This window comes from Leopardus geoffroyi, chromosome C2 (genome assembly GCF_018350155.1).
Source record: "Leopardus geoffroyi isolate Oge1 chromosome C2, O.geoffroyi_Oge1_pat1.0, whole genome shotgun sequence".
NCBI lineage: Eukaryota > Metazoa > Chordata > Mammalia > Carnivora > Felidae > Leopardus > Leopardus geoffroyi.
Window position 1 is genome coordinate 5847501 of NC_059333.1, and position 112575 is coordinate 5960075.

Below are 112575 nucleotides of genomic sequence, written 5' to 3' on the forward strand. Positions count from 1 at the left end.
ATGAATTCCTTAGACCAAGTTATCTATGGAATATCTTATCTTGTTTTCCACCCTGCTTTCTGCATCTCCTCTTTTGTAGCCTTGGGAATGCCTTAGCTTGTTTTTCTGCATGCTTTCTAGACATTATTACTGGCACGTAGCCCACTGACATTGCACAGTGTTTCCTTAAATGTATGCTTAGTAAATACAGGAGCTTGGGAGCAACTTAGGGAGACTTCCCTTAGCCTCCCTCTCACCTCTCTTGACTTGCATAAGGTCTTGAGTAATCCTTTGTGCCGTTCTCAGCTTTGTGGGACAAGGCCGAAAGCCAAAGCCACAATGAGTTCCTGGGTGGGTAAGCACATCCACATTGAGGTGCTCGGGGAACAGAAAGGAATGGCAAAACTGGACAGGGCTTCAATCTTCACCCAAGCCTCCCATACTTGGCCTGCACATCTCTTCCGTTTGGCTGGGCCTGAGTTGCATCCTTTATAATGAACTAATAAATAGAAATAAAGTGGTTTCCTGAGATCTGTGAGCCCTTCTAGCAAATAACAGACCTAAGTTGGGGGTCATAGGAACCCCCGATTTACAGCTGGTCAGTCAGAAGTGCAGGTGGCTTGGGCTTGGGCTTGATGTCTGAAATGGGGGCAGTCTTGTGGGACTGAACCCTTAACTATGGGGTATGGTCATAACTCTGCACAGTTTAGTGTCAGAACTGAATTGAATTTAGAACACCTGGGTGTTTTTCTCAGAAAACTGATGAATTGCTTGGTATGGAAAAATCCAGAGATCTGGTGTCAGAAGTGCAGTGAGTAAAAATAGTTCAAACATTTTGGACAAATTTGTGTGTACTTATCCCAACGTTGTGCATTTATAGGCAAAGGAAGAGAAGGTGGCTCTCCATATAACTGAACCTTACATAGGGAAGACTACTAGGGGAAATTCTCTGCACTGAAGTGTATATATTTTAGTGTCTAGGATATTCCAATTCCCCATTAAGATCCTAGAACCTTGCTTTTCTCTGTTTTTCTTTTACTAGGGTACTTAAAGTATCTTTTTGAGGTTGGTATGCTATGACTTTTCACTAATGGGGAGTACCATTATCTAAGTGAGAATTAAATAGAAACAGACCCTCAAAACAATATGGTCTAATGTCTATACTTCAGATATGAGGACACTGAGGTTCAGAGTAACTGGGGACTGTCAGCAGTTTACCAAACTAGTTAGTGGCATAACCAGATCTAAGACTCAGGTAGTCTGATTCTCAGTCCAGGTGGTCTTATTCAAGACTATAAGTCTTGGTTAAAAAGAAAAACAGAAAGTAGAGAACCCTCAAGGAATGACTCTCAAAAAAATCACTATCTTCAGATAAGCCCTATAAGCAGAGTCTAAGACGTCTATCATGTTGATTTTGAGACAAGGCCGATAGGTCGAGACATGATTCTCATGGTCCAGACTGAAGACTGGAAAATAAATAGGCCATCCTTTTCTTTCTTCAAAATCTTTTCTTTTCGACTTGTCTGATTATACAAAAGAGAACATCTAAGCTCCCCACCCAATCAGTTCTATACATTTTGAAATCTACTCACCTCATGGCAGCCATAATAATTCTGATCCGCTCAACTGTGACCTAAAAGATTTACCCGCCATCTGTAGGACCTCATTCTTACTTGAAGGACCTAGGAAAGCGCTATAAATGTTCAGCTCTTGAACCTAATCTAGGTTTTCATATGGGGTTCCTCTATTGTTAACCAAATAGCAGTAAATGGAAAACAGAGCACTTAATGGTTGGAATAAAACTGGTAAACACCTTTGAGAGACATTTGGATGCTCAGCATATGTAGAGTGCCTTCTGGCTGGTGCAGGTGAAAGAAATAGGAATGGCTTTCTTTAATTTCCTTAATGGATGTGGCAATTTGCTTCTTCTAGTCAAGAATCAGCATAAATTAGCTGCCTTTAACAAGTGCCAGCCGTTGAAATTAATTCTTGGTTACTTATTTCCTAAATGGAAAATACCTATTAGCATGAATATTCAAACGGCACTGCAGGTCATTAAAACTTCATTTGTTCTACAAACAGAGCACTTGATGACTTTGGAGCCAACTTCTTTTAAGTAGCATCGACAACAGAAACTTCTAGATCTCCAAAGTTAGTCTTTTGAGCTCACAATAAGAGACAGGGTTGTAGGGGCGCCTGGGTGGCGCAGTCGGTTAGGCGTCCGACTTCAGCCAGGTCACGATCTCGCGGTCCGTGAGTTCGAGCCCCGCGTCAGGCTCTGGGCTGATGGCTCAGAGCCTGGAGCCTGTTTCCGATTCTGTGTCTCCCTCTCTCTCTGCCCCTCCCCCGTTCATGCTCTCTCTCTGTCCCAAAAATGAATAAACGTTGAAAAAAAATTTAAAAAAAAAAATAATAAGAAAAAGAGACAGGGTTGTATCCATTTACTGGAGTAGTTATGGTGAGGGGCTGGGAATTCACTATGTCTTTCCTCCCTCGTTTCCCAGAATCACTAGACTTCTGAACTGTCTAATAAATCCCAACTCTGTGATAGCAGTCAGTGGAGCTTGGACCAAATTGTTTGTTTCCTGCGATGTAGTAGAGTGATCACAGAGAGATGCGCTGGGACCACCAGTGAGTTTCTTGGATTCTGTCGAGATCTTTATAGCTCTAAAAGATGACTTCTGCCAACAGAGGCTCTGTGTTGCCGCAGTCTGGAAGGAAAGTCACTGCCTGCCAGCAAGTACAGAATGTAAAAAGATTGAGTAAGAAACATTAAATCCAGAAACCCCTGGAGAAAAGGCACAGATTTCCCAAGTGAGCTGTCAGGCCATAACCACTGATATCTTTTCATATTCCCTTTGACTGATGCCATCTGGCCACCTTGTTCTGGGAGGAGCCTGGCCATGGAAGGTGGGGAGAAAGAGCAAGGAAAGGGGTCTCTGAGGCAGAGAACAAGCTTGAGTTAACCACAGTGTACTTTCCCCTCCAACTCAGTAAGAAGAATTTGCCCCATCTTTTATGGCCAATGCATGGACTAATAAAATGCATGTGACTCTATGTGGCCATAGAGGCAGAACCTAGATGTACATGGTCACAAGCCAAGGAGCACCTGAGGCCAGCGGGAACTGAAGGAGGCATAGAAGGACCTTCCCCTAGAGCCTCAAAGGGAGCAGGGCTCTGCTGACACCTTGACTTTGGACTTCTTCTCCGGAACTGGCAGGATACATTCCTGCAGTTGTAAGCCACCCAGTTTGAGATAATTTGTGATGGCATCCCTAGGAAACTAGCAGGTGGAGTGAGGAGAAGATGCATTTGACCACAATTGTCTTTCCATAAACTCTTCAGGAAACCTACATACCAGTATTTGACATGAATCCTTGTGAGTCTTGAAAGGTTTTCAGTTTTCAGAAGCTGCATATTAAGATGTGTTCATTTATTTTTTTTTAATGTTTATTATTTTGAGAGCAAGCGAGCAAGGGAGGGGCAGAGAGAGAGGGAGAGAGAGAGAGTCCCAGGAAGGGTCTGCACTGTCAGCGCAGAACTGACACGGGGCTCAAGCCCACGGATCATGACCTAAGCAGAAATCAAAAGTCAGACGCTTAACTGACTGAGCCACCCAGATGCCCCTAAAATGTGTTCATTGAAAATACGAAAAAGCTTAGTAGATATTAGTTTTCCAAACATGACAGCCAGCAAAATAACAACAATCTATAGGCATGAAATCCCATGTAAGTGCATGTAGGGGAGACACAGAGTACAGGATAGAGGCCTGAGGCCTGGTGGAAACGAAGACAGGAGGCACATGAAACAAAGGTCACTTTGCATCACACACACACACACACACACACACACACACTTAATAAAGACAAATTTTTAAATCCATAATAGTGCCTTCTCTTTTCCCCAAGAGCTGAATGTGCCTTATGATTGTTACATAGTTTTTAATGACTCACAAAATCTATGAATCTTTAATAGGCAGTTGATGCACTAAGCCCAGATGCCAGCTCCCTGGGAGACATTTACTGAGGCTGTTGTTGGGTTTTCCTAATTAGATGCTCTGGAGCACAGATCTCCTACTTAGGACATGCCTCTTTTATGTGAAACCAACTACCCCACAAATTCAGTGCAACTGGCACTTTTGTTTATCCACAGACCATCGATGGAAGTTAGCTGAAGTAATTTAAAGAGGCAGTTATGTGCTGCTGGCAAAAAATGAAAAATAAATCAGCATTCCATGGCTCTTAGCTACCCTGGGCCAAAAGTACGTTGGGCTGCAGCAATTTCCTTCAGTTTGAAGTTGATTGTGCATGCTTTCAAATGGCAGCAGGATCCTAGGGAATGGCCTTCTGGTCAAGAGCACTTTGGGGGGAGATTCAGGAGCCCCAAGGGATTTGTGTATCCTGACTCAATGAGTCAGCCTGAGGGAAGGGAGATACAGGGCTGAAGAGAAGCTGACCCTCTCATAGGAAAGGTGGTTTGTGGCCTGGTGTTTATTACAGATGTGGCTCCAGGTTATAGGTGTCCCTGAATGGCAAAGATTTTAGGATTTATGCCTTTGGACAGACATGGAACTGCTGGCCAAACTCGGGCCATCTATACTTATGACCTTGGTGTATTTGAGACAAACCAGGACTCCCAGAAGGTGGGAATAGACAACAACCTCATGAGCAAATGGAACATTCTAGAAACCCACACAGCCAAACATTCTGTTGGAATTTTTTTAACACGTGCTACATAACTAAGCAAATCTGAACCTTTGTAAAGATATTGGCCACTGAAAGGAATAGAAATTACCTCATCAGAAGAGATACTTGGGAATAAGCTCACAGACAAGGCTGCAGAAGAACCTGGGGAAGCCCGGAACCGGAAGAGTATCTGCAACATAAAAGAATGTCAAGTTGAAAGGGGTGGCTTGATCAAGTAATGTAAGGAAATTAAAGGCTATTTCAAGTCCGAGGAAGTACCTTTAGACCCACTCGTCCTAAATGATTCACCTGTTTGCTTTGGCAAGATCGAGGGGCAAGCATTCCCACCAACGGCCACAACTTACCGTCTGTTCCATGAAGACTCAGCAAGGGGATTTCGGCAGAGATTCTCAATAGCACCATAACTCCAAAGCGAATTTTCAGTGACCTGCACCATCAGACCCAACATTTATCCTTCTACTTCTTTGGGAATTCTTTGTCAGCCTTCATGAGTCTTGGAGGCTACTCTGTTTCCCTGAGTTATCTCAACAGAGGCCCTGACCTGCAGAGAATTAGCTTCTCTGTCAAAACACCAGAGATGCTGGGGGATAGGAATGGATGTTAAAAGAGGGAGCAAATGGGACACCTGGGTGGCTCAGTTGGTTAAGTGTCCCACTCTTGATTTCAGCTCAGGTCATAATCTCACAGTTTGTGAGTTCCAGCCCCTCATTGGACTCTGTGCTAACAACATGGAACCTGCTTGGGACTCTCTCTCTCTCTCTCTCTCTCTCTCTCTCTCTCTTTCTCTCTCTCAATCAAAATTAAAAAAAAAGAGGAAGGAAATATTTAACTAAAAAAGTAAAACTGCTTTGTTGTCATTAGAAAGAGGTCATGGTTTCCAACTCTTTAAAGAAACAATGTTTGACAAATTAACTTTGAACTTGACTTTTGAGAGTTAGCACACCATCAATTCAAATGTCATCTACTCTGGTTATGCCAGTCTTCAACAAATGTCTCCACCTAAAGCTTTCTCAGCATTTCGAATATTTTGTTTGCCCCATATAAAAGCTGCTTTAGAACACAAAGGTCATATTTTCAGTGATTTATCTTTTAAAAGAAGGCATGCTGCGTATTTTTTAAATGAAGTGATCCAGAAGAGTCTGTGAAAAAATCTTTAAATGACCAGTTGATGGATGCTGGCTTGGGGAAGACCTCTCCCTAAACTGCCTTGAGGACAACCAGTAGAAAGCTGCCATCTTTGATCATTGCCAGCAGAATTGATTTCGTTTTGCTCCTGTCTTATGATAACCAGACCCCACTTATCATGGGCCCACTATGTGCCTGGAGCTTCCTCTGCCCTCTCTCCAATCTTCACAGAAGCACCAGGAAGTAGATATTGTCTTCTCCTATCAGCAGATTTGGAGACCTTAAATCACATGCTTATTTGTAGATACAAGACTTGAAATCAGGCTCTTCTGGCTCCTACACCCTGGGCTTGCTGGGCATGGGATCCCTCACGAACTAGAGCCCCTGGGATTGTCTCCATACACTGAAATGACGGTCTGGTAAAGATTTATTCAATTCAGCTCACCTAGCTGGTTGCTGAATATTAACAAATAACAAAAAACTTCAAAAAAGAGCAAAAATGAATTCTTGGCCTTAGGAAAGTGAAAACAGTATAGAAAATTAAGACTTGTGATGGTTAATTTTATGTGTCAACTTGACTGGGGTGCGAGTGCCCAGCATTTAGTCAAACGTTATTCTGGGTGTGTCTGTGAGGTTGCATTTGGATGAGATTAACATTTGAATTGGTAAATCTAGTATAGCATTGTCCTTCCCCATGTTGGGGGGAGGGGGGGGGGTCTGGTCCAACCAGTTAAAGGACTGGATGGAACAAAAAGACTACTTAAATGGGAACTTCTCTCTCTGCCTGACTGCAGCTGGGACACCGACCTCCTGCCTTCAGGCCTGTACCCAGAATAGAACCACACCATCAGCTGTCATGGCTCCCCAGCCTGTCAACTGGAGATCCTGGCCTTGTCAGCCTCCAGAATGACATGAGCCGATAGATAGATAGATAGTAGATAGATGATAGATAGATAGATAGATGATGGATATACAGATAGATCATAGATGATAGATATATAGACAGATATAGATATATAGGTATAGATATAGATGATACAGACATCTCTTACTGGTCCTGTTTCCCTGGAGAACCCCAACTCCTATGGGCCTCCTCGATGCCCCTCATGTTGTTTTCTTTATCAGTGGAGTGGGCAGCAATGTCAAGAATCAGCACTGGGAGAATGTGAAAGTAGGCAGAAGGTGGGGTAGTTTGATCTATGAGCTGTGGATTGGTCAAAAGTGGGTTCAAGCCTTGACTCTAGGCTTTGGTTTTCCCATCTGAAAATCCAGGCAATAACAATCATAATAACGATCTCAAAAAACGTGAAAATTAAGTTCGTTTACACCAAGGAGATAACACGTTCAAGGCATTTCATTCCATGCCCAACATGTATGCACTCAGCATGTGCGTACTTACTGAATGCTAGTTATTTCTGTGGCAGTGAGTGTCAAAGACTCATTCACTGAGCCTCGCAAACTTGAAGATCTTTGCAAGCTTATCGTATAAATACAAATAGCTCTGCAGCGCTGGTGTTTAAGCCATTCTCAGCATAAACTACTCTAACAAACACTAGTTGAGCACCAGAGCAAGGTCCTGTGGCATGGGAAATAGAGGAACAGGCAATGTGGAAAGGAAGTGGATGGGAGAGAGTCAGAATGCAGGGAGGTGGATGTCTGAGACATCCCGCTGCACAATTGCATGCCAGCCAGCCCGTGGACGATTAGTTATTACCTACTATTTTGAAAATCTGGCCAAATCCGTACTCTTAATAATGATGATAATAAAATAACCATAATAACCAATGTTCATCACAAACTCAACACGGTGCTAAGTGGCTCCATATAAACATAATGCTGCTTTGCTTGGGGATATGCTGATTTCTTTCTTGTAAAACTACATTCGCTCATGAGTCAGTCTCAACACAGCAGTGAACATCATTGGGAGTTTTGCTCGAACGGGTTCTGAACAGTCATTTTGGGGAGGAATCCCTGCATTGTATAAATTTTGGTGGATGACAATGCTGGGCGTGCCACACTGACTGCTGCTGAGTAGGCTTCTGACTTCCACTCAACCAACAAGAAGCTCCTGCCTGAACCTCTGCATCTGGGAGGGTGACCCAAAGATGCTGGGATGATGGAGAAAATTGCTCATGGTGGCTGCCACACAGAGCAGATGTCCTCTGTGGCCTCTGCCCCTAAGGCATCTCAGTACTGGCATTAGATGTCCAGAAGTGGCCAACAACATCAACATTGACCTCCAGACTGCAGGCTTCTGGACTCTAGCCTGTGGCTGAGTGTACCGTGGTCCCTGCCCTTCTCTGAGCCAGATTCTCCAGCCTTCTCTTCAGTCCTGGAAGCTTCCAGTGAATTCCTCTCTGGTTCACCCTAGAGACCTTGACACTTACTGACAAAGTGGCCCTCAACATGGGAAATGGACATGGTAATATCTGTGCCAACAATGCCAGAGAGTTTAAGCCACATGGACGAGTGTCCCTCCAGTGGCTCAGTGACTAGTCTCCATTTTATATGAGCACCTATATTGTTAACATGTGTTTGTTCATTCCACAGATAATACCCAGAGCCTCCTCTATGCTGGTTGTATAAGGTAGTGTGTCTTTTAACAAAGAAATAAAGGCTTAGATTTATGCAGGTCTTAATCAGTAATTAAAAGATATGCCATATTTCACAGAGCCAGCTTTTTTTCCAAGACAAATTAGAAACTCATTCAAGGACACGGAGGGCTAACTATTAATGATGCGGTTAGAATCTTCATTCTAGGTCTTACTTTCCAAAATGTAATTATAATAATTGATCTGAGTGACAAAATAGATGGGTTTGGCTTTACAAGCTAACCATAGGAAAGGGCTTTATCAAGATAGGGGGTAATTCATGAAGCCCTGGGTCTCAGTGGTTGTGAAAACATCCAACTACCTTAAAGAACAGTGCTAGCCAGAGAGTATAAAGAAATCCCCGTTCTTTTTAAAGAAATTTATGCTTGCTGTGTTTCCCGGCCTGTGTCAGACAGTCATCGGGTATAAGGAACCACTGGAAGCTTCCTTCCATTCCATTCCACTTCTTTTCAGTGAAATTGAGCTGTGGAGTAGACACAGGGTGAATGACATGCAGAGGTGGCCACAGAGAAGGTTCTGGTCCGAGCGCACAAAACACACACGTCATCTTATCAACACACGGCGGCCTTCAGGATGATGTGGTAGAAACGCAGTCAGCCACGCAGGTGATAGCCTGGCTCCAGTGTTCTTACTCCCAGATACTCCCCTTATGCCCCCTGTGGCTCCCCCAGGCCAGACAGCAGCTGGAACATTCACAGAGTCCTTTCTGTGATCCCCTCCTGCTGCAATGACACGGCAGAACTAGGGCGTCAACTCTGTCTTGGGGTCTAAAAATAGCCTTTGCAGCTCACTGAAGGAACTGTAATTTAATCAAAAAGCCATTTGAGTGACAGAAAGCACAATCCTGAAGGGCCCAAGGAAACACATTTTACACCATAAACAACAGATTTGGAAGAACATAGAATAAAGCAAGAGCCAGTTTTTTCCACCCCTATGGGAGACTTTTAAATGTCCCCAGGCTGGAGAGTAGGAGCACAAGAAAGGGTGCCTGATGTCAGTGGGTGTCCTGAGAAGAGGCTCCATACCCAGACTGGTCTGTCCTATGGAGCCAACTGATGAGGGAAGGGTGTGGCAGTTAATGTTATGTGTGAAACTTGGCTGAGCCATGGTGCCCAGTTCTGTGGTCAAACATCAGCCTAGAGGCTGCTGTGAAAATATTTTGTAGATATGAACAACACTTAAATAGTAGACTTTGAATAAAACAGATTATAATGTGAGTGGGCCTCTACTAATCAGTTGAAAGCCTTCAGAGCACATATTGGGCTTTTCCAGAGAGGAAGGAAATCAAATCTAAGAGCGGAACATAGAAATCCTGCCTGAGATTTCAGCCTGCTGCCTTGTGCGACCTGAACTTGGGACTGCAACATCAACTCACCTGAGCTGATGGGCTTTTTGCCATCTTCAGTAGTTTGTTGCAGGAGAAGAGATAGCTTGGGTAGGCCTAAAAATCTCTGCACGAGACAGAGAGTATGCCTCAGTAATAGCAGGGTCCCCCAGAAAAACAGAATCAATAGGATAAATCGAGATACATAGAAGAAGAGATGTATTATAGGAATTGGCTCATGCAGTTATGGAGGCTAAAAAGTCCCACCATCTGCTGTCTGCAAGCTGGGGCACTAGGAAAGTAGGTGGTATAATTCAGGCCAAGGCTGAACCAGATGGGATGGGGGTCACTGGTGTGAGTCCCCAAGTCCAAAGGCCACAGAGCCAGGGAAGTTGATGTACGAGAGCAAGAGAAGATAAGTGTCCCAAGAAAAGACAGAATTCGTCCTTTCTTCCACCCATTCGTTCTATTTGGGCCCTCAGTGGATGGTGTGGTACCCCACCTTAGGGACGGCAGATCTTCTTTACTCAGTCTACTGACTCCAATGCTAATCTCCTTCAGAAACACCCTCACAGACACACCCAGAAATAATGTTTGACCAGCTCTCTGAGCATCCCCTAGCCCAGTCAAGTTGACACAAAACTAACCATCATACCTTCCTTGATGAGAATCAGTCAGTCGATGCCAAAGGGGAGGACTAAAACACCTGCCAAGGGCTCCGTGTAGAGAGATATTAGCCTTAAAAGGTGTGAGCACACTCCCAAAGCCTGGGTGTTCATGCTTGCCTCTGAATGTATGATGATACAGGCCAGGTGATCGCCAAAACGGAAGTGTTTCACTCGTGTGTTTCTCATAAGAAGGCTTTTCCTGTACAAGTATTTTACAGGGGTCTGTCCAGTACTTGAGTTTGAAAAGCATTCTTGTAATGAAGAAGGTGAAGACCTGAGTCAAAGACAGGTTTTTCAAGCCCAGCCTGGTCAACTGTCTCTTCTCTGGCGAGTTACCTCCTCTCTAGTGATTGTTTTGGAAATCAAACTAAACACAAAATGTGTGCTGCAAATTACAAGTCCATATAGACCTGCAATGTCCACTGTAATCCAATCCCCGCACTGTAGAATTAAATTGCTCTAGAATTTTCCATTGCAATTTGCCGTGAATGTGTGTGTGCGTGTGTATTTTAAAAAGGAGGATGAAACTAAATGTCCAACATTAAAGTCCATCAGTTTGTACAACCTGGTATTACTGTTTTGGAAAAGACAATTCATCAATTTTGGAATCCCAGTGAAAATGAGTTCAAAACAGCTGGTTGGGCTGGAGGGCGTGGAGCAGAGAATCTATTATCTTTCTTTTCTCGGTTAAAGAGCTTGATGTCTTTCTTATACTGGATCTAGATTCTGGCTGGTGGCCTAGGGCACTGAGCGTGTCATAGCCACTCGGGAGCAAGATGATTACTCTATTAAATTGAGTGCAAAGTCAATCAACTATATATCATCAAAATAAAAATGCAGCTTCTAAATGTAATATAGTTCCCCAATGATATGCTTGTGTTAGAAGCACAGAAAAACCTAATCTAAAATGCCTGGAAGTTTCCTAGCTGGAGGCAGAAAGGAAGCACCATGATTTAAGGTAATAAAAGTATTTCAAGGAGTCGTTCACAAGAAGGATGTTGAATGTTCTTTCTTCCCCAATCTTCTGAATATTCTAGTCGTTTCTATTAGAGTAGGAACCACGGTCTCTTCACAAGATCTTTAAACACACTTTCAAAACAAGCTTTGATTAACAGATAATGAGACCATGACAGAATGTGTGTGTGTGTGTGTGTGTGTGTGATCATGAGTTTGACCCTCTCGGGAGCCACCTGGAGTCTCTGGAAGATGTTGATGATGCTGGAGCACATAAAGAATGTTGGAATGGCTTACTGAACTTGTTTATAAGTGATTCCAGAAACACAGGTTTCAATGCTTAACTTGTTTCTAACTTGCGGAGAGAGTGCAGGTCTACCCCTCTTTGCTCTCTGTTCTCAGCTCTGAATGATTCTAGACAATTTCAGAAATTCAATCCTACCATCAAAGAGCAAGAATTTGACAACGCTGAGAAGGATGTGTCTGTCTCTGAAAGAGTGTGTCACTCAATGCTCCATGCCTAGTCCCGGCCTGTAGGGCTTGTTAAATAAAAGGCCGTACTTCTAAACTTGTCCATCATGGTCTGGAGTTGCCATAGGGGTGCCTTTTCCCCTGCCTATCTTAGGTTCCTTGGCTGGAACTCTGTAAATTAGACCGATAAAAGATTAACAGGAGAAAAACAGGCAGAAGCTTATTAACACATATGTACACATGGGGGTACCCAGTGATGAGTAACTCCAAGGGATCACTAAAACTTGGGTGTATATAGGGGTGCCTGGGTGGCTCAGTTGGTGAAATGTCCAACTCTTGGTTTTGGCTTAGGTCATGGTCTCACAGTTTATGAGTTCAAGCCTCACATCAGGCTCCTCACTGACAGTGTGAACCTCCTTGGGAATCTCTCTCCCTCTCTCTCTGCCCCTCCCCAGCACTCTCTCTCTCTCTCTCTTGCTCTCGCTCTCTCTCCCTCTCTCTCAAAATAAATAAATAAACTTAAAAGAAAAGAACTTGGGCATATATAGCATGTTCACAAAAGAACAACATATTCTCAGAGAAGTGACAAGACACAGGAGAAGGACTTTGAGCTTCTAAGAGTGGCAAATTCTGGGACAATAAATACATGGAGGAACCAACTGAAAATAGAGCTAGCTAGTAAAGCTCACTGTTGCTATGTAGATTCCTCTGGGGCCATCTCAGGGCTGACAAAGGTCCAGAGTTTTCTCCAGGGATGAACATCCGTCTTTCCTGGTAGTGAGTGGAGCAGGAGACATCTCTACAAACATGCCCTGTTTTTAGGCAACAGGAGAAGAACAGGAAGCTTTTCTTATATCTGTTTCTATCTTCAGTTCAAAATAATCCTTTATGCCAAAGTGTCATATTTGGTGGTGGCAATATTCTGCTGCCCTTCAGTGCTGCACGCCAGGTGTGACTGTTTAGTGACATGCTTGATTTTTTTTTGTAAACATGCTGGCATTTATGTACTAAAATTAAAATCATCCATCATTACAGAAAGATATGTATTAATTCCAAATGATGGTGTTATTGAACAAGGTGCTTTTGGAAGTCCTTTGGTTGGAATTTATATGATCAATACTATAGGGTGTCACCAGCCTACCAGAAGTTTTCAATGAGGCACCAATCAGGATGTTCAAAGAATCCATTGGTTTCTGCATCATTTGAAGGAGTGCAGCACGGTACACAGGAAGGACTCTGGATTGGGAGAGACTGAGGGCCATTTGGCAGCATAAGTTAATTCATTCACGATGAAACACAGCCCCAGTATCCTGAGGCACTGCACAGGGCCCCAGGAACATTCTAGAAAGAGCAGTTAGCGAACCTTGCTCCCAGGGCACTTAGGAATCACTAAGGGAGGTGATGACAAAAGCAAATAAACATGCTTCTCCAGAAGAGGGGATAAATGTTGCAGGCAAATTGCTGTGGGTGCACACGGGAGACAGAGAGGCTCTGGAAGGGCAGTGATGGACCTTAAGGAGAGCTCCTAGTGTTTGATCTGAATCCTGTATATGATTTTAGTCAACAAAAAAGAGAATAAGGTATTACAGAATCTAGAGAAGAAGATAATGAGGCAGGGGAGCTTGGATGGCTTAGTATGTTAAGCATTGGACTCTTGATTTCAGCTCAGGTCATGATCTCACAGTTTGTGGGATCGAGCCCCAAGTTGGGCTCTGCACTGACAGTGCGGAGCCTGCTTGGGATTTTCTCTCTCTCCCTCTGTCTCTGCCCCTCCCCCTCTCTCAAAATAAATAAATAAATCTAAAAAAAAAAAGAAGATAAGGCAGCACAGTATAATTGATGAGTTTCTCTTTTTGTTTTGGATATTTAATAGACACTTATTGAACGCACATAGTGAGTCAAGCACTGTGGGTTCACAAACAGGAAAACATGTTACTGTTGTTTGAAAGGCTCAGTCTCGTGTAGCTTCTTAGCACCAGACATGGGATTTGTTTGCTGTGGGGCTGGCCTGTGCCCTACAAGATCCTCAGCAGCACCCCTGGCCTCTACTCATTAGATGCCGGTAGCAGTCTCTGAATAGTCACAACATAAAACATCTCCAGACATCGTCAAATTTCTCTGGGGGCCGGGGGAGAAGCATGAACTTCCCGGTTGAGAACCAGTGCTCTGGAGAGGCAAGAGAGACAGCTAGCAGGCGATGCGGTGCCGAGTACGGATGCCCTGATGGGGTCCTGAGGGGAGCACAGAGAACACCCCCTCCCATACCACACAGCCTGCAAGACCACAGCTGGGTGCAGGGAGAGGGGCAGCATTATCTGAGTCTTGAAGAATAGAGATTATGAGAATAAAATTTCAAGTCAAAATACCGTTTTCAGGGTACTAATGGTCCAATCATTTGGAGATGTCTGACAGGCACTTGAAATCCGGTCTGTTGCCCACGGGAAAGGTAAGAGACTACAAGGTGAAACTTGGGGAACACTCGAATAGAAATGAAAGGTGAAGCCCTGGGTTTTAGTGAAATTAGGAGGGAACACCCAGTAACAAGAAAAGAGCATAGCAAGTGGCAAAAAGTATGCTGAGAAAGGATGCCTGGAGGGAAACACCAAAGAAAAGCAGAGAAGGGGCAGTTTTCAACAGTAAAAGCTGCTGTGTGTTTGGGTACAGGCAAACTGAGGACAAGACTCTGGGCTTTGTCGCGAGGTCACTAGAGGGGTCTCTGCAGGACCTTACAGGGAGATTTCAGAAACCAGAGCATATGGACCCTAGTGGGAGATGAGGCAAATGTGACCCCTAGCATTGGAGTGGAAGAGGAGGGGGATGGCGGTTTCCAAGAGACATCAGGGCTGAAAACACTAGAGAACACTAGGAGAGCAAAGACATAAAGCTGTTTGTCGGGTAAAGAGCAGGAGCGAAGAGAGATTCCAGGGAAAGAACGTGCACTTTATGGAGCAGAACCGCAGAGGAATCAGAAACAAGAAAGCAAATGGGAACATTTTCTTTTGAAGGAAGACAGCTGGGTTTCTGCCTCAGGGTAAGATGGAGTGGTCACGGCAGGCCAATGCTTCTACTGCAACAACCACAGAAAAGTGAATAAATTACAAAATTATGTTTTTAAAGCATCAGAGAACTGTGGAAGCAAAACGATGGACATAAGATTCCCACACGACAGGGACACTCTGAGATGGCATGATGATGACTGCCCACCAGTCCCCCAGGGGGCACTTCCTCTTCTGGGTGGGTGCTGAGGGTCACAGAGAAAGAGAAACAGCAGAGCTCTCAGCAGCACAGGAAGCTTCTGTGACAAACAGGAAAGGAGAGGGGCCTCGGGACATTCTCTCAGTTCCGGAGCCATGCGGGAGACTGGGGAGGCAGGCCACAAACTCTAGACAACAAAGTGAATTCTCCTGAATTCTCTTGATGCTTAAAAAGCAAGGGGTTGCAGGGAGTCTACCTCAAACACAAGGCAGATCTTCCCTCAAGACATCTGCCAGATTTTGAAAGACATACGTGGAGGTGCGGTGGTTTGAAATATGTTCACAAATGCTTTGATACCCTTTCCTTTAGTGGAGCTAATTCCCTCTCCTTGAGTGACTAACTCACTTCTAAGCAATAGATGTGGTAGATGTTATGGAGAATGGTTTTTGAGTCCAGGTCTTAAAGACATGTGACCTCCCCCTTGCTCTTTCCGTTGAATCACTCATTCTTCCATGTCATAACAACACACAAGTGCCCTCTAGAGAGGCCATTGTGGGGAAAATGAGGCCTCTGGCCAACAGCCAGAGAGAAGAAAAGGGTACAGCAGCCAAGTGACTAAGCTTGCAGAAAAACCCTCCAGCCCTGTCCAGTCTTCATCTTGATGGCAGCCCCAGCCAACACCGTTACTGCAATTTCATGAGAGACCCTCAGCCAAATTGCCCAGCTAAGCTGTTCGCAAATTCTTGCCTCATAGAAGCTGAGACAACAATGTTTGTTGTTTTAAGTCTCTACATTTGCAGAAACATGTTTTGCAGAAAGAGATAACTAACACATATATGAAGTTAAGGAGGTAAATCGAAAACCCCTAAAGGGCAGAATTGAACTTTCTGGTCTTTCAAGGCTGAGATAAAGACTTCTAGGCTCTCAGTCAAAGCCTGAAACAGCAGTGAACCAGATGTAAACCAAGTCTTACTAAAATTGCCACCCAGTGGCCAACTCATTCAATCTTGACTTTATTAAGGTGATTGGTCTCTCATCCTCTCTGCCCAACAAAAGAAAAAACAAGTCTTCTTGGCAGAAGATAACATCAACTATAGTATCTACTATTTTTTGTATACAATGTGAATTTAAAAATTAGATATGCAAAGGGGAGGTCGAATGACCAATAATCAGTAGAAAAAACATTCAAAAGAAATAGAAACACAGATAAGCTGCATACTAGAGACAGAAAACAAGGATTTAACTTGATTAATATATTTCTTTAAATGAAGAAAATAATCATAATATGGACCAAAAGATGGAGAATTTTGCCAAAGAACTTAAGTTCCTCAATAACCAAATTGAACATCTATAATTGAAAGAAGTATAATATCTGAAGTTGAGAGAATAGCGGATAAGTTTAAAAGCATACTACTGGACACACAGCACACAATATTACCACATTGGAAGAAAAGCTAATAGAACCCACCCAAATTGCAGAAAGAAAAAAAAGTAGTGGGGAAAACAATTAATAACATAGATGACATATGGGATACTCTCACCAAGTCCACCATAACTGTGCTGTGTTCCAAAGAGGAGAGGGAAGAGGGGAAATTGAGCAGAGGTCATAGTCAAGGAAATAATGCCTGAGAATTCTCCAGTAGTGAAAAAGGAAGAGGCTTACTTCATCTTCTGGAATATTAGCCAAAGATAAGGGAATAGAAGATGAAGCATAATTCCGATATCCAGGTGTGAGAAGCAGAGAGTGAGGGAGAGCTTATACAACCCTATCTTCTCCTCAGGGCAGGACACAGTTCACCATCAGAGAATGAAGTTTAAGGAGTAAGTTTGAGACTTGAAGAGAATAGATAGATCAGCCACTGTGAGCAATTCTCTGGGGAATTAACTAGAATAAATGATAAGAAATATCAAGCGGCCAGGGAGCCTCAGCTGTGGTGAGACTAATGAACATTATTGAGCATCTTTCTCCAATAGCATCTGAAAGTTCAACATCAAGGCTACAAAAACACATGCATGTTCACAGACACACACACACACACACACTCATATATACTTACACACATACACACACATGTGCACACACAAACATTTGACCAATGTTAAGCAAAATCCACATGAGTGATGAGGAAATTCAAGCAGATCCTGAAACTTACAACATTAGCGAAAGAACAGTTGGAATGGCTGGTCATCTGACCCAGACCAACTGGAGACACTAGGTGAGAGATGGTTGGTTATCTGACCCAGATCAAGTGGGGAAACTAGGTGAGAGATGGCTGGTAGAATGGGAAAAGCTGGTTTACTAGTTACAGGACTACTGGTTTAATAGAGAGTAAAAGGTCATTCTGAGGGAGACAGTGGGATAGACCAAAGGTCATAGCCATGGTGAAGAATCTGCCCTCCTTAAAGTTGGAAGATCCAGAAAAAGACCCACGAATGACAGTTTATGAAATAAAATGAAAATAAAGATTGTTGATGTCAAAAGGTTGAAAAACTGAAGCCAAAAATTACCTTATTTCTCTTGCTATGAGGAAAGAACGCAGGCCAGCCCCATATACTCTCCCATGTACTTGATCTCCACTCTTCGGTTTGCTGCCTGATGTGGAAATGCAGTGTTTTTTTCTGGGATTTTGAGGAAAGTTCTGATTTTTAAGAAAAGTTTTTTCTGTAAGCTTCCTTGCTGACATGAAACAGTCTTTTTAAATGTCTGCTCAAACTGTTAAAAATAAAAGTATAGAAATAACATTCTTTGAAAAGTCTCTCTTTTATAAATGCTTTCCTATTTTCTTTGTGAGCCCCAGCTAAAGATCACCTACACGCTTACAGAATTTGAACTTCTAAAAAAAAAAATCCACCTGGCTCTTGAAATTCAAGATGGAAAACGTCAGGTCAGCACGTTTCAAAAAAAGAAGCAAGCAAGAACGTCCAACACAACTTGACAGCTCAACTTATCCATTAAACATCATTACTGACAGAAGAAACTTCTGGGGACAACTTGAAAAATGCAACACGGATACTTGAGTAGTGCCCATGGCCCCACAGTCTCCCCTTGACCCAGACTTGACAGTTAAACATGCTGCGTGTTTGCCTGATGGCGGTCTATACCTGTGGAGTCAGGGGTGACAGTCTGTGCAAACTCAGTGGAGAAGTATTCTGTGGATGCTTGGAAATGTCCAAGTTGGTTGGGTGGCACTTGGAGAGTCAGACAATGGAAGGCATGACAGACACCTCTGCAAATGGGGCTTTCTGATTTAATCACACATTCACAGAAACGTCTTCCTCCTCAGGGGAACTTTGCTCTGAGACACTCAGAAGTGCCACTTTTTTTGATGAAACTTAGTTTCTTACCAGAAAGTTTCTTTATTTTTTTAAGAAGGAAAAAATAAACCCTTATTATTCTTAGATGACATGATCATCTATGTGGAAATTCGAAAAGAATCGACAAAAAAAAAAAAATCCTGAGACTATTACGTAATTAATTACAGCAAAGTTGCAGGATGCACGTTTAATATATATTAGTCAAGTGATTTCCTGTGAACTAGCATTGAACAAGTGGGATTTGAAATAAATGACCCAATATCATTTACATTAGCACCCAGAAATGGAAATGGTTAGGTAAAAATTGAACAGAATATGTGCAAGATCAATATAAGGAAAACTACAAAACTCTGATAAATGAAGTCAAAGAAGAACTAAATAAACTGAGAAATAATCCGTGTTCCTGGATAAGACTCACTGTTGTCGAATTGCCACTTATTTTTAATTCAACCTATAGATTGAATGAGATGCTCAAGTTGCAGCAAGTTATTTTGTAGACACTGGCAAACCAATTCGCGTGTGTGTGTGTGTGTGTGTGTGTGTGTGTGTGTGTAACTTTACTTTTTATTGCTTGATTTGTTAATATTTTGATTTCAGGACTAGAATTTAGTATTCATCACTTACATATAACACCCAATGCTCGTCCCAACCAGTACCCTCCTTAATGCCCATTACTCATTTAGCCCACCCCTCCACCCATCTCCCCTAGAGCAACCCTCAGTTTGTTCTGTGTATTTAAGAGTCTCTTATGGTTTGCCTCCCTCTCTTTTTATCTTATTTTCCAGAAAGTTTCTTTAAAGTGAGTGCATAGAAAGAAGACATCCAGATGGCCAACAGGCACATGAAAAGATGCTCAACGTCGCTCCTCATCAGGGAAATACAAATCAAAACCACACTCAGATATCACCTCACGCCAGTCAGAGTGGCCAAAATGAACAAATCAGGAGACTAGAGATGCTGGCGAGGATGTGGAGACACGGGAACCCTCTTGCACTGTTGGTGGGAATGCAAACTGGTGCAGCCGCTCTGGAAAACAGTGTGGAAGTTCCTCAAAAAAATTAACAATAGATCTACCCTATGACCCAGCAATAGCACTGCTAGGAACGTACCCAAGGGATACAGTAGGACTGATGCATAGGGGCACTTGGACCCCAATGTTTACAGCAGCACTTTCAACAATAGCCAAATTATGGAAGAGCCTAAGTGTCCATCAACTGATGAATGGATAAAGAAATTGTGGTTTATATACACAATGGAGTACTACGTGGCAATGAGAAAGAATGAAATGTGGCCTTTTGTAGCAACGTGGATGGAACTGGAGAGTGTGATGCTAAGTGAAATAAGTCATACAGAGAAAGACAGATACTATATGTTTTCACTCTTATGTGGATCCTGAGAAACTTAACAGAAGACCATGGGGGAGGGGAAGGAAAAAAAAAGGTTAGAGAGGGAGGGAGCCAAACCATAAGAGACTCTTAAAAACTGAGAACAAACTGAGGGTTGATTGGGGTGGGAGGGAGGGGAGGGTGGGTGATGGGTATTGAGGAGGGCACCTTTTGGGATGAGCACTGGGTGTTGTATGGAAACCAATTTGACAATAAATTTCATATTTAAAAAAAGATTTAAAGAGAAAAAATAAAAAATAAAGTGAGTGCATAGAAGCCCACAGGCACTTTTAAAACCAAGGACAGAGTCTGCAGGCTTACATAATTTTTAGATACTATTTCTATTTAGTTTTATCCCACCACATGCCATCATGACTCCTCAAGGTCGGAACTTATTTTGTAAAATCTGTTTTTCAGTGTTTATTGAGAGCGCTAAAACCAGGATGAAACTTTTTCCTGAGCTTCATTTCATTTACATGACGCTGGCTTATGCATCCAAGTTTCAAAGACATTCCGCAAGCTTACAGAAGTAGCTCAGAAGTGGAAGCAGAACAATAGCTAAGAGAATGCGGCCAGCATTTATCAGCAGGAAGCCTGGCTACCCTTGGATACACTTCTTCCTTTTTAGCACAAGAAGTTCATTTTACAAAATTCACCTTGGATTTGGGACTTGGTGATAAAATGCCTAACAATTCCATTCAACATTTACAAGGAACCACCATACGAGTTTTTCTTTTTGCCGAAGTCACTGACACAGGATTATTAGTATTTCAAATAATGGTCTTCCCCTTGATGGGAGATAATTTGTTCTATTTTGTTTTGCCAATTTAGAGCCTTTGTGTCGAATGACTTCCACAACATTCAAAAACGGTCATCCTCTTTTCCCATATTGCAAACTCTCAACAAAACGTGCAAATAAATCCCAAAGAAAACATCATCTAAATTACTGATATTTTTGCAAGCCACACTTTTTTTTTATGTTAGCCTTCCCAAATTAAAAACTTCAATAGCAAACCTGTGAATTAAAACCCAGAGCACTGTAGTTTACTAACAATTCTTTTTTGTTAAAAAAAAAGAAAAAAAAAGGAGGAAAAGGCTGCAAAGCCTGTCACACTACCCTATTGTATCTGGACAAATTGCTTCTATTTTTAGCAATAAGCACTTTACAGTTTCTGTAAGTTCATGCTGCAAAACTAGCTGTAGAGTTAGCTGGGAGAACGGAGTATTGGATCTTACATCTTTACACAGTACAAACTATGTTAATCACATCCTCTTTAAAATCACTATTTCAACACAATCGCTTACAGTTATGCTCTGGGCCAATCATGTTTGAGGGCTCTGCAGGAGGAAGTTGAACCCCAGGATTCAGGAGGAATTGGAAATAAAGTAGTGAAATACCAATGACATGTCTCCCATAAAGATTGGTTACATTCCTTGGTGGGCAATTTACAATGCAAACACTGGAGAATAGAATGGACATCCATGTGAATTTTTAGGCGAGCACACCAGCTTTCAAACTTTGGACCTTTGGGCTGGTCGTGTCTTGGGCTGAACATGACATTAAATGTAACTTAGAATTTCTCCTCTGCAGTCTCAGAAACGAAGTCAGACCCATAAAAACAGCCATCGCAGAGTTTCAAAACAGATTCTCTCTGGATGCAAGAAACACCCACAAAGTACTCTGCTGTTACAATGCGTTAGACGCTGCTAATTCCCTTAGGCAGAGTTCATTCAGCAAACTGTCACTGAATGTTTGCAAAGAAACAAGGTATTGAGCTGTGCTGGTGGCCCCATCACCCTCTCCCAGGCCTGCTGTGTTGATCCCTTCTCTTTGCGTTCTAGAACCTTCAGCCACCTTTTGAGGCCCATGCAGACAGCTCCATTCAAATCATGACTGAGCCAGATTAAGTAATAGTAAAAAAATGGGGCGCCTGGGTGGCACAGTCGGTTAGGCGTCCGACTTCAGCCAGGTCACGATCTCGCGGTCCGTGAGTTCGAGCCCCGCATCAGGCTCTGGGCTGATGGCTCAGAGCCTGGAGCCTGTTTCCGATTCTGTGTCTCCCTCTCTCTCTGCCCCTCCCCCGTTCATGCTCTGTCTCTCTCTGTCCCAAAAATGAATAAACGTTGAAAAAAAAATTTTTTTTAAAAAAAGTAATAGTAAAAAAAAAAATGGCAAGGAACTATGAATACATCTCTACCAGACGAGATACAACTGTCCCCTGGTGCCGAATCTGGGTGTTTTGACAGAAAACGCGGATGGCCTGATTGTTGTCCTTAAATAATCAGTAATCTCAGTGTGCAGAAGAGTGGACATGAGACAACGGATGAACATCTTTAGAAAAATAGACAAAGAAAAAGTGTAACACATCACAGTACATGCAACCCGGACAAGGCAGTTCATACAGTGGTAAGTTCACAGGATAGTACAGAAGTTGAATATCAGGAAAACCATGACTCAGACCTCAGCAAGGATGTAGGAGCCAGAGACCCCTCAGAGGCAGCCAGTGGAACAACCAGAAGAAATGGAGAAAACAGTATGCCAGCCAGAGGGCCCCACACAGATCCACGCCTGGTTTTCCAGGGCAGGGCCAGCCCAAGGCATGGAATCCAAAGACCATTGCAAGAAGACCTGCCATTCCTGGAACTTTCTCTATGCATCTTGACCTTCCTCTTCCAAGTATTTTGGACAAAGGCCCTAGAAGTGACGTGAGGTGACAGGGAGCGGCCCAGATCTCTCACCTGGGCTCTGCTCTGTCTCCATATAGTCTAATGGTGGAAAGCTACCCGTACCTTCCCAGATCACAAAAAATCAAACATCTCTGACTCCAGGGATGAGGTCCTTTCCCACTGGTCAAGCACGTGCTAGCACTCTCCAGGTTTCTCCACGTGCTCTGTTTTTTGCTCCCAGAGCACAAATGCTCCAGAACGTTTCTGACAGGATGCCCACAACTGTTGGGCTGCCGTACCTTGCATAACAAAGTGGCACATTTAATATTAATAGATTTTCTATTTACATCATTTACTGCTTAATGGCCTACTATAGATAATCTTCAGAACTTTTTAATAGATCAGATTAGCTGCAATCCATGGGCTTCTAGCCTGTTCTTTCTGAGAAGCATTTTACAGACTCATTAGTCAATCTGCCAGTCTTTGTGGATACAATGTATTTTCAGAATAGCTCACGTTTCATAAGCAGGAGAAACAAGAAACACCCCCAATAGAAGAGCAGTGCTTAGCGAGACTCTATTAATTCCTGTGACAACTGTAATAAAGGACCACAAACTTGGTAGCTGATACACAAGAGAAATGTATTCTCTCAGTTCTGGAGCAGTCCAAAATCAAGGAGCCAACAGGTCTACACTCCCTCCTGCCGGAGAAGGCTCCAAGGGAGAATCTGTTCCTTGCCTCTTCCAGCTTCTGGTAGTTCCAGACGTTCCTTGGCTTGTGGCTGATTGCTCCACTCTCTGCCTCTGTGGCCACATGGCCTTCTCCTCTTCTGTCTGCAATCTCCCTGCACCTCGTTATTTTAAAGACACTTGTCATGGGCTTTGGGGCCTAGGCAGATATTCCAATATGATCTCCTCATCTCAAGATTATTCTTACTTACACCTACAAAGACCCCCCTTTCTCTCCCCAAGATCACTTTCACAGGCTCTGTAGATTAGGATTGGGGACATATCTTTTTGGTGACCAACTGTCTCAGTTTTCTTGAGACTGAGGGCTTTCCCAAGATGTGGGACTTTTAATGCCGACATGGAGACCACTCTAACTCTGAGAAGCAGTCTCCAAAAGACTAATCTCTTAGGTGGAGTAAGGCAGTGGTCCTTAAAGTGCCATCCCCAGACCAGCAGCAGCATCACCTGGGAATTTGTTAGAAATGCAAATTCTTGGACCCCACCAAGATGTACTGAATCAGAAACTCCGAGGGTGAGGCTCAGAACTCTGGATTAATAAATGCTCCAGGTGATTCTACATACACTAACATTTGAAAGCCTCTACAATAATATTTGAGTGCCAGCCAAAAGAGAAATAAAAGATGGGCAAAGGAGAAAAAACCCAACCAAAAATACTGATGCCCAAGGCCTATAATTGGTCTGGGGTGGAGCTTGAACAATGGTGTTCCTCACAAGCTCCCCAGGTGATTGGAGGACGAGCCAGAGCCAAGAACCTGAGCCACAAGAATCAAAACCAGGGTCAACGTAATGAGTGTGTGCCCGAGTGTGGGTTTCAGAGAAGGTTTGCCTCACTCCTCTGTGCTCCAAGTCACGGAATAAACAAAATTATGCTTTCATTTTGAACTTAAAAAGCATGAAACACTGTATTTCTTTTGTCTAGCTACAGATGGACAACAAAAAGTAATTTCAGGGTAATTTGGGAAACAGAAGTATGTGAATAGTTTAGGTGTAAAAAAAAGGTCCCAAATTAAGACAAAGTAGGATTTAACGGGGAAGAAGAGCAGAGACGCTGGCTCTTCAGCTGAGGTAGGAGGCTGCTTCCCACACTTGATGGCCTGGTGTTCTCTGCCCATATGTATTGAGCCATTACAGCAATATTTTGGCCACCATCTTTCCTGACTCCACATAATCTAAAACCAAAGGGTTATTTCTCTTACATGTGCCTTGCATGGAACCGGAGCATTTATTTTCTTTAAGTTTATTTATTTAGAGAGAGATTGAGATAGCACAAGCAGTGGAGGGGCAGAGAGAGAGAGAGAGAGAGAGAGAGAAGGAAAGAGAGAATCCCAAGGAGGTGCCATGTTGCCAGCACAGAGCCCGACATGGGGCTTGAACTCACGGAACCACAAGATCATGACCTGAGCTGAAACCAAGAGTCAGACACTTAACCAACTGAGCTATCCAGGAACCCCAAGCCTGAGCGCTTAAAACCAGGAAGCTGGTGATGGAAATTTGAAAGCCAACTGAGAGAAGCCATGGGTATAAATAAGATTATCCTGGAGTCAAGTGTTAGTGTAGCTGTTAGTGCTAGTGCAAGAGGAAGACCCAGTAGAGAGGACAGAAGAGATCATCAAAAGAAGGAGCAGTGGCAAGAGGGGGAAGCATGGGGTCATCTTCCAAGGTGCAGGGCAAGACTATCACCAGTGATGTGGAAGGACAGAAGTGAGGGCCAGTCCACACATGCCAGTTGGCAAAATGCTTTCGAGAGGTGTAGATAACTTGTAAAAAGAAATTTGGCCATGAGAGGAAAGATAGGAGTCTTAGGAAATATTGGGGTCATGGGATGATTTTGTTTTGTTTTAATTTTTTTCTTCAACGTTTATTTATTTTTGGGACAGAGAGAGAGACAGAGCATGAACGGGGGAGGGGCAGAGAGAGAGGGAGACACAGAATGGGAAACAGGCTCCAGGCTCTGAGCCATCAGCCCAGAGCCTGACGCAGGGCTCGAACTCACGGACCACGAGATCGTGACCTGGCTGAAGTCGGACGCTTAACCGACTGCGCCACCCAGGCGCCCAGGATGATTTTGTTTTTAAAGACCTAACCATATCATCTCAGGGAAAAGAGAGACTACGATGAGGGAGAAATTAAGGATTCAAGAAAAGAGGGAAAGGGTGGGCACCTTTCCTAAGAGACCTGAATGGGTTGATCCCGCACAGGGGCAATGGTGCACCTTTCCAAGGGAATAGGTATGTCTTCGTATATAGGAGAGAGAGGCGAGGTGCAGCTAAGAGAGAGAGGCGAGGTTGCCCATGAGGGGAGTGGAGTCAGGGGTTTACATCGGAATGGCTTCTGTCTGAGAAGTCAGGTGGGAGGCGGGGTCATCTGCTAAGAATTTAAGGAATGGCTGGCAGTTAAGGTGGGTGTTTAAGCAGAGCTCACAGGGTGCATGGCAGCTGCTGTGGAAAAACAGTGGAGTCAACTATGAAAGAGCAGGTGAGCCCCAGGGAAGATGGGCTGAGGTTAGAGCTCAAGATGGGAGTCTCTGGGTATCACCAAAATCAAGATACAGATTGAAAGTCTATGAAGGGACATAATAACCTGAGTTATACTCCTTGACCTAAAGGAAGGTTATGGTTTATTCTCTGGAGAGACTGAGACAGAGGCAACAACGCAGCGTATACAGAGCTGAGGTCAAGGAATAGACCGAAGCATGAGAATGAAATAAGTTTACACACTCATTGGGGAGACCCCTGGCCCCTCTCCCTCCTCAGCTGGGAGCACACGGGCTGTAATGCCTGTTGTCTTCTTCCTACACATTCATACTGGGGAGAGTTAAGGATTTCTCTTCAGCTCTGACAATGACCTACACACAGCAATGAAAAGACCCAGCCACATTTCTCTATGTTAGATCCATCAGTCAACAAGCTCTGCCAAGAGATACTTTTTACTGCGTTGCACTTTAAATATGAACTGACAGGGGCGCCTGGGTGGCGCAGTCGGTTAAGCGTCCGACTTCAGCCAGGTCACGATCTCGCGGTCCATGAGTTCGAGCCCCGCGTCGGGCTCTGGGCTGATGGCTCAGAGCCTGGAGCCTGTTTCCGATTCTGTGTCTCCCTCTCTCTCTGCCCCTCCCTCGTTCATGCTCTGTCTCTCTCTGTCCCAAAAATAAATAAACGGAAAAAAAAATTAAAAAAAAAATAAATAAATAAATAAATAAATAAATATGAACTGACAGCCAAGGACCAGCAGACATCTGACAAAAGCATCCAGCAACACAGGAGTTCTCAACCTCTGCACCATTGACATTTGGGGCTGAATAATTCTTTTTTTAATGTTTATTTTATTTTTGACAGAGAGAGCACAGGCAGGAGAGGGGCAGAGACAGAGGGGGGCAGTTGGCTCTCTGCTGACAGCAGGTAGTCCCATTCGGGGCTCAAACTCACAAATTGTGTGATCATGACCTGAGCCAAAGTTGGACGCTTAACCAACTGAGCCACCAAGGCACCCCAGAGGCTGGATAATTCTTTGTCATGGGGTAGGGGGTGGGCATCCTGTGCACTGTAAAATGCTTAGCAACATCCCTGGCTTCTACTCACTAGAGGGGGTAGCACCCTCTCTCCAGCTGTGACAACTGAAAATATCTCCAGATATTGTCAAATATGTCCTGAGAGTAAAATCCTCCTCCTCCTTCTCCTCCTTCTTCTCCTCCCTCTCCCCCTCCTCCTCTTCTTCCTCCTCCTTCCCCTCCTCCTCCTTCTCTGCTCACACCTGCCTTGTTGAGAATCCCTGAGCTAGTATGAAAGGAAAAACAAATTCCAAAACAAATAGGGAAAAAGACACAAAAATGATGCAAGAGGAATAATCTATCTTGGGGGTGTGGGGTGAGGGAAACTACAATTAATACTCTGATAAATATGGGTAGATACTGTAATAATAAATCAACAGTATAATGTGATTAAAAAAACAATTACATTCAAGAAACAAACAAATAGATCTTGGAAATTGAAAATGTGAGATCAAAATGGAAAGCACAATAGAAGTATTGAAGACAAAATTGAAAGCAAGTCTCCCAACTAGTAAGACAAAATGATAAGGAGACAGAAAATAGGAAAGAAAAGTAAAAACAATGAAAGGATTGGTGTAGAAAGCCAACATCCAAACAATAGAGGTTTTTAAAAAAAATGAGTTCAGGGAAAAATAGAAGGGAATAAATTTTTTTTTTCTTCAATACCCATCACCCATCCTCCCCTCCCTCCCACCCCCATCAACTCTCAGTTTGTTCTGTTTTTTTTTTTATTTTTTTTATTTTTTTCAATATATGAAATTTATTGTCAAATTGGTTTCCATACAACGCCCAGTGCTCATCCCAACAGGTGCCCTCCTCAATGCCCATCACCCACCCTCCCCTCCCTCCCACCCCCCATCAACCCTCAGTTTGTTCTCAGGTTTTAAGAGTCTCTTATGCTTTGGCTCTCTCCCACTCTAACCTCCTTTTTTTTTTTTTCCTTCCCCTCCCCCACGGGTTTCTGTTAAGTTTCTCAGGATCCACATAAGAGTGCAAACCTATGGTATCTGTCTTTCTCTGTATGGCTTATTTCACTTAGCATAACACTCTCCAGTTCCATCCATGTTGCTACAAAGGGCCATATTTCATTCTTTCTCATTGCCACGTAGTACTCCATTGTGTATATAAACCACAATTTCTTTATCCATTCATCAGTTGATGGACACTTAGGCTCTTCCATAATTTGGCTATTGTTGAAAGTGCTGCTATCAACATTGGGGTCCAAGTGCCCCTATGCATCAGTCCTCCTGTATCCCTTGGGTACGTTCCTAGCAGTGCTATTGCTGGGTCATAGGGTAGGTCTAATTTTAATTTTTTGAGGAACCTCCACACTGTTTTCCAGAGCGGCTGCACCAGTTTGCATTCCCACCAACAGTGCAAGAGGGTTCCCGTGTCTCCACATCCTCTCCAGCATCTATAGTCTCCTGATTTGTTCATTTTGGCCACTCTGACTGGCATGAGGTGATATCTGAGTGTGGTTTTGATTTGTATTTCCCTGATGAGGAGCGACGTTGAGCATCTTTTCATGTGCCTGTTGGCCATGTGGATGTCTTCTTTAGAGAAGTGTCTATTCATGTTTTCTGCCCATTTCTTCACTGGGTTATTTGTTTTTCTGGTGTGGAGTTTGGTAAGCTCTTTATAGATTTTGGATACTAGCCCTTTGTCTGATATGTAATTTGCAAATATCTTTTCCCATTCCGTTGGTTGCCTTTTAGTTTTGTTGGTTGTTTCCTTGGCTGTGCAGAAGCTTTTTATCTTCATAAGGTCCCAGTAGTTCATTTTTGCTTTTAATTCCCTTGCCTTTGGGGATATGTCAAGTAAGAAATTGCTACGGCTGAGGTCAGAGAGGTTTTTTCCTGCTTTCTCCTCTAGGGTTTTGATGGTTTCCTGTCTCACATTCAGGTCCTTTATCCATTTTGAGCTTATTTTTGTGAATGGTGTGAGAAAGTGGTCTAGTTTCAATCTTCTACATGTTGCTGTCCAGTTCTCCCAGCACCATTTGTTAAAAAGACTGTCTTTTTTCCATTGGATGTTCTTTCCTGCTTTGTCAAAAATTAGTTGGCCATACGTTTGTGGGTCTAGTTCTGGGGTTTCTATTCTATTCCATTGGTCTATGTGTCTGTTTTTGTGCCAGGGAATAAATTATTTTTAAAAAATAATAATTTAGGAAAATTTCCAGAAACTAAAGGAAATGAGGCTTCAGTTGGAAAGTCTGTTTTAAATAACCAGTACAGAAGGATGAAAGGCACTTGTCTCAAAGCACATCACTGTAAATTTTCAGAAAACTGGGATACAGAGAAGAACCTCAAAGCTTCTGGGGCAAATCTTGCCATTTGCAATGACATAGATGAAGCTAGAGTTATTATGCTAAGCAAAATAAGCCAGTCAGGGAAAGACAAATACCATATGATTTCACTGATGTCTGGAATTTAAGAAACAAAACAAATGAGCAAAGGAAAAAGAGAGAGAGAAACCAAGAAATAGACACTTAACTACTGAGAACAAACTGAGGGTTACTAGAGGGGAGGGCGATGGGAGAGACGGGTGAAATAGATAAAGGGGATGAAGGAGTGCACTTGTTGTGATGAGCCCTGGGTGTTATATGGAAGTGATGAATCACATACTGTACACCTGAAACTAATATAACACTGTATGTTTCCTATACTGGAATTAAAATAAAAGCTTAATAAATAACAAAAAAATTAAGACACAGATAAAAATAGGAAATCAGAATGGTATGTGATTTCTCTTTAGGAACAGTAGAGATGGTAATATAATAAAGAACATCTTTAAAAACCTTAAGCAGCAATACCAAGTGTTGACAAAGATATGAAATTGGCCAAACAGCCCAACACTGCTGGTGGGAATGTGAAACAGCACAGCCTCTTTGGAAAACAGTTTGTCTATTTCTCATCAATCTAACCACAAACCTGCCATGTAACCCAGAAATTCCACACACTCACAGAGAAAGAGATGAAATAGAAACATATGTGCACACAAAGACTTGTATGCAAATGTTTGTTGCAGAATGACGAATAAAATCCTAAAACTGATACAAACCAAATGTCCATCAACTAGTGAAGAGACAAATTGCAGTACATTTACACTATGGGATACTTTTCAGGCATAAAAGGAATAAAATATTAATACATATAACAATATAGTCTCAAAAACATGCTAAGTGAAAAAGGACAAACACAAAAGTCTATAAACTGTATGATTCCATTTATATGAAATTTTGGAAAAGATAAAACTATAGTGACACAAACCAGAGCAGTAGTTGCCTGAGGACTGGCTATAGATGAGTAACTTTTTAGAGTGATAGAACCATTCTATATCTTTTTTTTTTAAGTAAGCCTCACACCCAGCACGGATCCCAGTGTGGAGCTTAAACTCACTAACTGTGAGATCAAGACCTGTGCTAAGATCAAGAGTCAGATGCTTCACTGACTGAGACAGCCAGGTACCCTGCTCTACATCTTGACTGTAGTTGTGGTTACACAATTACATATAATTACCAAAATCATAAAAATATATACTTTTGAGAAATAAATGTTATTATCTATAAATTATGCATCAGTAAAGCTGGGGGGGGATGCATTATAAGAAATCAGAAAATAATTATTCACTACCTAAATTTTTATACCTAGCCAAACTGCCATTCGATTGTAAAAGTTAAGAAAAACATATCTTCAAAAATTCAGGATCTCAAAAAAATATACCTTCCAGGTACTCTTTCTTAGTAGGAACCCAAAAATCTGTCCCATCAACATGAAGCAGTTAACCAAGAGAGGCACCTGGGTGGCTCAGGCAGTTAAATGATGGACTCTTGGTTTCAGCGCAGGTCATGATCTCACGGGTCGTGAACTCAAGCCCCGTGTCGGGCTCTGCACTGACAGCATGGAGCCTGGTTGGGATTCTGTCTCTCCCTCTCTTTCTGCCCCACCCCCCAGTTCTCTCTCTTCCTCAAAATAAATAAATAAACATTTACAAAAAGAAGTTAACCAAGAAAGAGGAACATACGAGAACCAGAAGATGAGAACGTTAACTCAGAAGACAGGTTAAGTGACTGCCTGCAGGATAGATAGATAGACACTCCAGGATGAAAGCTGTGCTGCAGTCCTAATGAAGAAGAGGATGGGGGAATGTCAGAAGGAAATAATGAAGGAAACTCCAGACTATTTGAAGTATTTGAAGATACTGAGGACAGATGAAATTGGGTGGAAAATTTGAGCTTGAAATAGTGGTAAGTACATAAAACCTAAGCAAAAAAAAGATAATTTTTAACTCTGAGGAAAGCGAATGCAATGGACGGCACATTAGGTGACTCAGCTAAGACTGTATTAACGCAGACATAATAATGACAATATCAAACCTGGTTAAAACATAATTATATTGAGAAAATAGAAGGGGAAGATTGAGAGGGAGGTAAATGCTTACATTCAATTTAGGAAGTCCATGAAACATCTGAAACTGAAATATTAAGAGTTATGTAAGCATGTTTTAGAAATAGAGAGGTAATGCTCAAAGAAATATCTGAAAACACTCAAAGAGTTTCCTCTGGGAAACAGGACATGGGGATGGAAAGGGTAAGTCAGAGCATTGTTGTTTTTGTTATAAGCCTAGTAGAGCTATGTAACATTTTTGAAAGTGAAATTTAACTAAAAACTACAATGAATCAAGAGAGCGAGGGCATGTGTATCATGAGAAGTGACTGAGATAGGGGCAGAAGCTGAAAAGAAAGTGAAGATGAAATGGAGGCAGCTGGAAGGAAAATAGACTTTAGAGACACGGGTCATGGCATGGATGAAGATCAAAGTCAGTAAATGATGGTAGTCGTAGAGAGGTGGAAGGAATTAATGGAGGTAGCAGAGGGATTCAGCACTCAGATCAGAACATTTTGTTTCAAAAATCATCTCCATCAATTTTCTCTTAGGTTAAGTTTCTAAACAGCTAATTTTATTTCTCAAACAAAATGTCCATTTTGTTCTGTCCTATATAATTTCATCAACAGAGCAAGAGTCATAATAGTGAAAGACAGTTATCAAGGCAATGGCTGTTACTGCTCACGTTTTAAAAAGTCACATGACACTAAACATTTATATGCTGTAGCACTTTGCTGGGAAACCCTTCTATCTGCAGCTGAATGTGCTTATCTTTGAAAACCCCGGTATACCTGGGGCGCCTGGGTGGCGCAGTCGGTTAAGCGTCCGACTTCAGCCAGGTCACGATCTCGCGGTCCGTGAGTTCGAGCCCCGCGTCGGGCTCTGGGCTGATGGCTCAGAGCCTGGAGCCTGTTTCCGATTCTGTGTCTCCCTCTCTCTCTGCCCCTCCCCCGTTCATGCTCTGTCTCTCTCTGTCCCAAAAATAAAAAATAAACGTTGAAAAAAAAATTAAAAAAAAAAAAAAAGAAAACCCCGGTATACTATTCAAAATTAACTAAAAGACTCATGGCAAACATGATTAGGAAAACAAAGCCTAGGGGTGCCTGGGTGGCTCAGTCGGTTAAGCATCCAACTTCTGCCCGGGTCATGATCTCACAGCTCGTTGGTTTGAGCCCTGCATCGGGCTCTGTGCTGACAGCTCACAGCCTGGATCCTGCTTTGGATTCTGTGCCTCCCTCTCTCTTTCTGCCCCTTCCCTGCTCGCACTCTCTCTCTCTCTCTTAAAAATAAATAAACATTAATTTAAAAAAAAAGGAAAATAAAGCCTAAACCATGACCTAAATACTGTGATTTAAGAACTGACTTCACAAAAAATCCAAAACCATAAATGCACTAAAATCCCTGAAACCTAGAACACAACCAGTGGTTTTAAAGATGTCTTCAAAATTGAGTTTATCATAGTACATGTCACAGGGTCCATGGCAGGGTTAATGAGACATATAAGATGTAAGAATACTTCGAATAACACCTGGCATGGCATGTGCACTATGGCAGTAGTAATGGCATCAGGATAGTAGTGAAGGTAACTGTGAGTCTGACAGTGTTGGGGATGATGAGGATGGTGATGACGGTAATGGCGATGGTGGTGGCAACCGGCATGATGAGAAGAGGGGTGCGGTTGCACAGGCTCACCCTCCGCCCACCATGGTGTCTACTCTTTTCTGGCAGATGCCTTCTGCCCCTGTTTCATTGGTTGGGATTCTCATGTCACATGGTCACATACAATTGTGAGGAAAGCTGGGAAGTGTAAACTGACTGTGTTTCCAGGCCAAGGAGAAGACAGGCTGGTGAGTTACTTGCTGTCTATGCCACGATGGCTATCTGTAATCTGGCCTGGCCTTAACCTACCTCTCCAGGCTTTCATTCTACCACATCACTCAAAGCTCCCTGCACTTTCCCCAAATAATAATAGCTACTATTCTGCCAAACAAGCTTTCCTGCCGCTGTATCATCCCCTCCAAGAATGCCCTTTTCCCCTATCCCCACATGTTTAAGTTCTATGCTATCTTCAAGACTCACACTTCCCCTGACGTAATCTCTCATTGACATTGATCTCACCCCCTTCCATTCTTCCTCTGTCTGTCTGCCAAAGAACTTGACATTTTATCTTATTTGTGGGCATGTCTATCACCTCCATTAAAAATCAAGCTCCTTGCAGACAGATGGTCATGCCTGAACACTGTGCCTAACCAAAGCAAACTGGCAAGAATGATTTGTGCCTAATTGCATCAGTCGCTCTGCGCCCCTGTGGAATTGGTACAGTGCTTCTTACACAGCAGGTGCAAAGTGAACTCGTGCCAACTCACACCCTCAAGTGTCCCACACATTCATGGGCTGGCCTTAAGTCTCCAGCTCCTATAATGAAATCTACCGCCTCTGCAGACACTGAGAGAGAATTCACAGAACTTTTAGCAGCCATGGATATCTCCTGACTATGCACCAGCCAAGGGCTTGGTGAGAAACATTTTCTCTGACCACAAAACCAAGCTAGAGAGAAATCTTTCCTCCTGCTTATTTGTTCCTTTTTTTGTGAGAAACATTTTTCTCTTACCGCAAAACTAAGCTAGAGAGAAATCTTTCCTCCTGCTTATTTGTTCTTTTTTTTCTTCCCTTCTTGCCTCTCTCCCTTTCTTTGCTTCCCTTCTTCCTTCTCCTTACCCTTCCTCCAGCCTCACTCTTCTCCTAGACTTCATTTTGTTGTTTTCTGCTCTGTATACAAGACAGATCTGGATCAATAACCAGTAATGAAATCCAAAATTACACAAGCATCTTTTCCCTCTTAGACTTCTGCAAGCCAACAGAAAATTTTCCAGAACAGAAGGGGCAGCAGGGAAAGGAAAGTAACCCCGATCCCTTCCTCCCCACACGCGGTGAATCCAAGGCCTTCTTGCTTACAAATATGCTGTGTTCTCTATTCAGACGAGGTAGTTTGGATCCACTTCAAACAAGCGGCCAATTGATGTTTTGCAGCTTGATGTAGGTTATGCTAAGCTGACGACATGCAGTCCTGTGGGCGGCCAAAGCAGAAATAAATGTTCAGTATCCTCTAGCTCAAAAGTCAATAATTGTGCTTGCGGGCCACTCACCAGGCTACACTTGCCAGCTCTTCTTTGGCAAATGAACTTGTCAGCATTTACTTCAATCAACTCGGGACATCTGCATTGTCCTTCCTGCCAGTAGGTTCCATCCAGTTACTGGGCTGGCAGGTAACAACTTTGGCTGCTTCATCGTGTCCATTGAAGTGTCCTTGAACAAGTCACTGTGAAGGAAAGAAGGCTGAGAGACTTTCCAGAGTGAAGGGAAAAGCATTTCTGAGGAAAGGCAGCACCTGAAAAGCATTTGGCTCCAGCCAGGTCAGTCCCCAGGCTTGGGGACATGCAGGGAAGGGTAACAATTGTGTCCCCCAAGGACAAACAGCCAGAGGTCAGTGTAGTAGAGGACATGTCATACAGAGGCAAAGGGACAGGCTTAAAACTGTCAGTTGAGATGAAAACAGTGCTTCCATCATCAACAAATAACCTTGGGAAATCATTCAAAGGACTCTGTGCCTCTGTTTACTGATCTGAAAGTTGGAGAACTGAGGAAATGCCCCTTGAGTGTTAGCTGCTGTCAGAGACTGGCCAGGTGCCCACTACCTCCATTTCTTTTCTCTCGACAAACTGGAAGACCATCTTTCCCAGGCCCCCCCCCCCTCCCAGAACTAAGGCTGTGCTGTAGTGATTAGCTCTGACCAGTAGAAAGTGGGTAGATTTGTGTGCGCCTCCGGGATCGACAATAAAACAAACTGTGTGTGCTAGGTTGAGTAACGGTCCCCCAAAAGATACATCCAAGTTCTAGCCCCTGGAACCTGGGAAGGTGACCTCATCTGGGAAAAAAAAAAGGGGTCTTTACAGGTGCAATTAAGTCAAAGGTCTTGAGTAGGCCCTAAATCAAATGACAGGTGTCCTTTTTTTTAAAATTTGTTTAATGTTTATTTACTTTTTTGAGAGAAAGAGAGTGTGTGAGCATGAGTGGGGGAGGCACAGAGAGAGAGGGAGACACAGAATCTGAAGCAGACTCCAGACTCTGAGCTGACGGCACAGAGCCCGACACAGGACTCAAACCCACAAACTGCGATATAATGATCTAAGCTGAAGTCAGACAACCAACTGAGCCAGCCAGGCACCCTGACAGGTGCCCCTATAAGAGAAAACAGAGAGAGAGAGAGAGAGAGAGAGAGAGGACACAGAGATGCATATAGGAGAGGTCTAAGTGAAGGCAGAGATTGAAGTTGTGTGTCTACAAGCCAAGGAAACTCAAGGATTTCCAGAAGCACAAGACACTAGGAGAGAAGCATGCAACAGATTTTCCCTTAGTGTCTCCAGAAAGAACCATGACTGCTAACACGTTGATTTCTGACTCCAGCTTCCAGAACTGAGAGACAATAAACTTCTGTTGCTTTCAGCCCCCACTTTGTGGCAATTTGCTATGGAAAACCAGCACACGGTGTAATCCCTCAAGCTCTTTCTCTCAGAAGCAAATGAACCAAGATAGCAGAGTCACCCAAGGGATGGACCCTGAGTCCCTGAGTCCCTGAGTCCCTGATCCCAGGGATGGATCCTGGGAGGAGAGCTGCCCAGGGGAGCTACACAATGCTCATCAGACTTCATAGAAGTGAGATATTTCTTGTGCAGTAAACCATTGAGATGTGGGGATGTGTGTTACAGCAGCTAGCATTAACTATCCTGAACGACAGCTATTATTATTATAGGATCTAAAATGGGAATCTAGATGAGACAGAAAGGAAACGCAACCTGAATAGTAGGAAAGACAGGAAGAAGAGGAGGGAGGCAGTCCACCTCCTCGTCTTCAATGGCAAATCAAGTTCTGGATCTTTCTTGTGAATATGGGCCCAGGATAGAATGACTCACACAATAGAAACTCACACAACACCCTGCTAGTCCTACTTTATCCCTAAAACCTACTGGAGTCACTTTCCATTCAGAGACCAAGTCAGACCACTTATTGCAAAGCCAAGTTTTAAAGTCCACACACCCCATGGAGAGACACTGACATGATTTCCTGGGGAGAACTCACAATGAAGATGAGTGTGGCCCCAGACCAGAGGAAGCCAAGAGGCACACCCAGGATTGGTTCAATCCAGGTCAGGCATCTAGTTTAAAGCAAGATAAATATGATGTAATCTGTCTGAAAGACAACTCCGTTTGTTAGGTTGCCCATTAAGAAAATTGGAAGCTCACAGCCTGGGGCTTAGAAACCACAGGAAAAAGTGGAGGATTGGAACTCAGAAAATCTTGAAGGAACATAGTACAATTGGCCTCATCCCAAACTGAACTGATTTTTTTAAGTTTATTTATTTATTTTGAGAGAGAGCATGAGTGGGAGAGGAGCAGAGACAGAGGGAGAATCCCAAGCAGCTCCCACACTGCCAGCACAGAGCCCAATGTCGGCCTCGAACTCACGAACCTGCGAGATCATGACCTGAGCCAAAATCCAGAGTCAGAGGTTTAATCTACTGAGTCCCCCAGGTAACCCCCAAACTGAACTTATTTTACCCGTAATAGCTCTTCATGGTTCTAGAATAGCATAGGTGCTGGGAAAGAGGCTCAGCTCTGTGCAGGCTGTCAACTCAAGCTTCTCTGCAGCCAGGACCACTGAGAGTTTGTGTCCACCAGAGAAGTGCTGTCATGAAGCATCAGAGAGCTTCCTGGGAAGCAGTTACCCCTCAGGCAGAGAATCTTGAGATTAGTAAGACTGGACCAAACACAAGGAGCTGCTCTTGAGAAGCAAGGACCTTCTTGAAAATGGAGAGTAAGGGACTTCGACAAAGAACAAGAGAGAGGAACAGAGAGTAAGCAGTGAGAAACATCACTGGGGGGAGGGACAGGGGTACACATGTGGAGAACACCATCCCTGTTTAACCTGAGGTGCAGAAGCAGATCCAAAATGTCAGCGTTTCCCAGAGACCTGAGCACCGAGTCATAACAAATCAATGAAGAAAGTGGCGTCCCCGAAGTGACCTGGAGTGCACGTTCAGCTAAGCTGAGGGAAAGTGGATGTGCAGTCCCCAAGGAGCCAGAGGGAGGTTTGCATGGCTCAGTTTCGTGCGATCAAGGAGTTGAAGCTGATGCAAGAATGCGTGGGCTTGTTACAGACACGTAACTCCCGTTTTGGACTGTCCTGTCTCCCTTTTCCAACTCTCCGGTCCAAGAAGCTTCTTCCCACCCAACCCTGCCACAGAGACCCTTTCGTTTCTCAAGGCCATGCTTCCTTCTGATACACACGAGCTCCGCATGACGCGTTTGTGGGCTGCTCATCCAAAAAGGATGATCTCTTGGCCAGTGTGGCTTTACTTTTTCCTCCTCATCTACTTACATCTTCAATCTCCCGCTGGAAGGGGGCCTTCTGGGGGAAGCAGAGGCCGAGTCTCTCATCTCTGCATCTACGAGACTCGTCCGGAGCCCAACACAAAGCAGACTGGTGACACCATCTCCCTCCACTGTCCTTCTCCCTGGCAGAAAAGTTTTTCCTTCAAGGAAAGGGACAAAACAACTCTTGATGGATGAAAACTAAATCAATTCTTGCCCGTTTTAATCTTAAGAAGCTGATTTCTCGGGGCGCCTGGGTGGCGCAGTCGGTTAAGCGTCCGACTTCAGCCAGGTCACGATCTCGCGGTCCGGGAGTTCGAGCCCCGCGTCGGGCGCTGGGCTGATGGCTCGGAGCCTGGAGCCTGTTTCCGATTCTGTGTCTCCCTCTCTCTCTGCCCCTCCCCTCCCCCGTTCATGCTCTGTCTCTCTCTGTCCCAAAAATAAATAAACGTTGAAAAAAAAAAAAGTTATAAAAAAAAAAAAGAAGCTGATTTCTTAATAAAAAGAGGTTGTGAAAAATAGGATGTAAACAAAACATATGGTCCAGATGCCTTGGAACCTGGAGTGTTAGCTAAAGATGCCCACATGTCTCCCTCACCATATGTCTGGGACTGGCTTCTCCCAGAAGTAAACTTTGAGGCAAAGATTGAAGCGTAAGTGGTTTACTGTGGAGGTTATCTGAGGGCATGGGGAGAGAAGTGAGGACATGACACAGGAAAACACAAAGCCAACAAAGATGCATCGTCGGGCAGGTTGCTTGTGTGTGGGGAACAGCCTGGGAGCGATCTCACCCGAGGAGCGAGGGAGCTGGGACAGTTGTCCTCCAACCACCATCAGTCATCGACTGGGGGCTATAATGAGTGGCAGTGACATCTTATCACCTCTAGCTGCCCTGCACACAGGCTGGGAGAAGTCCCAGTGGAGTCACAGAGGCTGGAAATGGGAGGCCATTGCGTTAACTGAAATGACCAGTGCTGGGGGGTTATGGGAAAGCACAGAGAACAGATGGGTCTCATGCTCCCAGGCCACCCTGGCCAAGAGAAGTGGACAGATGTCCGCTGTCTGAAGAACTTGGGCCATAAACGTGCCCATCTCCATAGGTCAGGCCACAGGATGACTCACGTGGTGTAGACTGCGTGCTGACCCTCTATATCCATCCTCCCAGGCGGCTATCCCCCTGTGCCCTTCCTAGAACTGGAATGTGGACCCACAGTGACCAGAAGGGAAAGGGCAGGGCCTGAGGATGATGGAACGAGCAGGTAAGAACACTGTTCCTGATACCAGGAGGGGCCCTGGAATGCTTCATGCGGACTGTCCCGGGTGAGACAGCCCTCTTGTTGGAGCCACTATTATCCGGGGTGTTGGTGAAAGCAGCTGGGCTTAACCTGAGGGCCACGCTTCCTCCTCTCCACTCTTCTGAGATCTGGACTAAAAGAGCGAGGGAGTAGCCCATGTTTCTTTCTGATCTTTCTTCCACTGCCACTCCCAGGGAACTTGAGCAGGAAGTTGTACAAGCTGGCCAGCAAGGGGTCCCTAGGATGTGGGACAGTACACTTTCACGTGTCTGATGGCAAGGCCAGATGGGCTGTATCAGCCCTGTCTGTGGGCTAACCTTGTCTGGAGACAAACCATCCCTGAAGGGCTCTGGGCCGGGGCCTGGCCAGGCGGCCACAGACAAGCCATGCCATTTCTCCGAGCTTTGCTTTGTTTATAAAATTCAGGGGGTGGTTGAGATCCCTACAGCGGTTTGCGGGACTGAACGCTCTTTGATTTATGAGCACAGAGGCACAGAAGGGGCTATAACAAGTGAGAAAGGGCTAGATTGGGAGCCCGCCCATTCATCAGGGAGCTGGAGAACGCCTTTGTCCGTTTAGACCCAGACAATCCTAAGAGCCAAGCCCAGCCACCCCACAAGCAGCTCCATGGAGGTCCCGCACCCCTGAACGCCCGCCTAGGAGGTCGTCAAACTACCCAAGTTGTCTGCCTCACCTACTGTGAATCTACACCGGGACGATGACAGAGATACGCATCTTCCTTTGCTCAGAGCTTGGGGCTGGGAGGCTGGGTGCACCGGAGGAACATTCCGGGTGGTACAGGGCCTGCACCTGCTCCGTCTCCGCTCACGGCACTGCAGCGGCAAAACCATTCTTGCGGCCGCTGTGTTCATCAGCTTGGCTCAGGGCCTGGTGCCGCAGAGCCTGCTGGCTTGGGTTGCAAACGAATCACGCGAAAGAGCCTGAGCTATACCTGAACCACGAGGTAACCGGTGGTGACAGCCGATGCTGGCCGCCCCCGAGGCCTGACACCGCTCTGTGTTGAGTCCAGCTGCAGTAGTCTGGCCCCACCAGCTGCGGACCCCATAATGCTGCCAGCTCTCTCCCACCATCAACACCTCCCTGTCTGAGGGGGTCCCACCAAGGAGGCTGCAGTGTGAAGTCGTGCAGCTTCTATCCCCAGAGCCGGGGCCAGTGACACGGTGACCTGCTGCCCATCTCAATGGCCTCACCACTAGGCCATGGTTTTGGACCCAACAGATTTTTTTTTCTCAACCGCTCTTAGGTGTCTGCAGTGTCCTTATGGAGAGGGATAAACCGTGGTCTCCCCCGCCCTAGCTGCTCCACAGCTAGGGAGGTAATAGTCAACACACTGGTCACAGCGAAGTGATGAGCCCACACCAAGTGTTAAGGCACAGGAAAACACCGTATCAGTGTCCTGTTCCTGCTACAAGTTACTGAAAGCAAGTAGCCTAAAACAACACAAATTTACTGTAACAGTTGTAGAGGTCAGAAGTCCAAAATGAGTTTTATGGAGTAAGGTCAAGGATTTGGCTGGCTGAGTTCCTTCTGGAGGCCCCGGGGAAGCTCTGCTTCCTCACCTTTTCCAGCTTCTGGAGGCTGCCCATACTTCTTGGTGTTCAGCCCTTCCACCACCTTCCAAGGGCATCCCTCCAACCCCCGTAGCCTTATCTTTTCTGACACGTCCTTCCCGTCTTCCTGTGATAAGGACTCCGTGATGACACCGGGCCAGCCAAACCACCAGGGTAACCTCCCCATCTCAAGACCCTTGACTTAATCACATCTGCAAGGTCCATTTTGCCCTGTAATGGAACATAACCACAGGTCTTGGGGACTAGACCGTGGGCATCTTTGGAGGCCATTGTTCTACCTGCCACCAACACTGTCATAATTCAAAGTCAAGAAGACCCCCTAAGGACTTGAATGGATGAGGGAGGCACCATGGGCGTCACTGGAGGCTATAGAACCTGAACGGTGCCCTATGTGGATAAGAAATATCATTAACTACAGGTGCATTGGTATTCAGTGCCTCAAACCGGGTGATGTAGATGTCAAAGACCACAGGCTTTTAAGTCAGACCTGGGTAAGAATTCCATCTCTTCCCTCACTGGCTGCATAACCTTAGCATTTCTTTATCCTCTTTCAGACTTAATACATTAACATCTTCATCTGAAAAATGGGTATAATCTTTCTAAGATTGCTAAGATTAAATGAATACACATAAAGTGCTCAGCATCTTGCTTCAGGCCGACATATGGAAAAGATTTCATTTCCTCCCTTCCTTGCTGGGAACTTACTATACCCACTTTACAGAGGGGAAGACTGAGGCAGGAAGAAGTTATAATTCCCACAGGATAACACGGACAGTAGTCACTGAGTTGAGGTCAAATCCTGGCTCCGCTGATCATAGTCCAGGGAGGTCTCCTCTCCCCAGAAGGGGGAGTGGAAAGGAGGGGCTCCATTCTGTATGGAAGGAAGGACGTGAGAAAAAGTATAATGGCCAGGATCCTGGATCTGCAGTGTTGAGAACCCTCTTGTCCTTGAAGCCACCACAAGCTTGGGGATTTGTTTGCTTTTTTCAGGAGAGAGGTGGCCTACAAACATGCCTTTGCCTCAGTGCCCATCTGTCCTGAACTCTTCGTATGTCTGTCACGGTAAAGTGGGATGACAAGAAAATCCATAACAGGCTGCCTTTCTAAGGCCCTCTTCAGAAAGGAAAATGGAAAGCCAAAGACTACAGGCTGACTTTGAACTCTGACCAAATCACAATCTTTCTTGGCTGCTCACTGAATGAAAGCACAGGATTTCTCTACGTCCCTCCGCCCTCGACTATGTCGGGGGAGACATGTTCTGTACCACACATGCGAAACACTTGGGTTCGGATGTATTCGTTAATTCTCAAGGTGAGTATTTACCAAGCAACTAAACTACCCATAAAATGAGTGCTCCTGACCTCACGGAGCTGAGGGGAAGAGGCCAGCCTTGATCAAAGAATCACAGAAACACGTGCGAGATTAAAGCTGCAAATAAGGGCCATTTAGTACAGGACCTCATGCGTGGGGTGGGGATGGGACAGGAAGGCTTGTGGCGGAAACTACAGGACGTCCCCCCAAGCCTGTTTCCTCCACCTCCTGGGCACATGGGTAGCTACGTTCCTGGCTTCCCTAAAACAGGTGTGGCCACGTGCCTGCATTCTGGCCAGTGGAACTGATGTGAGTCACCTGTGGGTCTGGCCCATTACAAACTTGGATGCCATCTCCCACTCGGAGAACAGCCGTGACTCAGAACACCTGCATCAGACTCTGCCGTGAGTGAGGAATAAAACTCTATGGGCTGCAGCCTCCAGGATTTGGGGCTTCATCTGTCACGGTAGTTAGTTGTATCTCAGCTGTTCCAGGAAGTAGCATGTCAGCTCAGAACTAGATGAGCAGACTCAAAGGAGCTGATGTGGGAGGAGTGCCCCTGCAGAACAGAAACCCCCGGAAAGGGAGGGGAAAGGGCGCCATGCAGGGCTTCACAGGTCACGTCAAGGAAATTGGCTTTATCCTGAGAGCACAGTGCAGCCCTGAAAGATCTTAAGTTTGGGGGTGGGAAGGCACGGAAAAGATGACATGATTCAATCTGCGTTCTTAAATGACGGGCTGACACAAAGGAATGCATTAGAAAGAGGAACAAGGGTACAGAGTGGAGAAATCAGAAGGGCGACTGCTGAAATGACCCGGGTGTGGAAAGGCATTGGCTCTCTCCCCGCCATGGGTTCTACCAGTCAACACTTAACCAGTCAGCCAAAGCCGTCCTGTCTGGGGCTGGACACACGCCCTGTGATTGCTTTAAACACAGGGATTGGTTAAAGTTCCGGGACATGGGTGGCTGTGGCTGCACCAGAGGGGGACGTGCGGTCATGCAGAAGCCAGCAGGGAAGGTGCAGACCCCTCCCGGTCTCCTCAAACACTGCACTGTGTGGTCTCATCTGTATCTAGGTGTTTCTGCACTGGAATCCGTTCCACGAGTCAAGGACTCAGGACAAGTGAAGCTTCTAACTGAAGCTCTGCCATTCATTTTATAGGTGGGCTAGGAAGTGAGTCTTGAGTTTTGTGGGCTAGAAGAAAGACTCCCAACCGAAGCTCAAAAACCTCTATCAGAGAAGCACTTCTCCATCCTTTGTGAGCAATCGTGACTCATGGGATGGCATCTTTGGAAGCGCTCAAGTGGCCGAGACCGTGCAGAACAGGCACACGGAAATAATGAGAATGGTTGGCTTCAGGATGGGGTGTGGGTTAAAATCTTCATATTCAGATCAGCTTTACAGGGCAAGGGGCAGAGAGAGAACAAGGTTAGTGGCTCCAGTTTTCACAGTCCCTCGTTCTTTTATTCAGGAAGCCTGATAGGGCCCTGCCAAACCCATCATTATCCCTGCCTCCCGGGGAGGTCACAGAAAGCATAGCAATGTCTCACTCACCCTTAATTCTTATTCAATTAAGCATCTGTTAGCAAAGAACACACTACTTCCAAAAGGGCAATGTGGCACCGAATGGAGTCCACTGCCACGGCCATGAGGGAAGGAGAGCCAACCTCAAAGCAGCAACTGAGAGGAAATAGTGTCAGGCAGTGGCTACAAATTCTAGCCCTGCAGTTCATCAGCAGGGTCGTGAATAAAATCCAATGCGCTATTCAGTCTGATCACATTACAGTCCCTGACATCTAGGAGAACTGCCCATCCCTGCTTCTGCAAAGATGGATGTCATGGGCTGAATGCTTGTGTGCCCCCCCCCCCCCACCGAATTCATATTGTGAAGTCCTAGCTCCCAACGTGATGGTATTAGGAGGTGGGACCTTTGGGAGGTAATTGGGTTTAGGTGAGGTCATGACAGCGGGGTCCCCATGGTGGGACTGGTGCCCTTATAAGAAGAAAAGACACCAGAGGTCTCTTTCTCTCCACCATATGAAGACTCAGCAAAAAGGAGGCCATCTGCAAACCAGGAAAAGGGCTCTCACCAGGAACTGAATTAGCTGATACCTTGGTCCTGGACTTACTGCCTCCGGGACTGTGAGAATAACTGTCTGCTATTTAAGCTCCCCAGTCTGTGTTATTTAGTTATAGCAGCCTGAGCTAAGACAGTGGACGTTGTAGACTGACCAAGGGACCCCACCTCAATGATCTATGCTTTGAGTTGAATCAAGTGAAATCTCCTAAACGTGCAATCCATGTGAATCCTCACCTGAAACACAAACCTTAAATAAGCTCCAATCCTAAATTCTTTCCCCTCTCCACTCTTCCCCCTACAATTCTACCTGTCCATGCAGGCTAATCATCAGGGTGTACAAAACGTGTTTATTCAAAGGTCTGACAAAAGGACTGCAGACTCGAGACTACGTGTCCCAAGAAGTTACAATCAGTGGACCCAAAACAGATGACCTGGGAGAACCACACCTCATGAGATGGTCTGTCACTGGAGGCTGACCCAACCCCCCAGCCTCCCTCAAAATACAAGAATCAAGTATAAGGAAGACAAGAAAAAAGAAAGAAGCTAAAAACTGGGGGAAAGAAGACACGAATTATCGTTCTTTGCAGATGAGAGGACTGCCTACCAGGGAATCCCAAAGAATCCACTGAAAAACCACAAGATATTATATAGTTCAATAAGATGAATAGTTACAGAGTTAAATCCACAATGTCAGTAGTTTTCCTAGATAACAGTAAAATCAACTAGAAAATACTTTGGGCAAAGATACTATCGAGAAGGACAACAAAAACCATGAAATATCTGGAAATAGACCAAAAAGACCCATATGAAAAAAACCAAAACTCTACTGAAAGTCATAAAATGCTATAAAGATAATAATATAAAGATGTCAATTCTTTCCCCACTGTGCCCAGTTTATTTATAAATTTAATGTCATTCCTCTGCCCATTGCATTCTATTCTTTTCTTGGACATCTTGGATGCTCTATTCTTGGACGTCTGTGACACCTGAATTGTTCTCTGTTTTTAGCTCGTGTGAATGGGTTTCCGCTCATTGCAACCAAGTAACTAACTCAACCTAAGCTACCCTTTGTCTCTCGCGGGCCCATATTTCTTGGCTCTCAAATTCCTCTTGGCACCCTCCTGTGTCTCTCTCCAAATGGGCTTTTTTGCTACTTCTTGAAAAAGGGGGGGGTGCTTTTTGTGGAAAGCTTTCTTGCAGACTTACCTGCCACAATACTAGCTTTGACCCCAACTCAACATCTGTTTCTCATTAATTAGCTCAGTACCATGACCATTAGCTCAAACTCACAAGAGAAGGATTCTGATTGACTGATCCCACTTCTTGGGTCTGGTGCCCATCACTGACCCAACTGGCTGTCACCAAGAGTAGTGGAGTCCTGTGGAACTCTGCATTGGGTTGAGCTAGGAAAAAGGTTGTTGCTGCTGGAAGCAATGATGAACTCTTTACCACATGGCTCTGTCATTTCCCATGCAGAGGGGGGCACATCTGGAATCTTCCCCTTGCTGTTAGTTGGAGTTTGACACTTTTATGAATCTACCTGGGAAGTGAAAAATTAAATTCATTCCCATGGCTCAAAGGAACCCAGGTGTACCCTGTGTATCGGAACCATTTAGGGGTCTCTCCATACATGAGAGCTCTCGCCTCCCCTCTCCTCTTTCTTCACCAATGGGCCATTATTACTGAGGAGTGCCTCCCATCCCTTTGGGACATTGGGGAAGAACACTCCTTAGATTCTCCAGCTTCCCATGGAGAGTCCCCTCTAGGGGGAGCATCCTAACTGTAAAACCAGACTTGCTTTGAGGTGAATCAGAGCTGGAGGAGACCCATGCCGGCCATCAGGGCTAGACACGCTTAGTAAGGCGGCCACTCCCTCTATGTGATAATATTCAGAGAACAAGGGGACAGTGGGAGCACAGAAGGACATAAAAGAAATTCAACTGAATTATGTTCCCAACTTTCTTTACCTCCATAAAGAGTACACAGCAGCCCCTAGGACTTCTGTGGCATTTTCCCCTGCTGTCTCAGGAAGCTTGTTCTCAGTCGTTCCCCCCCCCTCCCCCAACCTGCTGTCCTGTTTTCAGTGAGTCCCTGGCTGCCGGGAGCCCCGGGAAGCCCCGGCTGGTTGCCGGCACTGACGTGATCCGATTGGGTACTCATCTAATCAGAAACCTGTTAGAGGAACTCCAGAGCCCAGCCCTGTCTTGTCTCCAACAGCCCCGGAGAATTGTCCAGTAGGAGGGATCTCCCCACCAAACACAACAGACACACTTTCGGGTGCATTTTGTGAAGCAGTGCATCTTCCCAAGGATGCCGGTCTTTCTCGGTCCGGACACCTGTGGCAACAAGTGAGCCCTGCCAGAGACACAGCATGGGCCCCACCCCCAGCCGTCACCATGCCTGCTCCCACCATACTTCACACCCACGCTCCCAGGCACAAGTGTGAGCACATGCGGGCACACTGAGCCCTGTCTCTCCTCTTTCCACCGTTCTGCGTGCTCCAACTCGATCCCTGGTGAAGGAGCTGGCGCAGGGAGACGGGATGGCCCTCAGTGGTACATCGTGCCTTCCCCGAGCACCCCAGGACGCTGAGCCTGAGATTCGGCTTCTGTACCAGCTTCCCACCTGGCAAAGCTCCAACGACAGCAAGATTGAGTAGCTCAGGGCTCCTGCCATCTGGGGCCCCAAGGCAAGCATCCAACCCCCTGCTCTTGACCCCGTGGACCATCCTCTCCTCCCCGGCCGGGGAGCCCCTTCAGGGCGTGTGAAACCATTTACTTGCAAGGTCCTCAGGGGAAGATACGTGATAGGAGAGAAGCCAGACAGCTTCTCCAAATTGCAGGTCTTGGGAACGATCCTAGCGAGTAGCACATCACAGGGTGAGGAGCTCCAGGAGGTGGGGGAGACCAGAGGGCCACCTTCCCCCACGGAGCCACACGGGTGCAGAGAGAATGGCCGCAGCGGGGGCGGAAGTGGGGAGCGTCCCCTTTGGAGTTGTGAAACGCACCTGCTGAGCACACCTGAGTGACACATGCCAAATGCTGATGCACCACCCACCCCCTTCTCGTTCTCCCGGCTGAGTCATAATTCCCCTGGGAAGCTGCTGACTCTTTGACACTCCCATCAGAAGAGGAAAACGCACTCTCCAGATGACACAGGTATGGCAAAGAGCGGACGTCTCATTCCCACAGAAAGCCTCCTCACAGAAGCACCGCGTTTCAGCTCCAACTCTTAAGGGATGGAGAACACAGACAGCTGCCCTGCAGTCACCTCTAGCTCTGGGTAACTTCCCAGGTTAATCTAAGGGGAGAGAGGAAGCAGACACTTTAATCACGCTCCGTAACTCCATTTTATTACAACATCAAGGAAAACAGGTGCAGGAGGAACGATACTAGAGATCAACAGAGATGAAGCCACTCACAGCTGCATTGTCTACGCCTTCCTATCAGGGAATAAATATCACGGGTCTCTGTACATGCATTGCAGGTCGGGTGTGCATGTGTGTATCATGTGCAGATGAATTCTCTCTAGGGTGTTGTTCTTTTAATTTCTTTGACAGATGATGGTTGAATTCGGTGTCTTCTGGCAGACTAGGAGGGGGCTCTCCCTCTAGGACTGGGACCCAGCCTTTTTCTTCTGGAATTTTCTGAACTGAGACTGAATGGCCACCGCCGCGCGTTCTGTCTCTGGCGCATCCATGTCAATGTCAAATTCTTCTTGAACTTTCTTCTGCCCGTCTGTAACAACAGAAAACACAAGCATCAGGCGGTCACTGAGCTGAGAGCCGGAAGGCGGACAGCCGTCCGTCCACCGTGAAACACACACCCACCACCCCCCCCCACACACACACACACACACGCACGACCCCTGGTTTGCAAGGGCTCCTGATCCCCATCAGAGCCCAGAATGGGCTGTTCTCTGGCTGCCCCAACTCTACACCTGCCAGAGACCACGAAACTCAAGAACACAGTCCCAACCTCTCCGACATTTTCTGTACCTGACCTTCTGGGTCTCGTGGCCGTGTTTTACATAGTGTTAAAAATATTAGCTGTGTTTTTACTGTTTCCTGGTGCCTCACGGAGATACAGTTTTAATAGTGCCACAGATATTGACCCAGTGGACGACTGACGTTCACAAGAGCTCCGGGTTAAAGTCACTGGGTTTCTGTGTATACTTGCATTGTCAGTGACATTGCTGATTGGATTAGGACTTCTGTCTTCATCATAGCCGCCAACGGATGACCCCATCTGACCTTCACAATTTGGCCAAACTTCCACAGGTTTTACGTTTTGTTCCGAGGAGGTACACTTAGCCGTGTGTTTGCTATGCCAGAAGGCTTTAACTAATTCACACTGTAATGATTACAGAAAATAGGATAGAAGCCAAAGCAAAGTGAACACACAGGCTTTTGTGCTGAACATCAGCTGACTTCTAGCCAAATATAAAAACGAAAAAATAAATAAAATCCTCCAGTCATAGAAGGGAAGAATCTTTACAACTCCTTCAATCTGATGAAAGTTAATCATCACAATTGCCAAGGTAATTTTTAAATCTTTTTTAAATATTTATTTATTTTTGAGAAAGAGAGAAAGAGAGAGAGAGCACAAGTTGGGGAGGGGCAGATAGGAGGACAGAGGATATGAAGCGGGCTCCACACTGACAGCACAGAGCCCGACGTGGGGCTCAAACTCATGAACTGTGAGATCATGACCTGAGCCAAAGTCGGACGCTCAACCGACCAGGTGCCCTAAGGCGTCTTTTTAAAAAATATACAGGCCTAGGGGCGCCTGGGTGGCCCAGTTGATTAAGCGTCCGACTTCGGCTCAGGTCATGATCTCGAGGTCCATGAGTCCAAGCCCTGCATCGGGCTCTGTGCTGACAGCTCGGAGCCTGGAGCCTGCTTCGGATTCTGTGTCTCCCTCTCTCTCTCTGCCCCTCCCCTGCACATGCTCTGTCTCTGTCTCAAAAATAAATAAAACATTATTATATATATATATATATATAAACAGGCCCTGGGCCCCACTCCAGACTCAGGGTTGCACTAGGAAGAGAGCCTGGTGGCAAAACCAAGTCAAGTGAGTCAGTAGCCTGGGGGAGGACCAGACAGCCCTACTTTATAAAAGGCTCTCAGGTGGTTCTAAGATGCAGGCAAAGTTGAGACTCAGCCACTCTGTCCACAGATGGAGTGCAGAATAAAGCCCTAGAGTTGGCTCGAGGCGGAAATGGGGACACGACCTGCCCCACAACACCTCACTGCCACCTGGACTTGTCCCTGGAGCCCAGCAGTGTGCTGGGCTCATCCAGCTTGGAACGGGAATGTCAGGGGCATTTGAGGAAGGAGAGAAAGCCCCAGCCAGGTGGCAGGGACAGGGTTCTATTCCTGACTTTGTCACCAGGCAGCCTGAGTTCACCCATTCACTCACTTCCTCTCTCCGCGACTTTGTATAATAATGTTCAGGCGGCACCCTGACAAAGTGGAGGATATGAGATTCCTTTCGAGTGAACCAGGTTTGTTCCCCCTGCCTGCTCGTTCTCTCTCTTAGATGGATGACAGACGGATAGATAGATAGATAGGTAGATAATAGATAATAGATATAGATAGATAGATAGATAGATAGATAGAGTAGGTAGGTAGGTAGATAGATAGATGATAGATAATCCATAGATAAGAATATAAATATACATGAGTTGCCCCTTATTTCAAGTGCATCTGGTTATGTGACATTTCCTTTGCAGACCCTTCAGCAGGTTCCTGTCAATTTTACCAGAGACTAAGCAGTTTCTGCTTAGATCCCTCCAATCTCAACTCTATCTGGGAGGAGAGGCCACTGGCTTTGCAAGCCTTGCCAGACTGATTGGTCTGTGACCTCAATCAGTACAACTGTTTTCCTCGATCCCAGATTGGCTGCCGATGTCCACGACAGCAGGGAATGTGAAGGGCCCCGGTGTCCAGGGAATATTTGGGGGCCATCTTTTTCTAACCCACAAGAGCCCAGATGATACGGAGGCACACATGGGTTTGTCTTGTGCTGCATCGAGTAGCCATTCACATCTCAAAGGGCGTTGCAGGAAATCTACTAAGATTAGGGCCTCTGGGCGGGGCAGGAGTTCCCTGAGGCTCATGTCAGGACCTTAAACGTGTTCCATTAACATTATCGCATGAGCCCGGGATGGGACAGTGTCTGGCAAACCTGAGCTGTGACCCGCTGCAGCTGACGTGCTCCCAGAAATGGGCCCTCTGCACCAACCAGAGCGGTAATAGCACCTTCAGCCCTAGGGCTTGTCATAAGACGGCTCAGGTCCCCACATCCTCTTTCTCCTCGAGGATCCCCAGCATCTGGTGTGTGGTGATCACAAAGTGGGAGACCAGCTCTCCTTCAAGGGGACGCGGAAGGCCTTTCGGTCTTAAAACACTGCAACCTGAAGCCTTTGAACGGCCTGACTCATCCGTCCCCTTAACAATAATGAAGAAAACAGCAATATTATTTTTTGGCAAACGACAAAGGAAGGTGTGGAAAATGATGTATATTTAGGAGCTGCATAAGACTGTGAAGATGGGCCATAAAAATAAATTTCACAATCTCATCTGAAACTAATATCTTCAGCCAAAAGTGATTTATACATTCCTCCCTAGTTGGGAAAATATTATAATGTTTAAAGAAGAAAGCATGACTATTTCAGGAATGGTTACTTGGTCGAGTCAAGCATCCCCTGGGGAAGGTCTGATACTCTTACTCCTTCCACCGAGATTTGTAAAGCGGGGGAGGGGGGCCCAGAATGCCATGGAGGGGGAAGGAATAATTAGTTACATTTGGCGCCACAGGGTTCACTGCAAATGATGCAAATGATGCAAATGATCCGTGTGGTCCTAAGACTAGGAAGGCACAGCTCTGAGCGCCCAGGTTCAGCAGGAGCCGAGGGATGGTGGGGGGAGGGCGTCCGGAGGCACCACAGCCCTCAGGGCCACTCCGCGTCTGCAAGCCTCAAGCCCTGGAGAAACCGAGTCACGGAGCTGCTCCAGAAGGTCTCCTTCCCACCCTCCAGATGATGGGGACAGCAACAGGGCACAGGTGGCTGTGTGAGCACCTCCCTTCCCCATCGCTCGGGGGCAGCACCAGGATCCTATTCTGCTGCTCGGAGAGAGGATTTGGTCCACGTCTGCGGGGGAGGTGGAGTCGGGGGGGGGGGACAGGAAGTGCTGACACACCCCAGCCCTGCGCCCCACATTATGGCTCCTCACACGCAATCACTACCTTGTTCTTTCTCTCCCCTCTGCTTTGTGGTCCCTCGTCCCACGACAGCCTGAGCTCCATGAGGTCAGGGGCTTCATCCGCCTTGTTCCAGAAGCTCACACAGGGCCAGCACATAGTAGGTGTTCAGTTAGTGACCGCTGATTGCAAGTGAGTCTGGTAATGAAGAGGACAGGCCGCTGTCCGGTGCTGCCTCTATCTCAGGACTACACGAGTCGGTCGCCCTCAGCGGTAACCGTCTCCTCTCCACTTCTACCTGAACTCGAAAGGGGGGAGGCTGGGAGGCGCTACGGCAAAGCCTCCAGGGGGCCAGCTGAGGGGCACCGTCCACGGATGACTTGTGCACAAGTTGGAAAATGGGGCCACGTTGGAGTGACATAAGGAAGCATCGTTTGTGGGGGGTGGGGGGCTTGCCACAGGGAATGGTCAGGGCCTGGGCAGACAGAAGGACTCACAGGCATTCAGGGGTGAGCTCTGGGTGGGCTCTGTGCCTAGAACAGGGCCTGGCATCAGCACCTGGCCAAAGAATAAAGGAAAAGCAGCCTCAGGCAGGCAGTGCCCTCTAGCCTTCTCTGGGCTAAGGCTGACTCCCTCCCAACCCTCAGGTCCTCCTGGTCCCATGAGGCAGCTGCCGGAAGCAGTGGGTCCAGGTAGAGCGACTTGGGGGTATGTCCCACTGCTCTGTGACTCTCGTGAAGGTTCATTGCCTCACTGGGCCTCGGTTTGCCCATCTCCGAAATGGGAGAGGTAAAGTCATCTTTAAAAGCCACTTGCACCCAGCCACCGGTATTCTGTGCAGGTCAAGGCCATGTTGCAAACTGAAGCGCTGGCCCAGTGAGTGGTGTTGAGCAGGACACGCCAGAGCTACAAAGCAGGTGGAGGGGGGTGTGGGCGGTCACACGGCTTTCCAGCCACCAGGCCCTGCACCCGCTCAGACCTTCAGTTGTTGGGGCCTCATGAGGAGGCGAAGGGAATGAATGCCTTCCAGCAGGGCCGGCCACGCGGCCATCACGTGCGTCTGAGCGGCGGCGCCGAGGTGTCAGGCCCTCCCCAGCCTCTTGGATGGCAGGAGGCGTTTGCTGGGCTTGTCGCCTCATGTCCTCGCTCGGCAGCGTAAGGCCCAGAGGCTGCACCAAAAGACAGGTGCAGCCCACACTCAGCTGATTAAACGTAAACCTGCAGTCCCCAGTCTCCGTCGCTAGGGGGCACTGCGGGCGCCCGCCCCCGTCTGCACGGCTTCTCTCTCGGGAGGGACAGTAGCTCTAAATGGCAGCTGGCAAACGTGTGCCGTTCTCATCTCCAGGCCACCCTGCAGCCGTTCCCCGGATTCTTCCACGTGTCCCTTCATAAAGACGTGCGCCTGCTCCCCGCTGGGCCGGGGGGGCTCCCTGACATGTTCCTCTAGGATCCCACTGCCGGGAGCAGACAAAAAGGCATGGTGACACCCCACCCCCACCCCCGTCCCTGACAGCGGCTTTCCACCAGCCGGAGTGAGCAGCGTTTCCCCAGAACACTCTGTAACCTGCCCGCTGCTGCATGGTGGTTGTTATTCCTGTGCGTCTGGGGTTCTGGAATCTTATCGTTTCTGTGCGTCCCTCTGTGAAGAAGTTCTGAGGCTGGCCGGGAGAACGGTCAAGGGGTTATTCATACCAATTAGCTGGTTTCATATAAAAAGCTAGTGGTGAGCAAGCAACTCCCCTGGGGAAGGGGAAGGAACCCAACTTTCTGACCGTGCGGCTCACGAGCTCCCCCATAACTGCAACGTCCTGTGAGCCCAGGTGGGCCAGGAGCCCCCCGACCCCCGCAGGTTTCACCCAGCTCTGCCAGCTCAGTACCCAGCAGCCTTAGTCTCAAAGGTCAGGGTCCTGGGCCATTACTGTCTACTCTGTTATCCACCTTCTCCTCCATTTACCCCCTCTCCAATCCGTGCGTCCACCCGTCTTCTCTCCCCCACTTCCCTCTCAGAGCGAGGAGCGCGGTGCAAAACAGTCCCAAACAACTGGACTTGTCTCCCTGGGCAGAAACCTCATCACACACCAAGACACGGCACAGAGCCCAGCCGACGGCCAGCAACGTGGGCGATCACGCTCCCCCAGGCTCAGGAGCCTCGTGTTTCAGTGCTGCCGTGACCTCCCCTCCCCAGGAAACAACCCAGCGCTATTCAGATAGACTCTGCACTGCCGTGGATATCTCTTACGCTATTTTCCTGAAATATTGCCTTTTCCCTGCAGACACCGAGACAGGAAGTAGGCCTGCTATTTGGGATCTTATTATGCCATAAGAGAGACGGTCAGGTAGCCGTTCTTAAGACGTCATGGTAATAAGAGCCACTCTTCAGTGAGCATTAAACGGGTCCTCCCTCATAGATTTCAGTGGGTTTTCTTTTACAGATCATTTGATGGCAAATGTAAAATAGAGAATCATAAATACGAAGGGAAGGAGCTATACCAGTTCAAGACAATCCCGAATGAATATCGCCAAGTCTCTGCTGTTGCCATGAAAATCTGTCGAAGGGGAAAATGGGTTGACATACTACGATCCCGTTTTTGCGTGCATCTATTCTAACTTTTTTTTTAATGTTCACTTGTTTTTGAGACACAGAGAGACAGAGCATGAGCAGGGGAGGGGCAGAGAGAGAGGGAGACACAGAATCCGAAGCAGGCTCCAGGCTCCGAGCTGTCAGCACAGAGCCCCACGTGGGGCTCGAACTCACGCACCGTGAGATGGTGACCTGAGCCAAAGTCTGACGCTTAACCGACTGAGCCCTCCAGGCGGCCCACGTGCATCTATTCTAGTAAATGCAGAACTATCGCTAGAGTAAGTGGTCATCAAGTCAGGGCGACGGCCCATCAGCAGGTGCTTACCAAGCACCTGTGTTAGTCTGCAGGGTTGCTACAAAGTAGCCCAGACCACACAGCTGAGAGACGTTTGTTCTCGCTCAGTTCTGGAAGCTGGAAGTCCAAGACGAACATGTCAGCAGGCTTGGTTTTTCCTGAGACATCTCTCCTCGGCTGCCTACCGTGTCCTCACATGGTCTGGCGTCTCTTCGCCTTCTTAGAAGGACACGGGTCAGACAGGGTAAAAAAACGCGTTTTAAAGTAATCACCGTGTTAACGTCCCCATCTCCAAATACAGCGTCATTCTGAGGCACTGGGGGTCAGGGCTTCTGCATATGAATCTGGGGGGACACAACTCAATCTATAACACCGAACCTAACTTTGGGTTCTATAGATTCTAAAGTAGCTTTGTATTCTTTCCCTTGTCGGGCTTCTGTCTTCTCAAGAGCTGCAGGAAATGTCCACTGTCCCCATTTCACGAAGGGGCAGTGACTATAACCTGCCTCTCCTGAGATCACCTTGTGAGTGCTGGCGAAGGGCTGATTCGGAAGCCCAGTCTTGCTCCAAATCTTGTTTTTAATCTGCAGTGTTGGTTACTTTCAGATTCTTAGAGGCCAAGATGACAGCCGTTTGTACGGACCAGTTCATTTTGCTTAGGGGGAAAGAAAATCTTAAATGGTCCAAGTTAAACACATGATGCAGTCAACCAGTTTGCAAAATCTGCCTGTTTAGTGGGCAATCCAGGGGGAATTTACACCGAATTTCATCATTCAGCAAAGGGTCTCAAATGCCTAGTGTGGGTCCATCACTGTTCCAGAGGCCGAGAGAAAGAGCAAAGAACCAGCCCCAAACCCTGCTGTCTTGGGGGAAGACAGAAAATAAAAAGGTAAATGCACAAATAAGTAATGGAATTTTATAAATTCCAAAAATACAATGTGCGTGCGTGTGTGTGTGTGTGTGTGTGTGTGTTACAAGGTCAGGTAAGGCGTCTGGGAAAGACACAGGGTTGGGGGAGGAGGCCTGTCCCCAAAAATAGCCTAAGACCCATCTGCCCGGGAGGGAGGGGCGGCAGGGGCCCTCGGCTGCCAAGAAACAACTCGTTTTGAAGAATTATTCCCCATCCGTGCATTTGCAATCTAAGTCGCAGACGTCAAATAATTAGCATAAATTCTTTAGAAATTATCAGACACGTAGTCATCCAGAGCATAACAGATCTATTCCTGGATCCTGTGACAGCCCAGGATCTGATTAAAAGTTTGAAATTCAGCATCGTTCAAAAATATATCACACTAACCCCCATGCTGGATCGAAAGAACTCTTAAATACATTTGTTCCTGAGTTTATGATGATGTACGGTCATTGCCTAGAGGTACTAGCACTAAGTCGTGAACACAGGGGCTTGCACACGCACACATGCACACTCATTTACGTAGATATAACTCCCCATACTTGAAGGGCTATTTTACAGAAACAAATTACCTCCTAAGCCCTAATCCTGCAGGTCAGAAATTTGCGCATAGCAGTAAATTGGGATGTAAGTGTCCTGAGTAGGAGTTTGCCTTGATTAAGGAGATGCAGCTCAGAGCCTACTATAAAAGGACCTAGGTTTTAGCACACCATAAAGAAATAACAGCCACTTAACCTAAGTGTGCCTTGCAAATGGGGTATTAGAATACTAAGGTTTTTAGAATGCCCTACCTTCTTTCAAAATATAATAGTAACTTGGAAAGAATTAACATCTGTCCATTGTGTTACCCTTGATGTACTTAAGCTAACTGATCCAGGGCGACCGTGGGCTCCCAGGGCCTCTCAGCAGGGTCTCCGCCCTCTCCCGCACAGGGGCCACCTACCTATTGGTCACGGACAGCCAGGGTGGCTTCCTTCCTAAGGACACAAACCCAGGCCTTCGAGGCAGGGAGAGCAAAGAGACAAGCCAGAAAACCAAGCAAAGATTAGAAACTGTATCCCTCAAGCTTCAACCTGAATCAAACTCCTACCCAGAGAACAAAGCACCTGGCGTTAGGGAAGGGTAACGTACTCCCCTCCCAAAAATAATAAAGATAAATTTGTACCCCTAGTTCAAACAAATGCTAGCATCAAACATCCATCTTCTGAAATGACAATTAAAAAGAAAAAAAAAAAAAAAAAACAATGACAGCATGTTCTTTCAAAAGCTGGGGGAAAGCCAGTTCGTCCCGAGTTAGAGCAGCTCCCCCCATGCCGTGGCTGGGAGGGAGCATGGAACCCCAGCAAGCCGGGGCCGGAGCTCTGAGCTCCAAGCCATTTCTCGTTCCTGCCCACTGGCTCAGGATTTATTGAACAGGGGCCACTGGTGCAGAGAATTGCAATTTTCCAGGTCTTGGCTAAGCAGCGGAGATTAATGAGCAAGGGCAAGGTCAGGCATTAGCAGCAGCCGGAGAGGGGGCTTTCTGCATCTGTTGTGTTCTCACGCGGGATAAACACCCATTTCCCGCTTCTTCCAACTTTCCACACTACGTTAGCACCTTTTTGGTACTTACAGCTTTTTCTCCAAGACCGGGAAATTCTCTCTTGTCCTAAAATAGAGGCATTCGGAAACCCACAGTCTCCATTATTCAAAATGGGCTGTTGTTAATGCAAAGCCTAATTTGGCCGGCTGAAAATGACGGCTTACTTCTAGATTCTGAGCCCTCGGCTTCAGTTACACGGCTGCCCCGGCCCCTACCTCCATGCACCCTTATATAAGATGACTACCCGGCCGGGGCATTTAAGTAATCACATGGGTGCCCGTATGTGCTGCTGAGATCAAATTTTCCCCAAAACCCATTAAGCCTAGGAGGAGCACAAACAAGAAGATATAAATATCATTGAAAACACTAACTTTTCTACTGGAAAGGCAAAATTGTTCCTCGTTGTATTAGTCAGCTGGGGCTGCGTAACAAAGTAATACAGGCTGGGAGCCTAAACGATACAAATGCATTTGCTCACAACCTGGAGGCTGGAGGTCTGAGACTGAGGTGCCTGCAAGGTTTTGTTCCTCTAAAGCCCCTTTCCTGGGCATGCCGACCGCACCTACTCCCCCTGTCCTCACATGGTCACCCCTCTGTGTGCGTCTGTGTCCTGATCTCTTCTTATAAGAACACCAGTCGTGTTCTTAATCAGTTGTGACCTTAATTCTCTCTTTAAAGATGCTGTCTCCAAATACAGTCACGTTCTGAAGTACCAGGGGTCAGGGCTTCATCATATGAATTTGGGGGGTGGGGTGCACCATTTGGGGGGTGGGGGGCACCAGCCCATAGCACTAGACAAAATGCCTACATTTTCTAGGGGGAAAAAAATGAAGACAGGTTGATGAGGTGTGATGAGAGAGCTATACCGGGGAGAGCTCAAATTCCAATTCCAACTGATTGAAGAATGTGGTCAGATTGGCCTTGCTGAGGTTCAAATGCTCCCCCCGTGTTTGAAGTGGGGACGACGAGGAATTGAGACTTGGTGGCCTCTCAAGATGTTTAGAAGGACAAGGAGAAAGTGTGCACAGGCCTGCTTGGTGATGTATAAAAAGCAATTACAAGTGCAGGGCTCCTGCACGCAGACTGGCTCCCCCAATACCCTCTCCTCCCACCCACTCCCTCCAGCACAGATGCTGAGAAGCTGGAAGAAATCCATTCCCAGATGGCCCGGAAGTAGGATTCCGCCCCCCGCCCCCTCCCCAGGCTTAGGGCCAGGAGGCAGGTGCAATGTGTCAGGATCTGAGAAGGCAGAAGTGAGCCCTGGGGGGTTGGCAAACAAACACAGAAAGCCCCCACAGCTGGTAAGCACAGAGGCAGAGGCATCGGGTTTCTCCGGGGCAGCCAATAGGGACATCGACTGGCCTGTGTCTACGCCCCAGTGAGGCTTCTGCCGGAAAAACTTGCATGCGGTTGGGTGTTTCTGGACGCACTGTTCTGGCTGTGCATGGGACGGGCTGGGGTCTCTGCCGCTCAGAAATGCTGTAAGGCGCTGATACCCTGTAATAAGCCCCTTCTACTGAATCTACACGAGTGTATTCTATTCTCTGTGCCATCATGTGCTGTGGGCACACCTAGTTCACGTGGGGGCAGGGGAAGGATGGGGGCGTTCTGTAAGGAAAGGGAGTCACCCCCTGTGTGTTTAGGGATCGGAGAGCAGGCTTTCATTTCATTCGCATAGGAAACTTTTTAGTGCTTACTGGAGAATCGCCTGAATAAAGTGCGCAAATGAGAGCCCTTTAGGATAACACACGTAAGTGTCTCTTTCCTCTTCTGAGCGCGTGCGAAGAATGACAATTCCTTCCCAGGAAACAGCAGCTAACTTCCCTAACAGCAACCCCCTCAGAAAAGCCACAGTTTGCCTTCCTTCACATGCTGACAAAGAAAAATGACTTCAGGCAGGTTGGGAGGACGGAGAACAAACGAGCCATCCATCACCTTAGACCAGCCCTCCAAGCAAGCCAGCCAGATAGGTAAGTGCTCGAGAAACTCCATGAGCAGAAATGTGTCGTGGCCGAGTCTGCTCCTGGCCTCCACCTATCCCCTTTTCCTTAGTTCTCAACCCCTGATTTAAAGCTGAGTACATAATTACCCAGAACTAGGTTTCCAGCCTCCTTGCTGTTGGGTGTTAGGTTCTGGCTGATGTGACGTGGGTAGGAAAACAGAAATCTCCTTTAGAGACAGCTGACAGTCTTTGCCCTTTTCTCTTATTCCTATCTGCTTTCTGCTAGCTGGAATGCAGATGCAATGGCTAGTGCTCAAGCAGCCACTTGGGGCCCTGAATTAAGAGTCTTCTGCTGAGAATGGCAAAAAGTAATACAAATGTTTGATGCTCCTTGAAATTGCACTGACTGCCCTCAAGTACATACTTTTTATATGAGATCGAAATAAACTTTATTATTTAAGCTGTTGCTATTTTAGGATTTCAGCTGCTTGTAGATGAACCTTATCTACTTGCACATATATTATAAAAGCACATAATCATTTTAATTCATTTCAGGCTGATAACATAAACTCAAATATATATCACCGTGCATGGTATGGCTATATTTCCCCTTAACTATATGCTATTTCTTCTGATGTGTACATCTGTCCAATTTCTGATATGGATAGCCATTCCTTTACAGCACTTAATACTTTTAAAACCTCAGGATTCGGGGGCGCCTGGGTGGCTCAGTCGGTGAAGTGTCCAACTTCAGCTCAGGTCATAATCTCATGGTTCATGAGCTGAAGCCCTGCATCAGGCTCTGTGCTGACAGTGCAGAGCCTGCTTGGAATTCTCTCCCCCCTCCCCCACTCATGCTTTCTCTCTCTCTCTCTCAAAATAAATAAACTTTAAAAACCAAATAAACAAATGAAACCTCAGGATTTTTATAGAAATATGTCTCTATTCGGCAACTTTTGCCAACCATTACTCACAGGCTTTCTTACTTTATGGTTTGTGCCTTCCCCTTCCAGCTTGTGAAAGTATGCAACTTGAAATGCTTGAACACATAGGAAAGGAACGTGAGTTTTCCTTACTCAGGGTTTAGCCGACACCCTTCATTCTGCTCCGGGCCCATTTTTTCTTCTTCCGGAGCTTTGGAATATTAGTGGTTTTTCCTTTCCTTTATATTACCTGGTTTTACCATTTCAGAAGGGTGGGATCTTGTTGGGATCGTTTGCCCCTAGCTGCTATGCTTCCAAGTTTTAAAGGATTAAATTCTGAAGATGTCAGCACCATGGAGAATTTTACAAAGGTCTCCAGGCTTAAAACGAAAGAAAATGCAATCATAATTACAGGACATCTTCAAGAAGCCTCAGAGAAGCAGCTCACCTCATTAATTTAGAAACCTGACTTGAGCGCATTGAGTGTGCTGACTCCCCTGGCCCGTCATTCCAGAGGAGTTGCCCTTGGAGAGAAAGAAGGGGCTAAGCCAGATGGATTGCCTTCCAGACTCAGTGAGGCTCAAAGAGGTCTATGGACCAGACGAGCCCCAGGCTTACGGAGCAGCAGTGAGGACAGAAAGAACATTCCATGCACACCGGAAAGAGACCGACATTGCATTCAGACTTTGGACTGTGGGTCTCTTTTCCTCCCTTTTGCTCCATGGTGCTGCCTGGTGAGGGATGCCTTCCTCCAGCCGTGCGCCAGCAGCTGGCTTCGGCCCTGGCAGACGTAGCTCTGTTCTTCCTGGACCCCCACGGGCTACACTATCTCATTGGACACATTCCCATCCTGGCTCTCGGCCCTGCGTCTCTAATCTGGGTGGACAGGCGTTCTCCTGCATGGATTTTCAGGGATTGCAAGCTTCCTTAGATGCACAGGACTCTTGGGCAGATGCGTCCGCTATGTGTCCAGAATTTGACTTTGGGGGTGACGCTCCAGACGGCAGCTCGGAAGGGGGTCTGGGAAGCACAGCCAGAGTCAGGTGCAGTCAAGCCACTTCCCACCGCCGCTGCTTAAAGTCTCAAACTTGAGGCTGCCGCCAACCTTGACTCCCCATCTGGTCACACATCATGCACCTCACTTCACTCTGCACCTCTCGTTCACGGAGAGGAGGAGAAAAGCGGGATTAGACGCGACTATTCGTGTCCCCGACTTCCCGTATTTTAAATACCCTTCACACGTCCTGAATGTGACCAAGCGTTCCACGTAGGAATACCCTACGCACAGGGATGGCATTTGCACTGGGGTGTGACCCTCTCTTGTAAGTGTGCGTAAACGAAGACGGGCGCTGGGTTCCAGGAAACGCCCGTTGTGGATTTAAACTCCTTGCATGCTGGTGTCCTGCCCCCACAAGCCTGTTCTTCAACATTCCTCTACGTATGTTTGACCCGTCGCTTCTATTTGCTTTTTTTTTTTTTTTTTAATTTTTTTTTTTCAACGTTTATTTATTTTTGGGACAGAGAGAGACAGAGCATGAACGGGGGAGGGGCAGAGAGAGAGGGAGACACAGAATCGGAAACAGGCTCCAGGCTCTGAGCCATCAGCCCAGAGCCCGACGCGGGACTCGAACTCACAGACCGCGAGATCGTGACCTGGCTGAAGTCGGACGCTTAACCGACTGCGCCACCCAGGCGCCCCTATTTGCTTTTTTTTTTTAATGACACTTGTCTTCAGAGTTCATGGCCGAGTACTTGCTGATTTGGCGGAAACAGCTTTTCAGAAGTGAGTCACTTTAAGCTTTGGATTTGTTATTCTCCTTACCGGGAAGATGGGTTCACATATTGGTAAAAAGAGAATAAAATCAAATATCCAAGAAGGCATGAGGTTGTGCGGTCTGGACCGAGCAGGTGAACCACAGGTGGTACCCAGACTCGGAAGGACTAGCCAACAGGAGAGCTTCGGTTTGAGTTTTAAGCGTTGTTTAATAATAATGTTCTGACAACTCATCCCAAGAAGAAATGGAATTAGAAGTGAGTCCCCAGGTAGTGGTGAAGTTCTGAGGCTCCAGGCGTCTCCCCTATTGGTTTAGGTGGGCAAGCGCCTGGGAAAAATTCAGACGTCCACTGTGCTTTGGTCCAACAAGCCATCAGCACTGTTTAGTCAAGGCTTTTATTTTAATGTTTACTTTTGACAGAGAGAGAGAGAGACAGAGCATGAGCGGGGGAGGGGCAGAGAGAGGGGGAGACACAGAATCCAAAGCAGGCTCGAGGCTCTGAGCTGTCGCACAGAGCCCGACGCGGGGCTCAAACTCACAGACTGCGAAGTCATGACCTGAGCCGAAGTCGGACGGTCAACCGACTGAGCCACCCAGGCGCCCCTACTCAAGGCTTTTTATGTGACATTGGGACAGGACAGTCATCAAAGTCCCCTCCCCCCCAAACAGAAGTCCTTACGGACCAAAAGTAAAGCAGAGTATTTTTATTTCAAGATTTCCAGAAACAGAGAAATTTCCAGTGTCTGGCAACGTGATCCAAACTTACTCAGTTTCTAAAGAGCTTTAAAAAAATAAAAAATAAAGAATAAAAAAAAATAAAAAATAAAATTAAAAAAAATCATTTTTCAAAGGACCGGCATTAAAATGACATCCCTTGAAGTACTCTGATTATCGACAGAGGTAATAGAAGCATTTCTGTCTAGATCAAAAATTTAAGCAGTGATAAAATCTCCATTTTTAGTTCCAGAAGCTCAAGGGAACATTAATGCAGGCTGATATCACGGAACTGATACGGGAAACCAATTTAGGCAGAACATTAGGGGAAAATGTCTAACATCAGTCTGGCCGAGGACGGGAGTGTTCCCCGGAGCTGTGGCATCTGATCTCTCACTAAAGTCATTGTCAGCTGAACTGAGGAAATAACACACCAGGGATATATTTTGCCAGCTGTGGATGGCTAGGGTGACCTAACAGGCTGCTCCCATCCCAGATATGTAATTGGCAAGGTTTTATGGTTTTGTTCAACTTTGAGGTGTGTGAACAGAATGAGACTGCACACTTTATCGGCAGGTGGCTGGCCACGTCTTTTAAGACACTATTCTAACCTTCCACCGGCTAATCTCGCTCATAATTTCTAGATCATAGCTCAACTCCTCCACGCATTGCTGTCCTTTAAAGTGTCAGTGGGGGGCGCCCTGGGGGGCTCAGTCAGTTGAGTGTCCGACTTCGGCTCAGGTCATGATCTCGCGGTCCGTGGGTTCGAACCCCGTGTAGGGCTCTGTGCTGACAGCTCAGAGCCTGGAGCCCGCTTTGGATCCTGTGTCCCCCCCTTTCTCTCCGCCCTACCCCTGCTTGTGCTCTGTCTCTCTCTGTCTTTCAAAAATGAATAAACATTAAAAAAAATTTTTTTTAAATAAAGTGTCAGTGGGCTGGGTTTATGGAAAATGCCAGTGAGACATTTTCAACACGTAGCTGCAACCCCATATTCAAGTTGCCAGGATCTGGGGGGATACTCGTCGGCAAGCCCGTGCATGATTCCAGTAATGCATGGCACCGGGCGGCATTGCCTAAACCCACAAGTGAAATGGTTACAAACGTTCAAGAGAAAACTGGCATACTTTCTGGCTGCAACACGGCGTACGCAATTTAATTTCAGGGGTAGCAGGAAGGCTGACAGCAACTGCTTTATGTGCCCAGGCGTGCCCATCTAGCCGTAGGAGGCCACCCACTTCTTTGGTATTCCTGTGATGAGTGCACCCTTGCTGTCTACACCTGCCCGCACCAGGAGGCTAGTCACTGGTCATGCAGCCTAACTACAAACCCAAATGCACGCGGTGGAAATGTCCCAGGAAACAAGCCCTCTTTGTGTGTTCTGCAGGCAGCCATGTGGAACCGCAGTCCCTCCAAATCAAAGAACAAATTCTCCCATTCTGTGCAAATGGTTACATAGTTGCTATAGTTGCTATCACATGTTCACAGCTGGCGAAAACCCTATTCAGATTCTGCTCGTTGTACTTGCTTTCCCCTCTACTGCCTCTACCAAAAAATAGCATCAGATTTCTCCTTGGGACTCGCAGGCAATATTCCCTCGATGGGTGCAGAAAATAAAATCCAAAGGAGTCAAGCAGCCTCTCGGGTCCCAGAAAGGGACAGCCGTAGGATCACAAAGCGTTAAAACTAGGCAAGAGGCTAGACACGATGCTGTCCCACAGTGAGGAATGGGACCCGAAAGGTGTGAAACCATTCGCCACAGATGAACCACCAGCCAATGGCCGAGCCACAAAGGGCAGGGACAAGAAACGGATCCACTCTTCGTGTTCCTTCCTGAGCAAACGGAGACTTGAACGTGGTTTTCTTGCCAGACCGTGCGGTCAAGCAGGTTCACCAGCACTGCAATCGGGGCAACAGCCAAAAAGCAAAGGAAAACCTAAAAACGCGCCGACTAAAACGTCAAAGTTCTGCGGAGATGGTGGCACGGTCATGGCCAATTCACGGATGAACCCAGCAACACTTCGGTGCTAAACGTTTCTCTATTTTCTCCTGAAGTTCCTATGAAATCATTGAATGCCACTACCTGGGAGGAACATTTAGGGAACTCTTTGTGGCCAGAAAATCAATTATGATCTACAACGCACATCTTCATGGGCTGTTTCTGATGCCCCAGACCGTTGGCAAAGCGCACCGTAGGAACGCTTGCTTTATGGACTGGTGAGAAATTGCATTTGGGGGAGTGCACCTGAGTTCAAACTGCCTAAAGGTTTATGTTTGCCTTGAAACTCCAAAGCTCTAAAATCTCAGAAAGATCAGACTCCAGAAGACTCATCGACGCCATTCTGATCAGCACAACTCGTGATTCTGTGCCGTGGGTAATGAGTTCTGCCGTGTTCAAAGGTCAATCTTGTTGCACTTAGGTCTGTGAGCTTATTAGGACGGGAGGAGTCTAAAGGGGAAATTACTTTGCTCACATCAGCACCTACCCAGGAAAGCCTCTCTCTGACACCCAAGGACACTTTGCTTTCTAAACGAATGCTGGAGCACAGTTCAATTTTCAATTATCTTCAGGGTCTAGGACAGTGGAATGGCAGAGAGAGAAGAATGTGTTTTAGAAATATTGAAGAGGCCGCTTGCCAAGCACAAAAATGGCATCAAGCTTCCATTTCGCATTATCGTAAATTACTGGAAGGAGTATCCTCATAAACGTTGTGAAGGAGGCTGTATCTCCGTCTTCTCATTTCCTACTCCTCACCCCCCTTCTGGGTCTGTGGAATCAATGCCTCTTTCAGCCAAGTGTTGGTCTACTCAGTTCCACATCCCAACAGGAAAAAGGAAAGTAGCCCCTGGCACACGATGGCAAGAACTGTTAGGAATCCCAGATGAGGAGCATCAACTACTCAGTTATTTTTTTTTCTGGGGGAGGAAGGGAAATATAATTTCTTTTTTAACTTTACTTGAGAGAGAGAGAGAGAAACAGCGAGGAAGGGGCAGAGAGAGAGGGAGACAGAGAATCCCAAGAAGGCTCCGAGCTGTCAGCACAGAGACCGATGTGGGCTTGAACTCACGAACTGGGAGATCATGACCCGAGCTGAAGTTGGCCACTTCATTGACTGAGCCATCCAGGTGCCCCAGAAATATAATTTTTTTTAATATCTCATTAAATTAAATCTAGTGATATGCAAATAGCCTTCTCAAACACAAGCAACAATCTCTGTTAAAAATAATACTAATAAAGGGGCATCTGGATGGCTCAGTTGCTTAAGCGTCCAACTTTGGCTCAGGTCACGATCTCATGGTTGGTGAGTTCGAGCCCCACGTCGGGCTCTGTGCTAACGGCTCAGAGCCTGGATCCTGCTTGGGATTCTGTGTCTCCCTCTCTCTCTGTCCCTCCCCCACTCACACTCTATATGCCTCTCTCTCTCTCAAAAATAAATAAACATTAAAAATTTTTTAATAAAACATAATAATAATAAATATGCCTTCAAATTAATATTGGAAAAAGCAAAGTTTACAGATAATTACATTTTATTTTATTTTATTTTATTTTATTTTATTTTATTTTATGTTATTTTATTTTATTTTTAAGTAGACTCCAATGCAGGGCTTGAATTCATGACCCTGAGATCAAGACCTGAGCTGAGGTCAAGAGTCGGATGCTTAACCAACTGAGCCACCCCGGCGCCTCAAATAATTACATTTTAAATTCAACGATCCCATAATATTGGTCACCTTTTTTTCTCTTGAACATTCAAAGGATGGTTTACATTAAGAGGCTCAAATCCTCGTATCTGTGGGAAATGGCCTTCCCCAACATGCCTGAAGGAACAATCCTGCTGGCCACGTGGGGGAAGAGAAGGAGGAATATCTTGGTCCTGGATGGCACTTAATTAAAAGGAGGAGATGGTGTTTCTCATATTTCCATATTTCTTAAGCCACTGATCTTGCAGTCACAAGTTTGAAGTTTAATTCAAGGTTCCGAAACTCAGGACTGCAAGAGGGACTAAATGAAAGCGACCTGCAGGCGATCCCTCTCCAGGACAGTGAAAGCACACCTCAGCATTTCCCGTCTGGAATGTTCCCAGGCCAGACCTCCTGGGCAACACCTGGGGTCACTGGCAGCCCCCCTTCTCCCCACTCTTCCTGTGGCTCAGGGCAGCTGGGTGCAGTGGGAGGCAGCTTTTCTGGAAGCCTTCGGTTTGTGGCTTCCAGCCCCAGATCCCTGGAGGTGCCTGACCACGCCCCACCCCTGTTTGGTCTCTGGGGGCCCCAAATCCCAAGAGGCTGAAACCGCGGTCCCTCCCTCCTGCCCTGATAAACCTGACTTTGGGAGGGGGTGATGGTGCCCCCTCTGCGCGTGCACACACACACACACACACACACACACACACACACCAGCCTGGCTGTATTCCTGTTAAGTTCTCCTCTCCAGACTTTGGCCACCTCCCTTTGCTCCTGAATGACACCTGCAGGGGTCTGTGGTATCTTCAACTGACTCCCTGGAAAACACTAAACTTTACAGGACAGCCTAACTGATCTTTCAAAATAGATCTGACATCTTTCTTTCCTTTAAAAATACTAAGCCAACCAATGACACCATACAGTTAAAAGGATAACATCAATAGCCAGTCTTTCTTGCTTGCTTGTTTTTTTGTTTTTTGCTTTTTCTGACACCAATCCAGAATTCGTATGCAAAAGTCCTGCCTGTTTTGTCTGTGTAAAGCTTCAATCGCTTACCTTTTTAATTGGGGAAGACTGAAAAGGGAGCAGATGACCCGGCCCCAAGGTTCGGTGAGGAGAGTGCATGGGCAAAGACATAATGCCATCTTCCAACCTTGGCTCCTCGGATTTGCTCTCCCTGCTTCCCTGCTTTTCCTGACCATCGTTCTGTGGCTTTGGTTGGGTTCCTCCAACGGGTGGTAGTACAGGCCATCAGAAGACAGAAAGAGAGAGATCTGGGCATTGATCTCCTTGCCTCCTTCTCTGCCAGGGTTACCAGATAAAATACTGACTGCCCGGTTAAATTCAGACTTCAGATAAACGATGAAAAAATGTTCAGTCTAAGTATGCCCCAAATACTGTGTGGGGCATACTTATACTAAAAAAAAAATTTTTTTTTGTGCTTATCTGACACTGAACTTTAACCGAGCATCTTGTATTTTTATTTTTAAATCTGGCAACCCTACACGTCTGCAAAGTTGTTGCAGCTCAGGTACGTCCACCAACAGAAGAACACAGCCCCCATCAGACTGCCTCTTTGGACAGCATCTTCTCTGGATCCTGATGCCTCCTGTCAGGCTCTGCCACTGCTCGTCTGAGGTTCTAAGTAAACTATTCTGTGTGGCTTTCCCTGAACCCCGCACACACCTTCGCAAACAGCCCCTTCCTAGTTGATGCTCCTCAAGTTACTCAGGGGCAGGGTGCACCCCCCCCATTCCCTCCCAGGACCATGGCCCGTGTATTTGTCACTAAGGACTTCTGGCCCCATGGTCCCAGCATTGCTGTTTCAAAATACGCCTTCACCCGTTCTGATCCCAACATACAGCACGTGGCAGGTGCTGAGCAAATACTCTGAATGCGCAAAAGAAGCTAGAGTTGACACTGTTTCGCGACATCCCTTTTCTGGTTTGTAAGAACCTCAAGGTCTGCATCCAGAAGAGATTACATTCCTACCAGCGAGAACGGAACACAATCCAGAATTGTGTCTGAAGAAGCAGGGGAGAGGAGAAGCAGCCAACGGGTTAGCGAAGACGAGAGGTTTAGGCATGTGACAGTTAACTACTGTCCCCAAGTTTAACAGTGTAAACACAGGAAGTGTTTATTCTGCCCACCGGGTCCATGGACTCAGCTGGGCACTTCTTGCGTGGAGTCGTCCATGGGGCTGCCGCCAGATGGCTCTGGGGCTGGAGTCCCCCGGAGGACCCTCACTGCACATCTGGCAGGGGGGCTGGGAGAACCCGCACCGTCACTGGCTGGTCGGGCATGTCACCAAGCCACTGCTCCACGTGTCTAGCTCAGGCTTCCTCACGACATGATGCTTTCAGGATACAGGACATCTCACACGCCAACGGGCTTCTCCCACAGCAAGTGTTCCCAGAGAGAAAAAGTGGAAGCTGCCAGTTTCTTAGGGCCTGGGTTCAAAACCCACCATGCATCCCGTCTGCTGCCTGCTGCTGGTCGGAGAGGCCACACGGCCCAGATGTGAGAGAAGGGGACTCAGAACTCCCTCTCCCTGAGCTAAGACTTCATAGCCATCCTCTACAAAGTACCATGCAAAACCAGAAACCATCCATAATTACAGCCAGTGTACAAAGTGATCCAGGAGTGTTCACCAAGTGCATTAAAAAGTAAGGAAAATAGGGGTGCCTGGGTGGCTCAGTCGGTTAATCGTCCAACTTCGGCTCAGGTCACGATCTCGCGGTCCGTGAGTTCGAGCCCCATGTCGGGCTCTGTGCTGACGGCTCAGAGCCTGGAGCCTGTTTCAGATTCTGTGCATCCGTCTCTCTCTCTCTGCCCCTCTCCTGCTTGCTCTTTGTATCTTTCTCAAGAAGTAAATAAAAATCAAACTTAAAAAAAAAAAAAATTAAATAAATAAATAAATAAATAAATAAATAGAAAGAGCCAGAGGGGTGCCAGGGTGGGTGGCTCAGTCAGTTAAGCGTCCGACTTCGGCTCAGGTCATGATCTCACAGTTCATGAGTTCGAGCCCCGTGTCAGGCTCTGTGCTGACAGCTCGGAGCCTGGATCCTGCTTCGGATTCTGTGTTTCCCTCTCTCTCTGCTCCTCCCCCGCTCATGCTCTCTCTCTCTCTCTCTCTCTCCTTCAAAAATAAATAAAAACATTTTTTTAAAGTTTAAAAAAAAAAGAAAGTGCCAGAAAGAAAATGTATTATAAAATGAATGATACATATTTACCGGTTTTAAAGAAAACAGTCTGTATGCCCCCACCCCCCCGCCTCGAGGCCAGCCTCGCAGCCAGGCAGCGTGTGTAGGGCCCCCACGCTCAGCAGGGTGATTTAATGCTCAGCTTGGTAATTTCTGAACAAGGGGGCCATGTTTTCATTTCTCCCTACACCCTGATGTTGGTGGGTCTCTCCTTTGCAGAGAGTGAGAAAGGAAAGGAGGTAGCAATCCACGAACAACCAGGAATGAGCTTGCTAGGTCTGGTGGTCCAGAGCACAGGGCTGGGTGAGCTGGTGAACAGGACAGCGTTTGCTCTCCCGACTCCTCCAAAAAAGCCAGGGCAAAGCCTCTGCCCTCTGCCACAGTGACTCTGCCCGTCTGCTCCACTAGGTTTTAGCAAAGGGGGAAAAAAAAAAAAAACAAAAAACGTTATCACATTTTTGAAGTAACTTTTAAAAAGAGGATTCAGAGCCAAATCTGTTCTCAGCTTGCCTAAGTTAATGAAAATTGGTTGCTTCCTGAAAACATGGAGGAGCTCGCTAAGGAGGCATAAAAATGGTACTTGGAACAAAATAATGCTGTCTCTTGATTGAACGGTCCACATGCGGCCAAACTGTCACAATTAATTAGTATTGATCAGAAACGCAGACTCATTACTGATGCAGAATGCTGGGAGAAACCAATCAACGGCTTGAGTGGAATTTACATAAGTTCACAACAGGCCCCAGGGGCTCTCCCCAAAGCTATGTTCTAGAATGCTGCAGAGAGCTTTCTTGGGAGGCCCGGGGCAACTTCTGCCCTAGGGTCTGAAGCGACATCTGTGGTGGCCGTAAGGATGCGCAGGGAGGCATGTTTAGAAACCCCAAGACTTCCTCTTCCTATGAATGGGAGAGTCAGTCCAGCCTGAGAGGGAATTCAGTTTCTGAAGACACTTCAGCCCACTATCTACCGAGAACACCCTTTCTCAAGAAGGAACATTAGCATTTACACATGCTTCCGTAATCGCAGATGAACTCACAAATATGAAACCTACAAATTTAAACCATCTTATCAGAGAGCGCAGGCTGAGATGCCAGTCGGTTTTCTCTTCTGAAAAGCTGCTTGCTGTGCAAATTAATTCTAGAAGTAAAATTGTGAGGGTTTCACGTGCTTAAAAGAGCAAAATGTTTTCAAGCACTTGAGAAATATTATTTCCATACGAATAATTGATTAGCAGAATATGAAATGTTCCTGTGTCCTAGTTAAGGAGGGGTTCCAAAGAAAGGAAGGATCGCCATTTTCCTGCTTACAAGCTGCTTTGTAGGCTTAAAAAGACCTTAAACAGCAATTCTTTGGGCATAGTTTCTACCTTCAGCTTTTCACCAAGGCATATGGGCCTTCTCCATATGATAGGAAACAGAATTCTATCTTCGGCTGGTCTAAAGTTATCCAATGTTCAATCTCAAAAAGGAGGAAGGAAGGAAGGAGGGGTGGAGGGAGGGAGGGAGGAAAAAAAGTGAAAAATATGGATAAGCCCATAAATTAGCATACTGCTTCAATGTTTTAATTTTAAAAATTAATGTGGCTGTCCCTGTAATGAGTCTGACATCACACATATTTTCCAGAGGCTGGTTAACTAAGTTGATGAGATAACAGTGCTGTGGAGACTATGGTTTCTGGTTTGGCCAGGATGTAAGCCTGAGAACCTCATTCTGTTCCATGGGCTCAGACCCCGACCCACCCGAGTTGCCAGTTTACAACCAAGACCCCAGGTCAGGAGGAATCTCAGGAGTGAGTGTCTACACTGCTGGCCAGATAACCAAAATCGTTTTCTTCTGATTGGTGTGACCTTGGACAATTCACCGACGTCACGGGGAGCTTTGCCTGACGCAGCCTCCCTAGGCACCTCCCAAGGCTGCCTTGACAGAAGGTCATGCATGAGAGCATTTTAAGCTACGCAAAACATACAGATGTAGAGAATGACAACTAGGCACAGCTACAAATCTCGACTCCTACTGACAATCCTTCAAGCGCGTTTACTCCAAGACAGCGGATTAGAAGCACCATATTTATCCAAGGTATTACCTGCACACTAAAGTTATTATAATGCCCAACCTGAGAGGCAAAAACAAAAAACAAAAAAAAAAATGGCTCCTATAACTAAGATTAACAGAAATAAATTTCCTGTCAGCGCTAATCCCTAAAATAACCTTCACACGGAATCGACTCACTTGTTGAACAACATTACCCATTGACCAGGTTTGTGCGGAGACCCTGGTGGTTTAAAGGCCCGGCTTAATAAGCAATTCCGATTTCATTCTGTCTCCCTCTGGATCAATATCAGAAGCAACCTTGTGTGTCCATCCCTTCCTTCTGGAATACAGATCTTCAGAGGGTTGCACGCTGACAGCAAAAGGGGAATATCCCGGTGTAATATTTGAAGGCCCTGTTAGTGTTTCTCGTTTGGATTTTGTTTTGTTTTGTTTTTATGCTGGTTGCTTTGAGACCGGAAAAAGAAGGAGCGAAAGGGCCAAGAGGCCCCAGATGGAGCCCAGAGTCATTTGATTTTTCGCCTTGAAAGCTTCATGTGTCCATGGCATTCGTGGCAGTTTTCACAATATGTCAGCACAGGCGAACTCTGGGCTTCATGCAGCTCCCAGCTTTATTACGCCAGCCGGAGACAGATTTAGAGCTTTCCGGGCTGGTAATCGTTGCACACCTAGAGATTGATAACTTTGGGGAAGTGCTTTTCCCGCAGCCAGGTGCAGGCTGGAAACATTTTAAACAGCATATTTCGGATACATTTTGCTGCTCAACATCCTATTTTCCCCCCCTTTTCAGGGAGGCTTAGCAGAAGATGGTAAGTTCCCGCCTGAACTCCTATGGGGATTTATACAGAGTTGGCATATTAGATCTCGGTGTGGAGCAGGGCTTCACAAATCCCTGCCTTCCAGATGCCTGCACACGCCAGCCTAGATGCTCGCCACAAATCCACACTGAGGGGCCACGGCTTTCTCTCCATCAGCCCTCAACCCTGGTCTATCGCATCTGCCTTCGAAGCAGAACCAGGTCACCTCCCTGCTTTAGGCGGTGGCATGGCGTGATGCCTCTGTAGTCTTTCTAGAAACTGCGTTTATTCCTCTTGCCTTCCATCCAAACTTCCTGTGCACACAAGCAGGATCAGCCAGGCAGCGCCTCCTGCCAGAACTGACGGTCCCTCTCCGGCTCAAGAGAGAGCACTCAGTCACCTCTGTTCCTGGACCCATCCCCCTCCCGGACCCATTCCTCTCCCGGACCCATCCGACTCCTGGACCCATCCCTCTCCTGACCCATCCTTCTTCTGCACCCATCCCACTCCCGGACCCATCCCCCTCCCACACCCATCCCCCTCCTGGACCCATCCCCCTCCTGGACCCATCCCACTCCCGGACCCATCCCTCTCCCGGACCCATCCGACTCCTGGACCCATCCCACTCCTGGACCCATCCCATCCAATGTAAATGGACTAAATGCTCCAACCAAAAGACATAGAGTATCAGAATGGATTAAAAAAAAAAAAAAAACCAAGACCCATCTATTTGCTTACTACAAGAGACTCATTTTAGACCTGAGGACACCTTCAGAATGAAAGTGAGGGGATGGAGAACTAACTATCATGCTACTGGAAGTCAAAAGAAAGGTGGAGTAGCCATACTTACATCAGACAAACTAGACTTTAAATTAAAGGCTGTAACAAGAGATGAATAAGGGCATTGTATAACAATTATAGGGTCTATCCATCAGGAAGAGCTAACAATTATAAATGTCTATGTGCCAAATACAGAAGCCCCCAAATATATAAAACAATTAATCACAAACATAAGCAATCTTATTGATAAGAATGTGGTAACTGCAGAGAACTTTAATACTCCACTTACAACACTGGATAGATCATCTAGACACAGGATCAATAAAGAAACAAGGGCCCTGAATGATACACTGGATCAGATGGACTTGACAGATATATTTAGAAGTCTGCATCCCAAAGCAACAGAATATACTTTCTTCTCGAGTGCATATGGAACATTCTCCAAGATAGATCACATACTGGGTCACAAAACAGCCCTTCATAAGTATACAAGAATTGAGATCATACCATGCATACTTTCAGACCACAATGCGATGAAGCTTGAAATCAACCACAAGAAAAAGTCTGGAAAACCTCCAAAAGCATGGAGGTTAAAGAACACCCTACTAACGAATGAGTGGGTCAACCAGGCAATTAGAGAAGAAATTAAAAAATATATGGAAACAAACGAAAATGAAAATACAACAATCCAAACGCTTTGGGATGCAGTGAAGGCAGTCCTGAGAGGAAAATACATTGCCATCCAGGCCTATCTCCAGAAACAAGAAAAATCCCAAATACAAAATCTAACGGCATACCTAAAGGAAATAGAAGCAGAACAGCAAAGACACCCCAAACCCAGCAGGAGAAGAGAAATCATAAAGATCAGAGCAGAAATAAACAATATAGAATCTAAAAAAACTGTAGAGCAGATCAATGAAACCAAGAGTTGGTTTTTTGAAAAAATAAACAGAATTGATAAACCTCTAGCCAGGCTTCTCAAAAAGAAAAGGGAGATGGCCCAAGTAGATAACATCATGAATGAAAATGGAATTATTACAACCAATCCCTCAGAAATACAAGCAATTATCAGGGAACACTATGAAAAAATTATATGCCAACAAACTGGACAACCTGGAAGAAATGGACAAATTCCTAAGCACCCACACACTTCCAAACCTCAAACAGGAAGAAATAGAAAAGTTGAACAGACCCATAACCAGTGAAGAAATTGAATCAGTTATCAAAAATCTCCCAACAAATAAGAGTCCAGGACCAGATGGCTTCCCAGGGAAATTCTACCAGACATTTAAAGCAGAGATAATACCTATCCTTCTCAAGCTTTTCCAAAAAATTGAAAGGGAAGGAAAACTTCCAGACTCATTCTATGAAGCCAGCATTACTTTGATTCCTAAACCAGACAGAGACCCAGCAAAGAAAGAGAACTATAGGCCAATATCCCTGATGAATATGGATGAAAAAATTCTCAATAAGATGCTAGCAAATCAAATTCAACTGTACATAAAAAGAATTATCCACCATGATCAAGTGGGATTCATTCCTGGGCTGCAGGGCTGGTTCAACATTTGCAAATCAATCAATGTGATACATCACATTAATAAAAGAAAAGAAAAGAACCATATGATCCTGTCAATTGATGCAGAAAAAGCATTTGACAAAATTCAGCATCTTTCTTAATAAAAGCCCTCAAGAAAGTCGGGATAGAAAGAACATACTTAAACATCATAAAAGCCATTTATAAAAAGCCCACAGCTAATATCATCCTCAATGGGGAAAAACTGAGAGCTTTCCCCCTGAGATCAGGAACACAATAGGGATGTCCACTCTCACTGCTGTTGTTTAACATAGTGTTGGAAGTTCTAGCATCAGCAATCAGACAACAAAAGGAAATCAAAGGCATCAAAATGGGCAAAGAGGAAGTCAAGCTTTCACTTTTTGCAAATGACATGATATTATACATGGAAAACCCGATAGACTCCACCAAAAGTCTGCTAGAACTGGTACATGAATTCAGCAAAGTTGCAGGATACAAAATCAATGTACAGAAATCAGTTGCATTCTTATACACTAATAATGAAGTAACAGAAAGACAAATAAAGAAGCTGATCCCATTCACAATTGCACCAAGAATCATAAAATACCTAGGAATAAATCTAACCAAAGATGTAAAAGATCTGTATGCTGAAAACTATAGAAAGCTTATGAAGGAAATTGAAGAAGATATAAAGAAATGGAAAAACATTCCCTGCTCATGGATTGGAACAATAAATACTGTTAAAATGTCAATGCTACCCAAAGCTATCTACACATTCAATGCAATCCCAATCAAAATTGCACCAGCATTCTTCTCGAAGCTAGAACAAGCAATCCCAAAATTTGTATGGAGCCACAAAAGACCCAGAATAGCCAAAGTAATTTTGAAGAAGACCAAAGCAGGAGGCATCACAATCCCAGACTTTAGTCTCTACTACAAAGCTGTAATCATCAAGACAGCATGGTATTGGCATAAAAACAGACACATAGACCAACGGAATAGAATAGAGACTCCAGAAGTGGACCCACAAAAGTATGGCCAACTAATCTTTGACAAAGCAGGAAAGAACATCCAATGGAAAAAAGACACTCTCTTTAACAAATGGTGCTGGGAGAACTGGACAGCAACATGCAGAAGGATGAAACTAGACCACTTTCTCACACCATTCACAAAAATAAACTCAAAATGGATAAAGGACCTGAAGCTGAGACAGAAAACCATCAAAACCCTAGAGGAGAAAGCAGGAAAAAACCTCTCTGACCTCAGCCGCAGTGATTTCTTACTTGACATATCCCCAAAGGCAAGGGAATTAAAAGCAAAAATGAACTATTGGGACCTCACGAAGATAAAAAGCTTCTGCACTGCAAAGGAAACAATCAACAAAACTAAAAGGCAACCAACGGAATGGGAAAAGATATTTGCAAATTACATATCGGACAAAGGGCATCCAAAATCTATAAAGAACTCACCAAACTCCACACCCGAAAAATAAATAATCCAGTGAAGAAATGGGCAGAAAACATGAATAGACACTTCTCTAAAGAAGACACCCAGATGGCCAACAGGCACATGAAAAGATGCTCAACGTCGCTCCTCATCAGGGAAATACAAATCAAAACCACACTCAGATACCACCTCACGCCAGTCAGAGTGGCCACAATGAACAAATCAGGAGACTATAGATGCTGGCAAGGATGTGGAGACACGGGAACCCTCTTGCGCTGTTGGTGGGAATGCAAACTGGTGCAGCTGCTCTGGAAAACAGTGTGGAGGTTCCTCAAAAAAATTAACAATAGATCTACCCTATGACCCAGCAATAGCACTGCTAGGAATTTACCCGAGGGATACAGGAGGGCGGATGCATAGGGGCACTTGGACCCCAATGTTTATAGCAGCACTCTCAACAATAGCCAAAGTATGGAAAGAGCCTAAATGTCCATCAACTGATGAATGGATAAAGAAATTGTGGTTTATATACACAATGGAGTACTACGTGGCAATGGCAATGAGAAAGAATGAAATGTGGCCTTTTGTAGCAACGTGGATGGAACTGGAGAGTGTTATGCTAAGTGAAGTAAGTCATACAGAGAAAGACAGATACTATACGTTTTCACTCTTATGTGGATCCTGAGAAACTTAACAGAAGACCATGGGGGAAGGGATGGAAAAAAAAAAAGTTAGAGAGGGAGGGAGCCAAAGCATAAGAGACTCTTAAAAACTGAGAACAAACTGAGGGTTGATGGGGGGTGGGAGGGAGGGGAGGGTGGGTGATGGGTATTGAGGAGGGCACCTGTTGGGATGAGTACTGGGTGTTGTATGGAAACCAATTTGACAATAAATTTCATATTTAAAAAAAAAAAAGAGAGAAGACAGCACCCAGTACAACATTTGATCTTATTCATTGTTAGCGATCATAGAATCATATCAAAGCAAACTGAACGCTATGTGGTCCTAGCATATCCCCACACCTACTAGAAGTTTCTCAAGCCACAACCCCTTTCCCAAAGAAGGGGCTCACCTACTCAAGCATGGCGCCTGAGATCTTGGCACGGGCACTCACACCTCAAAGAAATTACAACTGCTATGAGCCCCACAGGTGGTATGCAGAATAATACCTTCCTTCTGGACATCTACCCAGAGCCTGGATAGGAGGAGAGACTTTCCTTAAGTCAGGTGCACTCATGCCCTCCACCTCCAAAGACAGAACTTTCTGGAAACAAATGTATCACAGCTCACCAAATCAGGAGAAATCCATTCCAGTTTTAGAAATTCAATTTAGCTGGGGTAAGCCTCCAGGCTCTGAACATAAGCTCTGCCAGAGGTTTATTATTCGTAAATCTTTCCTTCAGACTGGAGGCCTCCCAGAGGCCACGCTCCTTCCAGTATTTTTCTACTTTCTGTGTCAATAAAAACTTTAACTCTTGGAATCCCTCCGATGACAAGTATCAAGATACAGATTAAGGCATTGAGGAAAACTACTGACTTGAAAAATACCTTTTGCTTGTGTCCAAACTAGTGATTGGAGGTGAATACTCTGGAGTCAGATGGTTTGTGTCTCTATTTGTAAACATGTGTGAGATTACCACAGCCCAGGAATTGTAACTGGAGTGACAAATTATTGTGTCCCTCCAGGAAGAACACTGTGTCAAGGGATAAATGAAGTTCTCGGCCCAAACTAATCAGCCAATGCAGGTAGTTCATTCATATAGGAATGAGTATCTCTGAACTAACAAGACCCCTTTTTTCTAATACTTTTTAAATGTTTATTTATTTCTGAGAGAGAGAGCACAGCCTCACGTGCAAGTGGGGGAGGGCCAGAGAGCGAGAGGGACAGAGGATCTGAAGCAGGCTCTGAGCTGACAGCAGAGAACCTGATGCGGGGCTCGAACTGGCGAACCGTGAGACCATGACATGAGCTGACGTCGGACATTTAATAACCCAGGCACCCCAGAACTAACAAGATCCTAACGAATTCATTTTTTAACTAAAAAATATACCCCTCGGGGCGCCTGGGTGACTCAGTCAATCAAGTGTCCGACTTTGACCTAGGTCATGATCTCACAGTTCATGGGTTCGAGTCCCATGTCAGGCTCTGTGCTGACAGCTCGGAGCCTGGAGCCTGCTTTGGATTCTGGGTCTCCCTCTCTCTGCCCCACCCCTGCTCACGTTCTGTCTCTTTCTCACTCTCTCAAAAGTAAATAATAAACGTTAAAAAATAAAAATAAAAAATATAACCCTAAAATTTCTGAACGACCTGTCAGATGTGATGGAAAACATTCGAATTTGCTGGGTTGTGTGTCCAGAGGTTGGCATCCCAGAGACGGAGGAAGAATTCAGGGACATTCTGAATGTAATGTGGATAAACGTCCTTTTTCACATCCACAGCAACAACACCAGCAGTAAAAATAATCTTGGGATACCAAGAATCCAGAGTCCCTGGAGATAATTGAGATAATATTTAATGTCACAAAATTCCAGCAGAGCCGACAATCTGGATCCCTCTGGAGTTTTAACACGTCTGACTTGTGTCTTCTGTGATCTGGCGATCTGACCAAGAATGTGGAGGCCCTCATACCTCACTCCTACAGTCTGTTTGGCTTTAAGTGGTAAAATGAAGGCCTAAAGTACGTTTATAATAGTTGCAATGAGAACACTTGTGGACAATAATGAAATTTGGGGATGATCCTTTTGTGTTTAACTACTGCCCACCTCTCGGAACATCTTGGTGGGTCCCTCTTCCTTCAACATATGTGGGCACCTTCATTTGTGTGAATAGGAAATATACATTCAGACAAAAGATCTCACTCCTGTGATGACAGAGTAAAATAATTTGAATTTCAATGGAATGTAATATTAGTTTAAAACAAATTCCAAGATGACATTCTCATACTATAAATTTAAGAAAATTAAGAAATTTAAGAACTAAGCATCTTAGATTTTTAGGAAAATGTCTTTTAGACCTCTTCCAGAAGGCTTCACCCCAATCACCACCGGGTTGTTCCTGACTTTTGTCTTGGTTCATGTTTAGAGGCAAAGCACAAATTTAGTATTAGGATAAAATACCGTGTGCATATATCATGCATGAGCAGTTTTGTCTGAAATTAAGGGGCAACACGTTAATAATTTGAATTCATACAGCACTTTGTTTTACAATTATTGAGGAATGTCTAATTCTAAACATCCCATTTCTTACTCGGAAGTGAATGTCTTCTAATATCTAGAATTCTATAAAGGAAAGCTTTATCCACAGCGTCTCGCATTTTTCTTTCCACTAATTTTCATACCTCCAGAAAAGACACATTTAGTTTTCACTAGAAGGGATCAGGTTTTGGCTGAAAGAAATTACATGCCTCAGAATGGAACCTCAGATGGGGTGCCTGGGTGGCTCAGTCAACTGACTGTTAGACTCTTGATTTCAACTCAGGTCATAATCCTGGGATGGGAGGACTGAGCCCCACGTTGGGCTCCACGCTGAGTGTGGAGTCCGCTTAAGACTCTCTCTCCCCTGGCGTCTGGGTGGCTCAGTCGAGTATCAGACTCTCGGTTTCAGCTCAGGTCATGATCTTGTTAGTTCGTGAGTTCGAGCCCTGCCCCAGGCTCTATGCTGGCAGCGAGGAGCCTGCTTGGGATTCTCTCTCTCCCTCTCTTTCTGCCCCTCCCCTGCTCACTCTCTCTTTGTCTCTTTCAAAATAAATCAATAAAACACTAAAATAAAAATCTCTCTCTCCCTTTCTCTCTGCACCCCCCCCCAAAATAAAATTAATTACTTTCAAAAGAACAATGGCAGAGGGTCGTGTCTTCTGTAACAGCTGACAATTCTCTTGGGTGCAAAGCACCGAGCGTGTCCGCATGCTTCCCAGCGCCTATGGGTCTGACGCCAGGGTGGAGCCATGGGGCAGAGACAGTGACCAGGAGGGACTGGGCCCCCTTTGGGCCCTCACTCTGCCTTCCCTGCAGACTCCCGGCTCCTCGCGGCTGACACAGGAGCCACAGTAGCTCTCACGGTGTGGACCAGGCGCCCTGGGGGTCCTGCCCTCCTCTGAGGAAGCGCTCACATCAGAATTATTTGTTATAAATACTAATACAATAAAGCTTTGTTAAACCGAGTTCTCTCACGAGGGCACAGTGGAATTTTCCTGCGGCCACGTGACCCGACGTCGCCGGATGGAACGCGGAGGCAGCTGGCTTCTATTAAGTCAGACATTAAAGAGGTTTGCAAAAATGGAAAACATTGCCACTCTTTCACTAAAGAGTTTTTTCTGTTTTGGAGAATGCAATTACTCTCTATTTTAAAATGCGACTTGCGTGAACATGTCAGGGGTTTATCGCTTTATTTTTACTGAACTAGTACCTAAACCTTTTTTAAAACGATCTTCCCCCTTTTAGTTTCTCCCATGGGAACCGTCGACGGACAAAACCAACAAAAACGACAGCTCTCCGTGGTCTTCCAGACCCGGGATCGCGGGGCGGTGGGGTCCGGGAAGGGATGGCGGCCACCGTGCCACCAACCGGGGAGAGGGGGCCGCCGCCCCCTCCCCCCCCCCACGGGTCTGCACAGCTCCCCTCCCGCCGCCAGCGGCCCATCCCCCGCGTCACATGGAAAAGACCGGTGCCCCCCTCCCCCCCCCCCCCCCGCTGCGATCAGGGCACGCTTGGCCACCAACCCCTCTCCCCATCCACAAATGCCCTTTCACCCCGGGGCCGGCCCACTGACCTTGCCGCACCGAGGGACGAACGTTCCGGTACCTGGGTCTCGCTCGGGCCCCAGCGCAGACTCGGGCAGAGGCCCCTGAAGGCCGGCTGGGAGTTTCTGCAGCCGGTACTGAGAGGGGCACCCCCCCCCACCCGAGGAGCGGGCACCTGCACAGACCCCTTCCGGCAGGAGGCGGGACCCGCGTTCCAGAAACGTGAGTTCATTTGGTCATCGACACGAAGTGACGACACCTGGAACCCCACCTCACCGGGGGCACACTCTGGTCCCCGTTAGCATGCGTCCTTCCCTTCACCCGCTAAAGCTGGGGGGGGGGGGGCGGGCTCGCACCCGGCGCGCCCCCTCCAAGCCTCAGACCCCGTGCGCGACGATCGCTCCTACAGATCCAGGCCGGCTGGGGACCGCAGCCCCGCGTGCACGCGCTTTGGCCTCTGCCGCACACGCAGGACCCTCCGGGATCCAGACCTCCCTGGGGCCAGCGCGGAGCTCTGCGTCCTAAGTCCAGGGGGGGAGGGGGAGGGGGAGGGGGGAGGGGGGGCTGGGACGCGAGGCAGGCTGCAGAGCCTCCCGGCCGGAGCTGAGCGCTTCACAGCTTTCCGGGCGCTTACGTCACGTGATCTCATGTTATCCTCACAACAACTCCGACGATTCTCACCAGCCGTAATGAAGAAAGCGCAGAACTATATTTGCATTGTAATTATCACGTCGCCCAAAACGGGAGTCCTCCTCTGGGAAGGAAACCGTTTTCTTATCACCGCGTGTGGCTATAGCTTGGTTTTCTTTGCAACAACCGGACCATGGCGCACGCCGTGGGTTGCTCGGATCCGCTCTAACCCGAAGCACAAACACGGCTGGTAAGCTGGTTTGGATAGGAGGCGTTATTACCCACGCGCGCCGCGTGCACGAGGCCGCAGAGGCGGCGAAAGTAAATGTCTAGACTACGCTCGTTGGCTTACCATTTTCGCCAGACGTCTTGTCTTTTCCATTGGTTGCCCCAGTGCCTTGTCGCTAAGGGCATAAAAAAAGAGAGAGAGAGAAATTGTTATCAGATGTATTCAGGATTATTTTTCATCTCTTCTGGTGCTGCAAATACCTGTTGCATTATATCACATTCTGTGTTACTTTAGCTCAGATGGTTAAAACGAGGTGCTCATGAGACCAGGAAAGGGTCAACCCCAGGAAGGATCTGTTCAAGTTGCACAGACTGCCCCCCAGCCCCCCACGACCCACATCCAAGGAGCACCAGACCGGAAGCTGTTGTCGACTGACGAAAACCTCATCTGGAATATGAGGAGGACGGCCAAGACTTTGTGCCAACCGTCAAGAAGATGAGAATTGTCGTTTTTGCCAGCGATGGCCGTTGTCATTCTAATCACAATGGCCAGGGTCTTATTGTTAAAGAAAAATGTTAATCAACTAAAAAATTATTATGTTTAGTCAGCTTCTCCTACTGTTGACACACCTTTCCGTCCTTGTTTAAGGCTACCCTGTGCACTTTCATTTGACCAGGCTGGCCTCTTATGGTTAGTCTTGGGGTCGCTGGGCAAGATCCTCCGGCTGTGAGGTCTGGGGAGCCATGGGAAATGCATTACACAAGTCAACATACAAACACGTTTCTTCAGAGCTTATCCAACTACTGTCTTTAACATCATGCTCAGAGTTGTTCTAGGCCGTGGAGGGAGAAGCACTGTGTCAATCCAATGTTCTGGTCATTATCAGAAAATGTGCTTCAGGTCGAACAAGATTGAAGGGATGATAAGGTTTCTAACTTTTGGGTGAAGAAAATGAAGCCAGGAAGGGAGCCTGATTTGTCCAAGGTCAGGAGCTAGTAGGTAGTACATTAAGACTACAGACAGAATTTCCATGCCCAGAGGTTAGCGTCTTCCAGGAATTGTCATTGTTACTAACTATTCAGATAGGATCCTGGCAAGAGAGACAGGCAGAGTGCTAAACAAGGAGAAAACCACTACAGATGACTCACACGGAGGGATAAGGATATCCTCAAAATTTATATTTGGGTCGAGGACTCCAGCCTAAAAACATTATCATGAAAATAATTATCAGCTCCCATTAGCGTTCAATGTTGTCATAAGAAACTCCCAGATCCTTCGTCCACCCTTGATTAACAGTCGAGGGATCATCCGGAAAAATCTTGCTTTCAGGTCCTAATTAGTGTAGATAAATCGGGTGAATGATAAAGACTCACGTAAACCGAGTGAACCATCCCTACGGACTCCTGATGCCCCTCGCAGATGGTTACTCAGGAGAATGTGGCAAAGCCAAGCGTCCCGGGGCTCGCCCAGCCCGCCACACACCCTATCCCGGTCAATGTGAAGTACAAATTGCCCACCCAATTCAGGGGTGCTCTGTCCCGTTCTGGGAAGGTAAGCCACTTCTCTGTGGCAGGAGGTGGAAGGAAAGGCCAAGTTGGAAAGACTGTATACACGTGGGCCCCGTCTTCATGTCTAATGTAGAACACCTTGAGTTTTCAGAATGCTAGACCTGCCGGTGTGTTCTTACGGAGAAAGGCTACACTGCTTAACCAGACATCAACTCTTCTTCAACACACTTCGAGGAGGGCCCGTGCCATGCAGGGCAATGACGCCACGGCATCATCGGCTGAACAGTCAACCAAGGGCGTGCATCATCTCCATTTAAATAAATTACACATTTCTTCAATACAGTAGATTTACCAGTAAAAGGCCCCTTTCTTCTCGCCTGCGCTTGTTTCGAAGTCCCCTTTTCAACCTCAAGGCGGTGAGGTGGCTGTCCTGGAGGGAATCGGACCACCCATGCGGAGGATCCAGCTGGCTCTGCGGCAGCTGTTGGCGAGTGAACTACTCCAGTGTTTACGCCTTCCATCCCTCCCCGCGTAACCCAGGGAGGGGTCGGGGGAAAAAGCGACTCTCAGAGAATAAAAGGACAGGGTTGCAGAGCTGAATAAAGTCGAACCAAATGGCATACGGATGCAGAATAGATGCACAGTCAACCCTCACTGTCTTTAAAAACCTTCAACACTGACACCTTTCAAATGTCACAAATACTTCGTTCCATCAAAGGTCACATTGTAGAAACCCGAGGAGATCCAACATGAGAGGTGCACAGGGAAGAAAAGGAGTTCATTTTTTCAGGATCTCTAAGATCTTATATGATGGAGGCAAGGTGAAACTGATGGGCGTCACGAGAGATGATCAGAAAATGATCCTGACAAAAGAGAACTATTCACCGGGAGGATCTCTTTTCAAAATTCTCTGAGACCTTGCAGCATTTCTCGGGGAAGGCTGAGAGCAGCGGAGAACAATCCAAGAGCTCTCCCATTCTGGGGGTCTACGGCGGTCATCACACCCGACTGCTTTATCGCCATGGTTCTTGCTGTCCGCCCCTTGTCACGGCCTTTGGCACAGATGCTCTCATTCGGGCCCCTCCTGGCCCACTCCAGCCTCCCCCCACCCCCACCGCCACCCTAACAACTTCACATTCATAAAACACTCCTGTCTGGGACCGCCCACCACATCTTGTCCCACCGCAGACCCAGAACCTTCTTCCACGCCCTCCTAAGTGTCTGAAGAATAACAGACCCTTCCCTCCTCGGCCATCCGAAATCAGCATCCCTGCCGCTCAAGCCAGCTCTGTGCTCATCTCCTCAGACACCATGGCATTCTCTCTTCCAACGTATCAAGACAGTGTCTCTGTCATCGTCCCCAAGACCTCTTGAAGGGACAGAGGGTCTCGTGTGAGAAAGCTTCCACTGAATTTGCCTTTATGATCACCAATGAGACAACTACTCAGCTTATGAGATCACAGACGCATTTTCCTGAAAACTACCTCCCTATATTGCCCTCATTTCACCATTAGGAAATGCTAAAGAGCCGGGGCGCCTGGGTGGTTCAGTCGGTTGAGCGTCTGAATCCGGCTCAGGTCACGATCTCCTGGTTTGTGGGTTCGAGCCCCGTGTCAGGCTCTGTGCCGATGGCTCAGAGACTGGAGCCTGCTTCGGATTCTGTGTCTCCCTCTCTCTCTGCCCCTTCCCCACTCACACTCTGTCTCTCTGTCTCTCAAAAATGAATAAACATTTAAAAAAAATTGAAAAAACAAAAGGAAACGCTAAATGGCCATCTAAGGCACCTTCTCCAGTACAGGCTGCTGGTCGGCACGACCGCTGCAGAATCTGCAGAGAAGCAGGGAGAAGACGGGAGGGAATGAGGCAGAACCAGTGCCAGAGAGGACTGTCCTCAACCCTCACACACTTGCCAAGCAACTCACCGGGGTCTCAGAGGGGAAGTGTCCTTCCCCAGGGATGTTAACTAACAAAAAGCTAGCATGTCAGAATTTAATCAAGTCCCAATTAAAAGGAGCCTAAATGAAGACTGGGTGTGTGATCGTTTCTTCTGAAAACCTAGTACGTGCTATGTACCCATAAAAAAGGCAGGATTGGTACTTCAAGGTATAAATTTTGAAGGAATTTTTCTGACAGTCCCACTGCGCCAAGGGCTGCAGGGAAATAACAAAGAATCTGTCTTCATTTGGTTTCCCAGAAAACAGAGCCTGAGGCAAATGGCATTTGCAATACCCTTTGTTAGAGAGGAAGGAGGGAGAGAAGGCAGACCCATCATAAGCCGGCCATCCAGGTGCGCCTGACCCTGACCTTGCCCCTCTGAGAGCTGTGTGACCCAGCGGACCCAGGGGAGGAAAGGTAAGCCAGTGAGCCACCAGCTCCTGTCCCTCGCCAGTCCAGACCCACGCCACCAAGTGTCAGTTCCTGGTGCTTCTAGACTGGGCGATGTCTCAAAGCTGGAATCTGCTGGGGGACTGGGAGGAAGCCCCAGAACACGAGATTCAGAGGTGGAGACTCCTGGCATGGCCGGAGCTGCGTGCTGTCACCTCACAGCTCCCTGAAGCCAGTGGAGCCCGCGCTGAGCCGGCCACCCACGGGATCCTCACCGACAGAGCCTGAAGTGACATCTGAGCGGTGTCTGACTCAGCACGTACATTTGTCTGGTTGACTCTTTCAACCAAGTTGCAAACTCAAGGACAATCCCTTCATATGAGATACTCCACTAGCGGAATTGGCCACGACTACTTTCCAGTAAATAAGTGGCTTTGGATCCATTTCTTCTTGTACTTTGAGCTTAGACTGGAGACTGAGGTACGTCTGATCACATGTAGGCCGCATCTAGGCATGTGCACACATCACTATGTACCCATGTCCTAATGGTGCCAGCTGCAGTAGGAAAGGGGGAGGTGCCCCAACCTTCACACATAGACCCAGAAGCAACCTTATTGCATGCTCATGGTAAAATCACCCTTCTTTTGAGAACGAGGGACTGCATTACTCGTCCATCCTCTATCCTTCCTTGGAGATCTACTACAAAATCTTGGTGTTCTTGGAGTAGCCACCATTGGGTAATGTGAGCGAGGCATTCGCATCAGACACAAAATGTAAGGGGGCACCAAAAAAGTCATTAATTAAGACAAACAATTATATAAACACTTATATGTGGGAAAAGGGAAAGAAAGAAAGAAAGCAAGAAAGCAAGAAAGCAAGAAAGAAAGAAAGAAAGAGGAAAGGGGGAGAGAGAGGGCAAGGAAGGAAGGAAAGGGAGAGAGAGGGAGAGAGAAAGAGAGAGGGAGAAAGACAGGAGGGAGGAAAGGAGGAAGGAAGAAAGGAAGGAAAGAAAGAAATGGAGAGAGAGAAAGAGAAGAGAGAGAAAGAGAGAGGGAAGGAAGGAAAGAAAGAAGGAAGGAGGGAAGGAAGGAATGAAGGAAGGAAGGAAGAAAGGAAGGAAGGAAAGAAATGGAGAGAGAGAAAGAGAAGAGAGAGAGAAGGAAGGAGGAATGAAAGAAGGAAAAAAGGAAGGAATGAAGGAAGGATGGAAGGAAGGAAGGAAAGAAATGGAGAGAGAGAAAGAGAAGAGAGAGAGAGGGAAGAAGGAAAGAGGGAAGGAAAAGAAGGAAGGAAGGAAGGAAGGAAGGAAGGAAGGAAGGAAGGAAGGAGGAAGACAAACTCCTAGAAACAGAGTAGAAGGGGGTTGCCAGGGGCTGGGGGGCGCGAATAGGGGGAAGTTGCTAAAAAGGTACAAACTTGCAGTTATAAGATGAACAAAGTCTGAGGATCTAAAGTATAACATGGTAACTATTGATAACACTGTGTTGTAGAATCGAAATTTGCTAAAAGAGTAGAACCTAAGGGTTCCCACCAAAAACCAAAGGTAAACATGTGAGGTGAGATTTGTGGTCGTTGGTTACCCCAAAGGTGGGACTCTTTCACAATGTGAGCATATACCAATCCATTCATTACATTGTACTCTGTAAGTATGTTACAGTTTTATTTGTCAACACCCCAAGAGAGCTTTAAAAAAAAAAAAAAGACAACAGTTTAAGGCAATATTTGAGAAAATCAAAAGAAGTATAAAAAGTTTGGATAAACATCAACACTGCACATAAAGACAGGGCCGCCCGTAAGACTGACACTTCCCTTGGCCTCAGGCTCTGTACGGCTCCACCAGGCACTGGTCACACGTTTCCCCAAAGTAAGTAAAAGATTCAAGAAGTTAAGTCATTTCAAGGATTTAGAAAATTATTCTATTACAATCTTTGAAAACCTCCATTCTTAGCTTTCTCATGGGCCACAACTGTAGGTTATGAGCTCAGGCCGTCACGGTATGAGTTTTTATTACACCATTTCCAGAACACAAAGAACACTTTGCCGTGGATACCTATAAAATTGGTATGTTACTCTCCTGTGTCGTAGATGAGACTGAATTTGCAGAACCTCCCTCTTCATCGGTGCAAACTCAGAACGCCGGACAGACTACGTCCACTTAGAAAATCATTCAACCAGAACACACAGTTTCAGTTACAGGATGACACGTGGGTTCCGGTTAAAAGATATTTACTTTTCATTCCAGAAGTTTGAAGAGAAGGAAATGTGAAATGAATTTTTAGCAGGTTAAATTTAGGGTCCAAACGATAGTCCGAGAATATTTTCTGAAGCTACCCTTGTACATGTAAGTGGCTAAATCTGTATTGCATCTGCATTGGCTTGATATTTGGTTTAGTGAGATTTGATTTGACTAGAGGGTCGCCCTTTCCAAAGCCCCCCACCACCACCACCACCCCGCCCAGGCTTGGGGAATAAAGAGCCTTCTCAAGTATGTGTCCCAGGCCATCCCCAGGGTCCCAGCCACTCTCCACCCCTTCTTCCTCAGTCTCCCCAAGGGACTCCTCTATTTTGCCACCAAATATTGGAAAGATTTCTGTGCGTGCATTTGCTTTGGCAACACTGGAGAAAAGACAAAACCCTCTTGGAACGAGGTCCACAGCAGCCTCCGGCTCCCAAAGACGTGACTTCTCAGTCCTATTATCAAGCCATCGCGAAAGAAGTGAAACTGGTTGTACACGATCCTGACTCCAGCCTCTCGCTGCTGTTGCAGAAGCAAAATACTCCAGCTAAAGGGCTTTGGTCCCTCCCAGGCTAAGAAATAAAAGATTCTTTTCCAAAGCGGATTGTCAATGAGGCACGTTCACCGATATGCAAAGCCATCTGCAGTGAAGCGTGCAGATTCGGCGTCAGACAGAGGCCTGGACTCAACCTGGGGGAGAGACTCGAGTTCCTGGACTGTTTATTTTCTCCGATGAGCCAGGCACTAGGCTGGGCCCTGAAGGTCCCCAGGAGAAGGGGACACAGTCTCCGACTTTGTTTGGCCCACCACCTGGCGGGACAGACAGAGAATAAACCAGTCATCTCAACAAACTGGGGTAAGAGCCTGACTCAAGGGGACGAAGGCCGGGGGCGCAGGTGAGGGACCACGATTCACACAGGAGTGAGTGGGAGTCAAGGGGGTTTTTCCATATTTTGCTCAGTCTGAGTCACGGCATCCCAACCAGCAGGGCATCCCTGGGGACATCCCTTACTGGAGTCTCTGTCCCTGCCTCTGAGAAGGAAAGATTGCGACTCTGGCTCCTGCCGGCCACGAGTCGGGACCTGGCAGTGAGTAGGCGTGCTCTCCCTGTCCGTCAACGACAGCGCGGGCCACAGTGGGCATTACTCGGTGATATCAACTGGATGGCATCTCTATGTCAAGCGAAGGCAAAGTACTTGTTTGAAGGCATTTTTTTTTAAAGCACGTTGCTGTCTCTTCCCATCATCTGGCCTCTCTTGGCTTCTGTCTGCCAACTAGTTGTAGAGATTTGGCAAAAGAAGGAAAGAAAACCCCATCTCATTCCCATGCTGCCTCGGAAGCGCTCGTTAGCAGCTGCGACTTAACACCATCTATCCCCTGGGGATGCGTTTTCTCCTAAGTAATTTTTCTCCTTGGTGCTGTCTTGCTGTTGTCGATATTCATATTTCCAATGGTTTCAGGGTTTCTATTGTGCCTGAAATGGTAACATCGTGATGAGCAGCTCCTCAGGTGGCTCCCAAGTAGGAAGAAAAACGCAAATCTGTCTGCCTGTGGTGTGGGCTGCACACGGGGACCTTGGCGTTTCAGACAGGTTCTCAGAATCCATGCCCTATACTGGAGAGACATCAAGGTGGGGACTGACCCCACAGACCTCAGTGCACCCTTCCCAGCACTTTCTCTGTGTTTTCTCTCAGTCACCGTGTTTATAAAGAAACAAAAAGGCATGTTGCTACAGCTTTTTAAAATTTATTTTAATTTTTTTATTTAAAACAAATTTTTTAATGTTTATTTATCTTTGAGAGAGAGAGAGTGAGCAAGCAGGGGAAGGGCAGAGAGAGAGAGGGCGACACAGAATCTGAAACAGGCTCCAGGCTCTGAGCTGTCAGCACAGAGCCCGACACGGGGCTCGAACCCGTTGACCTCGAGATCATGACCTGAGCTGAAGTCAGATGCTTAACCGACTGAGCCACCCAGGCGCCCCTCCATGGAATGATAGTTAACATTTTATTGACAGAGGTTCATGAGTCTCTTGGATGAAATATCAGACTTTAAATGAACAGTGGAGCAAAATCCATGGCCCCGGCACAGTGAAATGGGCTGGTCGGCCAGAAAGTAGTTGATGAATGCTTGGGGCTGCTACGATCATTGAATGGCTTCTTGGGAACATCAAAGCCACGTCATTAAAATCCTCCTCCAAATCAAAGTCCCTGAATTTGTCTGAAGAGCAGAAGTGACTTTTATGCCAACATTAGGTGATAAGGACAGAATGGATTTAATTTCTTGCCACTGATATTTTAAATCGCCTACAATTCTCCTAGTAACATTCTGAAAATGGAGCATTAGAAATTCTACTAATTTAGTCCCTAAAGGTATAGGAACGAACGTCAAAAGAGAACTTCGGCTGGAAGGGTTTAAAAAAAAAATGGCTGGCCAAAAAAAAAAAAAAAAAAAAAAAGCGATGGTATCTTCAAAGACAAGTGAAGTAACCCCCGTAATTTTTCAGCCCCTTCTGTGTGCCCGCTCTCACCCAGGAAAGACACAAAGGCCAAAATTCCACCCCAGAGGCTATATTCTGCCCCTAGCATTTTCATCCTGACCTTTATGGTAATAGAAATAATTAGCCCTGCTGTGGGTTAGGCAGAACATTTACAAAAGGACCCTCATTTTTAGGAATTCGTGCGTGGTTCGTCTTATTGAAATGCACTTTATACTTTGTCCTACAGCCACATTTTTAAATTAGTATTTTCCCCCCTTAAGAACCTTCCCTGTGCCAATTTCCTCTTCAAATAACACTGTTATCTATTTGAACGTTTCGGAAAATAAATGTACAAAGAGGAAAGCATAAAACTGCATATAACCCAACTCATCAGGGTAAATCTTTGTTACCATTTCATGAAATGTTCCAGAATATTTCCTTCCCATATTTTTTTTCTGTGTGGACACGCACAAATATAGTCTCGGTTTTATACAAATGGCCACACGCCACGCATGCAATTTCATACCTGGTATTTGCTAGAACTTTGAGAACAATTGCTATCTAGTGGCTTCTACGTGGGAGACTCTAATTTTGTATATTTAACGATGTATCTTGTGAGTTCATCATGGATGAGCTCATGTCCTATTAAGTTCATTTATAGTAAACGTCTCTAAATTGTCAAATCCACGTATCTCAAATATGCCAATAAAATCACTTTGCTTTGTTTATTCAGCAAAGCTCAAAAAGAGGCATAAGACGGTGGGGCTGTCAATTCTCTTTGAAAATGAGGGGCCTGGAACGTCCTGAATGCCCCTTGACATAGGGTGGAATTCACCACAGTGTTTGTTGAACTGTGGGCCCCCCAAATTGAGTATTAACCTCTAGTACCCCAGAAAGTGACCTTATTAGGAGCCCAGGTCCTTACAGAGCTAATCAAGTTCCAATGAGGTCCTTAGGATGGGCCCTAATTCAATATGACTGAGGGCTTTATAAAAAGGGGAAATGTGGGGGTGTATGGGTGGCTCGGTCGGTTAAGCATCCGACTTTGGCTCAGGTCATGATCTCAGGATTCGTGAATTCGAGCCCCGCGTCGGGCTCTGTGCTGACAGCTCGGAGCCTGGAGCCTGCTTCAGATTCTGCGTCTCCCTCTCTCTCTGCCCCTGCCCCACTTATGCTCGCTCTCACTCTTCTCTCTCTCTCTCTCAAAATAAATAAACATTTACAATGTTTGAAAAATGGGAAATGTGGACACAGACATGCATAGGGGGAAGATGCAAAGACCAGATGGTCACCTGTAAGCCAAGGAGAGAGCCTGGGGCAGATTCTGACTCACAGCCTCAGAAGGAGCCAATCTTCTGATGCCTTGCCCTTGGACTTCAGCTTCCAGGACTGTGGGACAATACAGTTCTGTTGTCTAAGCCCGTGGGAAAGCCCAGATTTCTCCACTTGGGCAGAAAACTAGATGCACCCAAAAGAAAGGTCTGCCGCTGGCCTTACCCGGGATGCCCCCGAACCGTAGTCACAGAGGAGAGCCAAGGACGCCCCGGGCTCCGGTGCCCAGAGCGCAAAGGAGGGTGTCCTCCTTCTGTGCCACTTGGGGAACCCCCTCTCCTTGGGGTGTGCAATTCTGTAGGCATGGGCTGAATTCTCTCCCGAACCCCCAACCACATGGAGGGAGGATGCTGACTCTGGGCCAGAAGGAAGATACGTGTCCTCCTAAAACCAGTTGTCCGGCTCAGAGCCCTGGGTTGCCCAGCCACCAGCAGGGATGGGGGGAAGGAGGTATGGGCAGAGCAAAGTGACCGCCGCGGGGACCTGAGGCGGCCCTGAGGCACTTTCTTCTTTGCTGTGTGGGAAGGGAGCCTCCCTAGCCCTCTCTCCCAGATGGGCTTGAAGAGGCCCCATGAGCAGGTGGCAGTGTCCCTTTAAGGAGCAGGACGGAAACCCATTTATAGACTGGGGCTGCAGCGGCTATGCAGGGGCAAGGACTCCTCTATCACCGGGTGTCGTCTCCGCAGCTTGAGACGCGGGCGTGATTTACGAGAACCGGGACTGTCCTCACTCTCTTGATCATTTTCCTACCTTTCTAATGCTCCGGCTACCAGTTATCAAGCACCTGTACAAGCCTATGTGTCATGTGCTGCTCGAGACCGTGTGAATAGCTTGCATCATAAATGGGGAAATTGTTATTTGAGGTGCGATGCTGAAGAATGTAGGTTCTGGAGCTAAGGATGGAGGAAGGCGCGGACCCTAAAGGCACACAAAGAACTTTATGGGGCGGCAAAATAGTCGATATCTCAATTATAAGACAGCACTCGTGTCAAAACTCAACAAGGATGCAACTAAAAACGATAACTTTTACTAGATGCAAGTTATACCTTAGTAAACATGACCCAATAAATAAATGGAAAGAAAGAAAAGAAAGAAAGAAAGAAAGAAAGAAAGAAAGAAAGAAAGAAAGGAGAAAGAAGGAAAGAAAGAAAGAAAGAGAGAGAGAGAGAGAGGAAGGAAGGAAGGAAGGAAGGAAGGAAGGAAGGAAGGAAGGAAAGAAAGAAGGAAGGAAAGAAGGAAGGAAGGAAGGAAGGAAGGAAGGAAGGAAGGAAGGAAGGAAGGAAAGAAAGAAGGAAGGAAAGAAGGAAGGAAGGAAGGAAGGAAGGAAGGAAGGAAGGAAAGAAAGAAGGAAGGAAAGAAGGAAGGAAGGAAAGAAGGAAGGAAGGAAGGAAGGAAGGGAAGGAAGGAAGGAAGGAAGGGAGGGAGGAAGGAAGGAAAGAAAGAAGGAAGGAAGGAAGGAAGGAAAGAAGGAAGGAAAGAAGGAAGGAAGGAAGGAAGGAAAGAAGGAAGGAAAGAAGGAAGGAAGGAAGGAAGGAAGGAAGGAAGGAAGGAAGGAAAGGAAGGAACGTGTTCTGCAATCCTGGAATCAGACTGTCCAGACTCTCCCAGCCAGCCCTGCCACTTCGCAGCTGTGTGACCCTGTGCAGGTCACTTGACTTCTCTGGGCCTCAGTTTCTGCTTCTAAAAAGCCAGGACAACACTATCCCTACTTCATCAGGCCGTGAGAATTACACGTGATAAAAATGGTCTCAGAGCATGGATCTGGTCCCTGAAAGGAAATCAGATGGCAACATAATGGGAAACCAGGCTCCAAAAGAAGTCTGCCTCTTTCCTTTCTGTTTTGTTCAATTTGCAACAAGCTAAGGAACTAAAGGCACATTGGGCTCAGCAGTTTGGGGACCAGGAGAAGCCCCAGCTCCCACAAGTGGCCAAATGACCCTGCACAAGTGATTTCATTCCTCACATCTTGGCTCCGTTTCTTCTCCATGAAGGATTAAATTAAATTAAATTAAATTAAATTATTAAATTAAATTAAACCTATAGCTCATATGGCTATCATGAGAATCTAAAGAGAGAATATTAGGATTTGTGATTTTTTTTTTCATAAAGGATGTAGTCTCTACCTGTTAGCTAATATTAATTTCAGTCCAAGCTTCCTGGGCCTCTATTCCCAGTGTGGATGTGTTTTGTGCGCTGATACAAATGACAGCTTGTATTTTTTCTGGAAAGAGAAGATGCGGGAGGAGGGTAGGGCGGTGACCAAAGAGAGTGGGGAGAACTGAGTGGCCCTGGGGCAGCGTGTGTGCAGCGGACCCGTGTGCAGAGTCCCTGCATGGCTGAGGTTGGAAAGGAAGCGTGAGCCGATCCCCAGCCCCCTCCACTGACCCCATGGGTCCGCAAGGGGCCAGAATGACCCGTGCATGTGGAGGTCATCATCCACCTTCCACTTCTGAACGACACCCCGAGGAATGCTTCTCTGTCTGCCCCACTCCCTTCTCTGCCCTCCTAAAGTGGGGTCGGTTCCTCAGAATATCCTCGAGATGCAGGTTGTCGGCAAAAAGGGCAGATGCTTTCTACGGCCACTGCTGTGACTGACACAAAGGACAACAGTAGGCTCTCAGACAAAGACACAGGTACCCAAACGCTCATGGTTTCTCACAGTATGCACAGAAGATACCAGAGCCACGCGGAGCAGAAAAGGACAGAAGAGACTGGCTTTCTCTCATCCCATCCCGGGAGCTACAGCCGGTCAGCCCAATGCCAGGAGAAAGAAGAAAGGTACAACACTGTCAATAAAAGATGAATATAAAGGCAGAAACAGAGATGTGCCCACAAACTAACTCAGTAAAGGACGCATCGACCTTACACAGATGATGAGGGGGGACAAAACAACAAGGATCGTCATTTTTCTAGAACTAAATGAAACCTCTACCATACCACTGTGAAAACACGAAGGCTGCCTGTCCCCCCTATAGTCGTGTTATTTTTAGGGCACTTTTATATTTCAAAGGCCAGAGAAGCTGCCATGAGGCCAGAGTCCACGTTCCCCCAGATCACAGGGGCCACAGAGAAGGACCTCTTTGCTTTGCTTTCAGCCGTAACACCAGGACTTCATTCCTGCCTCCTTTCCCCGGGACAGCTAGAAGAATGCAGTGCTGGGCATCATCAAACGAAGGCCAAAGCGTGGCCAAAGACCGCAGAATGGAAGTGCCACGGTGGGCAGAAGACTCTTGCCCTGCCAGCCCCTAACCGGCCAGCCACCCCGGGCACCGAACGGTCACCCACCACGGCCACATGGCTCCACCGTGGTTGAGCCGGTCGTGATTTACCGCCGCGCTCAACTTCCTCATCAGAGCAGGAAAGAGCCTAAGCCACATCCACGGTTGACCAAGAGAGGCCGCAGTTAGGGCTGACTGAAAGGTCAGGCTTCCCAGTTTGGCCACGACTCTTCCCTTTTTCCCACCAAGACGGCCGGCTCTGTCTCTGCAAAGCAACAGCGTGACAACCCTCTGAAGCGGGGGGACGGTCACTCCCATTTGATGGATGCACGGCCGGAGACCCTGAGCGAGAGGTTTAGTGACACGGCCGAGGATTGGCAGCCGCTGAGTGGAAGGGGACGGGGCTCGGACGCAGGCAGACGGCACCCCTACCGCTGCAGTTTGCACGTCTACGGGGGACAACACCGCCTTGGAGGACGGGAGGTCTGCCTCTGATGGCGCCCCTGCCCTCGGCGGTACCGGTATTCTGTGCCTCGACCCATCTGGTGGCAGAGTAGGCATCGATGGTGCTTCCTGACCCTCCTGATTGTAGACGTCCACCCACATCACACAAAATTCCGTGGGTGAAAATGCACGGACAGTTTCAGGGGACGGTTGGGGTGAACGCACGTCACAAGGTTGTCGGCCACCCTGGGAACCACGACGCGGTCGGTGTTCAGGCCACTCTGACACCGCACCTGCAGACGCCTTCCCCACACCCGTGACAACGGGGCTTGGGGACAGCCCAGGCGGCTCTGGCTCAGTAATTCCCTCTGTCCAGGTGTCCTGATTTCTTTTTCGCACATTTAACTAGTTTCGCGGACTCCTCTCCGTGCGTTCCTCCTATGGAGGCTGAAGCCCAGTGTCGTGTGCTGACTCCTTGAGATAAAACGCAGATACTAACCTGGCACCGGGTCCTCCTCAGCGCGCTTCTCCCGGGGTGGAGGGAGGCGTGGGGGGGGGGGGGGGGGGGCTTGAGGCTTCAGAAGCTGGAGACTTTCTTTTTTGGTAATAAAGAAGCAGCCAGCTTTTCTCCCCCACTCAACTAAAACGAAAATAGCTTCAGAACCCGTACAAGTCTGAGGTTGTATACTTCTGGAAGAAACGGGACTGCCTGGTCATAAATCAGCTGTCACGGCCCGAGGAGCGAATTGAGACGGATTAGAAGACCGGATGAAGCTGTCCAGGGCTATTTGATCAGCTGCGCCCCGGGGAGGTGAAAATTCTAGCAATCTCCCCGCTGGAAACAGAATGCACACATGCCCACCAGCAAGCACCGCCTCCCAACTCAGCCTCACGCCCTGCCTCCTTCATGGTGGGTATTCGCTCCCTCTCTCATTTTTAAACCCCTACAAAATCCAGACCCACGTAGTCTGCTGGAAAACCAACTCTGCTGTAATTTACGTCGCGGTCGCGCTCCTGGGACAGGGCTGATGGGAATGGCTGAAGCTTGGGCCACCACGTGGCTTCGTATCTGCACATACTGACCCTGGATCCTGCTCCGATGAAAACCCTTTACTTCCCAAGCACGAAATGTTTCTTTAATTGAACAAGCCTCATGCACCTGCTCTCCGTGTCCCTTGACATGCCCCCCCCCCCCCCCAGGGAAGAAGCCATGAGGGCCGGAGCAGGCCACCCGAAACATTCATCGGAGTCAACAACCCACCCTTGGCAAAGACGTTTGGAATCGGAATGTGGGGAGTTTTTCATATTGGGGTCATCGTTTAGCATTTATACGGTCTTTGAAAAGCATATGCTTTCCAAGTGCTTTTTAATCAGTTTTATTACTCCCACCTCGCAGCAGACCTGCAGGGTCAGGTCAGAAATCATCTGATTTCTTATGCCAGCATGCGGCTAGGTGGGCTTCCTTAGAGCCAGCCTCAGTGGTCCATCTCCTTCAGAGGGAAGGCCCTCGAGCCACTTGCATCTGTGGTCAGGCATGGGCCATTCTGAAAGCCTCCTCTCAGTGAGGGAAAAAAAGAATCTATCTATCTATCTGTCTATCTATCAATATTATCTATATATAAATATATAGATAATATATATAGATATATATTTATAATAAATATCTATATATAGATAAATATATATATATATATATATATATATATATATATGGCCCCTGACATTGCAAAGGGATAACATGCTTCATTAGCACACACGCTTTCTCTCTCCGCCCCCTCTCTCCACCAAAAAGCAATCAGGCAGCCCCCAGCCTCAGCCAGAGCCAGCCTCGTGGCCATGTGACCCATGCAGTCATATAGGACCCATGAGTCCAGCTCAGAAAGGCCCCAAGCTTGGTAATGCTCTGTCATCACGGTCTTGAAAATTCTTTTGAAGTATACTTATTTATTTTGAGAGACAGAGAGAGAGAGAGAGCATGAGCAGGGGAGGGGCAGAGAGAGAAAGGGAGACAGAATCCCAAACAGGCTCTGCACCGTCAACGCAGAGCCCGATGCGGGCTTGATGTGGGGCTTGAACCCACAAACTGTGAGATCATGACCTGAGCCGAAACCAAGAGTCAGAATTCTAACCGACTGAGCCACCCAGGAACCCCCGCCTTCCGTCTTGAAATTCTTAATAATGTCTACCATGGAGCCCCACGTTTCTGTCTTTCACCAGGCCCCACCAAGTGTCACTGCCCCGCCCCCGCAGTCCAATCACAGGCTTCTCCAGGACTTTCCAGTGCTGTCTGAGCTACCGGGACCTCAAAAGAGACTTCTCCCAAAGCCGGGTGGGAGCAAACAATTATAGAGGCTGCTACTTGTCTTTAAATCGCCTTATCTCTGAGGGAGATCTGCTAGATTCTTCAGTTCCTTCTTCATCCAAATACAAAAGGGACATAGGAGCAGAGAGTGGGGTCCCCTGAGGGTACTGCTTGTAGCTGAAGTTCCGTGAGGCTGCCTTTATGCTTTTGTCATGCAAGAATTCGAAATCCTCATCCAAAACTCAATTGTCTGGGAGCTCTCTCATGAATTTCAGCCAATTCTGGCTCTCAGCAAGAACTCAGCCAAAAAAAAAAAAATGATGGCAGGGGAATTCACTAAACAGTGCCCCCCCCCCCGAAATGAATCTGCCTCGAAGATGGGAAGGATTAAATCTAGATGGAAAAATAACAATAAACTTGCATGAGGTATTTGGTAGAGGACTTGACTAATTGCTACATCTATTTTAGGAAGTTATCTTCCAGAATAGGTAAAAGAGCCCACATTTCTGAGGTATAGAACATTGCCAGAAATAATATTTGCGATGCGGCACTGTATTATCTCTATCTTTTGACAGGACTTATGCATACGTGAGAACAGAGTTATAAATATAGGGATGAGCCCATGCCTCGAACAAACTCCGAAGAGAAGAAATTATGCCACCAGGGGTCTCCGAGGTGCGATGTGTGCAGTGATATTTCACCCTGGACAAACAGTAATCCTCGCACAGAAGGTAGGCTACAGGCATATCTAAATTCACTTAGGCACTTCTCACAAGTAGAACATGGAACTTTTAAAATAAAACAACATGCACAACTACACATGTAATCTTCTTCCAATGTACCGAACAGATTTTACTCACTTAGCACTTTTAAAGGGAGACGTGATAATTTAAATAGAACCCAAATATTCACTGACACATGTATGGGAATTTATATCACTAGGCAAGAGGCATAAATCAACTGTACTATCATCCTAGATACCTATCTGTTCATGGGACTCAGACTGCTAAAGCCCTACGTGGTTCTAAAATTCATGACTTTGAAGACTAACCATCAGCCATGGTGGTTATTCCTCAATCATTATGTATGGAGACCCTACTTCTGGAAGCATGGGCCCCACCGGGAAGCTTTCCCTGAACACATCCTTCTCCTCCTTCCGAAGCCTCCACAATGGCTATAGGCTGTGCATCCCTGGCGATCAGAGTATACAGTGAAGAGACCCGTAGCCCAGTTAATTGTATGTGATTCTGTCTCCGGGGCTAGCCTCCCAGCCACGCCTTATTCATTCACCCAGCACAACGTACAACACGCAATGGAGTCCCCATCCACGTAGGTTGAATGGCATGTGCCGGGGAGAGGAAAAGGGATGACACAAGTCTGTCCTTTCAAGTTTCATAATCTAGAAGGAGGAAGGAAAGGTGACTCATCAAATACGTGATTTCTGATTTACACACGCAGTGGTTTCAACCATAGACAGGGCCCCCATTCTGGGAGGAAAAGTTCTTTAAGAGTTTTATCTGGGGGTTCAGAATGCTCTTTCTTACGCAGAGCCAAGGAGAGTAAGGCAAGGTAATAAAGGAGACCGGTGTAAAGTCAACGTCAAGGAAACTGCCACGTGAGGCGGAGGGGCATTTGTCAACGGAGACCTCAGTGAGGGACTTTTGGGGCAACAGTGCGATGACGTTTACCAGCCACTCCTTGTGTTATTGGGGTTGGGGCGGGGGGAGGCTCAGAGGGCATACTTGAACCTCTAGAGATCAAGTGGAAGACCTGGGGAGGGAAAGAATGACTTGGTCAAGATCCCCGTAGCTGCTCTTTTTTCACTCAAGACTAATGGAAAAAAAAAAAAAAAAATCCAGGACAATATTGTTTCTCATGTATTTCGTGCCCAAGTCCTAAATGGAATTGGGGCAGGTGTAAAAGAAATTGGGTTGTGTCCAGGATATGCCAGAAAATGAGAAATGTAATAGGAGGGGAAGAGTGTAAGTGAAACTCACGCTGGCTTTTCCTCAAAAAGCTCTGTGGTTTTGAGCAAAATTCGCCTTTGGGCACTCAGTTCCCTATTTGAAAATGACTCCTTTGAGGGAAATGACAAGTACGGTCTCCTTGAATTCTCTGAATTCTAAGTAGAACCATAGAAACGACAGTCTTTCTCTAGGTCAGTGGTTTTGAAGCAGGGTGACGACACCCCAAGAAAGGGCAAGGCCACCATGTTCGGCTGCACAGGTTGTGCACAGCACAACCCCAGGGGGCACCACTGGTAGACGGCAGCCAAGAATGGCATCTCTGGGGCTGTAAGGTGCTTAATTCTCACATGCACGGTGAAGAAAACTTTGACATTTCTCTTTACATCTGTTTAGAATCAAAGGTCTATAAGGACGAAATTAGGTTTTATCAATAGCTACTCTCAGGATCGATACTGACATTGTCACTTGGTGAGTAGGGAAGAATGGGGTTCCCGTGACTCTTGGCTTGCTCTCAGAACACCACCACATGCGGCAACGCAGCTCCTTGAGCCCCGGGAGGAGGATTTACAGATTATGTAATCTACTTTTAACTGAACTAATCTCCCCACTAAGTAGGTAAGTGACTTTTAAAAAGTCTCATACAGGGGCACCTGGGTGGCTCAGTCAGTTAAGTATCTGACTCTTCCTCTCCACTCAGATCATGATCTCACATTTTGTGAGATCGAGCCCCACATCCGCCTCTGTGCTGACAGTGCGGAGCCTGCTCGGGATTCTCTCTCTCTCTCTCTCTCTCTCTGCCCCTCCTCTGCTCATGCTCACTCTCTATCTCACTCTCTAAAAATAAATCAATTTTAAAAAATGTTGTTAAAAAAAGTGTTGCCTAGTCACACTCCACAATACGGATGAACCTGGAGGACCTTATGCTGAGTATAATCAGCCAGGCACAAAAGGACAGATACTCTGTGATTCCACGTCTATAAGGTCCCTAGAGGAGTCAGATACATAGAGACATCTGATACATAGAGACAGGAAGTAGAAAGGTGGTCACCGGGGATAAGGGGAACAGGAAAGGGGATTTGCTGTTTAATAGGTAATAGAATTTCAGTTTCACAAGATGAAACCGTTCTGCAGGTCTATTTCATAACAAAATAAATAAACCACACTACTGAATTTATACACTTAAAAATGGGTAAGGTGGTCAATTTTATGACATGTGTTTTTTTACCCCAATGAAATTCCTGCATAAAATTTCACAGATTGAAAAGAATACTAACACTGTCAGCAAAAGCAAGAAGAAAACAATAGAAATGTGAACCGATCCTGCTAGATTCGTTCTGGGATATCTTCATGAGCACCAACACAAGCCTCTAAACCACAGCCATCAAGTTAGGCTCACAAGGAAGTCCCGTTACCAGGACTATCTGACCAATTCGTGGCATCGGGGATTTCTCGGTGTATCAAACAGGTGTTGGGAAATGTGAAAAGGAAAAGTCCAGGTACACTGTGCCGTTTGGCCAGGCTCAGGGAAAGAAAAGTGCTATTTTTCTAATAATCCCTAATGAAAGAGTGATGTTACTTAATAAGGAAATTATATATGTAAGGACCTTCCATTTATATATGTAAGAACCTTCCAGGCGCCTGGCTAGCTCAGTTGGGAGCGCGTGCAACTCTTGATCTTGGGGTTGTAAGTTCAAGCCCCATGTTGGGTATAGAGATTACTTAAAAATAAAAAAAAAAATCTTTAAAACATTCTTTAAAAATAATTAACAGGCATAATTTCTTAATAATTTTTAAATAGTGGGACTTAGCCCGTGATGGACATAAAAGTATATTGACTAAAGAAGAAAATCTTGGCGGAAAAGAGAGAACACACTTTCTTGCCCCATTTTAACTGTCTTGTTTGGGTAAGACAAATGTTAATGAGTATTGCTACCTGCAGGGTCCTCTTTCCAGACATTGCATAAAATTAAAATAACGAATCACTTTGTTAGAACCTTAGCCAAGCCACAGATGTGGTGGTATGAGGACAGATGACCGTTTCTTTTGTCACGACTCTCCTCCACAGTTTGGGATTGTGATGGCAGGAAAAGCATAATCTCAAGCCAAACCAGGTCCAACCCCAGCTATCAAATAGCTGTCCGGGAGTCATAACCAAATATTTAAAAACTAACACTCAAAAGGCAATCCAGACCATTGGGTGAAGGCTTGAAGTATGGATGACTGAGATATTTCAGTCTTGGCAAAGCCCATGACTTCCTCAAACCAGAGGCAGAAACCTTCCAGGGAAAAGGACTCTCCTGTTCTCTAGTCTAGTTTCCATTGTGGTATGAAAACTGCCTTATTGCAATAATTCTATCAATTCACACTTTTTGGCTTCTTTCCCCTTAGATGTTCTGCAGGAGAATTTTCAATTTGTGGATGATTACCTACCTGCTTTATGATTCCAATTTGTCTTCTTTTTATTTATAAGGTGGCAGTTTAAGAGTAAAATGTAAAATAATGGCATTTAGTGGGTGATTGATTTTTCCACTGGCAATGTTATAAACATGGCCAAGCGTTTCCCTTTCAGAAGTGGAACGAGAAGTAATTCAGTGAGATTCTGAGGCATAAATTTCGGGCTATGTGTAAGGCACAAACAATATTCAAGCAGATTGATGCCTGGCATGTGTAACTCACACGGAACTGTTCATGTACAACAGCCCAGAAATGGATGTTGGATTTATAGGTCTGGGCCACCGGTGGGTGTGTCAGGCTTGCTTGGCTTGTGGCACAGAACAACGATCAGTACAACATTCTCATACCCACTCCCAAAGTGCACCTGTACCTGCATCTCATTACTTATACCTCACTTCATTCCAAAGGTGGATGAAGAATGGTAAACAGTTGATACCTGGGGACGATAGGAACGCGGAGTCACAGCCTGTTGGACCGCACGGGGACACGGTCGTACATCTCAGTGCCTAACCTCCCAGGGGAAGACACACAAGCCCATCGCTTTTTGTGTAGGAATGGTCACGTCTTCCTAGCTCAAATATAAACCACCTTAAGATATTTAAATATGCAATTGGAAATGAAAACATTTGGTTAATTCATAGAAACATCAATGGCTAATTTTTAAATAGCAATTAAAAACTTGAACAGACGATGTGCTTTCTGTACACAAAGTATATTTTGCCTTCAACGGTGTGCCAGGATCTGCAGTCTGGACGACTGTGATTCGGCACGAATCTTCCTAAAGATCTGCTCGGGCTCTCTCTTATCCCCCTGTAAGCACAGTGAAATTGGTTTTCTATTTCAGTACAGCCAACAGCTTTGTAGGGCATTCACGGGCTCTGCCTCTCTGGCTGAAGCTCCTTTTGTTTGAATTTCATAGAGCTTATCTGAAGCGAAATAGTCCCAAGGGAGACGACCCCCAACTGTAGGATGTTAGAATTCTCTGTCCCTCCCTCGGCGTCCCTGTTTTCCTTGACATTTTTCCAAATGCCAAGAGTTCTTCCTGTCCGGATTCTCTCCAGTTCTCATGGCTTTGCCTGCCGTCAGAGCGCTTCTCTTGTATATCTGACAATGTATCCATTTCCAACTTAAAAGGATTTCAATGGCAAACCCAGGTTTCAAACCGGGAGTAAAAAACAAAAGATAGAACTTTTCTTCTCCAAACCTGTCTGGACCACAAATCCCAACGTTTAGAAAAGAGGGGGTCTGGTCTGTTGGTCACATTAACTGATAAACCCATACCCCCAAATGTATTGATTCATCCAATAAGGGAACGTTACCAAGTGCCAGACCAGGAGCCAGGTCCTGTGGACAATGTAAAGTTGTTCCTGTCCCTCCCCAGGAAGCTCACAGTCTAGGGGGGATAATGCTAATAAATAAAAATGCAACCATCACACTTGCTATGGTCTTGATGTTTGTGTTTTTCAAAATTCATGTGCTGAAATCCTAACCCCCACGGTGAAGGCATGACAAGGTGGGGCCTTTGGGAGTGATCAGGTCACGAGTGGGGGGGCCCCAGTGAATGGGACTTGTGCCCTCACAAAAAGAGACCCCAAGGAGCTCCCTGTCCCTCCTTCCACCATATGAGGACACAGGAGGGAGAAGGCTGTCTATGAACGAAGAAGAGGGTTCTCACCGAATCACACTGGCTCCCTGATCTCAGACTCCCTCCCAGCTTTCAGAACCGTGAGCAATAAATTCCTACGATTTATAAGCTGTTCAATCTGCGATACTTTATTATAGCAGCCTGAACAGACTAAGACAATAACAGCATGAGCTTTAATGCTGTGTTTTATAAAACTATCAGCCAAATATTATATAAATCTGTGCATATGCATCCCCTAAAGTCCTTCTTTCCCCCGCAGTGAGAAGCCCTTTCTAGAAAGCCATTCTAAATTAATGAAAAGCCCCAGGCTTGGGCTCATGATATTGTTCAGGTGTTCAAATGGTACAGGGCACACAGTTCACTGAGGACAGAAGGCCCCCAGATGCAGTGTGAACGCCTTCCACCTATAACAACACCTCTAATGAAGCACTGAGGCAGAAATTATAATTAAAAAAAAAAGTTCAGAGAACGTATTCATCATAAATTCAAGGCACTTCCCACAACAAAAAACCTGTATTTCCTTTTCATCTTGATCACACTATTCAACTAAACCTTTAATAAAATCAACTGCAAGTCATTGACTCAATTCAAAAGAGAAAAACAGTGAGACTTCTTAACCACACACCATCCGATAATGAGGCGCGGGACCGGGGGAACAAAGTTTATGGCAATCCGTAAACCATCAGCCCAGCAAACACATTTCCAGGCTGCATTGGGACCTCTGCCCATGCGAGAAAAGTTGCACTGGGAACCAAAGTTGGACCTGGCGTCTCCCTAGACCTAACATCCCCAGGTAGAGTAGAGAGAGTGCCCATCCCGGTGTGATCCAGAGAAACTGGGGGGGATCTTGCTGGATCTTCCTGTGTCTCTGCCACTGACTGGTACATCCCCAAATGAGGTTATACTTATAGAAGAAACAGGGTCATCATTTGGCCTGCTGCTGCCAGGCCTTTGGGGCCAGTTGGAAAATCCACATTTTATGCAGTTACGCTTGGAATCTGGGTGTAACTGGTCTACCCTGCACAGTTATCTGCAAGCCTGCTCATCCGTCCTCTGGCATCTGCTCGGTTCACTATGACATCACAAGAAGCACACGACTATGACAATTTTCACTGTAGTTCTCTTCCCTACTATTTATCTTAGCAATGGGTTGTCCCAGGGGCTGCCTAGGTAAGCCCCAAGCGGCGGCTACTTTTGAAAACAAAAATCCTGTCCTTTCTATGCCCCCCTGCAAGATTCAAGGGAGCATTCCTTCCCCTTGCATATCTCTCTCCAGACAATGTTGTTCACTCTTCTCCTCTTCCTTTAGAAACTTAGTGTGTAGGCAGTAGCTTCTGATTCTGTGCTAAGGACAGGCACGTGGGTCTAAAGATTTGCCCTGAAATGTCCTCAGTGTGTTCCCTCCATGCGTCTGACAGGCACAGTCCTTTTGTGGGTGACGTCTGGATGGAAGAAAGGCTTGAAACTCTGGCCCCAAGTTGCAACATCCCATCCAAGCCGATGCAAGAAAAGAGTGGTGACAGTTAGGATCCTGGATGCTTTCCCAAGGGGGTCTCAGGTCTAATTAATAGCTGTCAATTGATGCATTATGCAATGGGAACCCCCCCACAGACACACTTCCTCAAAAATAGGGTGATGGTGGGTGTCATTTTTCAAAGTGATTCTCCAAAAGTGTGCCTTTATTGCATGAAAATCTTGCTCCTGGCTCTCCTAAATCAGTTCTTTTGAAAAGCAACTTAAGGGGCGCCTGGGTGGCTCCATTGGTTAAGCATCCAACTTCAGCTCAGGTCATGATCTCCTGGTTCGTGGGTTTGAGCCCTGCATCGGGCTCTGTGCTGACAGCTCGGAGCCTGCAGCCTGCTTCAGATTCTGTGTGTGTCTCTCTCTGCCCCCTGTGCTCACTCACTCTCTCTCTCTCTCTCTCTCTCTCTCAAAAATACACAAACATTAAAAAAAATGAAAAGCAACTTAAAAACGCACACCTGGATGAGAAAATGGGACTGTCGGTGTTATGGGACTCCTATTTGGTGGCTCAACAAAGGGAGTCTCATTCTTCTCCTGTGCGGGGGTCCAGGCGGAGAGAGAAGAGGGTGACTTTGTTAACCTTGACTTTGGTGGTTAGGATTTCTGATCCAGTTAATACACCTTAACCTGCATTTTGATCCCTGCTAAATTACCTCCCGGCCCATCTGACATACTTTAATACTGAAATGTAAATTAGACACCCCCACAAACCACCTCCACTCTCTCGGTGCCCTAAATTTGGACTTGACTCCCCTCGCTGTACTGGAGCTGCTCTTTTCAATCCCCTCATTCCCCGAGCAATGCATTGCCACGGGGGACGGAGGAGACACTGGGTCGTGGCGTCACCCAGTTGAAAGCCGGCTCCAGGCTCAGTCCCCGAGTCCCCACCTCTCACCGCCTTCCCCCTAAAGGCTAGAAGCCCCGTAGGACCAAGGCCCACCGGGGAGCACTTGGCCCTTTGGGGGCCTCTCCTCCCAGCCCCGCCCCAGCATGGCCCCAGGGGAGCAGCTGTGAGCTCAGGGATTTCCGCAGCGGGCACCAAACCCTGCCAGCTGGAGCCGGTGCTCTTTGCCCACCAGACTCCAGCAAATCCCGAAGTCGGAGGAGAGGCTGACAAAACCCCTGGCTTTGGCCCTCTGCAGCAATCAGTGACACGAGTAAGCAAACGATCATCTGGAATCAACCCCTGCCTGAGAGCTATTAAAACAAGAAGCCACACGTAATTCACCCAACCAAGCAAAAGCTCTGGGCTGGGGGGACGTTCAGTTCTCCACCTGGAAAGGAGCGTCTGTTCGACTTTATTAAATGTTTTAAGCAGATTTGAGTTCTAGTGAAAGGACTCACTCCCACTCTCTGAGGGACACACACCTGGAAAGTCAGGGATCAGGCAGAGAGCTGTTCACCCAGCTGGTGGCCAGAGCACCGGGGCTGCACGTAACAGAGGGGGGACTAGGTGCAAGAGGGACAGGAGGGAGAAAGGGAGGAGCTGGAAGGGGTGTCGCGGAAGCAAAGGGGGCAGAGGAGACGGATGCCCCTCCTGCGGGATTTTAGCAACATTCAAGGAAACCCTTGCGGTTGGCTGTTAACGAGGCTGATGGAATGGGGCGGGGGCGGGGGGCGGCCGCAGAGCTGCCCCAATTTTATGTGCAGCAGAAAGAGGCTGTGACCCTAATCGTGGGCTGAGCTGTGGGACGTGTGCTCTCTCCCGGGGGACCCACGGTGAGGTGAACACCGCTGAGCTGAAGCATTCTGGAAAGCTCATGTGTTCACGACGCCGGGCTTCAGCCTCGGCTGCAGATGGGGTGACAGCCGGAGGGGACCCAGCAGGAACATCACGACCCCAGAAGAGCCCGGGGGGAGGCTGACTATCGAAGAAGGGCCCCCAGTGCTGTACTGTTTTCTGACTCCTCCTCTGGGAAGCCCACTCTCCACAGCCAGCCATGGCTTCTTGTGAGCACAGGTTGCTGACCCAGGGTGGAAGCTTCTGAAGTCTCCAGGAGGCTGCAAGGCACAGAGGCCTGGTCCTCCTCGCCCTGTCTCTGCTCCAGGCCCCAGCTGCCTCTCCCTCGCCCCCTCCCCACCCTCCTCCGGCTCCTTCTGTGACTCCCGGTGCGCAGAAACCCAGCAAGGCCGCCCAAGCCCTGCCCTTTGCTAGCCGCCGACTTTGAACCGGCTGACCTTGAACTTCTCTCTGCCTCAGTTTCCTCATCTGTCAATGGGGAATAAATACCAGCACCTACCTCACAGGATTTGAGGGGGCAAATAAGGTAACACCAGTGGAGCGCTAGATGCCAAGCTGGGGGCTGAGAACAGACAAAAGTGAGGTGCGCTGGCTTTACTGGAGCCCCCCCACCGCAGCCTTATCTGGGGCTGAGAGGCTTACAGCCTTCCCATCTTCCTCCACACTTGCCCCCTTCCTCACTCGAGCCCTTGGCTCCGTCCCAAACCCCATTCCCAAACCGTCTACGCTTTGCCTCCTCTGTCTTCCTGTCATGTTTATGTCAAAAGTCACCCATCGGAGAGACAAACGCAGTGAAGACGCCTCTTATTTCTGAAGTCGTTAATTTTACTCTAGAATTCCCAAAAAAAGGATCACCCATCTGTCAAAAAAAAAGACAGAGAAGATAAAAGTAATTATTTAAGTGCCGACCAAAAGGAAATAAAAACGGACTTGTCTCCACTACTGAGCTGAATTAGAGGGTGGTTTGTACAACCCCAAACCTGCCGCGTTTAAAAGAAAGAGAACGTGATCTTTTTGAAATAAAATGAGCTATCTATAGGTTTGCCCCCAACAAAATACCGTCTCTATAAACATATTCAGGGAAGGGACTTGCAATCAGAAGAAATGTAGCTGTTCCTATGTCAAAGTCTCGCCGGTGCCCGAGCCCCATCCCTACACACAGATTGTTCATGGTTCGAGCGATTTGCCTCTTTCACTGACGCCCTAACTAGCTGCAGATGTAGTTTGTGCGGCCGAGCCGTGCAGTCCTTCCCCCACGTCTCTTCCAAGGCCGACCGTCACCGGCTGGCCCGCCTGCCAGCGTCCTGAAAGCCATCCGCCAAAGCAAACACGTGAGGACAGGCGGGAAGCACAGGAAACCTCCGGCGAGGCTGAGACCCTCGGCTTTCTCTCCCGAGGTGTCCAACCCAAAGCACTTTCCAAAGTCACGATTAAATCAGAAGCCAACAAGCCATCCCTTTCTTTCCAAGGCGAATTTTTAAAAAGTTGCAAACTTCACCAACCTCTCTGCATCTGCCACCGCAAACCAGGACAGCAACGGGGGCCAGCCCTCCGAGCAAAGAGTCACAGGGCTGATCGACCACCACTCGGAGACCCCTGGCGTCTCCCGAGACCCCCTGCGGCCCGCGCACTGGTCACCCCCAAGTCTCCCTCTCCAAGTACGAGGGCCACTCACCTCGCTCATGTTGCTGTAACGCGGCAGCCGCGGGATCCCTGCGCTCAGCACCGTGCTCAGCACCCGGATCGCTGCTCAGGGGTCGCTCTTCCACCGGTCCTGGCTTTTCTCTTAAAAAGGGCTGCCCGGTGGCATCATGCCTCCCGTAAGCCAATGAGATTCATTCACCTGTCTGCACGCCTCGCAGACATCCGAGAGCACGAGGGGCCACCTAGTGGAGCCAGGTGGGAAGTGAGCTGGGTCTCAGCCCCACATTCTGCCAAGGGAAAGAGCTGCTAGATTTGTGCGTGGTTTTTTTTTTTTTTTTTTTTTTCTTTTTTAAAGGTCAAAGTCAGAGGTACAAAGATCATCACCGGTTTGCCATTGTTTACTAATGCAAGGGTCCAGGATTCAAATACGTTTTCAACGTCAGTGAAAAGAATGTTTGCATCTCAGAGGAAGGGCAGTTCTGGAAACACCAGCCCATGCTCGCTCGCTCTCTCTCTCTCTCTCTCTCTCCCCCTCGCTTTCCCAGGAGCTGCGGCTTCCCCTTTGTGGCACAGATCCCAGACTTCCAGGAGAACATTCTCCACTGCTCCCGCCCCAACCCCAAATCTGCCAGGCTGTTCGTATCCCGGGCACCTCCTCCCTTGGCAAGAGGTCATAGCAGCACTGGGACATCGACTTGGAGAGTCACGCTGTGACAAGAGAGGAAGTCTCCCGCCTTATCTGTGTTGTCATAAACTTCACCAGCATCCGGAGGGAGATGCGGGCTGGACCGTGGAATCTGTTAAAGATTTCATTGCTGCAGCCAGTCCAGCCTCTCTGTAAAGAGGTTCAGTCCTTTTGCCTGGACTTGTGAGACCCCGAAGAGCCTTCACGGCACCCAAGTGAAGCCTTGACTTTCACAACCGGGACCATGGCCAGTGCAGGGAATGAGGTGGGTGCCGCGGCCCGTCTCGTTGGCCCAGGGCTGATCAGGACACCCTCCGGCAACTTGCCAGCTCCAGGTTGGCCCTGGGTTCAAGCGGGATTCTCCGACAGTGACGCCCTGTCATGGCAGATACGCCAAATGATGACTCTTCAAAGGACCTACGGGAGATACAAGCATATCCAAGTGACAGCTACCATGTGGGTAAATACACGAGAAACTGGGCAGTTACTACAGTCCTCAGATGCCCCGCGGGGGCCTCACCCATCACCCCACATGGGGAGACTCTGCCAATAGCTATATGATGAACCAACACTGAGCTCGGGCCTGTCTCTGATTCCCTCCATTGTCTTCTTTTTTTTTTTTTTTTTTTTTTTTTTTTTAATTTTTTTTTTTCAACGTTTATTTATTTTTGGGACAGAGAGAGACAGAGCATGAACGGGGGAGGGGCAGAGAGAGAGGGAGACACAGAACCGGAAACAGGCTCCAGGCTCTGAGCCATCAGCCCAGAGCCCGACGCGGGGCTCGAACTCACGGACCGTGAGATCGTGACCTGGCTGAAGTCGGACGCTTAACCGACTGTGCCACCCAGGCGCCCCCCCTCCATTGTCTTCTATCTGGCCAACGCCACAGTGGCCTCTCCTTTCACCTCCTTTCTCAGGGCCACCTCGGTGAGGTGAGTGACCACAAACAGAAAGCAGCAAGAAACACAAAACTCCTAAGGCTTGTGGGAGCCAATCTTCTTAACTTACAGCCACTTTACATGGGAATGTGTCTACAGAAAGTCCCCTTTCAATGGGAAGACAGGTACATTCATTATAATAACTCTTCGTTCACAGAGAAACAGAAATGGGTTATATACAGTAAAACCTTGATTTGCGAGCGTGATTCGTTCTGGAAACACGCTTGTAATCCAAAGCACTTGTATATCAAAGCAAACTTCAAGAACCATTGGCCCAGTTGTGATCACGTGACGCTCAGCGTCGCGTGCTACTCATATTGCAAGACATCACCCGTTTATCGAGTTAAAATTTATTAGAACTGTTTGGTCATCTTGCGGAACACCCACAGAACAAGTTACTCACAATCCGAGGTTTTACTGTTTACCTATTTGTCTATCCCAACCACACGAATCTTTTGCGAACAAAGGAGCTGCCTGCCAGCACATTCTGACAGCATCCTTCTCATTCTTTTCCTCCCCCACCCCTCCTTGCCCCCAGTGTCACACGTGGGAGGGCCCAGACAGGGTGCCTTTAGGGTCCCCCAGTGGTTGGGAGTGGGAGACGGAGGAGGGTGGGTCTGCCGAGGCGCGGCCGACTGGAAGAAGAGAGACGGGGCTCCCTTCTCTGCATGAATGGCAAAACCACGCCTTCCCCAGGGAAAGCCTGTCTGGTTGGGGATTTTGAGCACCCAGTGCTTGGAGGTGGAGAGTGCTACCTCCCAGTGATAACCCTGACGAGGGTCCCTTGTGTGGTTTTGTAGGCTATGCTCAGGCAGAGGGGACAAACAGAGGAGACACAGAGGACCAGCCAGTGCTCTGCTGGCCTGGTTGTAGTGCAGACATGAATTTTCTCATAACACGAGTGCACATACAGATTTACGACAGCTTGGGGTTTGGGGAGCAGTGAACGGCTGCTAGTGTTTCCGGGGGAGGGGCCAGAACTGGTGCCCGGGATGGGCTGTGGCTTTGCCAAGGAGAGTATACAATTTGGAACAAATCGGGGGTTATAAAGGGTATGGAAGAGAGGATAGATGGCATTATGGGCTGAATTGCGTTCCCTCCAAAATTCATATATTGAGGTCCTAACTCTCCAGTACCTCAAAATGTGACTGTATTTAGAAATAGAGGAGATAGAGCCTTAAGAGAGGTAAGTAAGCTAAAGTGAGACCGTATGGGTGGGCCCTAATCAAATAGGATTGGTGTCCATATAAGAAGAGGAGATTAGGACACAGACCCATCACAGAAGGAAGACCCTGTGAAGACACAGGGAGAAGATAGCCATCTACAAACCAAGGAGAAAGACCTGAGAAGAAACCAACCCTTGGTCTTGGCCTTCCAGCTTCCAGCCTCCAGAATCGTGAGAGAATACGTTTCTGTCGTCGAAACCACCCAGCCTGTGGTACTTTGTGGCAGCCTTAGAAAACTAGTACAGATGTCATAGCAAGTGCTGGAGAAGACTTTTAGGGAAAGAACAGAAGGATCTCAAGGGGAGTTAGACCAGTATTTGCCATGTAGCATGCAATTTAACCCTGTGGATTTCCCCGGGGCACCTTTCACAACACAGTTATCTCCAATCAGTGGGTCATGGAGCTGTCTGTTTTAAACACAAAGTGAAGTTGAGTGTGGCCATAGAGCAGCCATGGGAAACCAGGACCTGAGGTTACACGTAATGCATCCCAGGGTGCACCCCACACAGTTCTGGTTCCACATTTGCTCAGGGGACAGCTGCCCAGGCACTCGGGCACTGAATGTTCCTTCTATCATTCCCCAGCAGGTAGGCCCTGGGACCACAGCTCCCAGCCCCATCCCTTGTCTTGGGGCAGTGGTGTCCCCACAGACCAGCCATCAGACCAAGGATTGCAAAGAGTCCCTGGACCTCATCTTGGAATCCCAAGGGATAAGGGCAGTAAGTAGATGGTCTTTAAACTTTTCCAGGTGGTTCCAATAAGCAGTCAAGTTTGAGGATCATTGTTTAGAACAGTGATCACACAACACACACACACACACACACACACACACACACCTCTCACGCACTCCTTCCAAACTTTCGCTCCCTCCTGCCTCCTGCCCATCCTCCTCCCTCTACCTCCTTTTAGAATCCATGTGGCCCTCTCACATGACTCATGTTAGCCAAACACTGTATTACATGGTAGATGGAGTCATGAACCAGAAGCTTAGAACTTGAGTCCTTGACTTGAGCGATGGTTTTCCACGCGACCTTGGCAAAGCCTCACCATTCCTCAGTGTCTCATCTCCTCCACTGGTGCTTTCAATCTTAAAAATTAATTTAAGAAATATTAAAATCGTGCATCTGCCAACCTAAGCAAAAATAGAAACAACAGATATATTGAGCTGAGAAATAAATTTTGAAAGAACTTCAGGAGAATTAGACGCACAGCTTCATATATTAGATCTTGGGGAATACTTCAACGTTGCTGAGTTAAGATCCAGACATGGGGCTCTATAATTTACGAAAAAAAAACCAGATAATATGGATAGATTATTTTCATCTCCTTGGGAGCGTGATTCTGCCTGAAGGTGCAGACTTGAACCAAGCAATCTTTCAAAATCCTCCTTTAGGGTTATTTATAGGGCCACTGTATATTGATGACCTGGGGCTTTTCATCAGACTTTTATGCCAAATGCATCATATATATACAATTTCAGAGGGTGTGGGAGCTTTAAAAAAAAAAAACCCACACCCTGCATCATTTTCCTGCCTTTGCTTCTCTACTTCCTTGTGAACCACTGCCATGCAAAGGTGCAGCACAGGCTTCGTCCCTGAACGTGGAAGGCATGGATGGAGGGAGAAGGCGGTCATCCTCCTACGACAGAGATTTCCTGGCCCAACGTCAGTGGCTGGACCCCTCCCTCCATTCTGCCTTCACTGTCCCCCCAAATAGGAGCCCCCTGCGGTCCCTGGGTGTCTTTGCAGCCCCCATCCCTAAGGCTCAGCATTCCCTAGTCCAAAGGGTGGACTCAGTGAGCTCCTGCTTTTGATCCCCAACCTTGCGTCCTGCTGCCTTGAATTTTAATCTCCTTTGCAGATTCTAGCCCTCAGCCAACCTCTGGAGGCCACGTGGCCCAGAGCCAGGAAGCCACTCTGGTTATGGCCACAATTGTAGACATGCGATGTAATTCTACAGACCTCTCCAGGAAACATTTGTTTATTCCAATGACTGATTCGGGTGCGTGCTGGCTTGCACAAGTCTTGATTCTCCCCTCCTGGACTTTAAGCTTCTGGACAGAGGGTGAGGCCATCCCCTTCTGTTCTCTCTCCCATCCCCTATGTG

At 46.8% G+C, this 112575-nt stretch overlaps 1 protein-coding gene across 1 annotated transcript; it reads right to left on the reverse strand.

Annotated features, from left to right (window-relative positions):
- Positions 1 to 47120: 47120 nt before the first annotated feature.
- PCP4 (Purkinje cell protein 4) lies at positions 47121 to 107778 on the reverse strand. The gene is made up of 3 exons (XM_045501335.1): positions 107652 to 107778; positions 80928 to 80979; positions 47121 to 47527 (listed from the first exon to the last, which is right to left on the reverse strand). Exons 1-3 carry the CDS (start codon positions 107658 to 107660, stop codon positions 47400 to 47402), a joined length of 189 nt encoding a protein of 62 aa, XP_045357291.1. The 5' UTR covers positions 107661 to 107778; the 3' UTR covers positions 47121 to 47399.
- Positions 107779 to 112575: the final 4797 nt, after the last annotated feature.

Coding starts and splice junctions, on each gene's coding strand:
- PCP4 (XM_045501335.1), bottom strand. Junction 47,528..80,927: donor CAAGACGTCTGGCGAAAATG/GTAAGCCAACGA, acceptor CTGTTGTTACAG/ACGGGCAGAAGAAAGTTCAA.